A 144,179-nucleotide genomic window follows, 5' to 3' on the forward strand; every position below is an offset into this window, starting at 1 on the left:
AAACAAACATAAGATACACAATTCATAAAGACAATAGCAAAGAAAGCATAAATACTAGATATAAAATTAGGTGTTTTAGACACTTATCAACTATGCATACTCACATCAAGATGTTGAGACTGAGGATATGGTTTCTGCTGAAGTGGTTCATGATTTTCTTAAATATTTTGAGAAAGCAATGCTGCAACTTGTTGATACTATGAAGGATCTTGATGTGATTAGAACTGAGTTGAAAAAGGTTTTTATTGACCTTAGTCTCATAAAGTCACATGTTAAAGGATTTCTCAATGAGGATATCTTCGCTGAAGATGCAGTTGATGATATGAATCGCAAGCTCAAAGGTCTCGAAACCCGTGAAGCTGTCGAACGTGAACTTTGATGCAGCTAATGATCAGTTTTCTGGAAGACATTGTTTTTGTTTTTATTTTTCAAGGATAACTAGGGTTTGGAATAGCCATTATTGTGAGTACACATAGCTATGCCCAACGTTTTCATCTTGCAATGTTTTTAGGTTTATTTATTTAAATTCTAAAGTGAGTTGGAAGATGATGTTTGCAGTATTAATCTTCATGGTTTTTATATATTGCAATATGTTATGGGATATGTGTATTTGCGTTCGTGAACTATTATTGTCCCATACGTTGTCAAAAGTTATCTCTTTCATATGTCGATATGCATGTATTGATACAAGATCGATGAACTTTTGACAAACAAAAGTTAAGCCTATTATGTCAATTCTTTGATGGAAGATAGGTTAAAATCTTTTGTTTACAAAGATTATGTCTATTATATGTCATTATGAAAATAGTGATGAAGATAGAATGAATCTTTGTATATTCTGCAGTATTGATCTTCCCGGATCCATATTTTATGTATATATTGTGCGGCTCCATAAGTTTTCTTATGTGAGCATTTCCAACTAAATAAATCATAGATTCGTTTGTGATTAATTTGGTTGTGTATTCCGATTAAATTAATCATGGGTTCTCTTGTGATTAGTTTGATTGACAATTTTTTGATACAAAATCATTTCCTTATGGTTTTTGGTGTCCAAAGAAATCCTTCTTTTCTTGTAAAAGCAAGGTCGCTCTTGTTGTTCTTTCGGGAATGACATCAAATGGGGGAGAGTTCTTTTGAACTTGCGCTTAATTTCCATATCTTTGTGGGGAGTGCGGTTGTTGAATATTTAGGGGTTATCTTGTATCTTTATAAACTCCTTGATGAATGCATTTAGCTTCAGCTTTATGATCGCATCTAAACAAGTTGATATGTACTTTTTTTTGGTCTTGAAGCATCTCCGTGGAAATTTCATTAGGATCCCGTTTTCGTATCTTTGCTAATTTATTGGCAAAAAGGGGGAGAATTAATATGTAGTTCACACTACAAGTCATATGGTTTACGCATTTTACGGATCATTACGTAAGGGGGAGTGGTTTTCATGTTGAGATGAAAGTATTGACTAAGGGGGAGTGATACATATCACCATAGTATTGTTGTCGAAGTTGTGATATAAGAACCTTGATACTGTGTAATAATACTATGACACTGTATACCAATGATCGAGAGCTTTTGTTTTCTCATTGTTATGGCTACGGATCTTCAACAACTATGATGCTGAATTGAAAATCTATGGAATCATGGGAGTACTTGGAAAAGACGAAGTTTTCGAGTAATGTTGAAGCACCAAGGAGATCAAGCATGTGGACGAGAAGCTACAAAGTTTTATTTATTTTGTAATTCATATGTATTGATAGTTTTGCCACTAAAATTGAGAAAGGGGGAGATTGTTAGAGCATTGCTCGGTCGAACTCGCATGCGTTGCTATCTCAAGCATGTTTGTCAAGTTTAGTTGTCAAAACTATATGTCTTGATTTCTAGACTACTTATAGCTAAGTCTCGGACTAGGACAGTTAAGTGTAGTTGAGCTCCAGACTCCACGACGATCATATTACGAAGACGAAGAACTACTCAAGGAACCAGTGGAACTTCATCCGACTAAAAGGTATGTGGATACTTGAACTTATCTATCACTCAAAAGTCTATCTACTCTATCTCCTTCTCTTGAGACAAAGTCGTATAAGTATGATAGTTTTCATACATACACATTTGATATTTCGAGCCGAGTTTACTCGCCTATCTTTTTCTCGAAATATGTGTTAGTAAGCTTTCGCTTTAAATACTTTTCATCTTAACCCGTGACGAAAGTCATGATGACGTTTCAATCCTGAAAATAGCTTTGATGACGATAGTCGTGAATAACGATTGTTATAACATTATAGAAGAATGTTTCAATGATTGAAATATAGAGTAGAGATTACGTAACCAACTATGGATATAAGCATATATATTGTGTTCGCACATTAGTGTATAAATCCATGTGCCGGAAACCAAGTGTGTGCATACGGTATTGGTGAAGGAGACATGTTTCTTTGCCCATATGCGTACCAGCGGAAGTTTTCGAACTGAAAATTTGTGCTGAGTTTGTAAGTTTGCAAACTTGTTAAACCAGTCACCTTGGGTACGCATACCCATACGCGTACCCATGGAAGTTTTCGACCGAAAATTTCTGTTGATTTTTCTGAACTCAATTCCGGTACCTATGGTACACGTACCCGTACGCGTACCCAAGCTGGTTATATTTCTCAAATTGGAAGTTCATGAACTTAAACAATAAATCAATAAGGAATCCAATCTTTGCAAACAATAAATCAATGTTCATGAATTGATTCAAGTGAATCAAACCGATTTTGTTTCAATTGTGTGTATTTATAAAGATCTAAGCAATTGAACAACTCTTCAACTAGTTCTTATGAGTCATTTGAACTAGTTATGTGAAGAAGATGAATATGGTTAATATGGAAGTACTCATATGGCTAACCATTAATTAACTATTTGTGAACCAACTAAGTGTACACGTTTAGGTACGGTTACTCAAACCTAAATGAAATACATTTCATTTGTGTGTGACAAGCTAAGTTTCGATCTAACGGTTAAAAGAAATTAGCTTGGTTAAATCAGGTTTTTCATCTAATGGTGAATATTGAATGCTTTGTTACCAAGGTTACTTGGATAGCAAATCCTGGTTTGAAAACTATATAAACGAGACATCTAGCAACTGGAAAAACTAATCCCCACACCTCCTGTGTGATACTAGTTGGTTTTGCTAGAGTCGATTCTCCTTTAACCTTAGATGTATTCTCGAGACCCTGTAGGTTAACGACTGAAAGACTTCATTGGGATTGTGAAGCCAGACGAAACTACTTCTCTTGTAGTTGAGCGATGTGATCTTGCCATTTTCTATCGTACGAGTTCAATTGAATAATTGACTTGAGATTATATCTCCGATAAGGCAAGATAAAAAGAAATCACAAACATCTTCGTGTCATCATTTGTGATTCCGCAATATCTAGTTTCGCTACCATACGATTTAGATTATTGTGAGGTGATTGATAATTCTAGGCTGTTCTTCGGGAATATAAGTCCGGGTTATCAAGTGGTTTCTGTTCACCTTGATTTTATCAAAAGACATAACAAAACTCTTAGGTTTATCTGTGGAAGACAGATTTATCTACCATCGTAGACTTTTCTGTGTGATACAGATTTGTTTATTAAAGTCTTCGACTTTGGGTCGTAGCAACTCTTGGTTGTGGGTGAGATCAGCTAAGGGAATCAAGTGCGTAGTATCCTGCTGGGATCAGAGACATAAGGAGCGCAATTGTACCTTGAATCAGTGTGATATTGATTAGGGTTCAACTACAGTCCAGACCGAAGTTAGTTTGTAGTAGGCTAGTGTCTGTAGCGGCTTAATACAGTGTGGTGTTCAATCTGGACTAGGTCCCGGGGTTTTTCTACATTTGCGGTTTCCTCGTTAACAAAATTTCTGGTATCTGTGTTATTTCTATTCTGCATTATATTTTTTTATATAACTGAAATATCACAGGTTGTGCGTTAGGATCAATCAATTAGAATATCCAACCTTTGGTTGTTGATTAAATTGATTGACACTTGGATCTTAGTCTTTGGTACCATCCAAGTTTATCTCTCTAGTATTTGATAAAGACTCGCAAATTTCCATTTGCTTGAGTAAAGATCAAATCGAGAGATTGAGATATTAACTCTTTGATATACTTTTATCTAGATTGAGTTTGACTGTCTAGTTGATTCTCTAGAAAATGTATTGGAGTTAGTCCATACAGATTGCTAATCGAAATATTGGGTGAGGTTGTTAGACCCCCGCTTTTTCACAATCACTTTCGGAGAATGGACTTATAGGTAGGAAAAGTTTTAGCTTGAGGTATATTTGGGTACCCTCGCCTTTTCAATTGGTATCAGAGCGGGCAAACACGAAAAGATCTAACAATTTGTGTTTGGTGCGATCCAACCTAGAAGAATTGAATCTAATGAATGATTCATTTAACGTAAAGAAATACATCAAGAGTTTTGAATTAACACTTGATGATGGCATCTACGATTCAATATATGAAGAAATCATCTCTAGAGATTCTACGAGACAAGTTAATCTTGTTAATAATATAAAAACCGATGACGACTGGAAAATACGTCTACAAGAAAGGTTATATGAAATTTCCGATGATAACGACTCAGATTTTGAACAAGAAGTATAAGAAGATATCTCAGAATACTCTAAACTGCTGGAACCTTTGAAAATGAAAAACTGAGAACTTCGGATTTTGTTGGTTTTTGACTCCTCTTTGTCGTGAGAACAAGAAACTGAGGAAGGTTTTTCAAGGATATTATATTAGTTACCGCACCGGTGATTATCTTCTTAAAGATTGTACATACGAGCTAAATTCTAAGAAATTAGAATGTGAAATTCTTCGAAGAGATCTATTTTTGTCGAAAAAAAAACTTGTTAAATCTGAAGCAAGGGTTAATTCTCAACCAGAGAGTTTTGAAGAGAAAGAAGGTGTATATCTCTCATGAGAAAAACACATTAGAACTGATCTAGCTGGTGCTCTTGATAAAATCAATATGTTGGAAGAAGAAATTTTGGACTTTAAAAAGTTCAGTGTTAGCTCAAACAATTTGAACTCAATGTTAGAAGCAAGTAGAAATCATCGTGATACACGAGGATTGGGCTATAAGGGAATATATGCTTCAAATATTAGCAAAGAGATAAAATTTGTTAAAGCTAAAAATTCTTCTAAACCAGAGGCTTCTACTGATAAGAAAGATGCTCATATTTCTTGTAAGAAAGAGAAGTCTGTCAAGCTTAAGAATAGTGTTCAACCAGCAGTAATCAAAGAAGGCATTTCTGCTAATGTCAAGAAAGCAACAACGTTGAACAAAGACAAGAAGAAGAAGAAGAAAACTCATCGAGCTCCAACGCAAGAGGATCCAGAAAAAGGTAACATCAAAACTCATACTTCGTATATTTATACTAAGCACTGTTATTATTGTGGTAATAAAGGATTTTTTTTATTGTGGTAATAAAGGACACTTGCAATGGGGATGCAAAGTTCGTAAGATGCAAGATGCACTTTCTTTTGTATCAAACAAATTGGCTAAGTTTTCTCCTCATAAGAACTCAGATCGTTATTGTCCTAAGTTTAGGCAAAAGAAATATTATAATGATAGTTCAAATTTTGCATATCACTCGACAAGGTCATCTCATAAAAGACCCGAATATAGAAAGAGAGATAACTTTGTAAATGCAAAGACAAGATCTGATGTTCCAAATTGGATAAAGGGTGTTTCGCAAAATATTCAAAAGGACAATGATCCTAATGGTGTGAAGGAGAAAGATGCTTCTGCAAAACCCAACTTTAAATGGATCCCAAAGTCCTCCATAGCCAAGAAGGGACCAAAAGTTAGTCACAAGAATGATTCTCAGTTGTTAATTGTTGGTGACAATAATTATAAGAGTCTTCTTGAAAGACTAAAGAAAGACATCATGTTTGAAATCTCTTGTACTAGTAAAGGTTGTGATAATGACACTCTTCATCACAAGTCAAAGAAGAAAAACAAGAGATAGAACAAGAGAAAACAAACCAAGCAAGAGGTCAAGTATGATGATTCAGTCTTAGTCACTCGTGACGAACAATACAAGGATCAAATCAACACAATCTAGTTGTGTTGGAATGTGCATGCTCACCTTTGTGCTCAATCTTATGAAGGGCGAGGAAGCACATGAAAAACTGAGCACATGATCTCTCGGTTATTATATGACTAATTAACATCTTTAGGAGATTTCTTTTCTTCTATACTCATACTTTATCTATCTATATTTGAGGTTTTGATAGAAACCGTAATTGTGAGTTTATGATATTGATATCTATTGATCATATATGTGTAGGTCTTGTTTTTACGGTTAAAACGAGCCAAAAATCACTGAATGCGGACATCGTATGCAAAGGCTATGTCAAAAACAGTTTAGCGTTGTGATCCGAGACAAGTAACACTTGGGGTACCGATCCTAGTGATAGGTGCAATATGGGGAACCGATCCTAGTGAGAGGTCCCCATACGAAGAAGTGTAAAACTGTTTTGCCCATAACCTCTTCGTCCGAACTCGGAACGACCTCATTCTTTTTGCGTCAGTTTCGCAATTTAATTCCCTACAAGATAGAGGTAATTGAAATACTTGATTTCATGTTGAATATTTATGGTGTATTGCAAATTGATTTATGATATGTATGTTTTCGGTCTTCATGACCTTAATATCCGATCTCATAATGTTGTGAACCCTTATGGTTTGGGTGAATTTTTGATTTAGCAGGATTAAGTTCTAGCCCATGTTGGTAGGCTTTATCAAAGGATCATGAGGGGTTCTGGTAGAAACAATATGTGAAAAAGTCACAATATGTTGAATCGGTTTTGGTTTAGCATAAAAGCATATGTGTTTCGATGGTTTTCAACTTTTGCTTGCAATTGTTAAAACCGGTTTTCAACCTTTCTCTGGTAAAGGTTGGTGGTTGTGATTCTTTTGTTTTGCATAAGGATGACAACATAATGATATTTCGATAACAATTCTCCCTGGAAGAAGATGCAAACATATTGGAGAAGTGGATGCGAAATTTGAGGTAACAATGTTGTTAGTTAATTGTTTTCCTGTTTAGGAAAAGCCTGATTTTTATTTTCATATATATTTTTCTTTTGCTTAACAAAATTTCGTTACAATTGATGTTTTATTCCATTTTGTGTGTATGGATGTGTGTGTGATTCAATTGGTTTCGGTTAAGAAAAACAATTGTTATCTTGCTTTATTGTGTGGTATCAATTGTTTAGGCTTACAAAATTTCGGTGCAACTGCGGTGTTTTAATGCTTATGTTGATTCAATTGCTTCCGGTTGAGGTGAGTAATTTTGCAAGTTGATTTATTTGGTTTGTATGAATTATTTATGGCTTAACGAAAGAAAAGGTTTACGACATGGATTGTTTAGTCCAGTTCGATTCTGGATAAGAGAAGATAAGTTTAGCTTAGTTAAACTTATCAAAGTTGAGGTTTCGGTTATTCAAGTCTAATCGAATGCCTTAACAAGAAATGCTAGTTAACTAACCTAGTACTTTTCTTGTTTAAAACTTAAAGGTCTAAGTTATATGGATAATTAGAACCTGAAGAGAGAAATAGAGTTATCTTTATTTTGGTCTTATCGAATGAAGCGATTGTATTTGTACAATCGGTTTAGCAAAGGGACTAAGTTTCTTAGTTGATTTTTGGTTTGCTAAACTAAATTGGGAAAATTGCTTCGGGCAATTGTTTCCTTGATAACATATCAAAATAAATTACTTTGTAGTTTCGGTTTTGATATTGGTTATCAAAAATGGTGTGTGGAACCCTCGTGCTTAACTCTATAGGTTTGCAAGTCTATTTTGAGATTTGTAAGATTCTTTTCGTGTTGTCCTTTATTTTTTCGTTTCTTTGTCATTTTGTGACAAAAAGGGAAAGAAATATATGGAGTAAACAAGTGATAATGGTATTGATTTTATATTGATTGGTATCACTAAGGAAAAGAACATTTGTGCTTAAACGTTTATCTAACAAAAGAATGAAAGCATAGACTAAGCAGAAGTAGCATATCATATTAATTGGTATAACAAAGACGTGTGAATTGATGAAATCAACCTATCTCGCCTTTAGGGGGAGTATTAGCTTTGTTATTATAATGTCAACAACGGGATTTAAGGATTGAATGAATGCAGGTTATTGTGTTTTTGAATTCAGGAATCAAGCGTATGTGCAATGAATTCTTGTAATTTGTTTATCCATATGACTGTAAGAGTTTTGTCACTAAAATTGAAAAATGGGGAGATTGTTAGAGCATAGCTCGGTTGAACCCACCAAGCGTTGGTATGTCAAGTTTGGTTTTCATATTTTAGTGAATCAAAACTCATGTTAAGAGTCGCTTGATTATGTACTAGAGTCAACTTCGTATAGGTTAGCTTAAAAGTATTAGGATATGAGACATACAAGTATTGCGATGACTTGAAGAAGTGAAGAAGTAAGAAGATACAACGACAACATCATCCTTCCACTTGAGGTTAGTGATATTTGACTTGAACTGTTTCATTCCCTAACGTATCTTTCAAGTCGTGCATCTGGAAAACGAAACTGCGAAGCATGAACACTCTAGATAGACATAGTATTAAGGAATACAATATGAAGTTTATTTCTTAACCATTAAACTTTGTAGATAAGACATCGACATAATCGTTTAAATGCTATTGTGATTATGTATGGGTATGAGGTGAGGATTTCATCCTAGGAAACAATGTTTTACATGTGTTTTAAGGAAATAAGTTCATAAACTTGTTTATGAATCGAAAAGGAAATCGCCAGGCGTTATTGGGATTGTTATTCATTGCATATCTTGTGAACATCCAATCTGTGTGATTTAGTATAACCGCTCACGACTTGTTTGTGTTCTTGGTAAAACTATTCACAAAGGCCTGACTTATGTATTGGTATGACTTTTATTAGTGAAACCGATCTTAAGTAATCACCTGAGATGGTATGATCGAGTTTGTGATTTGTTGAACCAAATCTGGGTAAATGGAAACCGATCCTATGAAGAGGTGCAACACATCACAAAGGGGAATCGATCTTTTCATGAGGTGCAGCATGTTTGTAGAAGAAAGGGGAACCGATCCTATGGACATGTGCAACACGTTTTTAGGCAAAGGGGAACTGATCCTATGGACATGTGCAACACATATGAGTTAGATACCATATATATGTGGGGAACCGATCCTAGTACCTAGTCAACCGAATTTTGGAAAACTAGTGTGACTATGCATAGTACTCACATGAAGGTAGAACCGAAACTTGTTTTGGTAGAATCGTTAAACCCATAATTTGTGATTGAGTGTTTCTTAATCAATCGCATAGTTCTTGAAAGTTAGATGAACCAATTCTAAACTTGTTTGGAAGTGTGGCAAATCGGTTTCAAGGTTGTAAGTATGAAAGAGGACTTACAAAGTAAGGATGTCGGCATACTTTGAACACGTACAGTGATGTTTATCTTTTATTGTTCAAAGTTATTCCTTAATAGCTACATGAAGAAAATCTCAGGATCGAAATATAAATAAGTTAAGAATCTTTTAATTAAGGTTATTAATTTATCTTAGGAAAATGAGTTACTAGTTGAGATTTTCCAAAGAGATTTTCGGTCATTATTTTGGACAGAGCATTTCCAGGAATTATGGAAACCGAATTTGGAATATATTGAATATTTTTGAGAATATTTTCGGTTTTGGAAATTCCTTGGTGTCCAAACTTCCTTGTCTATAAATACTTGAAGTTTGCATTTCTAGCAAACTAATCCTTCGTGACAGCAAACTTCCTCGGTTGTGTTGTTACTGGTGTAGCCGCCTATTCATAGAGGAGAGTAATCTAATTAGGAGAAATCTCTTACATCTGCTCAGTTTAAAGTATTTTTTGGGATTGAGAAGCTCTACGAGTACCGTTGGTGGGAAACTAGATAATTGCGGATTATTTTGTGTTTTCGATTGATTTGATTGACTAACGGTGGTTGAACTTTGATTGCACCTAGTTTGTTTATGCTTGAGAATCTTCTCTTCTGATATAATATTCACTCAAACTAGATCGAAGTTTCGACAGGGATCTTTAGACTGTTGTTAGTGCTAAAGACGATCTTGTGATAATCCATTGTTAACAAACTCCGTTCTGTGACTGATTGATCACAAGAGATTCAAGTTGTTGTGTACAGGTGTTTATTGAAGATCTAAGAAGATTTGAAGACAAAGAAGATATTGAAGATTTCTGATTTGGGGTTCATAATATTTGGTGTGCACAATACTTGTTTCGGTATAAGAGGATCCAACTATAATCGGTTTATCCTTGTGGTAGATTGGATCGATTAGTTGTGTAGATCGGCATCAATACAATTCTTTGTGATTAAAAGTATTGATTGCAAAATCTCAACAATTACCTTTGGTGATTGAATATAAGATAGATCTAAGAACCTGACGAATGAGCTTATGTTAAGATAAACAGAAGAGCCTTTGTCCGACTCACATCACTTGGTTGAATAAAGTTGATACCAAACAGATTTGTTGTTCCTTTATTTTTTGGAATACGAACCAAATGAATTGTTCCAAGTACGTGACTTGTTCATAAGTTTGAGGCGTGGGAATACAGACGGAACTAGGTGAACTATAGGTTTAGTTGATTGGTCTCAACTATACGAAGTTGGTTTAATTTTGTGTAGCGGCTTAATCCTGAGAGTATTCAATTTCGGACAAGGTCCCGGGGTTTTTCTGCATTTGTGGTTTCCTCGTTAACAAAATCTTGTTGTGTCATTTACTTTATATTTCCGCATTATAATTGTTTTATTATAATTAAAGTAAATTACATAAACGTTAATTCCTATTTACTTGATAAGCAATCCTATTGTGTTTGGTTAAGTCCGAACCTTTTTATCAAGTAAACATACTTCGTTGTTGTATTGTCTCGATCTCGTATCCATAGACGATCACACGAAGTGTGAACCGATTAGTTGCATTGTCTCGACTCAGTCCACAGACAATCACTTTGGTAGAAAGGACTTATAGGTAGGAAAAGTTTTAGCTTGAGGTATATTTGGGTACCCTCGCCTTTTCACGCGTACCCGTTCGCATACTGGCGAAAACCAAACTAGGTCCGTCTACTTAATTATGCGTACCCGTTTGCATACTTGAGTGGTTAAAGTTCTAAAATTGGTTGTGACATGAACTAATACATTTATATATGAAGGAGAATGCATTCTTTGAAAACCGTGGCTATAATGTTCATGAATTGATTCAAGTGAATCAAACCGATATTTCTTCAATTGTGTTCTTGTATACTTTTTTGAGAATATATCAATTGAACAACTCTATAACTAGTTTCATTTCAGTCATTTGAACTAGTTGTGGTTAAGATGAATAAGGTTGATATGAGAGTGTTCATATAGCTAACTTTGGTTAACTACTGTTGAGCCAACATGGTGTACATGTTTAGGTAGGGTTACTCAAACCTAAATGAAGGCACATTTCATTTGTGTATAACAAGCTAAGTTCGATCTAATGGTTGAAAGATATTAGCTTGAATCTAATCAAGTTTTCATCTAACAGTGAATATTGAATGCTTTGTTACCAAGGTAACTTAGATTGCAAACCCTGATTTGAAAAGTATATAAGGGAGAACTCTAGCAACTGGGAAACCCAATCCCCACACCTTCTGTGTGATACTATTTGCGACTAGAGTCGATTCTCCTTTAACCTTAGGTTTTTCACGAAACCCTATAGGTTAACGACTTGAAGACTTCATTGGGATTGTGAAGCCAGACCCAACTATTTTCTAGGTAGTTGTGTGTTCTGATCTTACTTTTACTATCGTGATTGAGTATTACCTTTGCTAAGATTTGCTTGAGATTTAGCTCCGATAGGTAAGATCAAAAGTAGTCACAAACATCTTCGTCTCATCGTTTGTGATTCCACAATATCTTGTTTCGCTTCCATACGATTAAGATTATTGTGAGGTGATTGATAATACTAGGTTGTTCTTCGGGAATATAAGTCCGGTTTATCAATTGGTTCATGTTCACCTTGATTTATCAAAATACGGAACAAAACTCGTAGGTATTTCTGAGGAAGACATATTTATCTATTCCAATAGACTTTTCTGTGTGAGACAGATTTGTTTATCAAGTCTTCGACTTTAGGTCGTAGCAGCTCTTGGTTCTGGGTGAGATCAGCTAAGGGAATCAAGTGCGTAGAATCCTTCTGGGGTTCAGATATGTAAGGAGCGCAACTGTACCTTGATCAGTGTGAGATGGATTATGGCTGAACTACATTCCATTCTGAAGTTCATTGGTAGTAGGATAGTGTATGTAGCGGCTTAATACAGTGTGGTGTTCAAAGCTGGACTAGGTCCCGGGGTTTTTCTGCATTTGCGATTTTTCTCGTTAACAAAATTCTAGTGTCTGTGTTATTTCTTTTCCGCATTATATTTTGTTATATAATAGAAATATCACAGGTTGTGCGTTAAGATCAATCAATTAGATAATCCAACCTTTGTTTGTTGATATAAATTGATTGACACTTGAACATTGTTCTTTAGCACCGTTCAAGATATTTCTCTTATTCAATCGGGCTCGCAAATTCCTATTTGTTGATTGCAGATTGAATTGAGGAATTGAGATATAAACTCTTTGATATACTTTTTTCTAGATTGAGTCTGACTGTCTAGTTGATTCTCTTGAAAGTATATTGGGGTTTGTCTATTCAGATTTCCGAACGAAATATTAGGTGTGGTTGTTAGACCCCCGCTTTTTCAATTGGTATCAGAGCAGACAAACACATTTAAGACCTCATAAGTCTGTGTTTGTAGCGATCTGAATATGGACATAAGTGTTATCTCTGATAAACGCATCGCCAGAAATAAAATTTCTGTTTCTATGAAATCTATTAAAGAGAAAGATTTGTCAATCTCAAATATAGATGAATCTAGTGTTCCAAAGAACAGACTTCCATTGACAAGTGTTACCCGGATCACCTTACCGATGAGTCTGACTCTGAAGTTAAAGAGAAGCATCCAAAGAGAGTGCAGTAATTCTAAAACTTGTTAGAATTCAGGCTGATGATGTCAACCGGTTGAAACATAAAGTCAATGTCCTTGTTGGTATGGTAAATGAGCGTGACTCTCTTGTAAAGGTCCTTCGAGAGGAAAACGCCTCAGTTTGTTCTTCACAAACTCTTCTTGAGGAAAAACTCAAAGAGGATGATTTGTAAATTAAACGTCTTTTGATTAAACTCTCTATTCAAGAATGTTCCAAAGAGTCCACCATACTAACTGCTTCTGATTTAACTGGAAAATTTTCTGTTCCAAAAGGAAAATTGAAATCCCTTCCTATTGAAAAAGATCTGCTTATGTCTTCCTCTAATCAAGGAATATCCACATCACATGAAAGGAAGATATCTCCCAACGATGGTGTTAAGACTATTCTGTCTAATCGCTCAGTCGGTCAGAAAGTGTGTCTCTTTTGTGATTCAAAAGGACATGTTGCACAAAAGAGAAAATCTAGGTTGAATGACAATTCTCTTGTTCGTCTTCAACACACCTAAGATTTAATTCTCAAAGGTGTAACTGACATTCGTATGTCTAGACCAATTGGTTTTAGCACTCACCATGTGTTCCCTACCAGGAAAGTCAGTTCGATGTGTTCCTCAAATGTTCAAATGCGAAACAGTCTTTCTAAACCATTTCGTCCAAGAAGATCTCAGGGATCTTCTTCTATTAAAAAGGGAGATAATGTTGTTCTTGATGTGAAAAAGGTACCATAAGAAGGGAGCAAAAATAGAGATATGGAAGACAACCTAAAAATGATAATTGAAGGTTATAAAGAGATTATTAACAGGCTGTCAATTCCCTCTAGACAAATTTCTTCAGGTAAGAACAAAAACTATGCGTCGTATTTTGATGATAGTAAATTTTATAATAATTTTTCACATCATAACGGTTTTCCTTTAAAGATCAGGAGAAAGAGGTTTAACCGAAAACAACATTCATTTGATGAGCTCAAGGCTCATACTTGTGCTAATTAATCACAAGGTTGAAACCTCACTCACAAAAATCCTGGTTGACTGAGATATGGTCAGGTTACTTGATGGCAAAGTGTTTTCTGATTCTCTAGCTATTTTCTTATCGTTCATATCCGGATTATCATTCACAAACATTTTTGCATAAGTATGTGTGCTTTTGTTTTGTCAAGCTTTTGATTTTTAATTTCTTCTTGAAATTTTGGTATGTCAAAATGCTACTCTTATGCTCTAAATTTTTCTCTGATGAGAGTGTAAAATTTATTGAGCTAAAATGTGTGAATTTATTCTTGTAGCAAAACATGTGTATACAAACAGTTTTCTTTTTTGTTTTTCGTGTTTTTTCGCTACTTGGATATTGTCCGGCCTTGCGCCAAGTTTGTGTTCGTACTGGTATCCACGTTACTTGTCAAGGACCAACTTTGGAAACCCTAAACTCTGTTTCCTTGAGAAACCATTTAAATACCAAAACCTTTTTCTTGAGTACGCATACTCCAAGTTTTGTTTTTCTAGAATGGCTGCTCCTCCGTGTTCTTGGGATTTTCCAGAAGATGTTATTGATAACTCTATTTACTTTGAGTTCGAAATAAAGAAGAAAAGAACCATTGTTAAAGCTGACAACCTTCATTCTGGTGCATCATGCTTTTATGCATATTCTCATCAAGATCGAGAAAATGCCGAGATGGTTTCTGTTGAAGTGGTTCATGGTTTTTTCTCAATGATCTCAGGAAAGCAAAACTGAGGCTTGGAAACTCTATGAAGGATCTTGATATGTTACGAACTGAGTTGAAAAAGGTTAATTCTGACCTTGTTCTCATGAAATCACATGTTAAGGATCTCCTCAAAGAGGATATCTTCTCTGAAGAAGTTGTCAATGTTGTTTGTCACAAGCTTGAAGGTCTTGAAACCCATGAAACTTCCGTTCATAAACGTTGATTTTAGCTTGTGATCTGTTTTGTTTGTAGAGTTGTTTGGTTTTTGTTTATGACTAGTAAACTTCTTATGGGAATTTATTCTTGTGTTTTTAAGAAGGATAACTAGGGTTTGGAATAACCATTATTGTGAGTACTCATAGCTATTGCCAACGTTTTCATCTTGCAATGTTTTTAGATTTATTACTTAAATTCTAAGTTATTTGGAAGATAAATTTTTGCAGTATTAATCTTTATGGTTTTATATATTGCAAATTGTTATGGGATATGTTGTTTACGTCCGTGAACCTTGATTGTCCCATACTTGTTCAAAAGTTAACTCTATTACGTCATTATGCAAATATTGATGGAAGATAGGATGAACTTTTGTTTACAAAGATTAAGTCTGTTATATTTCATTGTGCAAATAGTGATGAAAAATAGAATGAATCTTTGATTATTCCGCAGTTTTGGTTTTTCCCTGATCCACATCTTTGTGTATGTACTGTGCTGCCCCGTAAGTTCTCTTATGTTGAGCATGGCCAATTGAATTGATTATTTTCCTTGTGGTTAATTCAATTGAGATTTTTGGATACAAATTCATGTTTTTATGTGATTTGTTAATGTCCAAAGAAATCCTTCTTTTCTTGTGAAAGTAAGGTCGCTCTTGTTGTTCTTTCGGGAATGACATTTTTGGGGGAGAGTTCTTAATTGAACTTGTGCTTAATTGCCAAATCTTTGTGGGGAGTGCGGTTGTGGAATATTGTAGGAGTTATCTTGTATCTTTATAAACTCCTTGATAAATGCATTTAGTTTCGGCTATATGATTGCATCTAAACAAGTTGGTATGTTGTTCTCTTTTGGTCATGAAGTATCTTTATGAAAATATCATGAGGATCCCACTAGTTTTCGTACCTTTGCCAATTGATATTGACAAAAAGGGGTGAATTAATGTGTAGTTCACACTAAAAATACATATGGTTTACGGATCATTATGTAAGGGGGAGTGGTTTTCATTGTGAGATGAAGTATTGACTAAGGGGGAGTGATACATATCACCATAGTATTGTTGTCGAAGTTATGATACAATTGAACTTTGATGTTGTGTAATAATACTATGACATTGTATAACAATGATTGAGAGCAATTGTTTTCTCATTGTTATAGCTACGGATCTTCGACAACTATGATGCTGAGTTGAACACATTTAGAATCATTGGAGTACTTGGAAGTGACGAAGATTTCGAGTAATGTTGAAGAACCAAGGAGATCAAGCATTTGGATGAGAAGCTACAAAGTTTATTTATTTTGTAATCCATATGTATTGATAGTTTTGTCACTAAAATTGACAAAGGGGGAGATTGTTAGAGCACTGCTCGGTCGAACTCGCAACCGTTGCTATCTCAAGCTCGTTTGTCAATATTAGTGATCAAAACTATAAGTCTTGATTTCTAGTCTACTTATAGTGATGTCTAGGACTAGGATAGATTGTATAGTTGAGCATTAGGCTTCACGACGTTCATCAATTGAAGACGAAGAACTACTAAGGAGAGCTTGTGGAACTTCATCAACAAAAGGTATGTGGAGACTAAAACTCATCTATCACTTGGAAAGTCTATTTCTACTCTATCTCATATATTGAGACAAAAGTCGTATTACTATATAGTATTTGATTATACACATTTGAGATTTCGATCTAATTTTAACTCGCTTACATATTTCCCGAAATATGTGTTGGTAAGCTTTCGCTTCAACCAAGTTCATCTTATATTCTTGACGAAAGTCAAAAGATGATCATGTGAAAATCGCCGAGTAACATCTTACATGGTTTGTGTGATACAATCATTTGGTGTAGACTTGGAATGTTTCGTTATGATTATTTCAATAACTTGAAAATTTCTTTGATGCTAATAGTGTGTGATAAATGAAAAAGTGGGGGTCTAACAACCACACCCAATATTTCGCTTAGCAATCTGTATGGACTAACTTCAATATGCTTTTAAGGGAATCAACTAGAAAGTTAGACTCAATCTTAATAAAAAGTATATCAAAGAGTTATATCTCAATTTATCGATTCAATCCTTACTCAAACAAATAGGAATTTGGGAGCTTGATTGAATACAAAAGAAATCACTTGAATGGTACCAAAGACCAATGTTCAAGGATCAATCAATTTCAATCAACGACCAAAGGTTGGATTTACCAATTGATCGATTCAACGCACAACCTGTGATATTTCAATTATATAACAAAATATAATGCGGAAAAGAAATAACACAGACACTAGAAGTTTTGTTAAAGAGGAAACCGCAAATGCAGAAAAACCCCGGGACCTAGTCCAGATTGAACATACACTGTATTAAGCCGCTACAGACACTAGCCTACTACAAACTAACTTCGGTCGGGACTGTAGTTGAGCCCCAATCAATATCACACTGATCCAAGGTACATTTGCGCTCCTTATGTCTCTGATCCCAGGAGGATACTACGCACTTGATTCCCTTAGCTGATCTCACCCATAACTAAGAGTTTTTAATACCCAAAATCGAAAACTTTAATAAACAAATCTGTATCACAGAGAAAAATCTACAGTAATAGATAAATCTGTCTCCCACAGAAATACCTACGAGTTTTGTTCCGTATTTTGATAAATCAAGTTGAACAGGAACTAATTGATATATCGGACTTATATTCCCGAAGAACAACCTAGAAATATCAATCACCTCACAATATTCTTAATCGACTAGTGAAACAAGATATTGTGGAATCACAAACGATGAGACGAAGATGTTTGTGACTACTTTTCTATCTTGCCTATCGAAGAAATTAATCTCAAGCCAATCTTACGATTGTACTCAATCACGATAGAAACAGCAAGCTCAGATCACGCAATTACAGAGAAAATAGTTGGGTCTCGCTTCACAATCCCAATGAAGTCTTCAAGTCATTAACCTACAGGGTCTGTATAGAAACCTAAGGTTAAAGGAGAATCGACTCTAGCTTATACAACTAGTATCACGCAGGAGGTGTGGGGATTAGGTTTCCCAGTTGCTAGAGTTCTCCTTTACATAGTCTTCAAATTAGGGTTTGAAATCAATCCTACCTTGGTAACAAAGCATTCAATATTCACCGTTGGATGAAAACCTTATTAGATTCAAGCTAATATCTTTCAACCGTTAGATCGAACTTAGCTTGTTATACACAAATGAAATGTAACTTCATTTAGGTTTGGGTAACCGTACCTAAACGTGTACACCTAGTTGGTTCAACAATAGTTAACCGATGGTTAGCCATATGAGCACTTTCATATCAACCTTATTCATCTTCACCATAACTAGTTCAAATGACTCAAAATAACTAGTTAGAGAGTTGTTCAATTGCTTAGATCTCATAGATGTATACAAGACACAATCGAAGCAAAAACAGTTTTGATTCACTCGAATCGATTCATGAACATTGTAGACACGGTTTGCAAAGATTGAATTCCTTAATTTATAAATGTCTTAGTTCACGAATAAACCGATTTTAGAAAATAACCCACTTAAGTACGCATACGGGTACGCATAAAGTACCCGAACTTAGCTTGTTTTCAGTTCACAAACTCCAGCAGAAATTCACGGGATGTGAACTTCAGACAGTACGGGTACAGGTACGCGGACTTAGCTCCGGTCATCCTAAACCGGTAAAGTATGCATACTTTGGTTCAAGGATTTTGGACTTACACAAGTATGAGTTCACATACAACGTTTATATCCAAAAATGGTTATATATTCTAAACTTTCATTTCAATCATTGAAACATTCTTAGAGGATGTTATATAGTTGTTATTCACAAACTATTTTTCATCAAATCGATTTTCAAGAGATTGAAATAATCAACATGACTTTCGTCACGAGTAAAGATGAACTTGGCCAAAGCGAAAGCTTACCAACACATATTCGAGAAATAGATAATCGAGATAAACTCGGCTCGAAATAGCAAATGTATACAATCGAAGTCTATATATCAATACGACTTTTGTCTCAAGATAAGAGATAGAGTAGATAGACTTTTGAGTGATAGATAAGTTCAAGTTTCCACATACCTTTTTGTCGATGAAGTTCCACCAGTTCCTTGAGCAGTTCTTCGTCTTTGCATGATGAACGTCGTGGAGTCTAGAGCTCAACTACACTTTATATCCTAGTCCGAGACTTAGTTATAAGTAGACTAGAAATCAAGACTTATAGTTTGGGAAACTAAACTTGACAAACAAGCTTGAGATAGCAAAGCTTGGAGTTCGACCGAGCAGTGCTTTAAAAATCTCTCTCTTTGTCAATTTTAGTGACAAAACCATCAATATATATGGAATACAAAATAAATAAACTTTGCAGCTTCTCATCCACATGTTTGATCTCCTTGGTTCCTCAACATTACTAGAAATATTTGTCACTTCCAAGTACTCCAATGATTCCAAAGATATTCAATGCAGCATCATCGTTGTTGAAGATCCGTAGCCATAACAATGAGAAAACAAAAGCTCTTAATCATTGTTACACAGTGTCATAGTATTATTACACGGTATCTGTTAGAGCATTGCTCAGTCAAACTCGCATGCGTTGCTATCTCAAGCATGTTTGTCAATGTTAGTGATCAAAACTATAAGTCTTGATTTCTAGCCTATTTGTAGATGTCTCGGACTAGGACATAGATAGTGTAGTTGAGCTTAAATCTCTCGACGTTCATCTCTTGAAGACGAAGAACTACTAAGGGGAGCTTTTGGAACTTCTTCGACAAAAGGTATATGGAGACTTGAACTTATCTATCACTTGTAAAGTTTATTTCTACTATCTCCTATATTGAGACATAAGTCGTGTTATGATATAGTTTTCTCTATACACATTTGAGATTTCGAGCTGAGTATATCTCGCTTACATATTTCTCAAAATATGTGTTGGTAAGCTTTCGCTTCGACCAAGTTCATCTCATATCGTGTGAAAATTGCTGAGTAACATCTTACATGGTTTGTGTATACAATCATTTGGTGTAAGACTTGGAAGTTTTCAATAATGATTATTTCAATATCTTGAAAATTGCTTTGATGCTAATAGTGTGTAAAAACGGATAATGACATTATAGAAGAATGTTTCAATGATTGAAATAAAGAGTTGATGATGTAACCATCTTTGGATATAATAATATATAGTGTGTTCGCACATTAGTGTATAAGTCCATAAACCGGAAGCCAAGAGTGTGCATATGTGTGTATACAGATATTGGTGAAGGAGACAGGTTAAGTATGCTTACATGTACGCATACTGGCGGAAGTTCTCGAACCGAGAATTTCTGCTGAGTTTGGTTTTGGCAAAACTCTTAACTAGTCACCTTAAGTATGCGTACCCGTACGCATACTGGCGGAAGTTTTTGAATCGAAAATTTCTGCTCACTTTACAAACTCAAATCCGATTGCTTAAGTACGCATACCCGTACGCATACTAAAGCTGGTTACTTTGTCAAATCGGTCAAGTCCATGAACTTAAACATTTAAATCATAAGGAATGCAATCTTTGCAAACCGTGGCTATAATGTTCATGATTGATTCAAGTGAATCAAACCGATTTGATTTCAATTGTGTTTTCTATACAATTGAACAACTCTTTAACTAGTTGCATTTGAGTCATTTGAACTAGTTATGGTTAAGATGAATAAGGTTGACATGAGAGTAATCATATGGCTAACCTCGGTTAATTATTTGTGAACCAACATGGTGTATACGTTTAGGTACGGCTACATAAACCTAAATGAGGGTGCATTTCATTTGTGTGTAACAATCTAAGTTCGATCTAAAGGTTGAAAGATATTAGCTTGGTTGAATCAGGTTTTTCATCTAACGGTGAATATTGAATGCCTTGTTACCAAGGTAACTAAGATTGCAAACCCTGATTTGAAAACTATATGAAGGAGAACTCTAGCAACTGGGAAAACTAATCCCCACACTTCCTGTGTGTTACTAGTTGCATAACTAGAGTCGATTCTCCTTTAACCTTAGGTTTCTTCTCGAGACCCTGTAGGTTAACGACTTGAAGACTTCATTGGGATTGTGAAGCCAGACCCAACTATTCTCTTTGTAGTTGCGTGATCTGATCTTGTTGTTTCTATCGTGTTGAGTACAATTGAAATAATTGGCTCGAGATTTTATATCTCCGATAGGCAAGATAGAAAGTTAATCACAAACAAACTTCGTCTCATTGTTTGTGATTCCACAATAACTTGTTTCGCTAGTCCATTAAGTTTATTGTGAGGTGATTGATAATACTAGGTTGTTCTTCGGGAATATATGTCCGGTTTATCAATTGGTTCCTGTTCACCTTGATTTATCAAAAGATGGAACAAAAACTCTTGGGTATTTCTGTGGGAGACAGATTTATTCAATCCTATAGACTTTTCTGTGTGAGACAGATTTGTCTATCAAGTATTCGAACTTGGGTCGTAGCAACTCTTACTTTTGGGTGAGATCAGCTAAAGGAATCAAGTGCATAGTATCCTGCTGGGATCAGAGACGTAAGGAGCGCAATTGTACCTTGAATCAGTGTGAGATTGATTAGGGTTCAACTACAGTCCAGTCCGAAGTTAATTGGTAGCAGGCTAGTGTCTGTAACGGCTTAATACAGTGTGGTGTTCAATCTGGACTAGGTCGCGGGGTTTTTTCTGCATTTGCGGTTTCCTCGTTAACAAAATTCTGGTGTCTGTGTTATTTCTTTTCCGCATTATATTTTGTTATATAATTGAAATATCACAGGTTGTGCGTTAAGATCAATCAGTTTGAATATCCAACCTTTGGTTGTTGGTTTACATTGATTGACACTTGAATATTGGTTTTTGATACCGTTCAAGTAATTCCTTTTATATTCAATCAGGCTCGCGGATTTCTATTTGCTGATTGCGGATTAACTTAAGAGTTAGAGATATTAAACTCTTTGATATACTTTAATCTAGATTGAGTCTGACTGTCTAGTTGATTCTCTAGAAAGTGTATTGGATTAAGTCCTCTCAGATTGCCAAACGAATTTTGGGTGTGGTTGTTAGACCCCCGCATTGTCAATTGGTATCAGAGCGGGCAAACACATTTAAGACGTCATAAATCTGTTTTTGTAGCAATCTGTGCTCTGAGGACCTAAGAAGTATCTCTTTAGTTAACGCATATTATATGTTTTCCAAAGGTTCGGATTGCACCAAAAATCTTGGATTTGCCTCAAAGGATAACTCCTTAGTAGATTCTTCCGAATCCCGAGGGAAAAACAAGATCTGCGGAATTGTGTCAGAATCTGAAATGGAACTCACCAGATCGTAAAAAAAATCAGCTGGTATCATTGATGTTCAATTTTCTGAAATTATGACCCTTGTAGAAAAAAATGATCTGCTTATTGATGAACTTGAGAAATCCCTTGAAAGAGAACGTGAACTCTATTGCTATATTGAATCTCTCTCCGACAATGTCGAAAACTGGTTAAAGAAACTACTCTACAACGTGGAAAGATTAGTTTTCTTGAAAATATAGTTAGAGAAGACTTAATTAGAGAAAAGCATTTAATCATGGCTCATTCATCAGAAATAAACAACTTTCGTGTTGAAAAAGAGAAACTTGTTGCATCTCTGCAACTTTCCAAAGAACAGTGTAACTTCCTGAAAAAAGAAAACTTTGTTTTGATGATTAAGTCATCCTCTGCACCTTCTCCTGATTCTCACAAGGTTTTTCCCAGTGCCAAGAAAAATTCCTACAGGGAAGTGCCTACTGGGAGTACTTGCAAAATTTGCACGTGAAGGATGAAGGTTTGGGTCAAGGGAATCATGTCTCTAAACCACGATGTTGTTCCTTCTATGGTAAAAGGAATCATTGTGCTCTTCATCGTTTTATCATAAGGAAACATATCTCTAATCTTCATAATTTGCTTCTTTCTACTGTCAATGCAGTAAATCGTCTAACGACATCAACAGTGAGTTCCCTACCTACAAAAAACCAGAAATATTATAAAAATGATCTCTTGTCTAGAAATCATCACAGGTTACATGTTCCTCGTTATGGTGTAAATCCATCTGCCACTCTGGATTTAGCAAAAAAAAAAACATCTGCCACCAATGAACACTTACCCTGTGTTTATAAGAACAAGTCTGGTAAGTCCAGATCAAGAAAATGGAAATCCTCCAAATTCCCTATTCTGGAACCAATTTCTAGAGGTCCCAGACTTTGTCCTCAGAAAAATCCTTCAGATGGACTTTTGAAAAGGTTTATGACAAATTCCTTTGGAATACATTATAATCGATGGAAAGAAGTAAATATACAAGTAAAACAATCAAACAACTTGTACAAACATTCTCCCATGTTTAGTGGTGATTACTTCTCACTTTGTTACCTAACTCTAGGTAATCCCATCCTTGAACCTATCTTGAGAGATACAAGGATGATGACTATGGGAGTCTCAAGATTTGTTGTATATCTGTTGTAAGTTGTTGTCAATCAATCTGAGTCATGCTAGCCTACTTCATGATTCTTGCTCTAATTTTTAAAAGAATTATTGAGCAATATTGGCAAATGTTTTTTTCCTTCTTAATAGCTTTTGCTAAAATCCATCCCTTTCTTGTGAACGGTCCATGAATGTCTGTGTCCTACTCCTAAGAATTCTTAGGGTTTTCTTTCTGAAGAGTGTCTTCTCTTGATACATATATACCTTATACTGTATTAATCCATCCCTATCAAAATAGTCATGGAGAACCTTGCAAAATCTCAAGAGATTGTGCAACTTGATATGGAGGAAAACACTCAAGAACGTGATTCGATTCAAGAGCTGGTTCTAAAGAAGATACTTGAAAGGAAGGACCACAACTCTTGGATTGATGATTCCGTTAAGGATTTAACTCGTTTTCAAAACGATTCAAAGGTCGAGTTTGCAAATCTCCAACTGCAAATAAACCAACTTTTAGATGGTCAAGCCAAAATCCTTGCAAATCAAAATATTCTGATACGGAACCAGAAGAAACTTATCATGGATTCTGTCAAGGGTAGACAACTTGCTCGGGTTGTTAATCATAAAGTTAGTGTTCTAACTCATGAACATGGTGTGTCCACGGTCAAGAGAATAAAGGAAATCAGTGAAACCTTCTATGATGGATTCATTGAAAGGTATGAGGTTCTCAATGAGCTTTGATTTTATTGTCTAGTAAATCTTCTTTTTTGCTTTCTAGAAGAATAACTAGGGTTTGAAATAACCATTATTGTGAGTACACATAGCTATGTCCAACGATTTTCATCTTCATGGTTTTTAGATTTATTTATTTAAATTCTAAAGTATCTTTTGGAAGATTGAAAAAGCTGGGGTCTAACAACACCACCCAATATTTCGCTTAGCAATCTGTATGAACAAACTCGAATATACTTTCAAGAGAATCAACAAGACTCAATATATTAAAAGTATATCAACGAATGAATATCTCTCTCTTGTTTTGATTTACTCAAGCTAATAGAAATTAGCGAGTCCTAATCAAACACAAGGAATAACTTGGACGGTACCAAAGACCAATGTCTAAGGATCAATTAATATCAATCAACAACCAAAGGTCGGATTTCCAATTGATTGATTCAAACGCACAACCTGTATTATTTCAATTATATAAACAAATATAATGCTGAAATAGAAATAACACAGACACCAGAATTTTGTTAACGAGGAAACCACAAATGTAGAAAAACCCCGGGACCTAGTCCAGATTGAATACACACTGTATTAAGACGCTACAGACACTGGCCTACTCCAAGCTAACTTCGGACTGGAATATAGTTGAACCCCAATCAGTCTCCCACTGATCCAAGGTACCGTTGTACTCCCTACGCCTCTGACCCAGTAGGATATTGCGCACTTGATTCCCTTAGCTGATCTCACCCACAACTAAGAGTTGCTACGACCCAAAATCGCAGGCTTTAACAATAAACAAATCTGTCTCACACAGACAAGTCTATCAAAGGATCAATCTGTCTCCCACAGAAAAAACCTAAAAGTTTTTGCTCCGTCTTTGATAATAATCAAGGTGAATAGGAACCAATTGATAATCCGGTCTTATATTCCCGAAGAACAGCATAGATTAATCAATCACCTCACAACAATCTTAATCGTATGGTAGCAAAACAAGATGTCGTGGAATCACAAACTATGAGACGAAGGTGTTTGTGATTATTTTTTATATCTTGCCTATCGGAGAACTCTCACGATCTCAAGCCAATCAATATGATTGTACTGTTACGATAGAAGATGCAAGATCAGATCACACAACTACGATAAAAGTAGTATCGGTCTGGCTTCACAATCCCAATGAAGTATTTAAGTCGTTAACCTGGTTTTAGAAGAAGAAAACCCAAGGTTAAAGGAGAATCGACTCTAGCACGCAAACTAGTATCACACGTAAGGTGTGGGGATTATTTTTGCACAATACTAGATGTCTCCTTTATATAGCCTTTCAAATCAGGGTTTTGCCTTAGTTACAAAGCAATCAATATTCACCGTTAGATGAAAACCTGATTTAGATTCAAGCTAATATTTCACAACCATTAGATCGAAAACTTAGCTTGTCATACACAAATGATTGTACGCTTCTAGGCTTGTTAACTGCACCCAAACGTGTACATTGTTGGTTCAACAATAGTCTACCCAAAGAGGTTAACCATATAGCGTTTCATACCAACCATGTTCTCCTTCACCATAACTAGTTCAATTGACTCAAATGAACTAGTTAAGAGAGTTGTTCAATTGCAAGGAAATCTTATGTAACTACACAAGACACAATTGAAGCAAAGATGATTTGATTCACTCGAATCGGTTCATGAACTTTAATAGCCACGGTTTGCAAATGCATTCCTTAGTCTTTTAAGATTAAGTTCAGAAATCATCTTTAGATATATAACCTTCTCAAGTTCGCAGACTAGGTTCGCGGACTTAAGACATCGGATAGAGTTTACAAACTCAAGCAGAAATTCTCGGGTTCGAGAACTACGCCGGCTCGCGGACTGGGTTCGCGCAAGTAGTTTGTCAACTCCAGCAGAAATTCTCGGGTTTGAGAACTTCGGCAGTTCGCGGACTTGGCACTTGCCATACTTCCGGTTCTCTTGATCAATAAAGTTCGAAAACTTCGGTTCAAGGAATCCATTGGTTATGTAATCTAAACTCTCATTCTAATCATTGAAACATTCTTAGAGGACGTTATACAGTTGTTACACTATTTTTCGTCAAAGAAATTTTCAAAGTGATTGAAACATTCATGACTTTCGTCACTAGGTAACGATAAACTTGGTCGAAGCGAAAAGCTTACCCACACATATTTCGAGATATAGATAGGCGAGGTATACTCAGCTCGAAATACCAAATGTGTATGATCTAGTCTATATGTATAGCATACGACTTTTGTCTAAAAGTGTAGGAGATAGAATAGATAGACTTTTGAGTGACAGATAAGTTCAAGTCTCCACATACCTTTTTATCGAGAAGTTCCACCGGTTCCTTGAGTAGATCTTCTTCTTGTATGATGAATCGCCATGAAGTCCTTGAGCTCAACTACACTTATTATCCTAGTCCGAGACTTAGCTATAAGAGACTAGAAATCAAGACTTATAGTTTTGATCACTAACATTGACAAACATGCTTGAGATAGCAACGCATGCGAGTTTGACCGAGCAGTGCTCTAACAAAGATGATTTTTGCAATTTTAATCTTTATGATATTATATATTGCAAATTGTTATGGGATATGTTGTTTACGTCCGTGAACCTGTGACTGTCCCATACTTGTACAAAAGTTATCTCTATTATGTCGATATGAATGTATTGATGGAAGATAGAATGAAATTTTGACATTACAAAAGCTAAAGCCTTTTATGTCATGTTTTTGATAAAAAGAAAGGATAAAACTTTTGTTTATAAGGAGTAAGTCTATTATATGTGATTGTGCAAATGGTGATGAAAAAAGAATGAATCCTTGTCTATTCCGCAGTATTTGGTCGATCTCCGATCCACAATCTTTGTGCATATACTATGTTGTTCCATAAGGTTTCTTATATTGAGCACAATCGACTGAGTTGATTATTCTCTTATGATTAACTTAGTTGTTGCTCCGTGAGGTTCCCTATGTCGAACATGTACAACTAAATTAATCATTCTCTTTTGGTTATTTTAGTTGCTGCTCTGTAAGTTCGCTTATGTCGAGCATGACCAATTAAATTAATCACTTTTTGTGGTTAATTTGGTTGTGTATTCCAACTGAATTAATCATGGGTTCTCTTGTGATTAATTTGGTTGTTATCTTTCGATTAAACTAACTATGGATTCTCTTGTGGTTATTTCAATTGAATTTTGTGGATACAAATTCATGTTTTCATGTGATTTGTTTGTCCAAAAGAAATCCTTCTTTTTCTTGTGAAAGTAAGGTCGCCTTTGTTGTTCCTTCGGGGATGACATTTTATGGGGGAGAGTTCATTTTGAACTTGTGCTTAATTGCTAAATCTTTGTGGGGAGTGCGGCTGTGGAATTTTTAGGGGTTATCTTGTATCTTCATTAACTCCTCGATGAATGCATTTAGCTTCGGCTTTATGATTGCATCTAAATTTGTTGGTATGTTAATATACCTTTTGGTCATGATGTATCTCCGTGGAAATTTCATTAGGATCCCACTAATTTTCTTACTTTTGCCAATTTTGTTGACAAAAAGGGGGAAAATTAATGTGTAGTTCACACTACAAATACATATGGTTTATGGATCATTATGTAAGGGGGAGTGGTTTTCATGTTGAGATATGTATTGACTAAGGGGGAGTGATGCATATCACCATAGTGTTATTGTCAAAGTCACTACACCAAAACAACCGATTTGGGACGGATATACGCGTTGCAATGAATTTAACCAACGCTTATATCCGTTTGTAATATGGCGTAGCAAATTTGTGTGCAACGACAAATTTTTGCAACATATATAAACGTTGGTCAACTGGTTTACCAACGTTTTATTTTGCAATTTCAGCAACGGATTCTTAAATTTGTGCAACGGTTACACTAATTTAGGCAACGTATTACACTAATTTGCGCAACCTTTATATACGTTGCAAAACTATTTACAGGCAAAAAAAAAAAATTCCGACAATTATTCCGGCAGGTTTCTGCACCTGAATATATATTCAGCACTTTCATATGACCCAGATTTTTTGATATGATTCCGGCAGATTTATGTTCATGCATATACCATTTTAAATGAACTAGAAGACCCAATTTATCATTTGGAAAGTATCTCAACAAACATATTATTGATATATAATCACAAACATATGATTGATCATCACGACCGATCAAGAACAATTCATACATTCAACATGTATTAAAAGAACTATCATAAACCCGTACAGTTAACTGGTATGTTTCAAAGATTAAATACAACTTATGCCAAGTTTCTGAATTTGAAACTATGAAACATTAGTTCATAAAAACCTAACCTTCTGTTGTTTACATGTATAATGAGAAGTTCTTTCGATCCCAGCACTACCAATGGTGGAAGAACATTATCGATCCTACAGATTATAAGACAGAATTATAAATTGATACGCAAGTCTCAAAGTTTATTGAGAAAACCAAAATGTTGTAACTTTAATGCAATTTATGGTTTAGAACATATGGAATCAAAGAAAACTCAACAAAAAACTTACTTAGAACAAAAAGCTTAATTAGAACATTGTTTGTCTGGTGGTAAAGTTCAACTTGAGGTCTGAAAAGAGGAAGAGGTTAAGGTTAAGAGAGTTTAACATAGATCTCGATATCCTCTTAAGAATTACTCAAAGCTATAGCATTTGGATTTGGTTATATTGCTAGAGAAATCAGTACTTACTGGCTTCAATTTTGCTCAGGTACATTCATTATGTAAAAGGGCACTTCATACCTGTTTTAACAAAGGAAGCTGAAATTATTATCTCAAGTCATTATCAACTCCAGCGAAGAACAACAACATAGAATGCGGGTTTGTTGGTTCGCGAAAGCTTTTCCAAATGAATCTGTAGCAAAATATTTGTTGTGTTATACTCATGGTCATTATAAAGATGACTTTTGGTTGAGGTCAATAGTGACTTTTTCACTATGTGTTGTGGGGAGTTATCAGGTGAACTATCACCTTCACCTAGTGAACTATCAGGTGAAACTTCAACAATAATTTATATTTCGAATGAGCATCTCCACAAACAAAAAGGGTATAACTATCCTTAAATCTAGTCTTGATATTACTAAAATCCACAAAAACTTCAGATCTGATTCTGATAAAAAAAATTTTTGTTAACAACACTTACCAGCCACCACCAAATTTCACCATTGTCACCACCAAATCAACATAGTTAACCTTTATCACTTACACAATCGCCATCAAGTCTAACAAGAAAAACCAAAACTTACTTTATCAGCAACTCAATTAATCATCATGAACAACCCCATTAGTCAATTTCAAACATAAAAAGATGAGTAGAGAAAGTAAGACGTAGGGTTATGTTGAGATAAAACCTTGAAAATCACCAAGTAAATAAAACCCAAATCGTTGACTTTACCTTCAAAAGAAACCCTCAGCTATGCAAAAGAAACCCTCAGCTATTAGCAATTTCAGACAATAAGAAAGCAAGAACAAAACTTAGAAACCGATTATGTTTAACCACAAAGCTTTATTCCAGTTTTGACAGCGGTACGGAAAATGGGGCATACTTGAAGGTCTTGTCCATACTTGCTGGTGTGTTTTTTCAATGACGTTGTAGTAAGATGATTCGTTCACTCATATTGTTGAGAATTTGTTTTAAGACTTAATAAAGAAAATAAGGAAAAATATATACACACAATTTGTCACAAGATGAAGAGACGCTGAGACGCGGGATTCCACTACTTTTCATATTGTTATGGTTCAGTCATTAACTCTAGACAATATAGCTCAAACAAAAGAAGTTGTGACTCTTGTTTTTTGCCAAAAATAGATTTCGTAAAATATTGTTTGTAAGTTAAAAGCATGACGCATCTAAAGCATTTAGAACTAAGCATGCGGCATCTAACAAAATAGCAAATAATTAATAGAAATCATAAAGCAATTAAATCAATGCAAATAGTCAATAAAAGAATTAATTCATTTACCACAATCATGAAAAGTTGCTTCCTCCGTCGTCCCAGTGATGGGGTTTAGCTCCACATGGTGAAAACACACTCAGAATAATTTTTCATTGCTCAAAAGTGCTTACAAGAGGTGAAAATATTATAAAACAGAAAAACTCTCTGCACCTTTCTATTATACGCTCTGTTTCTTCCCCTAACTCTCCGTTCCATTTTGTGCGTCCCCCATCACCTATTTATACCCAACAGATGGATATCTCTCGAGTTAATAGTCACATCTTCTGACGATTAATAAAGTATCTCCCAAGTATTTTCTCTTTATCTTCACACGTAGAAGAGCTGTCAAAATCTTTCAGAACTTCCCTAACTGATAGATACGAATCCTAGGGGATTTTATATTCCCATATACTGCATTAACTTACAGATAACAACAAATCTTCGAGATATTATTCTTTCCCTGTTGACTCAAATATACACGAAAATCTTCTATTTTGTCGATCAAAAACCAGTCAGCAATCCTACTTCGGTGTGTCAAATCATTCCCAATCAATATTGTTGAAAATCCCCGACAAAAATCTCCACAAGATTTCGATAGTATTTCCACCTCCTCTGTTCTATAAAAGGAAAGAAATTTTCTCTTGTTTTACTCTTCCAAACCGTATACCAATCCTGTTTTACCGAAACAGGATACATCAAGTCCAAATCCTTTGAGAATCTCCAACAGAACTCGTTAAAATCTTCCCCAGAAATATCGTTGCTGCTGTATATTTCTTTCCGCTAAAGTTTCATTTTTAAACCATGAAGAAGAAGTGCCCCCTATCCAAAATATGGGCGCCTTTAACAGCTGGGGCGTCTGGGGGTGCCCTAATCCAAAGTGAGGGTGCATTTTAACACTTTTCTGGTGTGCCTTTAGTAATTTTCTCCTGGGGTCCAAATAGCACTTTTCGAGCACTTTTTCCACACAAATGTATTTCTCCAAAAACACCTATCCAAACACAAAAGCACCATAATTAGTACAATATCGAGCACTAACATAGAGAAAATTGAGGACAATTTAGACACAAAAATGTGTCTATCAAATACCCCCAAACTTATTAGTTGCTAGTCCTCGAGCAAATTTATTTTAGTGCAGCAAGCCGTTAAACCGCTAGGTGGCCCTAGCGGCGGAGTGTTGTCTCCGGGGGGTTTACCAGAGGTGTACCCACAAAACCTTTACTCGGGACCCTAGCTATCTACGCAGAACCTTGGAAGGCACTAAAGAATCTCCTTGGTTGGCATACTTATTGACTACAGGAGGAAGTACCCTGATGCGAAATTCCAATTGATGTACACAAGTTTGCACTCAAGCATACTAAAATTCATATAAAGTTACAGAGCTCTACTCAGATAGTTTCTGGACATCATAAACCGGAGTCAACCAATCACATGGATAGATTAAGAAGATGGATGTAGAGAAAAACGTAGATGATGTTGACTAAGGTGAACCTATCCTAATGGACTGAGATACTGGTCTGGACTAATATCAACACATTGGCAAATACAAGGGAACCAGTGGTCGATAATCCTAACTCCAGGTCAACTCACTGGCAAATACAAGGGTACTAGTGGTCGACTTTATTGTATTTATTCTGGTTGGTCTGGTGGTCTGGTCTCAATTTTTTTTTTTTTGTATCTCAGTCAATCTGTTTCACCCTAGTAATGGTAAAAAGAAAAAAAGAAGTGATCAGGATTCTTTCGATGTTTCCATCACGAGGATATGGCGAAACTACCATGTTTTCTTTTCTAACACCTGAGCTCTGTGCTTTTATGAATAGACTCTTCTAGATGTTTCCATCTAATCAGATTGGTTCCTCAACTCCTACAACCAAAATGTTCCCATCCACTTAGATTGGTTAGTGCAATCCTTAATAAGCATAAATTTTTAGGCTCTGGAGTTTATTTATTGCAACTAAAAAGTTTCTCCCATACCCCCAAACTTAAATCTAACATTGTCCTCAATGTTCTAAAGATAAAATTAAAAGCATATGAACAAGGAGAAACTGTTACCATTTGAAGCAAAAGAGTGAAGGAAAGATATTACCGTGTTGCATGAGATTGGGTTACCTCCCAAGAAGTGCTAAGTTTAAAGTCTTCATCCAGACTAACAAAGGATTAGTCACCACGAAGAATCATATAGCAGCAGCCAGAATAATTGCGGGTCATCTGAATCAAAAACTATTACCCAAAAGAAGAGAAAATCGTAACATACCATGAAGATACCGAACATACCCTTATTTAACTTTAAGACAACAATATCTAGTTTTGGTTCAGGTTTAGGCTCTATAAAAGGGTATAGATAAAAGGTTTTCATTGGATGGACTTCCTCAAAGGAAGGATCCTGAAGGTCAGGTTGTAGAGTCTGGAAATACTCAACTAAGAATTTAGAAGCACATAAAAGTAACCTGAATAACTGGGGATCCTCTAAGTCAATCAAATTTGACTTACACAGCTGACCATAATGAACGTGGTGGTCTTCCTTAAACAAATGTGTCGACCGTAATCTCTTAAAGTAATTAGGTTTAGTCTCAAAACTCAATAACCGACACATCTGAAATTCAAACGTTCCCACAATTGGAATAAAAGTTTTTGGTGGGAAAATAAAATCAATCTGGGTATCATAGCCTGGGTAAACCATATGATGGGTTTCTAACAACTGAACTTCTTCCTGGACATTATTAGGTTCGGGAGAGCTAGTATGAAGGTAATCTGACACAATGGATGAGGCACATATATCAAGTCCCAAGTGAGGGATCTATGTAAGAGCTAAAGGTAAGGCACAAGGAGAATGATAATCACCCCCAAACTTAGAGTTTTGGGTGTCTCTAGATAGACTAGCTACAATTTCCCTAATTTCTAGATCATTGGAATCCTGAAAATGGTCAATTGCTTCGTGTAGATTATACTCGGGTGATGCATCCTCACTCATATTTAAAATCTCTACGAGTTCATCTTCTTCGTCTAAGACTAATGTTTCTAAATTTCTAGACTCTAAAACAATATTCTCAGAATAAACTCGTTCCTCAAAACTATCATCGGCTTCGTAGACAAGAAATACTACATCATCTAAAACGGGGGTATCTCTAGTGAAATCCTCGTCCTTTTGAATAGGTGAATAATTATAAAAATTATTTGGATTTGAACTAGAAATAATATTATCATCGTAAAGCTTAATTGGAGTAACAAATTCTTGATCACTATGCCTACATATTTCATGTTCTTCATCGATACTATTCTCATCATAATCATCACTATAATAACATGAAAATGATCGAACCTCATCAAAAAAAGTAGTGTTACCAATTCTAACCTCGTCATCTTGATTATGAAAATAACTATCCTCATTTTTAAGGGTATTATTGGAAACACTATATTGGAAAGTAAGATTATTTCGAGCAAGTCTTTCGTTCGTCTCAGCCATCAGCTTGAGGGATTCCTCTATAGAAAGTTCTCTTTCGTCAAAAACTAAGTTATTCATTTCTGCTAACTTACGTGTCGACTCAGCTAATTTACGTGTTGACTCTAGTAAAGAGGAATTATCAGAAGGATCATAAAAAGGACTACTTTTCAATAGTTTCATTGCATCCTCCAAACACGAGGAACTAGTGCTATAGTCTTCTTGCTCGTATGACCGGTGCACATGTGGATAGTAATTGGGCTCACCATGGTATAACCCATAACCTTCAAAAGTTTCGCGTTCCCAATCACTATTCACACTATGGTCATAAAAAGGATAATGTCCAAGCTGCTCAGTCGAATACTCATTGTATTGGCTATTATAATACCAGTTCGACATCCTAACTGCAAGGGAATTCTAAACAAACACAAAGAAGGCTGACTCGACCACAACAAGCCTATTTTATCCAGCAAACAAAAAGCATGATGGTTCCACTTAGATTGTTTCTAGACCAGCTTATATTCTTTCGAAAAGGAATTCGTTACAATCTGAGCAAACCCCTCTGGAATCAATCCGAGTCAAAGTAAGCTGAATAGAGGCGAGGGAAGCTGCGTGGAGCTTTGATACCCAAGGCCTCACCGCATTACAAGGCGGCGCAGTCACGCATTCAACTCACAGAAACCATCATGAACTTCGAAGTATGCTTAAAAGAGTAACCAATATTTCTCGAATGACTTTCCTACTAAGCTCGTTACCCTATAGGTCTCGTTCTATTCCAAATTTTAAAGCTTAGGTTCGCGTTTGGTTTCGTTTTCCTAAGGCGGGCAAGAAGAGAACGGTGATGAAATCCGAACCCTTATCTTGTATGGCCAGGCCTTTCCCTTTACTAGGAAATTAAAAAAGCCGTATTCGATTTCTCAACATATATGCATACAAAATCATCCAGTAAACCCGCTGACAGGAGATTCACGGGTATTTAGAATTCTTACCTCCCGTTCCAGACGGGGGATGAACCGTTGAAGTCGACTCGGGCCACGACTCATATGTCATGTACGAACCCGAGGGGCCGAGGCGATATCGTAATCGCCGTCCTTCTCTGTGCAGTTTATTTAAAACTACCCTTCCGTAGGGTTTTAAAAAAATAATTTCCAAATGTCCGAAATATAAAAATGTCCAAAAATTAAAAAGTCCAAAAATAAAAATAATTATTACAAAAACAAAACCCTATATACAGTTTCTAAAAATAAAATAAAAATAAATTAACTATATACAAAATCTTCTTCTTTACTTCTTTTGGATCCCTTCTTTGTTTCCTTCTTTAGCTTCGCTTCTCTTTTCAACACTTTTTTTTTCTTTAGCTTAGCTCCAAACCTGAAAGAAAATAAGAAATACCAAAACGCATAAAAAAGAACAAAAATAATAAAAAGAAAACCTAAAAACAAATTTATAAACAAATCCCCTGCAGTGGCGCCAAAAATTGGTGGTTATTTTCAATGATGTTGTAGTAAGATGATTCGTTCACTCAGATTTGTTGAGAATTTGTTTTAAGACTTAATAAAGAAAATAAGGAAAAATATATAAACACAATTTGTCACAAGATGATGAGACGCTGAGACGCGGGATTCCACTACTTTTCATATTGTTATGGTTCAGTAATTAACTCTAGACAATATAGCTCAAACAAAAGAAGTTGTGACTCTAGTTCTTTGCCAAAAATAGATTTCGTAATTTGTAAGTTAAAAGCATGACGCATCTAAAGCATTTAGAACTAAGCATGCGGCATCTAACAAAATAACAAATAATTAATAGAAATCATAAAGCAATTAAATCAATGCAAATAGTCAATAAAAGAATTAATTCATTTACCACAATCATGAAAAGTTGCTTCCTCCGTCGTCCCAGTGATGGGGTTTAGCTCCACATGGTGAAAACACACTCAGAATAATTTTTCATTGCTCAAAAGTGCTAACAAGAGGTGAAAATATTATAAAACAGAAAAACTCTTTGCACCTTTCTATTATACGCTCTGTTTCTTCCCCCAACTCTCCATTCCCTTTTGTGCGTCCCCCATCACCTATTTATACCCAACAGATGGATATCTCTCGAGTTAATACTCACATCTTCTGACGATTAATAAAGTATCTCCCAAGTATTTTCTCTTTATTTTCACACGTAGAAGAGCTGTCAAAATCTTTCAGAACTTCCCTAACTGATAGATACGAATCCCAGGGGATTTTATATTCCCATATACTGCATTAACTTGCAGATAACAGCAAATCTTCGAGATATTATTCTTTCCCTGTTGACTAAAATATACACGAAAATCTTCTATTTTGTTGATCAAAAACCAGTCAGCAATCCTACTTCGGTGTGTCAAATCATTCCCAATCAATACTGTTGAAAATCTCCGACAAAAATCTCCACAAGATTTCGATAGTATTTCCACCTCCTCTGTTCTATAAAAGGAAAGAAATTTTCCCTTGTTTTACTCTTCAAAACCATATACCAATCCTGTTTTACCGAAACAGGATACATCAAGTCCAAATCCTTTGAGAATCTCCAACAGAACTCGTTAAAATCTTCCCCAGATATATCGCTGCTGTTGTATATTTCTTTCCGCCAAAATTTCATTTTTAAACCGTGAAGAAGAAGTGCCCCTATCCAAAATATGGGCGCCTTTAACAGCTGGGGCGTCTGGGGGTGCCCTAATCCAAAGTGAGGGTGCCTTTTAACACTTTTCTGGGGTGCCTTTAGTAATTTTCTCCGGGGGTCCAAATAGCACTTTTCGAGCACTTTTTCCACACAAATGTATTTCTCCAAAAACACCTATCCAAACACAAAAGCACCATAATTAGTACAATATCGAGCACTAACATAGAGAAAATTGAGGACAATTTAGACACAAAAATGTATCTATCACTTGCAGCATGTCTGCAAAATTGAGAGCAAACAACCACTATCAATATTAGGTATATGACTTCACTGATGAATCAAGAAAAAATAAAATGATGAGGAAGACAGTGAAGCATTGAAGGTCAAAAATTAAAACCTGATGTCCACAGCCAAAAGCCATATCTTTTGGGTTGGTGAGGAAAATAGGACAGGCCTGCAGCGGATTAACCAAAAAAATTAGCCGCTAAAAAAGGTGGTGGAACCTTTTCATTTCATTTAAAATACCATTGAATCATTTCTTCAACTAAAAGTGCAAACATCTTCACACCAGAGCTATGCCAACAGATGGTTTAGGTCCAGAATAGGGTGGTGAACTTTGCTTGAAACTTCTAGGAGGACTGGGACTGGGTTTAGTACTAGACGAATTTGCTGCTGCACTGTAAAGAGGTGGAGAAAGAGAAACCCTTTCTACTGCTTTGCCGTTTTTAGAACTGCTTGAATAAAACATAAAGGAACGGGTGCGAGTTATATTTTGTTCCAACTCCCACAGCCAAAATACTCGCAATGCACTAAAGAAAACCACAGAAAAAATACTTGCAAGGGCCTAAGAAAAAAACGTAGAAACACAAACAAAGGTGACAACCATGATTACCCCAATAAATTGAGATCTAATGTCGCTTTGTACTGAGAAGGGATTTCCATCAAGGCTAAAAGAGCAAACTCTGTCTTCTTCTTTTTTTCTCTGGAAAACTTTTTGGCATAATTTCTGTGAAGTTCACAAACTGGACAGGAAAACACAGGCACAATTAAGCCTTCACAGTAAAGCGTGACTGCTAAGCATACAGATTTGTCCAAGCAAATGGTCCATACCTGGAAATTAACGAGAGCACTAGCACGGATGTTATCATGAAACTCTTTCATCATCTCCCATGGCCCATCTCCAACTCCAACTAAAACAATTGACAATGGGTATTAGTTGCAAAGAACATGTCTTTAAGAACACGGCTTGACCAAGAATGCATACTTCACAGACAATTGCAATATTTAAAGGAGCCAACCTTGCTTTAACAATTGCATCTATAGTCCATTTCTCTTGTGGGATTAGACGGCCGCGTTCAGTATCAACACTCATTACAACCTACAATTACCATGGAAAATGAAATAATCCCACGACACTGTCAAATTTGAGACTGTACATATAACGTAGATATCACTAGGAGCATTCATCTACACCAGCACATATAACCTGTAGCCATCTATGGAAAATGAAATAAAATTGTCAACTTTGGTATGTATACACGGAATACCCCCCACTGAATAAACCAAAAAATAGTTGTAAAATCGTCAAACACAAATAAACTCTTGACAAAAATCTAAATTACCTGCTCATTAGAAATTATCAACAATGTGTGGTACTGGCCATCACTTTGATGGACAACTGTAGTATCCATCTCAATGATTGGTGCAAATGATGTTGGCCCTGCCAGTCACAGATGTGGTGCTATCTCTCTATATCGTGTTAATGCTTTCTCAAATCCAGTACAGGGTCTTTTATGTGGATAGAAGCTAAAAATATCTTGATCATGTGTTGATGCTATAAAATTAAATGGAAAAAAATATATCAAAACTTAATAGCCTAACAACAAAGACTAATTGCAACATAACCATAACAAGCTAAACTGTGCACATACCATCTCCAAAACCAAAGCAGGGAATGCGATTATCCCCATTGAAAGCCGATAAAGTTCTCCCTATAATAGATATTGCCTGTTGATAAGGGTTTTGGAAGTTTCCATTGTGATGTAAACTGTCTTCCTGTTGAATGAGCTTGCACCTAAATAATAGCCAAAAGTATAGTTTAGTTTGTTGAATTACATGGCATGACACAACTAAGTTCCAAACCCCATATTAAGAACAAACCTGATTCATTGCTCTTTGTGAAATCAATGTCGACAATAAAATTAGACGACTCAAGTCCATCTTGAGCAAGAACATCAGTAACCTATGAAAAAGTGGGGTACAACAACCACACCCAATATTTCGCTTAGCAATCTGTATGTACAAACTCCAATATACTTTCTATAGAATCAACTAGACAGTCAGACTCAATCTAGATAAAAAGTATATCAAAGAGTTTATATCTCAATCTCTCGATTTGATATATACTCAAGCAAATAGAAATCTGTGAGTCTTTATCAAATACTAGAGAGATAACTTGGATGGTACCAAAGACCAATATCCAAGTGTCAATCAATTTAAATCAACAACCAAAAGGTCGGATATTCTAATTGATTAAACAACGCACAACCTGTGATATTTCAATTATATAACAAAATATAATGCGGAAAAGAAATAACACAGACACCAGAATTTTGTTAACGAGGAAACCGCAAATGCATAAAAACCCCGGGACCTAGTCCAGATTGAACATACATTGTATTAAGCCGCTACAGACACTAGCCAACAACAAATTAACTTCTGGACTGTAGTTGAACCCCAATCAATCTCACACTGATCCAAGGTACAGTTATGCTCCTACGTCTCTGATACCAGCAAGATATTACGTACTTGATTCCCTTAGCTGATCTCACCCACAACTAAGAGTTGCTACGACCCAAAGTCGAAGGCTTTAATAAACAAATCTGTATCACACAGAAATTCTACGGTAATAGATAAATCCGTCTCCGACGAATATACCTACAAGTTTTGTTCCGTCTTTTGATAAATCAAGGTGAACATGAACCAATTGATAAACCGGACTTATATTCCCGAAGAACAGCCTAGTATTATCAATCACCTCACAATAATCTTAATCGACGCAGCGAAAAAAGATATTGCGGAATCACAAACGATGAGACGAAGTGTTTGTGATTTCTTTTATATCTTGCCTATCGGAGATATCAATCTCAAGCCAATTATTATAATTTTACTCGCACGATAAAAACAACATATCAGATCACACAACTACAAGAAAGTAGTATCGGTCTGGCTTCACAATCCCAATGAAGTCTTTAAGTCGTTAACCTGGTTTAGAAGAAGAAACCAAAGGTTAAAGGAGAATCGACTATAGCTTAGCACAACTAGTATCACACAGAAGGTGTGGGGATTAGGTTTCCCAGTTGCTAGAGTTCTCCCTTATATAGTCTTTCAAATCAGGGTTTGCAATCAATGTTAGCTTGGCAACAAAGCATTCAATATTCACCGTTAGATGAAAACCTGATTAGATTCAAGCTAATATCTTTCAACCGTTAGATCGAAAACTAGCTTGTTACACACAAATGAAATGCACGTTTCTAGGCTTGTGTAACCGTACTCAAACTTGTACATTTGTTGGTTCAACAATAGTCAACCAAATAGTTAGCCATATGATCACTTTCATATCAACCATATTCTTCTTCACCATAACTAGTTCAAGTGACTCAAATGAACTAGTTAGAGAGTTGTTCAATTTCAAGGAAATCTTATGTAACTACACAAGACACAATTGAAGCAAAAACGATTTGATTCACTCGAATCGGTTCATGAACTATATAGCCACGGTTTGTAATTTGTGTTCCTTAGTTTATATAAGAATAAGTTCACAAACATCATTTTTAGATATAACCTACTCAAGTTCGCGGACTGGGTTCGCGGACTTAAGTTCCCGGACGGAGTTCACAAACTCCAGTAGAATTTCTCGGGTTCGAGAACTTCCGCCAGTTCGCGGACTTGGCTCACGCCACTATTCCGGTTCTCTTGATCAGCAAAGTTGGCAAACTTCGGTTCAAGGAATAAGGACTTATACATATATGTGTTTCCACAACAATGCTTATATCCTCCAATGGTTATATAATCTAAACTCTCATTTCAATCATTGAAACATTCTTAGACGACGTTGATATTCTATAATTGTTATTCACAAACTATTTTTCGTCAAAGTAAGCAATTTTCAAAGTGATTCAAACTTGTCATGACTTTCGTCACTAGGTAAAGATGAACTTGGCTAAAGTGAAAGCTTACCAACACATATTTCGAGAAATAGATAGGCGAGATAAACTTTGTTCGAAATAGCAAATGTGTATAATCTAAGTCTATATAGCAAAACGACTTTTTCTCAAGATAGGAGATAAATAGACTTTTGAGTGATAGATAAGTTCAAGTCTCCACATACCTTTTAGTCGATGAAGATCCACCGTTTCCTTGAGTAGTCCTTCGTCTTGTATGATGATTTCCATGGAGTTCTTGAGCTCAAATACACTTTCTATCCTAGTCCGAGACCTTAGCTATAGTAGACTAAAAATCAAGACTTATAGTTTTGATCACTAATATTGACAAACATGCTTGCGATAGCAACGCATGCGAGTTCGACCGAGCAATGCTCTAACAATCTCCCCCTTTGTCAATTTTAGTGACAAAACTATCAATACATATGGAATACAAATAAATAAATTAACTTTTGTAGCTCCTATTCCACATGTCTAATATTCAACATTACTCGAAATCTTCATTACTTCCAAGTACTCCAATGATCTCAAAGGTTGTAAGTTCATTATCATGGTTGTTGAAAATCCGTAGCTATAACAACGAGAAAACAAGAGTTCCCAATCATTGTTATACAGTGTCATAATATCATTACAAAACGTCAAAGTTCAATTGTATCACAACTTCGACAACAATACTATGGTGATATGTATCACTCCCCCTTAGTCAATACTCCATCTCACATGGAAACCACCCCCCCTACATAATGATCCGAAAACCATATGTATTTGTAGTGTGAACTACATATTAATTCTCCCCCTTTTTGTCAATAAAATTGGCAAAGGTACAAGAACGGGATCCTAATGATCAATACTGCGGAATACACAAGGATCCATTCTATTTTCCATCACTATTCACATAACGACAATCAATAGACATAATCCTTGCAAACAAAAGATTTTAACCTATATTCCATCAATAATTGACACAATAGGCTTAACTTTTGTATTTGTCAAAAGTCTATTCATTCTTTTATAAATACATGCATATCGACATACGAAAGACTTTACTTTTGACAATGTATGGGACAGTCATAGTTCACAGACGCAAACACACATATTATATAACAATATTGCAATATATAAACCATAAAGATTAATACTGCAAAAATCATCTTCCAAACAAATTTAGAATTTAAACCAATAAATCTAAAAACATGAAGATGAAAACGTTGGACATAGCTATGTGTAATCACAATAATGGCTATTCCAAAATATAGTTATTCTTCTAAACAATACAAGAAAAATAGAAGATTTAATAGGCAATAAGACCTTTGAAGAATTCTTTATCATCCCCGAACTCCTTGTCGTCAACAGCCATTGGGACATAAGGTTCATTAAGGTAGGATTTTATATCAATAAAACCTTCTTGGATGGTGATGTCGAACCAGGGCCTTTTGAATCTCATGAGTCTTATACACAAAAGCCTTTATTTGTTGAATCTCCTTTCGGATCTCCTTCAACACTTCAAGAACATCAGAAAACTTCTGAGAGTTTGAAGGAACGGCTCTTGGCTTCCTCACATTCCTTCTTTTTCTTTTCAAGGTAGGAGATAACGGAGATTTCTCTTTTTCCTTCATGATTGATGGATTAACAATCATATTAACATCTTTTCCATCAGAAGACATCATGCTTGAAGTATCCATATCGTATGGATTTGTGAGAGGAAATCACAAATTGAACTCAACAAGTAGTCTTGAGATAAAAAGAGGTTTTGAGGAAGGAAAAAGGAATGTAGGGTTTCGAAACCTTTAAACAGGTTCGTACACGTCCAACTCACAACCCTATAAAGAGTAGAATTGTCGATAATAACCCTCCTTTGCTGATAGACAAGGAAGAACAAAACTAAGAAAAAAAAATCCTAAAGCCTGAGAGGTACAAAATCATTGTCTCTTTTGATCAGGCACATGAGACAAGATTTCCAAAACAATACAATCAAGTTGCATTGTGGTGAACAACAATTTTTCCACCATTTTCCTCTAGAGAGGAATCCACAGACCTCTGTCTATCAAAACGACTCGACCATACTTTCTTCTCTAATGGTCTTGGTTTATCCTTGGAAACTAACTTCTTTGACGAAGATAAAATCCTACATACCTCAGCGGTCTTCCGAGCAAGTTTAAGCTTATTTGCTAATTGATTTTCTCTTCGTTGAAGTTTGTTGACGTGCCTCAATTGGTGTTTGTACTTGTAACACCTTGAAAGTTCATGACCCTTTAGAGAACAATACGAGCACATGAAACTGGGATAAAAGTCAGGCTTCTGAGATGTGCACGCAGCTAGACACATGGTGGAACCTGAAACATTACAAACAGAGTTTCCAAGAAATGGATCAATTTTTTCTTCCAGATTAGTTGGGTTCTCTTCTGAAAGAATATCGAGATTCATGTATGTATTGCTACAGTTATCAAAATCAATATTTTCACCAAAAAGTGCAACACTTGATTTCTCGTCTTCATTAGAATCATAGTTGTCAGACATTTCATCAAGAGTTGCAGCAAGACCTTTGTTCCCGGTGTATTTTCTACGATTTGGGAACTCGTTTGCAAAATGACCAAATCCCTTACACTTAAAGCACTGAGGAATATCCTCATCATTAGTTTCATCTGTTTCCTTATTTTTAGGAGGAATACGATTATGAGGTTTAACTGATGCTTTAGGCTTATCTCTGGAGAACCGTTTACTTCTCTTCAATAGAAGATCCCTAAACTGTCTTGTGATCATCGAGACCGACTTGTCAAGATCATCGTCTGATGAATCTGTCTCAGAGTGATCATCTTCAGAGATATACACTTTTTTACTCTTATCAAGTAATTTAGTGTCCTTTTGTGCTTTTAACGCAACATCCTTAGTTTTGGATGAATGTTCGTGATCAAAGATCTTAAGATTCCCAACCAGCGTATTTCTGGAGAGATTATCAAGGTTATTTCCCTCAACGATGGCATGATTCTTAGAGTCGTATCTAGATGGCAGCGATCTGAGAATTTTCATCACAATGTCCTTTTCAGGAATAGTCTTGCCCAATGCAAAAGGTGCATTAACAATTTCAGACACTCTATGATTAAACTCATCAAATGTATCTTCATCTGCCATACGAAGGTTTTCCCGATCGGAATTAAGGTTTTGAAGCCAAGCTTCCTTTTCACTGGAGTTACCTTCGAATATGGTTTCTAAGATATCCCATGCATCTTTAGACCTCGTGCAATTTGACACATGGTTCTGAAGATTTGGGGTAATGGCATGTATAATGGCATTAACACCGTCGGAATTTGGCTTTGCAGCATTTATTTCGGCAGGGGTGTATTCACCAATATCCTTGGGAACGTTTACATCTCCAACTGCCACGACTGGAGCATTATAACCATTAACAACATATAACCATGATTGAAAATCACGTGCTTGAAGAAAAGCTCGCATAGAAATTTTCCACCACAAGTAATTAGAGTCATCGAAGACTGGTGGTACGTTAATTGAGATAGCACCTCTGTCCATAGAGTCATATCGCTACAAACACAGACTTGTAAGGTCTTGAACGTGTTTGCCTGCTCTGATACCAATTGAAAAAGTGGGGGTACAACAACCACACCCAATATTTCGCTTAGCAATCTGTATGGACAAACTCCAATATACTTTCTAGAGAATCAACTAGACAGTCAGACTCAATCTACATAAAAAGTATATCAAAGAGTTTATATCTCAATCTCTCGATTTGATATATACTCAAGCAAATAGAAATTTGCGAGTCTTTATCAAATACTAGAGAGAAAACTTGGATGGCACCAAAGACCAATATCCAAGTGTCAATCAACTTAAATCAACAACCAAAAGGTCGGATATTCTAATTGATTGAACAACGCACAACCTGTGATATTTCAATTATATAACAAAATATAATGCGAAAAAGAAATAATACAGACACCAGAATTTTGTTAACGAGGGAACCGCAAATGCAGAAAAACCCCGGGACCTAGTCCAGATTCAACACACACTGTATTAAGCCGGTACAGACACTAGCCTACTCCAAATTAACTACGGTCTGGACTGTAGTTGAACCCCAATCAATCTCACACTGATCCAAGGTACAGTTATGCTCCTACGTCTCTGATACCAGCAGGATACTACGTACTTGATTCCCTTAGCTGATTTCACCCACAACTAAGAGTTGTTACGACCCAAAGTCGAAGACTTTAATAGACAAATCTGTATCACAAAGAAAAGTCTACGGTAATAGATAAATCTGTCTCCCACGAATATACCTACAAGTTTTGTTCCGTCTTTTGATAAATCAAGGTGAACAGGAACCAATTGATAAACCGGAATTATATTCCCGAAGAACATCCTAGTATTGTCAATCACCTCCCAATAATCTTAATCGACGCAGCGAAAAAAAAATTGTGGAATCACAAACGATGAAACGAAGTGTTTGTGATTTATTTTATATATTTCCTATCGGAGATATCAATCTCAAGCCAATTATTACAATTGTACTCGTACGATAGAAACAGCAGATCAGATCACACAACTACAAGAAAGTAGTATCGGTCTGGCTTCACAATCCCAATGAAGTCTTTAAGTCGTTAACCTGGTTTAGAAGAAGAAACCAAAGGTTAAAGGAGAATCGACTCTAGCTTAGCACAACTAGTATCGCATAGAAGGTGTGGGGATTAGGTTTCCCAGTTTCTAGAGTTCTCCCTTATATAATCTTTCAAATCAGGGTTTGCAATCAATGTTAGCTTAGTAACAAAGCATTCAATATACACCGTTATATGAAAACCTGATTAGATTCAAGCTAATATCTTTCAACCGTTAGATCGAAAACTAGCTTGTTACACACAAATGAAATGCACGTTTCTAGGCTTGTGTAACGGTACCCAAACTTGTACATTTGTTGGTTCAACAATAGTCAACCAAATGGTTAGCCATATGATCACTTTCGTATCAACCATATTTTTCTTCACCATAACTAGTTCAAGTGACTCAAATGAACTAGTTAGAGAGTTGTTCAATTGCAAGGAAATCTTATGTAACTACACAAGACACAATTGAAGCAAAAACGATTTGATTCACTCGAATCAGTTCATGAACTATATAGCCACGATTTGCAATTTGCATTCCTTAGTTTATATAAGAATAAGTTCACAAACATTGTTTTTAGATATAACCTACTCAAGTTCGCGGGCTTGGTTAGCGGACTTAAGTTCCCGGACGGAGTTCACAAACTCCAGCAGAATTTCTCGGGTCGAGAACTTCCGCCAGTTCGCGGACTTGGCTCACACCACTATTCTGGTTCTCTTGATCAACAAAGTTCGCAAGCTTCGGTTCAAGGAATAAAGACTTATACATATATGTGTTTCCACAACAATGCTTATATCCTCCAATGGTTATATAATCTAAACTCACATTTCAATCATTGAAACATTCTTAGAGGACGTTGACATTCTATAGTTGTTATTCACAAAATATTTTTCGTCAATGTAAGCAATTTTCAAAGTGATTGAAACTTGTCATGACTTTCGTCACTAGGTAAAGATGTACTTGGCTAAAGTGAAAGCTTACCAACACATATTTCGAGAAATAGATAGGCGAGATAAACTCTGCTCGAAATAACAAATGTGTATAATCCAAGTCTATATAGCAAAACAACTTTTGTCTCAAGATAGGAGATAAATAGACTTTTGAGTGATAGATAAGTTCAAGTCTCCACATACCTTTTAGTCGATGAAGATCCACCGGTTTCTTGAGTAGTCCTTCGTCTTGTATGATGATTGCCATGGAGTTCTTGAGCTCAACTACACTTTCTATCCTAGTCCGAGACCTTAGCTATAGTAGACTAGAAATCAAGACTTATAGTTTTGATCACTAACATTGACAAACATGCTTGAGATAGAAACGCATGCGAGTTCGACCGAGCAATGCTCTAACAACCTAATAAGAACAAAAACAACAAATGAACAAAAATAAAATTGCATCTTTAATTAAACAACAATAAAACTCAACAAATCAATAACAATGAAATACGGGTTTCCCTGGAACTCATTTCAGATCAGAGAAAATCACATATCTATGGTTTAAAGCGAAATTTGGGTAAGTAAAATTGGGTTTGATTTCTGATGGATTTTGGTTCATAGCAAATCGAGTTTGATTAATTGATTTATGTTCATAAAAGATCGTTTTGATTTTAGAAGATTGAGTTTGATTTAACCAAACTAGGTTTAGCAACGAAGAAAAAAAAGAGAAGAGCTAATATTGGTTTACAAATAAGTGATGGCTGAGGGAGAGGGACAAAGGGTTTTGATTTCTCAGATCTCGATCGGTTTAGAAGAGAATAAAAAAGAGGAGGGGAAGAAGATAAGTTTTGTGTGATGGAGAGGGACAGAGAAAAGAAATAAAAACATAAGAAAAAGGAGAATAATTAGATATTATCACTTTCCATAAACATTTAGGCCCCCAACTATTTTAATAAAGCCAAGCGTGTCCTGTTTTCATTTTTATTTCTTATATTCTAGATTTAGTGCAACGTATTAGTGGTTATGAGCAACGGATAATCGTGTGTAACGTTAATAAACGTTGCAAACCCAAAAATCAAAATGTTGCAAAATCCTAGATATGGTGTAGTGAGTTGTGATACAATTGAACTTTGATGCTCTGTAATAATACTATGACATTGTATAACAATGATTGAAAGCATTTGTTTTCTCATTTTTATAGCTACGCATATTAAACAACTGTGATGCTGAACTTACAACTTTTAGGATCATGGAGTACTTGGAAGTGACGAAGATTTCGAGTCGCGTTGAAGATGCCAAGGAGATCAAGCATGTGGATAAGAAGCTTATTTTTTTTTTATCTTTTTTGTAATCCATATGTATTGATAGTTTTGTCAATAAAATTGACAAAAGGGGAGATTGTTAGAGCATTGCTCGGTCAAACTCGCATGTGTTGCTATCTCAAGCATGTTTGTCAATATTAGTGATCAAAACTATATGTCTTGATTTCTAGCCTATTTGTAGATGTCTCGGACTAGGACATAGATAGTGTAGTTGAGATTAAATCTCTCGACGTTCATCTCTTGAAGACCAAGAACTACTAAGGGGAGCTTGTGGAACTTCTTCGACAAAAGGTATGTGGAGACTTGAACTTATCTATCACTTGGAAAGTCTATTTCTACTGTCTCCTATATTGAGACATGTTACGATATAGTTTTCTCTGTACACATTTGAGATTTCGAGCTGAGTATATCTCGCTTACATATTTCTCGAAATATGTGTTGGTAAGCTTTCGCTTCGACCAAGTTCATCTTATATCGTGAGAAAATTTCCGTATCTTACATGGTTTGTGTGATACAGTCATTTGGTGTAAGACTTGGAAGGTTTCAATAATGATTATTTCAATATCTTGAAAATTGCTTAAATGCTAATAGTGTGTGAAAACGGCTATTGACATTATAAAAGAATGTTTCAATGATTGAAATAAAGAGTTGATGATGTAACCATCTTTGGATATATGCATATATAATGTGTTCGCACATTAGTGTATAAGTCCATAAACCGGAAGCCAAGAGTGTGCATATGTGTGTATATGGAATTGGTGGAGGAGACAGGTTAAGTATGGGTACTCGTACGCATACTGGTGGAAGTTCTCGAACCGAGAATTTCTGCGGAGTTTGGTTTTGGCAAAACTATTAACTAGTCACCTTAAGTATGCGTACCCATACGCATACTGGCGAAAGTTTTTGAACCAAAAATTTTGCTGAGTTTGGAAACTTTACAAAGTCAAATCTGGTTGCTTAAGTATGCATACCCGTACGCATACTAAAGCTGGTTACTTTGTCAAATCGTTCAAGTCCATGAACTTAAACATTTAAATCATAAGGAATGCAATCTTTGCAAACCGTGGCTATAATGTTCATGATTGATTCAAGTGAATCAAACCGATTTGATTTCAATTGTGTTTTCTATACAATTGAACAACTCTTTAACTAGTTTCATTTGAGTCATTTGAACTATTTATGGTTAAGATGAATAAGGTTGATATGAGAGTAATCATATGGCTAACCTCGGTTAACTATTTGTGAACAAACATGGTGTACACGTTTAGGTACGACTAAATAAACCTAAATGAGGGTACATTTCATTTGTGTGTAACAAGCTAAGTTCAATCTAACAGTTGAAAGATATTAGCTTGGTTGAATCAGGTTTTTCATCTAACGATGAATATTGAATGCTTTGTTACCAAGGTAACTTGGATTGCAAATGATTTGAAAACTATATAAAGGAGAACTCTAGAAACTGGGAAACTAATCCCCACACCTCATGTGTGTTACTAGTTGCATAACTAGAGTCGATTCTCCTTTAACCTTAGGTTTCTTCTTGAGGCCCTGTAGGTTAACGACTTGAAGACTTCATTGGGATCGTGAAGCCAGACCCAACTATTCTCTTTGTAGTTGCGTGATCTGATCTTGCTATTTCTATCGTGTTGAGTACAATTGAAATAATTGGCTCGACATTTTATATCTTTGATAGGCAAGATAGAAAAGTAATCACAAACAAACTTCGTCTCATCGTTTGTGATTCCACAATAACTTGTTTCGCTAGTCGATTAAGTTTATTGTGAGGTGATTGATAATACTAGGCTGTTCTTCGGGAATATAAGTCCGGTTTATCAATTGGTTCTTGTTCACCTTGATTTATCAAAAGACGGAACAAAAACTCTTGGGTATTTCTGTGGGAGACAGATTTATTCAATCCTATTGACTTTTCTGTGTGAGACAGATTTGTCTATCAAGTCTTCGACTTTGGGTCGTAGCAACTCTTAGTTGTGGGTGAGATCAGCTAAGGGAATCAAGTGCGTAGTATCCTGCTGGGATCAGAGACGTAAGGAGCGCAATTGTACCTTGAATCAGTGTGAGATTGATTAGGGTTCAACTACAGTCCAGTCAGAAGTTAATTGGTAGTAGGCTAGTGTCTGTAGCGGATTAATACAGTGTGGTGTTCAATCTGGACTAGGTACTGGGGTTTCTCTGCATTTGCGGTTTCCTCGTTAACAAAATTCTAGTGTCTGTGTTATTTCTTTTCCGCATTATATTTTATTATATAATTGAAATATCACAGGTTGTACGTTAAGATCAATAAATTAGAATATTCAACCTTTGGTTGTTGATTTACATTTATTGACACTTGAACATTGGTCTTTGGTACCGTTCAAGTAATTCCTCTTATATTCAATCAGGCTCGCAGATTTCTATTTGCTGATTTCGGATTGAATTAAGAGTTATAGATATTAAACTCTTTGATATACTTTGATATAGATTGAGTCTGACTGTCTAGTTGATTCTCTAAAAAGTGTATTGGAGTAAGTCCTCTCAGATTGCCAAACGAATTGTTGGGTGTGGTTGTTAGACCCCCCGCATTTTCAGTATCAAAGTTTAATTGTATCACAACTTCGACAACAATACTATGGTGATATGTGTCACTCCCCCTTGGTCAATACTTCATCTCACATAAAAACCACTCCCCATTACATAATGATCCGAAAACCATATGTATTTGTAGTGTGAACTACACATTAATTCTCCCCCTTTTGTCAATAAAATTGGCAAAGGTACAAAAACTAGTGGGATCCTAATGAAATTTCCATAGACACACTTCATGACCAAAAGAAAGTACATATCAACTTTTTAGATGCAATCATGTAGTCGAAACTAAATGCATTCATCAAGGAATTTATAAAGATACAAGATAACCCCTATAATATTCCACAGCCGCACTCCCCACAAAGATTTGGAAATTAAGCATAAGTTCAATTAAGAACTCTCCCCCATAAAATGTCATTCCCGAAAGGACAACAAGAGCGACCTTACTTTCACAAGAAAAGAAGGATTTGTTTGGACATTAATAAATTACATAAGAATGTGAATTTGTATCCAAAAAATCTCAATTAAACTAACCACAAGAGAATCTATGATTAATTTAATCGAAAATTCTCATATAAGATGACTTACGGAGCCGCACAATATTTACATAAAAAAATATGGATCAGGGAAGATCAATACTGCAGAATAAACAAAGATTCATTCTATTCTTCATCACCATTTGCACAATGACATATAATAGACTTAATTTTTGTAAAAAAAAGCTCATCCTATCTTCCATCAATAATGACATAATAGGCTTATCTTTTGTTTGTCAAAAGTTCATTCAATCTTTTATCAATACATGCATATCGACATACGAAAGACTTAACGTTTGAACACGTATGGGACAATCATAGCTCACGGACGCAAACACACATATCCCATAACAAATTGCAATATATGAAATCATAAAGATTAATACTGCAAAATCATCTTCCAAATAAACTTTAGAATTTAAATAAATAAATCAAAAAAACATTGCAAGATGAAAACGTTGGACATAGCTATGTGTAATCACAATAATGGCTATTCCAAACCCTAGTTATCCTTCTTAAAAACACAAGAATAAAATTCTCATAGGAAGTTTCCTAGACAAAATCAAAGCAATTCTTAGAGAACATAATCCGAAAAACATTAAGCATGACCAGCAACCAGATATTAAACATGAACAAGCTCATCAGTTGCTTTCTTCAGTTCGTTTTTCAGAAATTCAATATTCCTTGTTGTTCACGTACGACCTCAAAATCTCGAAGAAGATTTCCTACCAGTTGTGATGACATCTGAACTGGTAGTCTGTTTTCATGATCAACAACATGATAGCAGGTTATGAAAACGGGGTTCTCGTGAAACTCGATAATCTTGAGCCTTCTCAACTTTGTCTTCCTTGTTGCATCCATCCATTGTGCACATAAAAATTCAGGTGAACTCTTTGACGTTTCGGAACGAGTATGTACCAAGGAGGAGCATGATATATATATATATATATATATGAGTGTTTCATAGGAAACCCTGGGGAAACTCGTATATGTTCCATGCGGGTCAGTATGCACTTGTGGTTTACAAACTTGGTACATGACCAAGAGAGTAGTGGAGCCAAATTTAGAAGAAGTCTTGAAGAACTCAAGGACCCATTCTAAATAGATTGATGAAAATCTTAGTTCAAAAGAACATAAGATAATTGTTGATAAACAACAATTGATTGGTCGAGGAAAGTCAATCAACAACGAATTATTCTCAAGAGTGGACGATCAAAACATTACATCATGTAAAGTACTAGAGCAAGGCTCAACAGTTTTATGATCATCATTACGCAAAGAGATGAAGAAAAAAATCAGGAAAAAAAATAACAACGACTACTTTCTCAAGACAAAAAAAAATTCTTGAGAATTATGAGTATCCTTCCACAATTATAAGAAGGATGCTATATTGAGTAGTCAAGTTGTATTTTGATGAGCATTTTGCTCACCAAGAGTATTGACTTGTTCTCTCTTTCCTTCATGAAGATTTTCAGAAAAATCACTAGAATTCGTTGAAGGAGATTTAAACAGAGGAGAACAAGGGATACCTAACACTGCTGCTTTCCTTGCCTTCTTAATGCTCCGTTTGAGTTTGTTTATGCTGGTCTTGAGCTCCGAGACTCGAGTATTGATATGAATGAAGTCTGGAGAAGACACTTTGGGTTCAACGCCTTCTTCAGGGAGACTAAAGGAACCTGAACTTTTTTTTCTTTCTCTTATGCCTTTTTCTCTTTTCAGAGTAATTTAGGGAGTCAGTTGTTCATTTGGGATTTTTCCTTCTACGATTGTAGGCATTTTTTGTCTCAAAATCATAAACAAGAAATGACTCATCACAGCATTTCTCTTGATTGCGGACAGTGCCTTTTACTCCAGCAAGATGAGAGACAGGTTTAATTACTTCTTTAGACATCCATGTAAGAATGTTATGAAGTTTTTCATTCCTCATACGAAAACGACATCTTCGTTCAACGTGTCCTTTATTTCCGCAATAATAGCAGTTAAAGGAATTGTTCTTGATTGTTCTCATGCGAGTAGATTTCGAAGGTTCACAAAATTTGTTCCTAGGAACGTCAGCTGCTGGAAAAGGTTTTTCATATGAAACGTTGTCATTAGCACTGAAAAAATTGATCTTCCTAGTACTTGGAGCGTCTATTCCTTTATAGCCCAGACCATATGTATCACGATGTTCTTTACATGCCCCAAGCATAGAAGATAATTTTGTAGAGCTCGAGTTGAATCTTTTCAGATTATCTTCCAGTGATTTTACCTTATCAAGGGCAGCATCGAGATCAGTCTCAAAAGATTTTTCTCTGGCGAGAAGACTGAGTTCTCTGTCTTTAAAACATTTTTGTTGAGAGTCATATCTTGTTTCAGATTCTGCAAGTCTTTCTTTCAACACAAAGAGATTTCGAAGAAGATTATCACATTCAGACCTTTTTGAGCGAACACCTTCTTATCGATCTTTAACGGTAGATTGTAAGAGTTTATATCCACAATCATAACCTTTAAAGAGTTTTCTCAGTTTTTTGTTTTCTTGACAGAGAGGTGCCCAAATATTTACTCAAGCAAGTTGTTGATCTTTTGTCTTTCAAAGCGTGGTCAAAGAGATTGATATATTGAGAGACTTCCTCATCAATGCTTTGTCCTTCTTCTGAATCATTCTCATCTGAAAAATCATCCAACTGTTCATCAAGAGATTTTTCCTAGTTGTAGGCAGATTCAGTTAAAGAACCAGACACAGGAGATTTCTAAGATGTATCAGAATTTTGAAACACATCATAGTAACTCTGAACTGGTGTTGCGTTATCAGAGACATTATTGTCGTCCATAGAGTCAGATTGCTACAAACACAGACTTATGAGGTCTTTAAACGTGTTTGCCAGCTCTGATAACAATTGAAAAAGTGGGGGTCTTACAACCACACCCAATATTTCGCGTAGCAACCTGTATAGACTAACTCCAGTATACTTTTAAGAGAATCAACTAGACAGTTAGACTCAATCTTAATAAAAAGTATATCAAAGAGTTATATTTTAATTTCTCGATTCAATCCTTACTCAAACAAATAGAAATTTGCGATCTTGATTGAATACAAGAGAAATCACTTGAACGGTACCAAAGACCAATGTTCAAGGACCAATCAATTTCAATCAACAACCAAAGGTTGGATTTACCAATTGGTCGACTCAACGCACGACCTGTGAGACTTCAATTATATAACAAAATATAATGCGGAAAAGAAATAACACAGACACCAGAAGTTTTGTTAACGAGGAAACCGCAAATGCAGAAAAACCCCGGGACCTAGTCCAGATTGAACACACACTGTATTAAGCCGCTACAGACACTAGCTTACTACAAACTAACTGCGGTCTAGACTGTAGTTGAACCCCAATCAATCTCACACTGATCCAAGGTACAGTTGCGCTCCTTACGTCTCTGATCCCAGCAAGATACTACGCACTTGATTCCCGTAGCTGATCTCACCCACAACTAAGAGTTGCTACGACCCAAAGTCGAAGACTTTAATAAACAAATCTCTATCACACAGAAAAGTCTACAATAATAAATAAATCTGTCTCCCACAGAATTACCTATGAGTTTTGTTCTGTGTTTGGATAAATCAAGGTAAACATGAACACATTGATATACCAAACTTATATTCCCGAAGAACAGCCTAGAAATATCAATCACCTCACAATAATCTTAATCGACCAGCGAAACAAGATATTGTGGAATCACAAACGATGATACGAAGATGTTTGTGACTACTTTTCTATCTTGCCTATCGGAGAAATTAATCTCAAGCCAATCTTACAATTGTACTCAATCACGATAGAAATAACAAGATTAGATCACGCAATTACAGAGAAAATAGTTGGGTCTGGCTTCACAATCCCAATGAAGTCTTCAAGTCGTTAACCTACAAGGGCTCGATAGAAACCTGAGGTTAAAGGAGAATCAACTCTATCTTATACAACTAGTAACACACAAGAGGTTTGGGGATTAGGTTTCCCAGTTGCTAGATTTCTCCTTTATATAGTCTTCAAATCAGGGTTTGCAATCAATGCTACCTTGGTAACAAAGCATTCAATATTCACCGTTGGATGAAAACCTGATTATATTCAAGCTAATGTCTTTCAACTGTTAGATCGAACTTAGCTTGTTATACACAAATGAAATGTAACTTCATTTAGGTTTGAGTAACCGTACCTAAACGCGTACACCTAGTTGGTCAACAATAATTAACCAATGGTTAGCCATATGAGCACTTTCATGTCAACCTTATTCATCTTCACCATAACTAGTTCAAATGACTAAAAAGAACTAGTTAGAGAGTTGTTCAAATGTTTAGATCTCATAGATGTATAAAAGATACAATCGAAGCAAAAACAGTTTTGATTCACTCGAATCGGTTCGTGAACATTATTGCCACGGTTTGCAAAGATTGCATTCCTTAATTTATAAATGTCTCAGTTCACGAATAAACCGTTTTTAGAAAATAACCCACCTAAGTACGCATACGGGTACACATACTTAAGTACCCGGATTGAGCTTGTTTTCAGTTCACAAACTCCAGCAGAACTTCACGGGATGTGAACTTCCGATAGTATGTATACAGGTACGCGGACTTAGCTCTGGTCATCCTAAACCAGTAAACTACGCATTCATTTGGTTCAAGGATTTTGGACTTACACAAGTATGAGTTCACATACGATGTTTATATCCAAACATGATTATAATTTCTAAACTCTCATTTCAATCATTGAAACATTCTTAGAGGATTTTATATAGTTCTTTTTCACAAACTATTTTTCATCAAAGCAATTTTCAAGATATTGAAATAATCAACATGACTTTCATCACGAGTAAAGATGAACTTGGCCAAAGCGAAAGCTTTCCAACACATATTTCGAGAAACAGATAAGCGAGATAAACTCGGCACGAAATAGCAAATGTGTATAATCGAAGTTTATATAGCAATACGACTTTTGTCTCAAGATAGGAGATAGAGTAGATAGACTTTTGAGTGATAGATAAGTTCAAGTCTCCACATACCTTTTTGTCGATGAAGATCCACCAGTTCCTTGAGTAGTTCTCCGTCTTTGCATGATGAACGTCGTGGAGTCTGGAGCTCAACTACACTTTCTATCTTTGTCCAAGACTTAGCTATAAGTAGACTAGAAATCAAGACTTATACTTTTGGAAACTAAACTTGACAAACAAGCTTGAGATATAAACGCTTGCGAGTTCGACCGAGAAATGCTCTAACAATCTCTCTCTTTTTCAATTTTAGTGACAAAATTATCAATATATATGGAATACAAAATAAATAAACTTTCCAGCTTCTCATCCACATGTTTGATCTCCTTGGTTCTTCAACATTACTTGAAATCTTCGTCACTTCCAAGTACCCCAATGATTCCAAAGATATTCAATGCAGCATCATCGTTGTTGAAGATCCGTAGTCATAACAATGAGAAAACAAAAGCTCCCAATCATTGTTACACAGTGTCATAGTATTATTACATGGTATCTGTTAGAGCATTGCTCAATCAACTCGCATGCGTTGCTATCTCAAGCATGTTTGTCAATGTTATTATCAAAACTATAAGTCTTGATTTCTAGCCTATTTATAGATTTCTCGAACTAGGACATAGATAGTGTAGTTGAGCTTAAATCTCTCGACTTTCTTCTCTTGAAGACGAAGAACTATTAAGGGGAGCTTTTGGAACTTCTTCGACAAAAGGTATGTGGAGACTTGAACTTATCTATCACTTGGAAAGTCTATTTATACTATCTCCTATATTGAGACATAAGTCGTGTTACGATATAGTTTTCTCTATACACATTTGAGATTTCGAGCTGAGTATATCTCGCTTACATATTTCTCGAAATCAAGACTTATTGTTTTGGCAACTAAACTTGAACAAGCTTGAGATAGCAACGCTTGCGAGTTCGACCGAGCAGTGCTCTAACAATAACGACTATTTAAGTATGCATACCCGTTTGCATACTTAAGTGGGTTAATTAGGTCCGGGAATTTCTGCTGGGTTTGGAGGTACGCGTACCCGTTCGCATACTTGTGAAAACCAAACTTGGTCTGGCTACTTAAGTATGCGTACCCATTTGCATACTTGAGTGGTTAAAGTTCTAAAATCGGTTGTGACATGATCTAATACATTTATATATTAAGGAATGCATTCTTTGAAACCGTGACTATAATGTTCATGAATTGACTCGAGTGAATCAAACCGATTCTGCTTCAATTGTGTTCTTGTATACTTCTATGAGAATATAGCAATTGAACAACTCTATAACTAGTTTCATTTGAGTCATTTGAATTAGTTGTGGTTAAGATGAATAAGGTTGATATGAGAGTGTTCATATAGCTAACTTTGGTTAACTATTATTGAGCCAACATGGTGTACACGTATAGGTACGGTTACTCAAACCTAAATGAAGGTACATTTCATTTGTGTATAACATGCTAAGTTCGATCTAATGGTTGAAAGATATTAGCTTGAATCTAATCAGGTTTTCATCTAACAATGTATATTGAATGCTTTGTTACCAAGGTAACTTAAATTGCAAACCCTGATTTGAAAACTATATAAGGGAGAACTCTAGCAACTGGGAAACCTAATCCCCACACCTTCTGTGTGATACTAGTTGCGACTATAGTCGGTTCTCCTTTAACCTTAGGTTTTTCACGAAACCCTGTAGGTTAACGACTTGAAGACTTCATTGGGATTGTGAAGCCAGACCCAACTATTTTCTCTGTAGTTGCGTGTTCTGATCTTACTTTTACAATCGTGATTGAGTATTATCTTTGCTAAGATTTGCTTGAGATTTATCTCCGATAGGTAAGATTAAAAGTAGTCATTAACATCTTCGTCTCATCGTTTGTGATTCCACAATATCTTTTTTCGCTTCCATACGATTAAGATTATTGTGAGGTGATTGATAATACTAGGTTGTTCTTCGGGAATATAAGTCCGGTTTATCAATTGGATCTTGTGCACCTTGATTTATCAAAGAACAGAACAAAACCCGGAGGTATTTCTGTGGGAGACAGATTTATCTATTCCAATAGACTTTTAAGTGTGATACAGATTTGTTTATCAAGTCTTCGATTTTGGGTCGTAGCAACTCCTGGTTGTGGGTGAGATCAGCTAAGGGAATCAAGTGCGTAGAATCCTGCTGGGGTTCAGAGAAGTAAGAAGCGCAACTGTACCTTGATCATTGTGAGATCGATTAAGGATAAAATACGTTCCATTCCGAAGTTCATTGGTAGTAGGCTAGTGTCTGTAGCGTCTTAATACAGTGTGGTGTTTAAAGCTGCACTAGGTCCCGGGGTTTTTCTGCATTTGCGGTTTTCTTCTTTAACAAAATTCTGGTGTCTGTGTTATTTCTTTTCCACATTATATTTTGTTATATAATAGAAATATCACAGGTTGTGCGTTAAGATCAATCAATTAGATAATCCAACCTTTGGTTGTTGATATAAATTGATTGACACTTGAACATTGGTCTTTGGTACCGTTCAAGTTATTTCTCTTATTTAATCGGGCTCGCAAATTCCTATTTGATGATTGCAGATTGAATTGAGGAATTGAGATATAAACTCTTTGATATACTTTTCTATAGATTGAGTCTGACTGTCTAGTTGATTCTCTTTAAGTATATTGGAGTTTGTCTATTCAGATTGCCGAACGAAATATTGGGTGTGGTTGTTAGACCTCCGCTTTTTCAATTGGTATCAGAGAAGGCAAACACATTTAAGACCTCATAAGTCTGTGTTTGTAGCGATCTGAATATGGACATAAGTGCTCTCTGATAAACGCATCGCCAGAAATGAAAGTTATGTTTCTATGAAATCTTTTAAAGAGAAAGATTTGTCAATCTCAAATATAGATGAACCTAGTGTTCCAACGAAACAGACTTCCATTCACAAGTGTTACCCAGATCCCCTTACTGATGAGTCTGACTATGAAGTTGAAAAGGAAGCAGCCTAAGAGAGTGCAGTAATTCTAAAACTTGTTAGAATTCAGGCTGATGATGTCAACCGGTTGAAACACAAAGTCAATGTCCTTGTTGGTATGGTAAATGAGTGTGACTCTCTTCTAAAGGTCCTTCGAGAGGAAAACGCCTCAGTCTGTGATCATAACCTAAGTTAAGATCTATTAAAATCATAAGTCAGGCATTGTGATTAGTTATACCAAGATACATAACCTAAGTTAAGATCGATTCTACCATCTCACACATATTGGTCATCCAAAGATTTGCAATGAATAGCTGGACCAATAAGCCTAATGATTTCCCTTTCGATTCAAAAAACAAGTTCATCAATGTACTTCCTTTAAAAAATGTAAAACATTGTTTCATATGATGAAATCTTCACCATAGCCATTCACATAATCATAACAATATATACGAGATTATGTCGATGTCATGTGTACGAAGTTCAAAAGATAAGCGTTATACTTCGTAGTCTAATTCCCTAATACTATGATCATACTATTATGTTCATGTCATATCACTAGAGTATTATACAATATGTACAGTATATACATCTTCGCAGTTATGTTTTCAATATAACACGACTTCAAAGATACGTTAGGAATGAAACAGTTCAAGTCAATATTACTAACCTCAAGTGGAAGGATGATGTCGCCATTGTAGTTCGCTACTTCTTCACATTCTTCAGGTCTTCGGAGTAATACTTGAATGTCTCAACATTTCTAGACTTTCTAGTCTAACCTAAACGAAGTTGACTCTAGTATTTAATCAAGCGACTCTAGATGAGTTTTGATACTAAAATATAACAACCAAACATGACATACCAACACTTGGTGAGTTTAACCGAACTATACTCTAACAATCTCCCCCTTTGTCAATTTTAGTGACAAAACTTTTATTACATATGGATAAATAATTTACAAAAGAATTCATTTTACATACGCTTGATTCCAAGTTTCAACAACACAATAACCTGCATATATTCAATCAATAAATGTCGTTGTTGACATTTGAATAACAAAAGCTTTTACTCCCCCTAAAGGTAAGTTAGATAAATATTCAATCCGGACATCTTTGTTATTCCCCTTTTTGTAGAAAGAATTACTACAAACGACAAAGGTGTGTTGTGTAGTAATTTCTCCCCTTAGTCAATGCTTTACTCTTTCGTTAGATATAACGTTTAAGCACAATTGTCCTTTCCTTAATGATAAAAAATCACTTGTTTACTCCATATATTTCTCCCCCTTTTTGTCACAAAATGACAAAGTTTCGAGCAAATAAAGGACAAACCGAAAGGATCTTACAAATCTAAAAGACTTGTAAACAACCTATAAGAGTTAAGCACGAAGGTTTCACATACTACTTCAGATAACCAATATTAAAACCGAAATTATAAAGTAATTTAGTTTCAATATGTTATCAAGGAAACAATTTTCCGAAGCAATTTTCCCTAATAGTTTAACAAATCGACTAAGAAACTTAAGTCCCTTGTTAAACCGATTATGTATGTACAATCGCTTATTTCGATAAGACCAAAATAAAGATCAGATTTAACTTTATTTCTCTCATCAGGCTCTAATTATTCAAATAATAACTTAGACCTTTCCTTTTAGACAAGACAAACACTAGGTTAGTTAACTAGTTTTTCTTGTCAAGGCATTCGATTAGACTTGAATAACCGAATCCTCCAATTTGATAAGTCTAACTAAGATTAGAATGAACTTAGTTTCTCTTATCCGAAATCAATTGGACTAAACAATTGATCCCCAATTTTTGTTAAACCTAAACAATGCATACAAACCAAAATAAATTGACTTGCACAGTTATTTTCTTAACCGGAAACAATTCAAACAAACATAAACATTATATCACCACAATTGCACCGAATTTCGTTAAAAAAAACACTTGATCACAATTATTTTCTTAACCGGAAACAATTCAAATAAACATAAACATTATATCACCGCAATTGCAACGAATTTCGTTAAGAAAAACACTTGATACCCAATAATAAAGAAGATACGAAACAATAAGCCAAATAAATTGACACAGTTTTTCTTAAGTGAAAAAAATTGAATCACACACACATCCATACACAATATAATGGAACATATCGATTGTACCAAAATTTTGTTTAAGCAAAGAAAAATATATGCAATATAAACAGGCTTTTCTTAAACAGGAAAACGATTAACTAACAAATTCGTTACCTCAAATTCCGCATCCTCTTCTCCCCAGAAAGATATACCATTAAGCGCAAGTTCAAATAAGAACTCTCCCCAGTGTGTTGTCATCCTCTCGTAAGAACAAAAGAAGAACAACAAAAGCAACCTTTACCAAAGAAAGGTTGAAACAGTTTTAACTAATGCGTTCCAATAGCAAAAGTTGAAAACCCGAAACACATATGTTATGCTAAACACAACTTATGTAAACACAAATTGATTCAACATATTGTGAATTTTCACATATGAGTTTCAATCGGAACACCTTATGATCCTTTGATAAAGCCTACCAACATGGGCTAGAACTTAATCCCGCTAAATCAAAAACCCACACAAACCATAAGGGTTACATTATATGAGATCGAATATTAAGATTAATGAAAAACCGAAATCAGACATCCCATAAACCGAAAACACATAGAAAAAATATAAGCATTCATTCAAAGGATATGTAATCAGTAACTATCACAAGAAAAATTATAAAATAATAATTTTATTCATAAATAATGATAGTTTTATTCAGAAATAGACCTTATACAATGATTGAGGTAAATCAAAACATTGATGTATTTTTATTTTTATTTTTATTTTTAAGAATCTTCAACTTTCTTAGAGTTTCTCGGTTTGCTTTGGAGTCATATCAGGAGATCTCATAGGATTCCAATCATCTTCAATGATCACTAATCTCGATTCAAGACTCATAAGATTGTTATTGACTTCCTTTACTTCCTTTTGTAAATCCTTTTTCATGTTCCTTACTTCATATACAATTAGATCTAATTTTAGTGAAAGATTCTTGAGAAGATTATTATTAAGGGATGAAATATCTCCATTAGGAACATCTTGATTAAGTTCTGGAGTAGAGTCTGAATCATCATCCGAAGATCCAAGACGAAGTTTCTTGTTAGGAAACAATATAGTCCGGACTTTTTCAACTTTGTGAGAGTTGCAGCTAGAGGTAGACATTCTGTCAGATCTCTATAAAATAAAATGTAAATCTCATTTTCTTATAAATAAGAGAAGTTTTTCTCACAATCTTTGAGAATATTATTTCATTTATTTACATTAACCGAAAATTTATTTAGAAATATTTTTACTAAAATATTTACATACATATCCTTACTGTTTATTTTTGAAGATAAATAATAAGGATTAATGTTAGTAATAACCAAGTTAGGTTATCAATTTCGGTTGTTGAATTTTCTTCCCTTAGAAATTTCAACATTCTTACAAATTTGAGAGTCTTTTCCTTTTGAACTGTTAAGTTCTTTTCTCAAATCCGAGACAAGATCTTGGTATTTAAAAATCACATCATTCAATTTCCTAAGCTGATTCTCTGAGGTGATTTTCAATTTGGGATTAGATCTTGCCTTTTTAGATTGACAGAGTTTTTTTCTGTGAGATACTGGAGCATTTTTTTTTTGATAGTGCCCCCATTGTTTGCATCGGAAACAGGGTCCAGATTTATTTCGATTACAACCCTTAGGTTCGATAGGTTTATTCAACCTTTTCTTATTATCAATTTTTGATATATTCACATCAAGAGTTTATTTACAAGAACGGCCAAGTGTATTTCTCAATTTTGAATTATCTACCTTTAACTTTCTTATTTCATCTTGACAACAGTTGATGTCATTGATGAGTTTAGATACTTGTTCTTTCTCAGAACATAGCGAGAGTTCGTTTTTCACAAGACTCTTGTTAATTTTTTTTTATCATTCAGATAACTTAGTATGATTTGATCAAGCGATGATTTTATTCCTTTGGTTTCAGATTCAAAAGACTGAATTCTTTTATCTTGACAAAGAAACTCTTGTTGAAAGACTTTAGAAGTGAACACTTCTTGAGTATCTAACGTTGAAAGTATTTTTGAATCGTAGACTTCTGTAATGGTTGCAATATGGTATATCATACAGTCTTGGTTATCTTTGTCAGGGGAATAATCAAGAGTAACAGTGTATGCATTTCTCTTCCATCGAACATCCTTAGTAGGACAGTCTGGAGAAATATGACCAAAGCCTTTACATTTATAGCATTGAGGAATAATATCATCATCATCCCATGTATCTTCAGTCTCTGGGGTAGAAATATGATTTCTTCTTGATACAGTGAGATTTCTCTTACGATGTCTCAACAATTTCTTGAATCGTTGAGTAATAAGAGACAAATGATGATTTAATTCAGCCTCATTCGTCATCTAAAGCTTCAAGATCATTGGAGTTTTCCGGACTCTGAGTCGGAAAATTTTTAACGGCTTTGTAACCCAAGTTTTTTTCTTCCCTTTTTGACAAGCACTCCTGATCAAATATCTTTAGTTTTCCTACAAGAGAACTTCTTGATAAGGAAGAAAGATCGTTAGCTTCGATGATTGCATGTTTCTTATACCCGTATCTGAATGGCAACGACCTGAGAATTTTGCATACTATATCCTTTTCAGAAATAGCCTTTCCAAGAGATAAAGAAGCATTAACTATCTCAGAGAGTTTAATATGAAACTCTTCAAAAGTATCATTGTCATCCATTCGAAGGTTTTCCCAATCAGATGTGAGAGTTTGAAGTCTAGCTTCCTTTTCTGATGTGTTACCTTCGAATACGATCTGAAGGTTATTCCAAGCTTCTTTAGAAGTTTGACATGTAGAAACATGATGTTGTAGATATCAACTTACAGCATGTACGATTGCATTCAAACCATCTGAATTATGCTTTGCAAGTGCCTTTTCTTCACTTGTATGATCTCAGTCAAGCGTTTAAACTCATTTTCCGATCCTTCTATTTTCAGACGATTATACCCATCAACGACTAATAGCCAAGTATTATAATCGCGTGATTGAAGAAAAGATTTCATAGCAGACTTCCATCACAGATAGTTTTTTCCGTCAAATCTTGGCGGTTAACTGATATGGATTCATAAGAACTCGAGTTCATTTCTTATAGGTTGGATCGCACCAAACACAGATTGTTAGATCTTTTCGTGTTTTCCTACTCTGATACCAATTGAAAAGAAGGTACCTAAATACACCACAATCTTTTTGTTTCAACCTATAAGTCCTCTACCGAATGTGATCGTCTATGGACAGAGTCGAGACAATACCACAATTCAGTTCACACTTCGTGTGATCGTCAATATATACGATCGAGACAATATGATAACAAGATAACTTGTGTGATACAAGATCGAGACAATACAACAACAAAGCATGTTACTTGATAATAGGTTCGGTAATAACCAAACTCTATAGGATCACTATCAAGTAATGCGGAGTTAAAATATATGTGTATTTTACTTTATTATAATAAAAAATTATAATGCGGTAATCAAAGTAAAAGACACATCAAGATTTTGTTAACGAGGAAACCGAAAATACAGAAAACCCCCGGGACCTAGTCCAGTTTTGAATACTCTCAGAATTAAGTCGTTATACAAAATCTAAACCAACTTCGTATAATTGAGACCAACCCCTAGCTACTTAGTTCCCTCAGTAACCATGCGCCTTCGACTTCTAGAGTCACGCACGTGATTAACAAGTCCTTTGGATCGTATTCCAAACAACAAAGGAAGAATCTGTTTGGTAACCACTTTAATAAATATTTGCTACAAGATATAGATGAGTTGTTGACAAAGGCTCTTCCGTTTAATCTAATAAACTCCTTTGTCTGGTTAGATCAATCTATCCAATAACTACCAAAGTAGTCAAGTTTAGATTCGCACTCAATCAAAATAAATCTCAAAGAGATATATTGAGAATGCCGATCTCACGCAACTAATTAATCGAATAAATCCAATTCTAGTTGGATCCCAGCCGATTAAGGTTTGTGAAAAAGCGGGGGTCTAACAGCCACACCTAGTATAGCACTTAGCAATCTGTATGGATAAACTCCAATATACTTTCAAGAGAATCAACTAGACAGTCAGACTCAATCTTAAGAAAAGTACATCCAAGAGTTATATCTCTATTTCTAAATTCAATCCGCAATCAAACAAATGGGAATTCGCGAGCCCTATTGAATATAAGAAATAACTTGGACGGTATCAAAAACCAGTATTCAAGTGTCAATCAATTTAATCAACAACCAATGGTTGGATACGCGCTTGATTGAACTTACGCACAACCTGTGATATATTAATTATATAAACAAATATAATGCGGAAAATAAATAACAAAGACACCAGAAATTTTGGTAACGAGAAAACCACAAATGCAGAAAAACCCCGGCACCTGGTCCATATTTGAACACCACATTGTATTAAGCCGTTACAGACACTAGCCTACTCCAAGTTAACTTCGGACTGGAATGTAGTTGAGCCCTAACCAATCTCACACTGATCAAGGTACAGTCGTGTTCCTTAAGCCTATAGAACCACGCCGGATTATGCGCACTTGATTCCCTTAGCTGATCTCATCCACAACTAAGAGTTGCTACAACCCAAAGTCGAAGACTTGATAAACCAATCTGTCTCATACAGAAAAGTCTATTGAATAGATAAATCTGTCTCCCATAGATATACCTATGAGTTTTGTTCCGTCTTTTGATGAATCAAGGTGAACAGGAACCAATTGATACACCGGACTTATATTCCCGAAGAACAACCTAGTAATATAAATCACCTCACAATAATCTTAATCGTATGGTAGCGAAATAAGATATTGTGGAATCACAAACGATGAGACGAAGATGTTTGTGACTACTTTTTATCTTGACTATCGGAGATTAAATCTCGAGCAAATCTTAGAGAAGATAGTACTCAATCACGATAGAAAACAACAAGATCAGAACACGCAACTACAGAGAAAATAGTTGGGTCTGGCTTCACAATTCCAATGAAGTCTTCAAGTCGTTAACCTACTGGGTTTTGGAAAAACCTAAGGTTAAAGGAGAATCAACTCTAGTTGCAACTAGTATCACATAGGAGGTGTGGGATTAGGTTTCCCAGTTTCTGGAGTTCTCCCTTATATAGTCTTCAAATCAGGGTTTGCAATCAATGCTACCTTAGTAACAAAGCATTCAATATTCACCATTAGATGAAAACTTGATTAGACTCAAGCTAATATCTTTCAACTGTTAGATCGAACTTAGCTTATTACACACAAATGAAAAGTGACTTCATTTAGATATGAGTAACCGTACCCAAATGTGTGCACCTTGTTGGCTCAACAATAATTAACCGAAGTTAGCCATATAAACACTTTCATATAAACCATATTCATCTTAACCATAACTAGTTCAAATGACACAAATGAAACTAGTTCTAGAGTTGTTCAATTGTTTATATTCTCATAGAAGTATACAAGACACAATTGAAGCGAAATCGATTTTGATTCACTCAAATCAATTCATGAACATTATAGCCACAGTTTGCAAAAGATTGCATTCCTTATCATATAAATGTATTAGTTCATGAACAAACCGATTTTAGAACATAACCTGCTCAAGTATGTAAACGGGTATGCATACTTAAGTGGTCAGACTAAATTTGGGTTCGCCAGTATACAAACGGGTACGCATACCTTCCAAACTCAGTTGAATTTCCGGAACTTGAAACTCACGCCAGTACGCATACCGGTATGTGTACTAAGTTCCCAGACTTTCATTAACCAACCAGTACGTCGTATACGGGTATGCATACTATGGTTCCCGGACATGGAATAACTTGCAACAATTAGCTTACAAGTACGCATACTGTGTTATATCCAATCAACATTATTTGTTCTAAACTCCCATTTCAATCATTGAAACATTCTTAGAATACGACAATAACTGTCTCACACAAACTATTAGCTTCAAAGCAATTTTTAAGTGATCGTATGATCAATACGAAACATTCCTTATCTACATCAAATGACTGTCTCATACAAATCATGTAAGATGTTACAAGGCGATTTTGACATGATCATCTTTTGAATTTCGTCTAGAATATAAGCTGAACTTGGTTAAAGTGAAATCTTACCAACACATATTTCGAGAAATATGTAAGCGAGTTAAACTCAGCTCGAAATATCAAACGTGTATAATTGAAGTCTATATAGCTATACGACTTTTGTCTCAAATAGGAGATAAAGTAGGTATACTTTTGAGTGATAGATGAGTTTAAGTCTCCACATACCTTTTGTTGATGAAGTTCCACAAGCTCCCCTTAGTAATTCTTCGTCTTCAATTGATGAACGTCATGAAGTCTAATGCTCAACTACACTTACTATCCTAATTCAAGACTTAGTTATAAGTAGACTAGAAATCAAGACTTATAGTTTTGGAAACTAAACTAGACAAACAAGCTTGAGATAACAACGCTTGCGAGTTCGACCGAGCAGTGCTCTAACAATCTCCCCCTTTGTCAATTTTAGTGACAAAACTATCAATACATATGAATTACAAAATAAATAAACTTTGTAGCTTCTCATCCAAATGCTTGATTTCCTTGGTTCTTTAACATTAATCGAAATCTTCGTTACTTCCAAGTACTCCAGTGATTCTGAACGTGTTCAAATCAACATCATAGTTGCCGAAGATCCGTAGCTATAACAATATACAAAAACAAGAAGTTTTCGTATTGTTATACAGTGTCATAGTATTATTACACAACATCAAAGTCCAAATGTATCACAACTTTGACACCAATACTATGGTGATATGTATCACTCCCCCTTAGTCAATACTTCATCTCACATGAAAAGCACTCCCCCTTACATATTGATCCGTAAACCATATGTATTTGTAGTGTGAAATACACATTAATTCTCCCCCTTTTTGTCAATACAAATTGGCAAAGGTACGAAAACCATAGGATCATAATAAAATTCTCATAGAGATACTTCATGAGTAAAAGAGAACATATCAACTTTGTTTAGATGTAATCATATAGTCGAAACTAAATGCATTCATCAAGGAGTTAATAGAGGTACAAGAAAACTCCTACAATATTCCACAGCCGCACTCCCCACAAAGATTTGGCAATTAAGCACAAGTTCAAATAAGAATTTTCCCCCATAAAATGTCATTTCCGAAAGAACAACAAGAGCGGCCTTATTTTTTCAAGAAAAGAAGGATTTCTTTGGACATTAACAAATTACATGAAACATGAATTTGTATCCAGAAAAAATCAATTAAATTAACCACAAGAGAACCCATGATTAATTTAATAGGAAATGCTCAACATAAGAGAACTTAAGGAGCCACACAGTACTTTCACATAGAAGTGGACCAGGGAAAGATCAATACTGCGGAATATTCAAAGATTCATTCTATTTTTCATCAATATTTGCATAAAGACATATAATAGACTTACTCTTTGTAATCAAAAGTTCATCCTATCTTCCATCAATAACTTTTGGCGTATATGAGACAATCATAGTTCACGGACGTAAACAGACATATCCCATAATAATTTTTGCAATATATAAAACCAATAAAGATTAATATTGCAAAATCATCTTCCCAATAAATTTTAGAATTTAAATAAATAAATATAAAAACATTGCAAGATGAAAATTGTTGGAAATAGCTATGTGTACTCACAATAATTTCTATTCCAAACCTTAGTTATCCTTCTTAAAACACAAGAATAAATTCTCACAAGAATTTTCCTAGGCATTAAGACAAACTCGTAATGAACATACAAGATGATTTGTCCTTAGAAGGTAGAATCAATCTTTTTCGCACGGACTGACACCAAGAATGGCTACCAAAGGCATATAAAAATATTTCCTTAACAAAGAAAAACATACAAAGTCATTAATGACCATGCACCATAGTTCACATAATATTGTGAACATTCAAGAATCCCATAGCAATGCATACTACTGCCAATTCTTGAACTTCCTTCTTTGTGATTCACCAAAAACATCCTTGTGAAAGATACAAATGATATTAGAAGAGTATTACTCCAAGAATCCAAGTGCCCAAGTCCAATAGAAGTGGAACAAAGGCGACGAAACAAAGCAAAACACTCAAAAAAAAAGAGATGGTACAAATACCAATCTTAACTCATCCAAATTCAATATTCTTATCTCTATTTTGAAGATAATTCAAAGAGGAACATAAGTCAAAAATAGTGAGGGCATTCCGAGTTCGGACGAAGAAGTTACGGCCAAAACAAGTTTACTGAATATCGACGTCTACAGGCCAGTATGCATACCGATTTTCATACGAATTTTCGTGACCTGGAGCAGTATGCATACGGCTTTGCGAACTAAAATCCCTGGATTTTGATTTTAAATGATGGTATGCATACCTGGTATGTGTACCATGAAGGCCAAATATCCCGAACTACTATTTTCAAACCTAAACGTTTAAGAACTTAAACACAAATCAAGTTAGGTAGAAATGAACGATAAGCAAGGTACATGGATCATTATAAGTACTCTAAGCAAATGATAGAAACACAAATCTTTCTCAAGTTTATAGACATACCTTTTAGAAGAATCCAATTGAATTCTACAGCCTTACCAAATATTCAAAATCATACCTAATACAATTGTGTTCCCCAATTCTCGTGCTTGCCTCACCGTATATATAGCAGGACATTTCTTGGTGAGGATGCATTTCCAACACAATCAAGTTGTGTTGAAGTGAACAATGTCTTGCTCACCATGGCACCAAGAAAGAGTTTCTTTCCAACTACTTTTGCATTCAACAAAATTGAGAGACATCCAAGAATCTGTTTTTACAAGTTTTACAAAAGACTTTAGAGAGATACACAAAAATTTGAGTCCCTGATGTATCATTTTAAAACTTAATAAAAACAGTGTCTGCAGATAATGTTTAGTACTGCGCAGGGAAAATTTTTTGGTGTAAGGAGACATCCTGACATGTTTACAACAGTAAACAAAACAATTATCATGACACAGTGCATCAGGGTTTGGCCGATGAATATAGTGATGTTCTGAGATGAGACAATCTGGTATATGAGATTTAGACTCATCTTGTACTATATCCAGTTTGCTACAACTTTTTGGGATACAAACGAGGAGTATTAGTCTCACTAATAAGTAGATCATATCAATCTCAACATGAAAATTATTCACCATAACTTGGTTTAGTTTATCAAGAGAGTCTTGTTCTTTCTGGAGATATGACTCAACATCAAAAGATAAACTTTCAAGTTTCTCTTCAAATTATGAAAACACTTCAAGGGATTTTAAACCTGCCGGAGGTTTGGATAGAATTTCTTCTACAGATTCAATTAAGTCAGTCATGAAAAAGAATTCTGGAATCCCTGGATCTGGTGGTGCATTTATTGAGATAACCTTATTGTCCATATAGTAAGATTACTACAAACATAGACTTATGAGGTCTTCAACGTATTTTCCCGCTCTAATACCAATTGAAAAAGTGGGGGTCTAACAACCACACCCACTATTTCGCTTAGCAATTTGTATGGACAAACTCCAAATATACTTTCAAGAGAATTAACTAGACAGTCAGACTCAATCTTAAGAAAAGTACATCCAAAAGTTATATCTTTATTTCTCAATTCAATCCGTAATCAAACAAATGGGAATTTGCGAGCCCGAATGAATATAAGAAATAACTTGGACGGTATCAAAAACCAATATCCAAGTGTCAATCAATTTAATCAACAACCAAGGTTGGATACACAATTGATTGAACTTACGCACAACTTGTGATATTTCAATTAAAAAATATAATGCGGAAAATAAATAACACATACACCAAAAATTTTGTTAACGAGGAAAACGCAAATGCAGAAAAACCCCGGGACCTAGTCCAGATTTGAATACCACACTGTATTAACCGCTACAGACACTAGTCTACTCCAAGTTAACTTCGGACCAGAATGTAGTTGAGCCCTAACCAATCTCATACTGATAAAGGTACAGTCGCGTTCCTTACGCCTCTAGAACCACGCCTGCACACTTGATTCCCTTAGCTGATCTGACCCACAACTAAAAGTTGGTACGTCCCAAAGTCGAAGACTTGATAAACCATTCTGTCTCACACAGAAAAGTCTATTGAACAGATAAATCTGTCACCCACAGATATACCTATGAGTTTTGTTTCGTCTTTTGATAAATCAAGGTGAACATGAACCAATTGATACACCAGACTTATATTCCCAAAGAACAGCCTAGTAATATCAATTACCTCACAATAATCTTAATCGTATGGAACATGATATTGTGAAATCACAAACGATTAGACAAAGATGTCTGTGATTACTTTTTATCTTGCCTATCAGAGATTAAATCTCGAGAAAATCTTAGAGAAGATAGTACTAAATCACGATAGAAAACTGCAAGATCAGAACATGCAACTACAGAGAAAATAGTTGGGTCTGGCTTCACAATCCCAATGAAGTCTTCCAGTCGTTAACCAACTGGGTTTTGCAAAAACCTAAGGTTAAAGGAGAATCGACTCTAGTCACAACTAGTATAGTTGCTAGAGTTCTCCCTTATATAGTCTTCAAAGCAGGGTTTGCAATCAATGCTACCTTGGTAACAAAGCATTCAATATTCGTCGTTAGATGAATACCTGATGAGAGCCAAGCTAATATCTTTCAACCGTAAGATCGAACTTAGATTATTACACATAAATGAAAAGTGACTTCATTTAGATATGAGTAACCGTACCTAAACGTGTACACCTTGTTGGCTCAACAATAGTTAACCGAAGTTAGCCATATGAACACTTTCATATAAACCATATTCATTTTAACCATAATTAGTTCAAATGACTCAAATGAAACTAGTTCTAGATTTGTTCGATTTTGATTCACAAGATACGAAAACCAATAAGAAATCTTCTTCATCTTCAAATCTTCTTTAATCTTGAATAACCTGCACAACACAACTTGAATCTCTTGTGATCAATCACGCACAGAACGGAGTCTGTTAACAATGGATTATCACAAGATGTCTTTAGATATACAAACAGTTCTAAAGATCTCGTCGATACTTTGACCTAGTTTGAGTGAATCTTATATCAGAAGAGAAGATTCTCAAGAATAAACAAACTAGGTGCAATCAAAATTTCAACAATTGTTAGTCAATCAAATCAATCGAAAACTAATTACACTACAATTATCTAGTATCCCACAAACGGTACTCGTAGAGCTTCTTGATCCCACATAAGTCTTTAAACGAGCGGTTGTAAGAGATTTCACCTAATTAGGATATTTTCCTCTCCGAATAGACGAATCCACCAGAAACAACAAACTTAGGTATTTATAGACCAAGGATGTTTGGACATCATGGAATTCCCAAAACCGAAAATATTATCAAGATATGCAATGAATGGCAAAATTCGGTTTTCATAATTCCAATAAATGCTTTTCCAATATTTCTGAAATCTCTCAATAGAAATTCCCCAACTAGTAAATGCACATTACTAATTTTTATTTTCTAGAGCTACACATTAATTGTTGGTAATTAATGTATATAAAATCAAAAACCTTAATTAAAAAATTCTTAATTTATTTCGGTAGAGGATCACCCTGAGTATTAAGGAATATCTTTGAACAATAAATGATAAGAGTTACTGCTCGTGTTCAAAGTATGTTGACATCTTTTTCACTGCAAATCCTTATTTCATATTTACATGGATTTGCATTCTTGGGATCGATTATACCACACTTCCAAACAAGTTTAGAATGGGTTCACCTGTATTCTAAGACTACTATGTGATTAATCAAATACCAAATCACATACATGGTTCAATCGGTTCTACCAATCACTAAGATCGGTTATACCTACTTATGGAAACACTTGTTATCGGCCACACCAGTCACTAGGATCGGTTACACCAGTTACAAGGATCGGTTCCATCTACACATGATATTACTTGTGGTCTATCACACCAGTTACCAGGACCGGTTACCAATTACAAGGATCGATCACACAACACTCGTGATCGGTCATACCAATTACTAGGATCGGTTACACCAATTACTAGGATCGGTCACACCAATTACAAGGATCGATCATACCATCACATGGTGATTACTTAGGATCGGTTACACCAATTAATAAAAACTAGTCATACCAAATCATAAGTCAGGCATTGTGATTATTTATGCCAAGATACATAACCTAAGTTAAGATCGATTCTACTATCTCACACATATTGGTCATCCAAAGATTTGCAATGAATAGCCGGACCAATAATCCTAATGATTTCCCTTTCGATTCACGAAACAAGTTCATCAATGTACTTCCTTTAAACAAATGTAAAACATTGTTTCCTAGGTGTTGATGGTGGTTTTTAGTTCAGGGTTAAATTTGTAAAAGTCTACCTACCTGACCCAGCATCAGATGTAGTAGACATTGATATGTCTATATTCCGCAGGGAATTTGGAGAATATATCAAAATCTGATGAGCGCCTATGTCTCTCTTCATATTATATTGAAACTCAAGCTCCTAGATGAATTGTTCACTAGTATAGAGCCTAATGAGTGCATAAGCTCCTAGCTGCATTACTCACAAATGTCGGAGCCTCAATGAGTACTTCTCCTGTGCTATGTTCCCCGACAGAACCCTTAATATCGGTATGGCATGACGGATTTGTGTTCACTCGCAGCAGAGTAGCACGGATTTCCAAGTACCAAAGTTAAGGCCCTTGCACAAAGTACTCAATCAGGGAGCATACTGCTCTCTGTAAATAAAGAATTTCGTGTCAAACACATAGAATTCAATCAATTTTGTGATAAGTCACAAAATTCATGAATCTGACTAATTTGCAAAAGTTAGGGTTTTGCGCCCTGCACAGTATATTAGGCCCCGTTGGTCGATTATGCTTAAGCAACTAAGCAATTGATCCACCGCGGATTAGTAGGTGCAATGTAACACTGATAGACGCATTTATGTGTCTAATATAGCCCAATTGTATATTGTGTTAGTACCCATTTTTGTACTTATTATGGCTTTTTATGTCCCTGTAGGTATTTCTGGAGAAATAAGCTTTTGCGGCGAAATTGGATAAAAAAGTGGTTTTTGCGCTCGTGGGAAAAAATTACTATACGGACTCTCACTTTGGATAAGGGGTAACCTAATTACTAAGGGGTGACCCATTTCCAGGCATCTGCTAAAGGGAGACTGGGACTGGATAGGGGAAGGTCACATTTCTTCACGTTTTCAAAAATGCATTTTTGGCGGGAAAATGCATGCAGCGAGGAGCAGATTTGGAGATCGAATTTCTACGTGATTTTAGGAGATTCAATGGCTATATTTGGTACGTATGGACTCTACAAGACTCAACAGGTCTGTTACAATCGATTGGACCCAACCAATTGGGCTGGAATGGCCGAGAGAGGGTTTCAAAGTCTCAACAGAGAGACGTGTTCTGTTTCAAGTTTAGAAGATTTTTGAGAGATTTCTGGAGGACTTTGACGCCAGGATATGGATGTACCTGGTCCTGTTCAAGTATTAGTTGGAGTTTGGAGAGTTTAGATAACTCAGAAGAGGTCAGAAGACGCGTACAGGGAAGATTGAAGAGAGATATTCTCTTAACTGCACGGAGAAGAAATCTTGAATTTATACGAGATATTTGGGGTCTGTGGGATATATAAGAGTGGTTTCAAGTCATAAAAAGGGTTGAAAAAACTTAGGAGAGAGTTTAGAGTCGAGGAGAGCCGAGGAGAAGCGATTACAGAGAGTTACAGTGCTGCTGCTGCTGCTGTTCGAGGAGGAAGAAGAAGAGGAAGAACAGACCTGCTAAGGCAGTCGTTCTTCAACAGTCTTAAAACAGAAACGAGTGTCGTTGTTTTACAGCAACAGAAAACTATCGTTTAATTTTCAGCACTTACCCCTTTGTAACAGTGACGCTGTAACACTTCTGCAGCGTTGCTAATTCCTGTTTCATCTTATATACATCAATAAAAACACCTATTTTAGCCATGAATTTATCTTGTGAGTGTGTTTTTGGGATGAGGAGCTAAACCCATTAGCCAAGACGACGGAGGAAGTCATTGATCCATATTGATTGGTATAATTCTAATTTTATTATTTATTGCAATATTATTATTTGATTATTTGCATGGAATTGAATTTGAAATATTAGTTTTTATTGAATAGTTGTGAATTATTTTGATGAAGCATGCTGGGTTTTAAAAACTTTTGATGTTTTATACTTTGTGATTACAATTATTACTTCAAAAATATATTTGAGGCAAATATTAGAATTAGTTTTAAAGATAGAATTGCATGAATATTATTTAGAGTTTAATATTTATTTGGTCAATGGTGGAATCCTAGTCTTGGTATTTTTCTCCAAACCTTTGAATTATTTTATTTAGTTGCCTGTTTAATTTAAATCTATAAAAAAAAATTTCTTCACAAGTCTGAAAAGAACCTGTTTACCACTACAACTACAATCATTACTTTTGATAAACCATCAAATTTTGGCGCCACCGACGCGGACCTGTGTTTAGTTAGCATTTTTTAGATTTATTTTTTTTTTATTTATTTGTTCTTCTTTACGTTTCTGTTTTTTGTCTTTTTCTTTCAGATTCTTGAAGTTGGAGCAAAAGAAATTTTTGCCAAAGTTTTTGGTGGACATTTAAAGACGTGGAGTAAAAGGCAAAGCAAAAGGAGCAAAAGAAGAAGAATTTTTTTTATTTTTTGATAAAAAGAGAGAAAAAAAAAAAGAGACATTTTTATTTTTGTAATTTTTTTTAGACTTTCTTTTCTTTTGTATTTTTTTATGGACTTTGGACATTAATTTTGGGACATTTTTATTTTTATTTTTAAACCCTACGGAAGGGTATCCTTAAATATAAATTGTGTGCAGGGAAGGACGACGATTACGATATCGTCTCGGCCCCTCGGGTTCGCACACGACATAGGAATCGTGGCCCGAGTCGACAACAACGGTTCATCCCCCGTCTGGTACGGGAGGTAAGTCCAATCGAAACACTCGCGAATCTCCTGCAAGCGGGTTACTGTATTCCTTAAGGTGATAATTGTTTGAGGACGAACCGGACTATTTTTATATTCCTAGTAAAGGGCAAGGCCTGGCCTAAACAAGATAAGGGTTCGGATTTCATCACCGCTCCCTTCTTGCCCGCCTTAGGAAAACGAAACCTAAAGCGAACCTAAGCCTAAAATTTGGACTAGAAAGAGACCTATAGGGTATCGAGCTTAACAGGACAATCATTCGAAAAATATTGGTTACTATTTTAAGCACACCTCGAAGTTCTTGACGGTTTCTGCGAGTTGAATGCGTGACTGCGCCGCATTGGATCGGTGAGGTTTTGGGTATCAAATCTCCACTGAGCTTCCCTCGCCTCGATTCAACTTGCTTTAACTCGGATTGATTCCAGAGGGGTTTGCTCAAATTGTAACGAATTCCCTTTCGAAGGATTAGAAGATGGTCTAGAAACAATCTAAGTGGAGCCATCATGCTTGTTGTTTGCTAGAAATCTTTAGGTTTGCTGTGGTAAAGTCGAGTCAGCCTGCTGTGTGATTGCTAGAACCTTCCTGTTAGGATTTTTTTATTTCTTTTTGAATTCTTTTTAGTGTATGCCCGATTTTGTTAATAGGGCTTGGAAAAGAGATACTCTAGGTCGATTGATTAGCGAAAAACCTAGTAGTTCTTCTGATTTAAGCATGGAGCTCGAAGACTCTTCTTTGGAGAGCCCTGTTTTTGGAAACCTCAGTTTTGAGAATCTGTCTCTTCGTGAGGAAAGTACCCCTAGTACTTCTGTTGTGCCAGCGATGGCAACTTTGAAAGATTACATGTTCCCAACTAGGACCAATCGAGCTTCATGCATTAAATTGCCAGCCACTACGGCTAATTTCGAGATAAAACCTAGTATTCTTCAGATGATCCCTATATTCTTAGGAAAGGATGATGAGAACCCTTTCCTAAGAAATTTGTGGGACTTTGAGGAAATTTGTGGGACAATTAGAATAAAAGACCTTACTGATGAAGTCTTGAAACTTAAAATGTTTCCTTTTTCCTTGAGAGATAAAGCCAAGACCTGGCTGAACAACCTACCATCTGAATCCATTGAAACATGGCAGGAACTTATTGCTGCTTTCTATATGAAATTCTACCCTAAGCATAAAACTGCAGCTGTTAGGCAGAAAATTAGTGCTAGTGTGCAACAAGAGGGAGAGTCTCTTTATAGGTTTTTAGAGCGATTCAATGATCTCCTATCTCAGTGTCCTCACCATGGATTTGATAATATGAAACTCGTACAAATTATTTATGATGGTTTAGACTATTCGACCAAAGCCATGGTTGAGTCTATGTGCGATGGTGAGTTCACTAGTAAAAATGCTGATGATGCTTTTACCTTCTTAGGAGTTATCGCTGAAAAATCCCAACAGTGGGAATCTTGTATTGAACCCCCTAAAAGACTCTTAGTCAATAGAAGTAGCACCAATGTGGTAGATACAAGTTTTGGTTCAGATGCTAAGTTTGTTGCTTTATCTAGAAGGTTAGAAGCTTTGGAAATGGGCCAGTCTAAAAATAGGTCCCTTGTTGAACCTAATAGAGCCTCTCAAGTCTCTAGTTGTGGAATAGAGCCCGATAATTCATTTTGGGAAGGTCAGGTTAGTGAAGAGCAAGCCCATGCTGTCTATAACAATGCTAGGTTTGAGAACCGTCAGAAGTTTGACCCATACTCAGAAACCTACAACCCTGGTTGGAGAAACCATCCTAATTTCTCTTGGTCTAAGGGCCAGAGTCAAGGCCAGACTAGCAATTCTCAGCCTCCCCCAGGTTTTGGTTTTAAGAACTCTTCAGGTCAAACCCAGTTTCAGAACACTTCCGAGAAAAAGATCTCTACCTTAGAGGATACTCTCACTATGTTAGCAAATAACCATGAAATGCTAACAAAGAACCACATGAGCTTTCAACAAGAAACTAGGCAAGAATTGAAGAATAATTCCCAGAGTCTTGCCAAATTAGAACTTCAAGTAGGACAAATAGCTAAGTTCATAAGTGAGAGAGAAGATGGAAGGTTCCCTAGTCGTACTGATCCCAACCCAAAAGGAGAGAAATCGTACAATCATGTGAATGCTGTCACAACCCGTAGGAGTGGAAAGAAAGTTGACAACAAGGTTGTCATGCCTGATAGTGAACATGTTGTAGTTCACCCTGCTGAGCCAGAAAATGAGGAGACTGATAGAGTCTCCAAAGAGACCAATGAGGGTCCTGTTAAGCCCGGCTTTGTTCCCAGAGCCCCGTTTCCCCAGCTGCTAGTTCCGACTAAGAGGGAGTCCAACTTTAATGATATATTGGAGGTTTTTAAGCAGGTTAATATCAACCTTCCATTATTAGATGCAATTAGGCAGATTCCCTCTTATGCCAAGTTCCTTAAGGACTTGTGTACGCGAAAGCGTAAGCTCAGTGTCCAGAAGAAAGCCTTCATAGCTAGTCATGTGAGTTCTATAATTCAAAATACCACTACTCCTAAGTATAAAGACCCAGGGTCCCCTACCATTGCTTGTACAATAGGTAAGTACCGTGTTGAGAAAGCTTTGCTTGACTTAGGAGCCAGTGTGAATTTACTTCCATATCATGTGTACCTTAAGCTAGGACTTGGTGAGATGAAACCTACCCAGATGACACTTCAGTTAGCTGATAGGTCCGTTAAAATTCCTCGTGGTGTGATCGAGGATGTTCTCATAGAGGTTGACAAGTTTATTTATCCAGTGGATTTTGTTATCCTAGATACCCAACATGTCCCTGACCCAGAGAACCAAATACCAGTGATTTTAGGTCGCCCGTTTTTAGCTCCATCCAATGCGATCATTAACTGTCGAAATGGTATTATGAATTTGTCTTTTGGTAATATGACTATTGAGCTGAACATTTTTAATATTAGTAAGCTACCCTCTGAACTAGATGACTCGAATATAGAAGAGGTGAACATGATAGGAACATTAGTCGAGGAGTCATTACCAAACACTTTGTTAGAAGATCCATTAGAAAAATGCCTAGCTCACTTTGGGATTGATTTTGATGATGATAATGTAATTAATGAGGTGAATGCTTTGTTAGATTCAACCCCTTTGTTAGATACTAGTAATGGATGGAAACCTAAGTTCAAACCACTACCAGTTTCTAAGTCTACCCTAGTTCCTTCTTTAGAAGAGCCTCCTAAGTTGGACCTAAAACCATTGCCAGATACCCTGAAGTATGTGTTTTTAGGCCCGTCTGAGACTTTACCTGTGATTGTTTCTTCCGACTTGGATAGAGATCAGGAAAGTAGGCTAGTAACCGTCCTTCAAAACAACAAGGAAGCTTTAGGGTGGACCATAGCAGATATTAAGGGTATAAGTCCTACTGTTTGTATGCATCAGATCTATTTAGAGGAAGACACCAAACCTTCTAGGGAGATGCAACGTCGACTAAACCCTAATATGAAAGAAGTAGTTCGAACTGAGGTTCTTAAGCTATTAGATGCAGGCATCATCTACCCTATTTCAGACAGTAAGTGGGTCAGCCCCGTTAAGGTTGTTCCCAAGAAATCTGGTATTACTGTAGTCCAGAATGATAAAAATGAGTGAATCCCGACTCGAGTGACCACGGGTTGGCGTGTTTGTATTGACTATAGGAAATTTAACAAGGTCACTAGGAAGGACCACTTTCCCCTTCCCTTCATCGACCAGATGCTAGAAAGATTAGCTGGACATAGTCACTACTACTTTTTAGATGGCTACTCTGGATATAATCAGATCGTTATTGCCCCAGAAGACCAGGAGAAAACCACTTTTACCTGTCCCTTTGGTACCTTTACGTATAGACGCATGCCTTTCGGGCTATGTAATGCCCCTGCGACTTTTCAGCGTTGCATGATGAGCATATTTTCTGACATGGTAGAACGGTTCTTAGAGGTCTTTATGGATGATTTTTCAGTGTTTGGTTCGTCTTTCGATGAGTGCTTGCATCATTTGTCATTAGTTTTGACTAGGTGTAAGGAAAAGAATTTAGTGCTTAATTGGGAGAAATGTCACTTTATGGTTCGTTCAGGAATTGTTCTAGGGCATATTGTTTCTTCAAAGGGTATAGAGGTGGATAGAGCCAAAGTTGACCTTATTAAAACTTTACCAGTCCCAAAAACCGTAAGAGATATTAGGTCATTCTTAGGGCATGCTGGTTTTTATCGTCGTTTCATTAAGGATTTTAGCTTGATGTCTAGACCTCTTTGCAATTTGCTTGCAAAAGATGTTAAGTTTGTCTTTGATGATGCTTGTTTAGAGGCTTTTGAGAAGCTTAAGTCATTACTCACGACCGCCCCCATAGTCCAGGCACCCAACTGGAACCTACCCTTTGAGATCATGTGTGATGCTTCAGATTATGCTATTGGTGTTGTGCTAGGTCAGCGATAAAATAAGTTACTTCATGTGATTTACTATGCTAGCAAAACTCTGAATGATGCCCAGTTGAACTATACCACTACCGAGAAGGAACTATTAGCCATTGTGTTTGCCTTAGACAAGTTTAGACCCTATCTCTTAGGTTCTAAGATCATCATATATACTGATCATGCTGCTTTAAAATATCTTTTGTCTAAGAAGGATACTAAACCTAGATTGATTAGGTGGATTCTGTTATTACAAGAGTTTTCTCCAGACATTAGAGACAAAAAGGGTGCCGAAAATGTTGTAGCAGATCACTTGTCTAGGCTAGTTGTTAGTTCTCCAGATGATTCCCTTCCTATAAGGGATAGCTTTCCTGATGAACAATTGTTCTTTGTTACCCAATTACCTTGGTATGCGAATATAATGAACTATCTTGTTACTGGTCGAATGCCCCAACATTGGGGTAAACAAGATCGTTCTAGATTTTTAGCTGAGGTTAAGCACTTCTTTTGGGATGATCCTTATTTGTTTAAGTATTGTCCAGACCAGATTATTAGGAGATGTATACCTGAGAGTGACCAGTCCAGTATTATTTCCTTTTGTCATGATCATGCTTGTGGAGGTCACTTTAGTGCTAAGAAAACTGCTGCTAAGATATTGCAGTGTGGATTCTATTGGCCTTCGTTGTTTAAAGACTCCCACAGTTACTGCGTTACTTGTGAACGATGCCAGAAATTAAGAACCATTTCCCGCAGGAACATGATGCCCTTGAACCCTATTTTAATTGTTGAGGTCTTTGATGTGTGGGGTATTGACTTTATGGGTCAGTTTCCTAATTCTTTTGGTAACCTATACATCCTTGTCGCCGTAGACTATGTATCTAAGTGGATTGAGGCGGTTGCGTGTAAAACCAATGACCATAGGGTTGTGATTGAGTTCTTGAAAAATAATATACTTACACGTTTTGGTACACCGCGAGCTATAATTAGTGATGGAGGGTCGCACTTTTGTAATGGGACTTTTAGGCTTCTGATGAAGAAATATGGTATTACACATAAGGTAGCTACCCCGTATCATCCACAGACTAGTGGTCAGGTAGAGGTTTCCAATAGGGAGATAAAACGTATATTAGAGAAAACAGTTAATCCTAATCGGAAAGACTGGTCGTCTAGGCTTACTGATGCCTTATGGGCTTACCGTACTGCGTTTAAGACACCCATTGGAATGTCGCCTTATCGGCTTGTTTATGGCAAGGCATGTCACTTACATGTTGAGTTAGAACACAGAGCTTATTGGGCTGTTAAGCAGCTAAATTTTTCACTTGACAAGGCAGGAGCCCATAGGAAACTCCATCTCAATGAGTTGGACGAGATTCGTATAGATGCTTACGATAGTGCGAAGGAGTATAAGAATAAAATGAAACTTGTGCATGATAGAAACATATTACGGAAGTCATTTTCTCCAGGTCAAAAAGTTCTTCTGTATGACACTCGTTTGCATCTATTCCCCGGGAAACTGCGCTCTCGGTGGACCAGTCCTTTTGTGGTCCGTACTGTTTTTCCTCATGGAGCTGTTGAGATCGAGACACTGGATGGTAGTAGTTCTTCGAAGGTTAATGGTCAGCGATTGAAGCCCTTTTTAGAGCCTTTTCCTACAGATGATGTTGAGGAGGTCCCTCTGGAGGACCCTGTTTACCCTTGATTGACCATCGAGGCGATTTGTATGTTGTATAATTTTTGTATTCAGTTTTTGGTTTCACTTCACTCAGGTACTATCTTTCCGAACTCTCTCTTTACTATTTCCTCATGTTACTTATATTTTTGGTACTGTTCTTTCATGCGAAACATTGAGGACAATGTTAGATTTAAGTTTGGGGGTATGGGAGAAACTTTTTAGTTGCCGTATGAATAAATAAACTCCAGAGCTTAGAAATTTATGCCTATTTAGGATTGCACTAACTAATCTAAGTGGATGGAAGCATTTTGATTGTAGGAGTTGAGGAACCAATCTGATTAGATGGCAACATCTAGAAGAGTCTATTCATAAAAGCACAGAGCTCAGGTGTTAGAAATAACATGATAGTTTCACCATATCTCGTTGAGTCCTTTTCACTTCTATTTTTATTTTATTTTGTTTTTAAACTATGTTTCTCTAAGTGATAGGTGGGGCCCACGATTCAAGTTGTTACCAATGCTAGGGTGAATTAGAGTGATTGATATACCATGAAAAAAAAAAGTTGAAAAAGAAAAAGAAATGAAAAAAAAATGGTAGTTACCAAAAAGTAAAAAAAAGAAAAAGAAATTGAGACCAGACCATTTGACCAAAAGGAATAAATTCAATAAAGTCGACCACTGGTACCCTTGTATATGCCAGTTGTGTTGACCTAGAGTTAGGTTATTGACCACTGGTACCCTTCTATATGCCAGTGTGTTGATATTAGCCAGACTAGTATCTCAATCCATTAGGATAGGTTCATTTTGGCGGAGGCCTTCAGACAGATATGGGAAACGCCGTTCACTTAGTAAACATCAAAACCATACATGTTTTTCTATATCCATCTTCTTGATCTATCCATGTGATTAGTTTTGACTCCGAATATGATGTCCATAGTGCAACTATCTGAGTAGAGCTCTGTCACTTTATATGAATTTTAGTATGCTTGAGTGCAAACTCGTGTACAACAATTGGAATTTCGCATCAGGGTACTTCTTCCTGTAGTCAATAAGTATTCCAACCAAGGAGATTCTTTAGTGCCTTCCAAGGTTCTGCGTAGATAGCTAAGGTATGGAGTACAGGTTTTGTGGGTATATCTCTGGTAAGCCCTCCCGAGACTATAACTCGGCCACTAGGGCCACCTAGGGGTTTAAAGGCTTATTGCATACGCTAAATGCAATCGACGATGCCTGCGACAGTGAGTTAGGATTTTATTTTGTAGTTTTGATTTTCTCGGGACTAGCAAATAATAAGTTTGGGGGTATTTGATAGACGCATTTATGTGTCTAATATAGCCCAATTATATATTGTGTTAGTACCCATTTTTGTACTTATTATGGCTTTTTATGTCCCTGTAGGTATTTCTGGAGAAATAAGCTTTTGCGGCGAAATTGGCTAAAAAAGTGGTTTTTGCGCTCGTGGGAGAAAATTACTATATAGACTCTCACTTTGGATAAGGGTAACCTAATTACTAAGGGGTGACCCATTTCCAGGCATCTGCTAAAGGGAGACCGGGACTGGATAGGGGAAGGTCACATTTCTTCACGTTTTCAAAAATGCATTTTTGGCGGGAAAATGCATGCAGCGAGGAGCAGATTTGGAGATCGAATTTCTACGTGATTTTAGGAGATTCAATGGTTGTATTTGGTACGTATGGACTCTACAAGACTCAACAGGTCTGTTACAATCGATTGGACCCAACCAATTGGGCTGGAATGGCCGAGAGAGGGTTTCAAAGTCTCAACAGAGAGACGTGTTCTGTTTCAAGTTTAGAAGATTTTTGAGAGATTTCTGGAGGACTTTGACGCCAGGATATGGATGTACCTGGTCCTGTTCAAGTATTAGTTGGAGTTTGGAGAGTTTAGATAACTCAGAAGAGGTCAGAAGACGCGTACAGGGAGGATTGAAGAGAGATATTCTCTTAACTGCACGGAGAAGAAATCTTGAATTTATACGAGATATTTGGGGTCTGTGGGATATATAAGAGTGGTTTCAAGTCATGAAAAGGGTTGAAAAACCTTAGGAGAGAGTTTAGAGTCGAGGAGAGCCGAGGAGAAGCGATTACAGAGAGTTACAGTGCTGCTGCTGCTGCTGTTCGAGGAGGAAGAAGAAGAGGAAGAACAGACCTGCTAAGGCAGTCGTTCTTCAACAGTCTTAAAACAGAAACGAGTGTCGTTGTTTTACAGCAACAGAAAACTATCGTTTAATTTTCAGCACTTACCCCTTTGTAACAGTGACGCTGTAACACTTCTGCAGCGTTGCTAATTCCTGTTTCATCTTATATACATCAATAAAAACACCTATTTTAGCCATGAATTTATCTTGTGAGTGTGTTTTTGGGATGAGGAGCTAAACCCATTAGCCAAGACGACGGAGGAAGCCATTGATCCATATTGATTGGTATAATTCTAATTTTATTATTTATTGCAATATTATTATTTGATTATTTGTATGGAATTGAATTTGAAATATTAGTTTTTATTGAATAGTTGTGAATTATTTTGATGAAGCATGCTGGGTTTTAAAATGTTTTATACTTTGTGATTACAATTATTACTTCAAAAATATATTTGAGGCAAATATTAGAATTATTTTTAAAGATAGAATTGCATGAATATTATTTAGAGTTTAATATTTATTTGGTCAATGGTGGAATCCTAGTCTTGGTATTTTTCTCCAAAACTTTGAATTATTTTATTTATTTGCCTGTTTAATTTAAATCTATAAAAATTGTTTTCTTCACAAGTCTGAAAAGAACCTGTTTACCACTACAACTACAATCACTACTTTTGATAAACCATCAAACACCCGCACTTTTAGCATGTCGCATGCTAAAAGATGCGCCATGGCCTGAGATGAAGCTTCATCTAAAGCTTCTGTTGCATGGTACGCGGTAGATTGGCTTAAGGCCAATGTCGCGCCAAAATGGCGCATTATGTTTGGCATTTGGCCAAGGGACATGTTGCATCATTATGATGCATTAGGCCAGTTGGGTAGGTGGCCTTGAGCTTGTAGCGTAATCATTGCTCATTATGAAGGCTATTGGCCTAGCTCTAATATCGCACAATCATTGTGCATCGGGCCAGAGAGGGCTAGCCAAGCGAGTGTTGCGCAATCATTGTACGCAATCATTGCGAATGACGCAATCATTGCGAATGAGCACAATCATTGCGAAGTAACGCATTCATTGCTGATGAACACAATCATTGCGAAGGAACGCAATCATTGCGAATGAACAGTGAAGCAGGCATGTCAATTTGGTCCCGTTTCCATACTTGTAGAAATTCCATTAAGACATACATAGGGAGGGGTACTTGTTGAAGGTGCATATGCGGACTATGTACCAAGTAAGATTCGTAGCTTAGCCGGAAGAGTATAAATGATGCCTAAGGCTCATTTATAGTTGCGTAGCCTTGCAAAGAGGGCATTTGATGCTTAGGAACACTATGCCATGTCGCGGACCCGATGATACATAATCATTGTGCATCTCGACGGAACGGCCTATACTGGACGAGGCCATTACCATTATTGATAGGCCACGGCCTTGCAAACGAGTTTGGCTTAAGTTGTTGTCCCTTCGTGGATGAACTGCGGTCTGTGCTTGATCCCTTTAGAGTAGGGAAGGGTACGTAGGCAGCCGCAATGAGTTGCAGCATTGTTGGTCCAGCACATTTTCGCTCATATCATCTAATTGTGAGATGATTGCGACATTCTGGCCTCTCATATCATCTGGATCGGTAGCTCGACGCAACAGATGATTGTGGCCAAACTTGATGAGGCAAGTTGCGTTCCATTCGCTGGACGCTCATACTTCCTATCAAGGCGTTCGACATAGGCTAAAAACCCGAGTGTCGTAATTTAGCTCAAGAGGAGTCCATTTTGATGGGAAACGACCCAAAGATCAAGGCATGTTTATAGATCCACATGGTCACTAGAATTTAGCCAAATTCCATCGTTTAGGGCCTCAAGGCCGTTTTTGCCGTTTTAGGAAATTTTTTGTTTTCTTAATAAACCATTCGCGGAACAAAGGTAAGTTGGAACGGTGTGGAAGCTAAGTTAGCTACATCATGCTCCACGAGCATGCTTGCAAGGGCAAATGGACGTGCATTTGCCTAGCTTGAAGGCCCAGATCGTAGCTTCATCATGGCGCACCGGGGGAGTTACGGCCTGCAGGGCGACGCGCCAAAGGCATAATTTCCCGGTCCATCACATGCAAAGTCCTACTAAAAATCAGAAAGCAAAGAATAACAGAGCCACAGAGAAGGAGCAGCGATGAGAAGAAGCGTGGTCGTACCATAGGCCAGCCAGCGCCACTTGGCCACGCCCCATGCTGCCTAACCGGCCCTTATTCCTCTGTCGACCAATCAAGTCGCTTTAAACTTGCCACACTCCCATGAGTTGTGGTTGGGCCCATACTTGCCGGCCCTATTCCACATCGACCAATCATGTCGCATTAAACCTGCCACGCGCACCAAGAGGGTAGCCACGCCCAAGCTTGGTCGGCCCCCTACTTTTATTAACCAATCAGGTTGCTCTAAACCTTCCACGACATTACAAGAGGTGGAAATTGCGTCAAGTGGTTGCCATGCCAAATTGGCTTCCCAAAACCGCGCCAACATGCCAAACGAGCATGTCGAGCGCACATGCCAAAGCGGCATGCCAAAACATGCCAAACGTGCATGCCAAACGAACATGCCAAATGTGCCACCTTGCCGCAATAACACGCCAAACGTGCCAACGCGCCATAAATAGCGAACCTACGTGCCAACCCACTTTCTGTTCGTAGCCAACGCCACAACAGACTTCAATTTGGCTATCCTAACCAGAAGCACGACCATGCTCTAGTGGCGTCGGATGAAACCCTAATTTCTAGTCATGGCACAATATTATGCCACCTCGAGCCCACAACATGCCACAAGTCGTGCGGACTTAGGAAACCCTAAAAAAGGCGCCAAACCATAGCCACTCGTGGAAATATTTGCTCTTGTGGTCGTTTCTACATGGTTGACTGCCTATGGCTCCTCTGGCATAACTCTGGCACCGTTTGTATAAAATGCCATGCCACGACCACCTACCGCATGCCGCATACCATATGCGCTAATTAGGGCTTCGGCATGCCAAACCCTAATTTAGGCAAAGTTGCTACGCCAACCAAGACAAATAATGTTCCATAGAGCATCGAGATTGATGTGGCCACTGAAACTGATGTTGCCACACCATAGTGGCGTCTAACACCAATGTGCCAAAATCTAGTGGCCATGGCTACACCAGGCGCTACTTGCACAATCGTGCCGCTGGCATGCACAGGCTATGCCAGCCATTCCACCGTGCCACTGGAATGCACGGACTACGCCATCCATGTTGCAGTGCCACTGGCATGCGCTAAAGGCGCCACTATACCATTGGCATGTGCCAATGGTGCCACTGTGCCATTATCACGCGCCAATAGGATGTAGCCATAATCAATGGCTACCCTTCCTCACGAGATACAATCTCAGCCGTCCAAGTTCGCCACCGAACTGACAGGCTTGCGGAAAGTTTTAGGAGACCAGCCGAGATAAGCCTAAAAGCACCACATGCTATCTTCTTGCGGCAAGTCTCTTTACTTTGACTTGCCACACGTAGCAAACTGTTACATGTTTTCCACGAAAACACTCGAGACATCAACACATGTCACAAACTGGGGTATACTTATCAGGGTATTGGTCTGGCGGTTTACAGCGTGCGGCGTGCAATACGCCCGTTATAAGAAAGTGTCAGGGAGCGGGACAGTTAGTGACGGCAAGAAGTAATGGGTGTAAACAGATCCATTTCCTTCGTCGTGGAAGCACGGTTTCTGACGGTTACACGTTACTCCACTCTTCCATCACTAAATTGTTCCCACTTCCTACGAGACCAGGATACGTTTAATTATGAATTGTATAAATAGGTTTCACCTATTTCCACAAAACGACAAGTTTTGGTCAGAGAACAACACTGTATCCAGAAATCACCAAAGACCTGATAGCTTTCATTCCGCAAGCCAGTTCCACTTTCTGATACAAGTCATAAAACAGTCACACCTTCAGAATTAACCATTCTGGTCTCAACATTTTCCTCGCTTCCCTCCCTAAGACCAACCTTTCTCCTTCAATTTGTGACTGAAGCAAGCCTGGAACGGCCATTTCTTGGTTTAGGCCAGGATTGTACAGATTGATCTCTCGAATCAAAAGTACTCCCGTGCAGTGCATTGTTTAGGGTTTAGATTTGTTTCTCATCCACACACCCGAATTTACCAAAACCGGCAGAAACAGTTTTCACCCATAAATACTAGGATGAAATCTTCACCATAACCCTTTCACATAATCATAACAATATATACAAGATTATGTCGATGCCATATCTACGAAGTTCAAAAGATAAGCGTTATACTTCGTAGTCTAATTCCCCAATACTATGATCATACTATTATAATCATGTCACATCACTAGAGTATTATACAATATGTACAATATATACAGCTTCGCAGTTATGTTTTCAATATAACACGACTTGAAAGATACGTTAGGAATGAAATAGTTCATGTCAATATTACTAACCTCAAGTGTAAGGATGATGCCGTCGTTATAGTTCGCTACTTCTTCACATTCTTCAGGTCTTCGGAGTAATACTTGTATGTATCAACATTCCTAGACTTTCTAGTCTAACCTAAATGAAGTTGACTATAGTATTTAATCAAGCGACTCTAGATGAGTTTCGATACTAAAATATGACAACCAAACTTGACATACCAACACTTGGTGAATTCAACCGAGCTATGCTCTAACATAATCGTAATTGAATCATAATCGACATAGTTTGTAAATGTACAAGGTACAAATACTTGAACCGTTTGTGAGTCGGCTGAGTCATAGTACGCAGATTGGTTTGCAAACTTATATGCAATTACTGAGTTCCGGAGTCTACAGAACTTTTCATTTCACGTACCGATTTGGAAACTTATGCAATTACCGAGTTCCGGACTCTTACAAAACTTTTCAGTTCACGTACTGGTTTGCAAACTTCGAACCAACTCAAAGTTCCGGAGTCTACAGAACTTTTTAGTTCATGTACCGGTTTGCAAACTTAAGACCTTTACCGGTTCGGAGTTCACAGAAAATTTCAATTTGCGTGCCGGTTTGGGTACTAAACTGGTTCTAGAACGTAGAACTGTATTGGTTGGCGTACCGATTTGATATTTTAACCCGGTTCCCTTACCACAGTTCCAAAATGGTTTGTATACGAATATAATACCTATCCAGATCACGAAACAATTAGATTTTCCATATTATACATAGGAATATGCAAATCACACAAATCTGAAAGTCGATGTATAATTACTCCGCCACGTGTACAAGTACATGTAATACGGCTTCAGACATATAACAATTTTCTTAGTTTGTAAGACTGATAACACTGTCTTTTATTCTGAATATGATAGTTCTATATTTCTCTAAATCAATTCGAAACATTCCTGAATATCATCAATGACACATATCACTGTTCCAGATTATTTTCGAATGATAAACTTGAATCATGATTTGGTTCTGAACAATAAATTGTTCTCCACCTGTTTATGGGTAAAAATTGTTTCTGCTGTTTTTGGTAAATTTGGGTGTGTTGATGAGAAACGAATTTAGACCTAAACAAATGCACTGCACGGGAGTACTTTAGATTTGAGAGATCAATCTGTACAATCCTGGACTAAACCAAGAAATGGTCGTTCCAGTCTTGCTTCGGTCACAAAGTAAAGGAGAATGGTTGGTCTTATGGAGGGAAGCGAAGAAGGTGTTGAGACCAGAATGGTAAATTCTGTAGGTGTGGCTATTTTATAACTTGTATCAGAATGTGGAACTGGCTTGCGGAATGTAAGCTATCAGTTCTTTTATGTTTTTCTGGATACTTGTGGTGTTTCTAACCAAAACTTTGTTGTCTGGTTGAAATAGGTAGAAACCTATTTATACAATTCATAATTGAACGCACCCTGATCTCGTAGGAAGTGGGAGTAGTTGAGTGATGGAGAAGTGGGGTAATGTGTAAATGCTAGAAACCACGTCCCCACTTTGAAGGAAACATGTTAGTTTACACCCCACTACTTCTTGCCGCCACTAACTGCCCGCTTTCCTGACACTTTCTTATAATGACCGTGTTGCACGCCACGCTGTAAACCTCCAGACCAATATCCTGATGAGAATCCCCCAGTTTGTGACATGTTTGATGTCTCGAGTATTTTCGTGGAAAATGTGCAGCAGATCGCTGAGCGGGTCTTGTATGCAAGACCTAATTTTTCTATCAACCGTGCGCCAGCTGGGTGGCGGATGATCATGTTGTGGCAAGTCAAGTCATGGGACTTGTCGTAGGAAAATGGCGTGTGAACCTGAGACTTGCCATAGGCCAGTCAATTCTGTGGCGAATTTGGATGGCTGAGATTGTAATTCATGACGCCACATCCCATTGGCATCTGATAATAGCAAAGTGGCGTCATTGGCACATGCCAGTGGCATATTTAGCGCATGCCAGCGGCGCAGCGGCATGGTTGGCATAACTAGCGCATGCCAGTGGCACAGCAGCATGGTTGGCATATGCCAGTGGTATGGTGGCGCAAATAGTGCATGGCCTAGCCGTGGATGCTACATTTGGCATATCGGTGTTAGACCCAAATATGGCTCAGCAACATTAGTTCCTGTTGCCATATCAATCTTAATGCCCTAGGTAGCATTACTTATCTTGGTTGGTGTAGCAACCTTAGCTAAAGTAGGGTTTGGCATATCGAAACCCTAATTAGCGCGTGTGGCATGTGGCCGCGACACGGTGACGTTCTTTATGCAAATGGTTCCATGGCCGCATTAAAGGAATTATGGCGGGCCATAATATATGAATAACTACATGCGCAAGGATGGCTACGGGTGATCATTGCATGGCGCCATTTTTAGGGTTTGTTGGGTCCCACATGGCTTGTGGCATGTTGTGGGGTCAAAGTGGCGTAATTTGTGCCACGACCAAAGTTAGGGTTTCAACTAATGTCACTAAGGAAAAATCGTCTTCTAGTTGGGATACTTTGACCGGACTCTGTTTTAAGCGTTGGCCACGAACAAAAGGTGGATTAGCAAGTAGGCGCACTACTTATGGCATGTTGACACGTCTGGCATACTGCTGCGGCAAAGTGGCACGTTTGGCATGAAAATTAGCATGTTGGAGAGGAATGACACGTTTGGCATGCCATTAATATGTTGGCGCGGAACGGCACGTTTGGCATGCCATTAGCACACTGGCGCGGTTTTTGGAAAGTCAATTGGCATTATGACCATCTGGCGCAATTTGCCTCTTTTAATATTGTGGCAGGTTTAGAGCGACCTGATTGGTCGATGGGGAAGAGGAGGGTCGGTCGAGCAGCATGGGGGTGTGGCCATCTGCAAGTGGCGCCGGCTGGCCTATGGCACGACCACACTTCCCTTTGTTGTTGCTCCTATTTTTCGCGACTCCTCTTTTATCCCTTGTTTTCTGATTTTGGGTAGGATTTTGCGCCTACTAATCCATGACGGATCAATTGCCTAGTTTGCCTAAGCTTAGTTTCGACCAGCAGGGTCTAATATACTGTGCAGGGCGCAAAACCCTAATTTTTGCAAATTAATCAGGTTGATATTTGAATCTTGTGAATTGAATTCATTGTGTTGACACAAAGTTCTTTAAATTTATTGCCAGAGAGCAGTATGCTTTCCGATTGAGTACTTTTATGCAAGGACCTTAACCTTGATACTTTGGGAAATTCATGTTACTCTGCTGCGAGTGAACACAAATTATCATGTCATATCAATATTAAGGGTTCAGCCGGGGAACATAGCACTGAAAGTATTCAAAGAAGCTTATATTAATTGGATAATACAGGCAGGGTGTCGAAATTTATAGAATATCTGGGATTGTTACTACATGCACCATTCTGGATAAATTTCATGTGAAGATATTGAATTGCTCAATAAATGCGCTAGTGAAGAGGTTGAGCACTCATCACTTTTACATGGTCTGTCTCTTTGCAGAATGATAACATATTAAATGCGAGGTTTTACAATTTTAACCCTGAACTAAAAACCACCATAAACACCACCGAAATTTGATCAAGTATGAACAAATGTTCATGAATCTTAGTCATTATATTTCAAGAAATTCGTAAACTAAATAATTAGTTATCGACTCGAAATTCTTGTCTATGCATGCTAATCTAATTAGTTATGCGACAATCGCCTCAAGGATAGAAAGGTCAATATAACTTGAGAAATAGGTGGTTCAGCCTTCACTTACATTTTGTTGATGAAGTTCTCCAAAAGCTTCGGTTAATCTTCGCCTTCAAACGGTAGAACGCAAATGATGTCTGGCTCGTTTCTCAACTAAAAAAGCGGGGGTCTAACAAACACACCCAACAATTCGTTTGGCAATCTGAGATGGCTTACTCCAATATACTTTCAAGAGAATCAACTAGACGGTTAGACTCAATCTATAGAAAAGTATATCAAAGAGCGATATCTCTATTTCTCAATTCAATCCGCAATCAAACAAATAAGAATTTGCGAGCCCGATTGAATAAGGAGAAATAACTTGAACGGTACCAAAGACCAATATTCAAGTGTCAATCAATTTTTATCAACAACCATCTAATTGATTGATCTTAACGCACAACCTGTGATATTTCTATTATATAACAAAATATAATACAGAAAAGAAATAACACATACACCAGAAGTTTTGTTAACGAGGAAACCGCAAATGCAGAAAAACCCCGTGACCTAGTCCATCTTTGAACACCACACTGTATTAAGCCGCTATAGACACTAGCCTACTACCAATGAACTTCGTACTGGACTGTAGTTTAACGCTAATCAATCTCACACTGGTTCAAGGTACCGTTGCGATCCTTACGTCTCTGATCCCAACATGATACTACACACTTGATTCCCTTAGCTGATCTCACCCAAGATAAAACTATATATGCCTAGTGAAGATTTATGGTGCATCTGGGTGGACGGTGTTCATTAAAAACTCTTTAATATATGATGCAAGACTGATACTTCATCACTACTGCTATGAGATTTCTTGTTGAATTTGGGACTTGAAAATATAACATTAAATGTGAAACCGATTGGTTGATAATGGACTAAAAATTAGTTCAAGTGGTGGTACTAACGTTATCACGTATCGATGAGAAGTGAGACTCAAATTCTAATCAGGTTTTACTGTAAAATGTAAAAATTATACCAAAATGAAAATTCTTATTGTCAGAAATAGAACTTGAAAAATAACCAACCTTCAAAATATTCTTGTGAAGAAATAGAAAGTGAGATGTGACGTTCTTCTTGCTTAACAGGATCCAAAAAGAAAATCAGCAGCGAAGAACACTATAATTAGATGTTTTCCATGTTTCTTGATGTAAAGAACAATATAATACCTACACAAAATCAAATTCCAATGGAACTTAACAATTTGAGCTAACCTTAGAAAAGAAAATAAAACGATATTGCACAAATTTAAAAATGAAACTCTAACTCAGAGAGATAGACAAATACATAATTAATTGAAAAGGCTGACATCACTCTTTTACATGAATTTCATTTGGAAGGAAGTAATGGTGCTTGTTTTTCAGTTAGTGCACTTTAAAACCATTTAATAAACTTAATTATCCCTAATCTATTCTTTCCAAAAACAAAACCTAAGAACCACATAACAAAATAAACATAAGAAACTTTATATAAGCAATATTGGTTCAATTAAAACATAAGATCAAATTTGAAGTTTAAATTTCTCAAAATAAAATAATAATAATCGTGATCAAACATCGACGCACTTAACAACCTTGCTTCAAGTGGTGGATGTCCGAGTTCAAACCCTTGATCACTGCATATTTCATCATTTTCTGATTCACCTAAAAATAGTACAAAGAGGTTGGAACATTCAAGACCTCAAAACAAAGAGGATGTAATTTATAGTTAGACCATCTTATACAAATCAAATTACTAAATAATTGGAAATTTAATTATGCTGAGAAAGAAACCCTAGGCCCTTGCAGTCTTAAGGTTATTATTTCCACTTTCGATCAATAGGAAAACTTGATTCGTACATATTGTTTATTGGAAGTTAAGGTAATGACCGTCAAAACAAATCATCCAACGATAATATAGGGAGAACAACATATTTCGAAAAGACAACACAAAGTGAACTTAACATTTCTAATAATTTATTTTCTCGATGATGGTCGTCTCCTGAAAATGAGTTAGGCATCTTTTGGTATTATGTAACTGGTAGACTGTTCCTAATTACTTTGTAGACTACATAATCAAAAAAAAAAATCAATTGAATACAACAATCGAAATCGAAATTGAATTACCTAAGATGTCTGGAATTCTGATGATTTTCTGAATACAACAATCGAAACCTACAATAGAACAATAATAATCTCATTAAAACCCAAAGCAAATCAGAATACCACTGAAAGAATTGAATAAAAAATACGGAAAATGGGTCATTTGTCCAAATATTTTTAGAACATGGTTCAAATGGACGAGTAAAAATTAGTATGGGTGAAATGGACACTAAAAAAATAGCAAGGATGAAACTGGATTCATCCTGACTTGAACTTAAAAAATAGTAAGGATGAAACTGGATGCATCCTGATGTAAATTAAAAATAAGAAAAAATATTTGAAAATGGGTAGGATGAAATTGTTTACATCCTGGCTATTTTTACATTTTTGTCCATTCAAACAATATCAAAATATAAATATCCTTTTCACCCAGGAATTGTTGATTTTGGTCTTTTTAACCAATTTTGTGTAAAAAATAACCGTCGATTATCTAGTACTGTTAAGAGTGTGCGACTGAAACATGGTAAGATGATGACCTCGTCTAGGTTTTATGTAGTGGGACATTTGAAAGGGACGCTGTTGCATGTAACGTTTGAAGTTATTACTGGGTCTTTAAAGAAAATCGTTTTTGTATTCGTAACTGAAGAGGAGATTATTGGATAATTCGTAACTGAAGAGGATAATAGGTGGGGACAATATTATTGGAAACAACTCAACTATTATCGCAGATTGATGCCCTAAATTGGTGCTGATATTAATGGGATTGATAACAGACGAAGAGATAATAATGGATGCGTGAATCTGGAGGTTGGATGTGGGCATTAAACATGGGTTGATTCTTAGCCGCGATTTGTATTTCAACTTTCTAACTTCGGAGCAAATGGTAACTATGGATCACACTAAAAAACCCATCCACAACCATTAAATCAACCAAAAGATATTTATTTTTGTAAGATACATAAGACATTGGTGGTATAAACTACAACTGAATACGCAAGCTATTGGGCAGGTCAGGCACATTACTACATCTCTTCAATACCATAATACCATCACATTTTTCAATATCTTTCAATATGTTCGATACCTTTACAGAACTGTTCTGAGATTTTCTTAGCTACCATCTTCTAAATATCTTTTTCAATAGTAGTTGGTCATAAAAGCTTTTTCAATACTCAGTTTGGTCACTTGTTGATCAATATCTGTACAGATTCTGGTACTAAAAACTTTGTTAAAACCAGTTTCTAAATACCTTTACAAATTCTAGTCCTAAAATCTTTTTAAAAACTAGTTTCTAAATACCTTTTCAATACCTAGATGGTACTCAAAACAATTCAATAACCAGTTATATGACTTGTTACTTCAGTACAAGTTATATCAATATCTTTACATACCTATTGATCTACTTTGCTATGAGATAGTACTTCTGTTGCAGTCCATCTATTGGATTAGCTTGTTCTTTTTGGAAGTTAGTCTCTAGCACGATCACTACTTCTAAGAGTTTTATTGGGTAATAATTGGATTAGCAAGGAACACTATAAGTCTTTTCAATTCTTCTTGTTTCCGCTGGTGCTACTGTTCTCTACGTCATCATTTGTTAGTTCTGCTTCCTTAGTTAGTCCCACATTCTTTCTGAGTATCAGTTAGCAGCTGCATTGACTATAGGCTATGTTCTCATACGTTCTCAAGACTATTGACATAGTTGGTTGTTTCTAGTACTTCTCCTGCAGCTGCTTGAAGACTTTGTCAGATTTTTCCGCCTTTTAGTTTGAAGACTTGTTATTTTTCGTTCAGTTTTGCATGCATACTTCTTTGTTAATAGTGAGTGTGGTGCATTCTTCATATTGCAGTCCACTGTTGCCAATGGCTCTGCCTCAACTATTTCTTCAACAAGTTCAGTCTATTGGTCGTGGTGATAAGTTCTATTTCTGAATTTCTGGTGCCAGTTGCTGCAGTTTACTCTTGTTCCTTGTTTTGACTTTAGCTTCATTTCTCTCACTGGTTGTGTCGGTTTGAGAGGGTGAATTGTTTTGCTGTTTTTTAGTTTACCTTGTCACTTTTTCTTGGTGCAGCCTGTTTATGTTGTCTAAACACTTATTACTTCAAACTGATTCATTGTTATTATCAGTTTGAGGGGGTATGGGTGTTCGATTCTAGTTGTTCTATGTTCAAGCCTTTACTTTGTTTGTAAAGGATTGAGGGGGTATGTAAGAATATATTGTCAATGTTAGTCAATACATTGACTAAAGTCTGTGTCAGGTATGTGTATAAATACCTGACTTTATCTCTTGTAACAATCTCTTCAATTACTCTGAAATAATATTATCTTTTATTACCTCTAATAAACTTTCACATGGTATCATTCGGGAAAATAATCATTAAAATTCTTTTTCGATCCTAGTCTTTTTCTCCATACTCTCTAATGGAGAATCAATTTTTGGTTTCCGCTGCATCATCGTCTTCATCAAAGGGTTGTTCTAAGAAGAAGAAGAAATCAAATTCTAATGTTGAAGAAGATTATACTTTCAGTGCTGGTAATGCGTCGAAATTCTAATAATGACTTTCCGGTTAATAAAGGTAATTTTAGTTCCAAATGCAAATATTATCAGTTCTTGATTCCAAATTATGGTGTTCCACAATTAGGTTCTTGAAATTGATGGTTAATAATTATGCTCTTTACAAAAATTTATTCATCTGTGGAACCCTAACCCTTCTCTGAAACTGATTCTTCCTTCGGTCCATCAAAAGCACCACCAACCTCATCTCTTGCTCATAAATTCATTACCAACAACTCATTATTATTTTTCAAACCCTAAAAATTAAATCTTTCTCATCAACAAAATCATATCCCTTTTCTTTAAGCAAACTTGTTTTTGTTTTGATTTCTTGAATAAGTTTTGGCGAATATTCAATCTGTCACTGGTATTACTATGGATGATTTGAAATTTCTCGGTATATCAATTCTTAACTTGGGAATTTTGGTGATTTCCCGTTCGTTAGTGGAGAAATTAGAGTTGTTGTTGTTAGAATGCCTATGAATGATGTTTTTAATGATATTACAGAATTCAAGAAAGAAGTATTTGAGAAAGTTCAGTTAGAGCTTAATCATTTTGGGCTACTGATTGGTGCCGTTGTTACTAATTAAGCTTTTTGAAACCCTCAGGGAAGCTAATACTAAATTGGATCTTGTACTTGAGTCTGAAAAGTTGAATGCTGAGTATCTTAGTAAATTAAATGTGATGTATTATGGTTCTATTTCAAGAGTGGAGCTGGTTCTACAAGTGCAAATGCTGGTAAGAACCTGGATCCGTTCAACTAAAATAATTTGGCAGGCCGAGCAACCACACAAGCCATTAGTACTTGCAATTGCCATTTTCGTGAAACATTGTGAGTCCGCCTGAAATTTTGCAGGCGGTGTTTTTTTGTTGTTTTTTTGATGCCTTAAACTAGTGGTTTCTAGACTAATCCAAACTCTTTAAATTGGTGTGGATTTGAGCAATTGGAGTGGATTGCAGGCGCCTTTCGCATAGTCAAAAGTACCACCGTCAGATGATATTACCTTGAAGCCAAAGAAATCCGCCCTAGATTCTAATCGCGCGGATTCAACTTCCCCTTTCTAACTTGCCTCGAAAGAATTCAACACATTCAATAACCCGATTTACAAGGGTTTATAATTTTCCCGATCTGAATTTCTCCTTCTCTTCTCATTTGCTAAACCCTTAATCATTCTCTTCAAAACCAATGTCTCTTCTCTGAAACCCCCTTTTCAATTGGACATACTATAAATCCTTGAGTCAATGTTTGCATCAAAAATCACTACTTGTGCAGCAGCTTTAACTGTTGCAGCTGCTACTGCTACATTAAATAATCCTGTTTACGCTGATGGATTCTCTCCGTTTTCTTCATCTTCTTCGTCTTCACAGAACAATGGAACAACTGACTCAAAGGATGACACATCGTCAGTGGATGATGAACCAAAGGGGGGTTTTGACCCTGAGTCGTTAGAGAGTGCGGCTAAATCTCTTAGAGAGATTAATAATAATCGATACTCTAAAGAGGTTCTTAATTTAACCTATTCCCTGTTTATCTATTCAATTTGGTCAAAGAGATTCTTATTGGGGTTTTTCTTGTATTGTGTTTTTAGGTTTTTAAAGTGATGAGGATGCAGGAAGCTACCCGTTTAAAAGAATCGGAGGCTGAGAAAGCTGAACTTTTGGCAAGGCAAGCTCAAAATGACATTGTAAGTGTGTTTTTCCGCGTTGCCCAAGTAATCAATGAACTTGAATTTTAGATTTTGGGTTTTGCTTGCTGAGCAATTTTTTCTATTTAGGGATAATCTGTAGATATCTAAGCACGCATTAGAATTTCTTTTGTATCGAATTAGTTACCAATCTCTCCTAACAATAATAAGTGGTCCACCTTTGGGCTATAGCTTTGTGGCTTTCTAGTTGTATTACTTGGAGATAAGAACCTAATTAACTTCAGAAAGGGAAGCGTAGAGAAGTTGTGCAAGTTCCCTTGGGTACTTAATTCAATATATTCACCAAGCTGGTGGTTTTTCTGAGATTAGTTAATTTTCTGTCTGTCAAATTATGAAATGATATCTATCTAGGTAGCGTGGTAGTTAAGCTATCTGTTCTCGTCCTGCACTTATCATTCACACCCAGTAGTCGATGGGCAAATACCTGTACATCACTTGATAACCACTCTCCGGTATAAGGATAAATTATCCATTTGAATGGCTTTACAAGGGAAAGGAGAGCAGCTTGAACTCGAGACATAAAGTTAGAGAATTTTGTGTTTGACTTGATATACTCTACACTTTGCATTCAAAAGTTCTTCCTTGATGAAATTTCGTTCTTTTATTTTTGAAGTCCTATTTTTTTACAACTGTGAACTTGCATCTGTAGGAGCGGCAAAGGAAAATGGCTCAAGAACAATTTAACCTATTACAGCAAGATGCGCAAGCAAAAGCACAAATATTGCGCTATGAAGATGAGTTGGCGAGAAAAAGGATGCAGGTTAGAAAAATATTATTTATGTACATTCATTATAAATCTAGGAACTTGATTTCATTATATATTATGAGATTTATAGTATATTAAGTTATTAACGTAGTCATAGAATGATAGAAAGGCCTGTTTAGGTTGTTTAGTTCGCAAAAGAATGAGTCAGATGTTTTGTAACTGTAGTAGAAATATTCAAACAGATCTCTTGTTTCCATAAAGTACAAATGTAGAAGAGAGGTCGCTGGTTAGATTTTATTAGGCTGACAAGGTTTTTGAAAAGATTACGCTGCGCCAATAATTTGGTCTGCGCATCGGATCAGAGTCTGAGAGAATATATTCTTTGGATTCAGGAGTCAGGTGATACTTTATTAGTCCTACTCATCAAGGAAACTACTGATCTTCAACATTAACCGGTGCTTGTTTTTTGAAATTTTTTCAGACTGATCATGAGTCGGGGAGGCGTCACAATGCTGAATTGGTTAGGATGCAAGAGGAATCCGCCGCCAAACAGGAGGACCATAAACGTGCCGCAGAAGAGCAAATCCAAGCTCAGTTACGACGAACTGAGAAAGAGAATGCTGAAATAGAGCGTGAAACAGTAAGATTTAAAATTGAAGAGGAAGCTAAAGGTCGAGCCCTTGAGGAAAGGCTGTCTGAAGATGTTAACAGAAGAATGCTTGTAGAATCTTTGAAGGGTGAAACAGAAAATTGGCTTTCTGCAATAAATACAACTTTTGGTCACATCGAAGGTAGACAACTGGTAACTTACCTTCATTTTGCTATTCTGTTATTTGATGTTCTTTTGTTTACATGATCATGTGAAAGGAATCAAACTGCTTAATGCAATAAACCAAGTTCAGTTGTTACGAGCCAGTGCAGTTTGTTCGAGTTATACTGGATATATGGAACTGTAGTTACTGTAGTTACCTCCACATGTTCGTTCATTCTGGACAACTTGGCTTGATGAGTTGTTGACCCTTAGATCATATGTTGTTGAATGCCACAGCAAATTTAATTAGCATCATCTGCTCCATGAACAGTGCAGACATTCTGCATGTGCTTTGCTAATGTTCATAGTTTGCTTATTCTGGTTGAAAGTGGAAAAGATCCTCTTGATATAATGGTCTCTCAATTTGATTGTAGGAGGTTTCAGGATTTTGTTTACCGACCGGACCAAGTTACTTATGGCTGTTGGAGGAGTTACAGCACTAGCTGCAGGAGTTTATACTACAAGGTGCACCATGCTATGCCTATCATTTTTCCTTAACGTTCTGTTTTATGCTTATTGCTTGTATAATCAATGACTCGTTATTAATAAAAAAAACGGATTTTGTGTACTGTATTCTGATATTGGCAATCACTTTCTCTAATCCTAAATATGTATCATTTTTCCTCATCGCCCTGCTTTATGTTTATCAATTGCATTATTAATAAATAATAACTTGTTGCCTTGTTGGATTTTATGTTGCTACTGTTATACTGATACTGGTGTATCTAATCCTAAATATTTTGTAGAGTGAGAAATACTAAGAATTTGTTGACCATACCTATCTGTGGCATGCTTTTGATGATTGGTCCATCAAGAACTTGTCAAATTCGAACTAGTTGATTATACCGTTACTTTTGTAAACTACTAGCCAAAACTACTTCCTCTAACATTACTTGTATTTCGTGCTTTTTTCTGGTTAAGAAAATGTAACCAACGCCGAATAGAAGAGTTTTCACATCTTATTGTTCAGTATAAATCCTGAATTTTCATTTACAATTTCACCAGAAGTCTTACTAATGGGATAAATACACCCTAAGAGGCATTAAATATATTTTCCTGCATTGACAGAGAAGGTGCAAGAGTAACATGGGGTTACATCAATCGGATATTGGGCCAGCCATCACTTATCCGAGAATCATCAATCGCCAAATACCCGTGGTCAGGGATGGTTACGAGTGGTGTTGGTAAGCTATTCAAGAAAAGTACCACAGCTGGAGGAATGGGCTTCATGCAAAACAAAACCAATTCTGGAAGCATAGTTCTTCACCCTTCACTGCAGAGGCGGATAGAGCAACTTGCCCGGGCCACTGCAAATACCAAGACTCATCAGGCACCATTCCGAAACATGCTTTTCTATGGCCCCCCTGGGACTGGCAAAACCATGGTTGCAAAAGAGATAGCTCGGAAATCTGTAATTATCTACTTTATCCTCAATTATCTGTTCTTCACATTCCTACCTTGAATTATGAAATGATATAGTTTACACATGTGCACTGAGCTAGGAAGAACACATTATAATATTCTCACTTCTCTTTTGGACATTTGCAGGGTCTGGATTATGCCATGATGACAGGAGGAGATGTGGCCCCACTGGGTGCTGAGGCTGTTACCAAAATCCATCAGCTATTTGATTGGGCAAAAAAATCAAACAAAGGCCTCTTACTATTCATAGACGAGGCTGATGCGTTCCTCTGCGAGTAAGTTACATGTCAAAATCACTGTTTAGTGTAGGTTGCTTTCCATTTCTCATAAACCTGCAAGTTCTGTTAGACTCGAATTTACGCCACTTTTCAATCTGGACGAGTTTTGCTTATTATGGGTGGGCAGCTCAAATATAATAGGCAAATTCTTTGCTGCCAAATGTGAGCAGCTTGTTCGAGTATTTGCCAAAGGTTTTGATTTGTAGGGTTGGTGGCTTGGTGCCTAGCAATACTCAAATTCATCAGGAAAGTGCGATGGCGGCCTATTCGCCACCATTCGCTCGAATTGGACGCTTTGAGGAATTTTGGGGTGCCAACAATGCGTCCAAAGAGGTATCCCGTAAGAGATGTTCCATTTTAGGTGTATAGGCGCGCGTATACCCTCAGTTGGTGGGGTGGCTGGCCTCGTGACCCAGACAACATCTGGCAGATTATAACTTTGGTCAATGTCTCATGCATACCCTTTGGTTTACCCAATTCTGGAGTCAAGGACTTTGATCCTATATTTTATTTTGTATTTGCTCAGTCTTTGACCTTTCCTTCTCTTGATGCAGGCGTAATAGTATTCATATGAGTGAAGCTCAGCGTAGTGCACTTAATGCATTGCTCTTTCGAACTGGAGATCAATCACGAGATATTGTTCTTGTACTCGCGACCAACAGACCAGGCGATCTTGACAGTGCTATTACAGACCGTATAGATGAAGTTATTGAATTCCCAGTCCCAGGTGTGGAGGAGCGTTTCAAACTATTAAACCTCTACTTGAAAAAATACCTCGAAACTGAGGACGAGTCAGGTTTAAAACTCCTATTAAAGAAAAAGCCTAAGCAGATTACCGTAAAGGATTTGTCAGAGGATCAGATATGGGAGGCTGCACGTAAGACTGATGGGTTTTCTGGTCGAGAAATAGCAAAACTCGTGGCTAGTATTCAAGCAGCCGTGTATGGACAGTCCGACTGCGCATTGGATTCCCACCTATTCAAGGAGATTGTCGATTATAAAGTAGCTGAACATCACAGGAGGAAAGAACTCGTAGTTTGAAGAGGGCTAGCGAGCGCAAAAAGTGCGTAAAGTTTTTTTTCACAGAATTTAAATTTCTACCTTGGTCCCGGGAATAGTTTAGGGAATGATGCGAAGTTAGAAGTGATATGTTCGATGAATTGCTACTATTTTTTTGTTTGGTGATATCCTTAGAGCGAACTGTACCCAGTTCTACTATTTTTTTGTTTGATGAATTCTTGATACCAAATAGTGCAGTTGTTTTTGTATTTGAAATAATTCAAGTTTTGTCTAATACTGTTAAAACTACTATTTTTTTGTTATGGAGGAATGAGACTAACTTGAATAATAGCCATTAAAGATCTTACTCTCGTCTAATTTGTTTGTCACTGAATAACTCTCAAACTTGCTAAGGATCATGTACTCGTTATATTTTAGGAAAATTTGTTGTGGTAAGAAAGTCAATACGGTATATTGCTGTTGTATAGTTGAACTAAAATTGGTTGAGAAATCTGGTTGTTTGGGTGCAACATGAGTTGCCCGAATCAAGAATTAGTCAATACCAGAACTCCATTGACTAAATATCCTTGTGGTCCTAGACTTGAGCATGTTTCTTGAACTTCCTAATAGGGTTGTGGTCCAACCTTTAAAAAGTGTCTCCTACAGAAACAAGCAAACAGAAAACAACAAGACGCTGAAAAGCTCAACGGCTTTGACAAGAAGTTACTTCTGTGAAGTTAGACGAAAGGTAGTTAAGGAAACTTTAGAGAGACCGGTTATCTGGAAGATTGCCTCTCATTTAACTATTCAGATTTCTATCTTTAGTTTGAAGAGAAAAAAAATGAGTCAAACTCTTATTAGGGTTCCATGTAGTATGAGATTATATCTTAAACACGTAGGGTGAAGGATTCAATAGAGAACTTTGATGACTAGTAACATTAATAACACATTTTGGACCCAAGGGTTCCTCTATCTCTCTGGTCACATACACTCTTCGGTTTCTCTACACCAACCAATCTATCTACTAGATTTTCATTACAACTCTTTCTTCCTCATAACATGCTTGTTATTATGCATCCAAACTTTAAAAACTTGACGCTTAACACCCACTTCTGCACAAAATTGTTGCACTTCTTGTTCATCTTGTTTCTGAATTCTCCATCCAATCTTCTCCGCAAATTCCAACAATTTATCTTTCTGTTCTTGAGTGAATTTAGTTCTAAATCGTTTCTTTGATGAACCTGGGTGAGATGATTGCCCAATCCCGCCAAACATATTGTGTTCTTCGCTCGAGGACTCAGCACCGCCGCCGCCCCCAAATGCCATCATCATTGGTTGAATTGGACCTGATGGAGGACTATTTGGCAACCCTAATTGATGAAACTTACTTTGATGTTGTTGTAGTTGTGTTGGTAGGAATGTTGTAGTTGGAGTTGTTAATGGATGATGAGAATGAGAACGTGGTGGAACTGATCTACTTCCTCTATCATTCTTGTTACCGGGATTGTAACAATAGTAACAATTTGCACCTAATGATTCTCCATCAACTTGTTTTCTGTGGAAGTTTCTATGACAATCACAAGCTGCACATTTCAAAGCTTCCCTTGTTCCTTCCTCGCCGCTTGGCATGAATTCTCCGCATCCATCGACAACATGCCCACCGATATTCGCTGCGTGATTCTTGAGACATTCGCGGTATCGGATTGTAGTAAGAGATTCCGTTGTTGACCCATCGATAGCGATTGGTGAAGCAACTGGTGGTGTATCAATACCTGCAATCGAAACTGGATCTGGATCCGGCTGGTTGTCAACAGGCACTCGTTGACGATGCTGATGCTGATCTAGAACTTGATTTTGATAGAGATGATGAGCTGAAGTTGATCCATTGTTACTTCTTCTTTCCCCTCCTCCTCTACCACTTGTTGGTGAAAGTAATGTTGTAGTAGCACTAAAAGATGGTAGTTGATCCCTAATAATTGATGGATTATTATTATAAGCTGATGATGATGAACTTGGCATTGATCTTTTATCTGTCCCTCTAAACTCCATCTCGTCCAATTCAATTACTACCAGATTAATACTTCTCTTTTGCCCTCTCTGGTCTATACACACACTAGCTGGTTCTTCTTTTCAAACTCATAATCTCATTTCATCATCAGATAATTAATCACATTTAACTAACTAAACTACTAACTCCTTTCTATGGGTTTGTGGGTGTTAAACCCATCAAACCCATATTTCTCCTCTAAACCTTTATGTATGTGTAATATATGTTGCAAGTAAGTTTGAAGAGAGCAGCGAATAGAAAAGATATATAGATTATAGAGAGGCAGCTTGTTATTGATCAACAAAACATTCTCAAGAATGGATAAAAGTAAAATAAAAATTTCCAAGTTAAAAAACAAAGTACTGGGTCTTAATATAATACCTTAAACAAATAGATCCCATACGAAAAACATTTGAAACAGTAGAGCCAGAGAGAATAATTAGAGAGCGAGAGATATGAAGAGAAGGTTAGGGTAGGTGAGTTTAGTTTTTTCCTACCAACAGTCAAAGCTTAATCTCTGTGTTTTGATTGAATGAAGATGATGAGTTAGAGATTAATCAACCGACAGAAACATGTTCTTCCACTTCAAACAGACTGCAGCAAAACATGGTCCCCCCTCCCCTCTTAAACCCTAATTGTATTTGTGTATATTCTACACATAAACCGCTAAAAGTGTCTACCCATCAGATCTTTATCATTTTCTGTTGCTGCTTTGCCTGTAGTCCATCCTGCCCAAGATCATTTTTTCTTGATCATTATCAAAATTTATGAAACCCAGGAATGAATGACTTTAAAAAGTAAACAAAGTACTATAAGTAAGAGAGAAGATCACAGAACATGTTTTTAAGCTAAGTTAAGCTGCCTGAGATTAGTATTGTGGGCTTGTGGGTGGGGGAAAAATGCAAGTAAATTGTGGTAGGGTGGTCCACAAAATAGAATTTGTCTTTGTTTTTGGTGTCAGTCTCTCTCTCTCTCTCGAGTCTAAACTCTAAAGCCTTGAAATTATGCGCCTGCTGCACACCTCCTGCAACTCCACCGATGATCATCACTCGCAAAGAAACAGGATGATACATTGATACCTTTCTAAGCTATTAAGGCATCACTCCATCTTTATGTCTTTGTCCAAAATGCTTTGGTACTTGGTTTTAACTTTTAACTGTGATGAAGTAGTAGTGGTGGTAATGGCGCACTGCATTTCGCTGTAGTCTATCAGAAAATAAAAGTTTACTGTAATGTAAGGTTGCACCAACCAATGGGAAGTTTACGCGATATCATAAGAAGAGAGGGAGAGAGAAAATGGGCGCGCAGCTTTTTCTTTTCTATCTTTATTTCTACACTGTAGTAAACTACGTAGCAATACACATGTTTATTATTTATACAGTAAAAATTCCGTATATTAACAATAATAAACTCCGTACAATAATAAAAATATTATAGACCCAACTTGAGCCAGTTATAAATAGTAATAATCTCTATATTTTGATATTAATTCATTTTTTCAGTTTCGTCATAAGGAACTTACCTCCATATATTAATATAATCGTCATTATTGGAAACTTATAGAACTTGTTGCATCAAAATTTAAGATGAAATAAAATACTTATCAATAATTGTTTGAGAAAATGAAATAACTTTTCGGATTGCTATCGCAGCTTTTGATTTGCAGATGCACAAGACCTCATTATTATGAGCACCTTCTTCTTGAAGCCAAACATTTCCTACTTGTCGAGCATATTTAGAGTTTCTTGGCATGAAACTTTTGGCATCTACGTAATATCATCATCAGGATTACCTGCCTCCCCTTCTTGTTTAATTTCATCGATGATTTCTTCTTCGGTCAAATCATATACGACTACTTGCTCATTTACATGATTAATGTGGACATCCATATCCATTAGCATTTTACGTACTTTGAATTAGCAAAAAAAACCCTTTTTTCTTTCTATAGCTCCTTATATTAATAAACTCCATATATTAGTAATTTTGTGAAGTCCCAAGGCTATTAATATATGGAGTTTTTACTGTATTTTGAATTTCAAAGATTAATTTGTAGGAGTTTATTTTTTTAAGGCAGGAGTGTTATCTATGACAGATCATAAATTTTAGATTTCTAACGGCCTCCCTGAAAATGCGCGAGCAGTATTTGAGTACAAATCATCTACAATGACTACCAGGGCTCTTAGATTTTAACAGCCTCGGTGAAATAATAAAAGCAACATTTAAGGTTGTGTTTGATAGGAGTTAATTCCATGGAATTAGCCATCTTTCCATGGAAATAGCGTGTTTTCCGTCGTTTGGTCAAAGATCTGTTTCCATGGAATTGCAATAAAAGCGTGGCCTAAAGTATGTTTTAAACTCAATTCCGTGGAATTCCATGGAAAGTCTTTCCTTGCTTCCCCCAGGAAACTGATTCCATGGAAACACTTTCCATGGAATTGTTTCCTTTCTCTGTTATCAAACACAACCTAAGTATAAATCACCTGCAATGACTACTAGGGGCTCCTTCCATAAATCATCTTCTGTGATGACTGCACAGTGTTCTGCAAAGCAAACAAAATTGAAAGCCAAAATCTGGTAGATATCTTCAAACTATTCAGCTCCACTTCTTGCCAACTAATAAACTTCAATAAGTCAGGAGTTTTCTTCAGCAACAATACCGATAACAACTTAAGTATTTTCATTAGCGACAACATGATAGCTCGAATAGTCCTGAATGATAAGTATCTTGGATCTCTCTTATTCGCTCATAGAATCAAAATTCTCTCTTTCAAGGCCTGGGTTGATAAACTTAAGCTCAGAAATTCTAGCTGGCAAAATGGTCCTCTAAACCCAGCAGGAAGGTACACTCTCATGAGATCGGTCACTTCCAATTGTAGCATCTACTAGATGAACTGTTTCAAGCTGCCATAGCAAACCTGTCAAGACCTCAACAAAATTCAGAGAGATTTCTTCAGGGGCAAAAATATTGACAACCCAAAAGGCTACCACCCAAAAGCTTGGACTTCAGTTTGCAAGCCAAAAAATCTAGGAGGTATAGGTTTGTGAATATAGAGCATTTCAAAAGTTTCATGATCGCAAAAATTGGTTGGCGCTTGGAAAAGACAATGACTCCCTTTGGTACAAACTAATGGATGTTAAGCACCTTCTAGGAAGAAATGTTCTCAACATGAACATTAAACCCAAGATTGATGTCTCTTGGATTTGGAAAGGTATTCTGGAGAGAATCAACAACATACAAGAACATTGCAGATAGATAGTGAGAAACGGAAAACAAATTAACATATGGGATGACAAATGGACTGCATATTACAACAACCTGCTAACAAAGCCTGACAACTATCCTGACAGTCTTCTTATGGTGAATCATCTTCTCTTGGATACTGGGAAATGGAATGTATCCACAACCAATACCTGGTTTAATCCTATTGAAGCCAAGGTTATTACTGACACTGCCACTCACCCAGAAGAGGAGGTTCCGATTTTCTGGAAGTTAACAAACTTTGGAAGTTCACTGTAAAATATCTCTCCATAGCAAAAATACACAACACATATCATGTTGATACTCGATGTCACCTGGAAATGGACAATTGCTCATGTTATCCAAATCTTTCTATGGAAATGCGCCTGTGGAATTCTCCCACAAATGCAAAGACTGGTAGCATCCTGCATTATATTGATCCCATCTGCAAGCTATGCAATAGTGGGGAAGAAACCATGACTCATATCTTCTTAAGTTGTCCACCAGCCACCTCTGTCTGGCAGCAGTTGTTGGGGAAAATCATGGTGAGTTTGACTCTAACACCACTTTCTTGGGTTGGTTCAACTCTTGGTTTGGTCCAATCAACAATGGTTCCAATTATTATGGAAATGCTCATGCCGTTTGATGTTGGTATATCTGGAAGGCTAGGTGTGACTTTAATTTTAATCACACACAGTTAAATCTAGTCATACCTCTATGAGCATTAAACAACATCACTGCTCTTAAAATAGAGTGCACCACTTGCAGGATCACATTCTCAACAATTAACTCTATAATAGTGAGGAAGATATTGATCCTCGAATTCCTCCCCCTCCTCTCCAAGAGGAGGCTTCGGAATTACAATAAAAATATACATTATACAAGACCCCGACTCACTTATCTACTATATAACACTAGTTTCTTTGGATTTTGCAGGAAACAACATTGAGAATAGAGGACATCCAGGATACAATGGAGAACTGGGAGGAACAGGAGGAGCTGATCTAGCCTTTAACTTGGCTAAACAAATGAAGTGCACTAATATTGAAATCCAGGCTTGAACAATGCAAATTCTTGTTTGTTTTACCATGATCTACCAGCAAGCTGTCCAAGGAAGATTCAGTCTCAGTTACCATGAAACAAGTAGAAGACAGAACGATGATGAAGAAGGCATTGCAAACATCATTCTTTTGTTTTAGTAGGGCTTAAAATTATCCACACAACTCATAACTTAGTTTTTTTTTTATTTTTTATTTTGTTTTTTGTTTGTTCTTTTATTCTGAGCTTCTTTATTTGAGTTACCTCTAAAAATGCACATTATCCTATCTTCCCAACAAAAATATTAAATGTTGCATTTTCAAACGTAGTAACAGAGAGACATCTTATATATTGAATTGTGGAAATTTTCTCTAAAAATCAAACATTTCATTTAGGATTCTTTTGACACGCTTAAATCAGATGTAATTTGGAAAATATAGCGCAATCAAAGAGAGTAGTTAAGGGGTGCAGTATTGGGTGTGTTGGCATGGACTCAGTTACACAACATAACAACCACTTCCTACGACAATAAAACTTCAATAAATTAGTAACCTTGGGACTGCTAGATTTTATTAATTTAGCGAAGTATTAGTTTACCGATAAATTAATAAGTTATCCATATACCGAAACATACCAAAATTATATTTAAATTTCAAAAATAAATGTATTATGTGTGTAAATGTATATACTTTGAGGTTCAAAATTAAAATAATAAGGAGAACACAAAATAAAATCCGTCTAAAACATCTCAAGAGGACTACAAAATTTTTAGAGATAAAGTCCAATGTTATTACTAATATGAACAAGAAAACAACAACTTTCATAAAAAATAAAAATAAAAAATCTTTGGGTTCTTAGTTTAATATGACATCATCATAATATAGTATTATTACACTGATTATTAATTTATATATTAGTTGGGTCCTATTGAAAATTTAAAATCTCTTTCATCATATAAATTCAGTGAGGTTATTAATTCAGCACACTGGCCCAAATCAGAACTGGCTTAACAAAGTTTCTAATTTATAATGGATTAGTTTAACGAATTTCTACTACTCCGAAAAGCTACATTGGGTACTTATATTTTGAGGTTGAATGCGACCGTGTATTACATTTTCTAATTACATGATCGACCAATATTAATCACTTATTTTATGTACATAATCAAATATATTTTTATTTATACTTTTTAACATCATTTTTTCACTATTAAATGTTTAATTTAATATTAATATTATTACTTAGTTTTTGTTTTCATACATAATATTTTGTATTTTTAGTTTCCATTATTTTAAGAACAAATATCTTTTCTCTTTTTATAAAAAAATTATTTTCCTTTTTAATTTTTTATATTGCTAGAGAAAATATATTTTTGTAAATATTCTTCCATTTTATATTTTTAATTAGATTATAAAATGTGAAATTTCATCTTTTTATTATATCCATTTTATTCCATGCCAAACAATAAATATGAAACTATTTGGTAGTTCAAATGCATGACATTGCTACTGCATACAAACAAACCCTTTAGAATGTGGGATCCTGTGATCTATGACATCGAGAGTCTTTTTTTTTAATCGGTAAAGAATTGCGTACTAGCGAATTTTGAACTCAAATCACTGGTATAACCTAGTGGCTTTACAACTGTACTACAGTGACACCGGCTATGACATTGAGAGTTTAGAACAAGCTGAGTTTTCAAAAGGAAACCAGACTTTTCCGAGACAACATCTTTAGGCCTTGAACAACTTGTATAACTAGATTATCAGAGCATGACTCTTCTCGATACTGAATTATTCTTGTAAGCACTATGGGAGCAGGTGGCCACCCCACTCCACAAGCAGGGTACCAAAACCCATGGTAACTTGCTACTTTCCAACTAGGTCCCACCAAGTGGAAGTAATCCGTCGAGGATACCCGCTGGGGCGGAGACTTAATTTGCACAAATTAAATTATCAAGGTGTTAGTTCTCGAAGGAGTTGGGAGAGTTGGATGTAGTTGAGTTTTTTCCCGTTAGTCGTGGGGGAGTTCGAATGAGTCTCTCAAAATCCCCGTTAGTCGTGGGAGAGTTTAGAAGAGTCTCCCAAACTCCCTAGAAAACCCCGTTAGTCGTGGGGGAGTTTGAATGAAACTCTTAAACTCCCTGTTAGTGGTAAAAGTTAGAATACTAGGGAGTTGGTTTTTTTTGAGGAGTTCTAGGGAGTTTATAGTGTATTTTTGTCTCACTCCAAATCTTTCAAAAGAGTAGAGATTTTGGGAGTCTCTTAAACTCCCTACACTAAAAGCACCAAACTCTCTCAAACTTCATATACTCTCTCTTACACTCCCTCAAAATCCCCGAGATTCAAAATACATTAAACTCCCCCCAACTCACTCGTGGACTAACCCCCTTTATAAGTCAGTACCTTTTTAAAAAAAATCTTTTGTAAACTTTAGAGTTATCTAAACATTATTAACCCTATGCTTCAAAAAAAAAAAAAGAAAGATATTAATCCGGTTGGATATTTTCTCCCATGTTTGTTTTTTCCCAACCAAAAGGGTACACACCACAGTACTAGTCATTTTCAACTCAATTGATTTTCATACAATCTATTCTCCTTTCTATATACTCTGCAAAAACTTGTAGAATATTCATAATAGTAGTTGCATAAAATTCTACAACACAAGATAGTATGATCTTTCAACAATAATTAGATGCATGATTATAACATAATCACGGCAAACATACAAAAATAAGGAAATAAAGGTAAAAGATGATAAACATATAAAACATTTCGTGGTGTGGTTGTTAAGTAAACTTATGTTTGTACCCAGAAATATTTCCAGGAACTAAACGCGATGATTTTGGTGATGATGAGGAAAACAGGGTTAAAAACATGAAACAAGCATAAAGATGAGAGACACAAATTTTACGTGGTTCGGGAAGTTTTGCCTATATCCACGGACGAATCACCTTGGGGAGTGATGTTTTATTTATATCAGAATTACAATGGATTTTTTCTGTCTTCCCTAGCCTCCCTATTTCTCTACCAGGGCGTCCCTATTTATAGGGTTGAACATCTAATGTCGAGATAAACTTAAATGGCATTAACTTTCCCTGCATGCATGGAATTAATTCTGCGTGAAACTTCCCTGCATGCCTCCTAGAATCAATTCTGCATGAAACTGCCCTGCATGCCGCCCTGTATTAATTCACTCTGCTGGCAGACTGGATTGACTGGATGACATGCATAATGGGTTGGCAGTATGGATGGAGGATTTCGCCTGTGGACAGTGCTGTGCAACATGATCGAGGGACATGGTCGGGAACTGGTTGGCAGCATCGCTGGCAACATGACTGGAAATTGGCTAGAGGCGCGACTTGCAACTTGACTTCGACAGTTAACCGGCGGTTGACTTTGACCATTGACCGGGCGTTGACTTCATGGATCACTGGATTAGGTGGTAGCTACTTCAGTCGGTAGGCTGGTTGCAGGCTTGGATGAGGGCCAAAAAGTGACTTAAGTAGCAATTTGGCCTATTATGTGGTATTTTTACTCATGGTACAACCAACCTACATCCACAGGAAATACTAGTATAAGTAAAGTTACATAAGATTATATCTTTCAACTAGTGTATGATATGGTTACAAATGAGAAGATTATGATTCATACTTTAAATAAGATGGTATATATATATCACTCTTAGACTTGTCTCCCTTTTCTCTCACTAATTTTTTTCTCTCCAAACAAACTCATAAGTTCCGCCTTTTATACCATATCTGGCATCACTTATCTTTTGGGAATATCCCTTATGATGTTCTCAGGTAACTACCTGATCGCACTGGTCTGCCTGTCCGATTAGCTTGTCCAGTGACGAAGCCACTTGAGTACTAGGGAAGATGGTTATCCTTCCTCTCAATATTACATATTTAATATGATATTTTAGGATGACTATGGTTTTGTTTATAAATTTGCTATTATTAATAGGTCTAGATTATAATAAATTTTACAGATTTTTTTAAAAAATATAATGATAATAGGTTTGAACAGTATAAAATTTCTTATAAGTATCAAGTATTTGTGGAAACAAAATAAAATACCATAAAACTACAACATTTTACAATTTGCGCAACATTTTGTGTAGTAAAAAAACACGCCAAAAAACTTCGAACGGCCTACGGCCGCCAATTTATATAGCGGTGTTATTTTTTTTATTCCCGTTTAACCATCTAGCCAAAATGTTTTGGCTCCATCATTGAGTTTATCCTTTCTTGACACTTAGCCTAGCTACCTTCTTTTCCATTAATTGACCGTTCGAACTCATCATTAAATGCCCCCAACGCTTTCTTTGATTCTCATGATTCATTTGAATGGTTGTTTTCCACATGTCATGAGCACATGGGATGACATGATCATATGCTACTGCAGACACACCTTAGTATATATCACATATTTATCAGATATTTACCTCCTACGACAATCAAATTTTCGAACTTAGATTGCATGGACTGATTGCTGTTCGATATGCTCTTATTTGATTATAGTCTATGTAATATGCATATCTTAAATTAAAATCATGGAACCTTTTCTAGTCTTATGTAACAACTTCTAGTCTTCAATAAATTTGTGTTTTATCAAAGGAAAAAAATAAAAATAAAAACAAAATAACATTCAAATCATGGAATTTTGTTAACAATATATCACTTTATCTATTAGTAATGGATAATAAATTGTAGAAGGGGAAAACGATTTGCTGGTTTTTACGGAATTGAAGAGACTACCGTGCGGAGACTCCTTGGACCGAGCGAAATGTTGAACCTCACACAGATGCACTGCAAGAAGGGAGTGCTTTAAGTTCGAGAGATCAATCTGTAGGACTCTGGCCTAAACCAAGACAATGGCCGTTCCAGAGTCAATTCGGTCACAAGAGAGGATGGGTTGATCTGTAGGAGGGAAGCTGAGAAATGTGTGAGATCAATGGTGATATAAGATTGTAGGTGTGTTGTGTATTCTACGCAGGAAAGTTCTGAATGGTTGAATTTACTCAGTTGAGAGTGATTGCTCAGACGGTGAGTTCGTGTAGACGAAAGATTGTCTGTATGAACTTGTCGAGAAATTCTTGTATAGACGAATGTTGTCCCTTTCAATCATGATTCAGAGGCCTTTTATATTGCTGAATTGAAAACACCATGATCCCATGAAGCGTGACAGTTGCCGGAGTCAAAGAGTGGGGAAGTGGGAAATCATGTTAAAACCAGTTGCTCATCGTGCGGAGACTTGGTTAATTTTCCACCCACTACTTCGCTAACTCCTCCAACTGATTGCACTACTTGCTCACATTCTCGTCGTGTGTATGAACACAGGTGTCGTAGACCGCCAGACCAAAACCCTAGTTAATATCCCCCATGTGACACGATTGACATCTCGCGATTTTGGAGTCAATTGCTGACTTTATGGGACGATGAGTCCTTGTATTGTTGAGTTGAACGTGATTTGCAAATGTTCTGAGACTCAAGAATTGAACATGTCTGTTGAGACAAAGGTTTCATTGTTGAATAAATGTTGATAACCTAAGACGAGCAAATTGTGCTGCTGAATTGTTGAATATTGATAGTTGAACCAATATTCCTTAGTCTGAGCAAATATTGCTAGTCTGAGCAAATGTTGCTCATCCGATGAATTGTTGGTTGCAGGACCAAATAAAATATTAATTTAAAATACTGGAGGCTAGGCCGAGCATAAAAATAATAAAGGTGTTGATCACGGGATCAGCTTAAAATTATTAGTGTTTGAATCTGCTCAGAATTATGTTGTTGCAGAGCTCTGGATTCGAAACCCTAATTTTGATCAATTGATGATTTATTGACAATCAATCACAGAGTGAAGGAGGGACCGGCTACACGGGATGACGAGTCGACCATGTAACGCCCAGATGCTCGGATGAGCAAAATACCAAAGTGTCCTGAAGACCAGTTGGTGAAAGAATGATTAAATGTTGGTTTAATCATTTATTCTAATAATGCTCGTGTGAGCGTTAGGTAGTAAAACCTGATTATGGAGAGACGAGGGACCGACCAAGGGGTCATGAGACCGACTCTTGGTAGTCGTGGGACCAACTGATGGTTGTTTGAGCAAACTCCCAGTTGTTTGAGAAGAGTTTGGACCCAATATGAGCAATTGAGCAAATTAGGTCAAAATTATGAAAACATATGGGACCGGATATTTGCAAGCCTTAGGGACGGCCTTGGTCGGTCAAGGAGACATGCCTGTGTCACCATAATGTCAATGTCTCAGTCCTGAGAGTTTCGATATTTTCTGATGCGCGTTTGAGCAATATTTCGAGAAAATATGAAGGATTCGGGGTTTTGCTGAAACTAGGAAAAATTCATGAGATGATGTAAATAATTAATAAAATAAGGGATTGCAAGGTGTGGGACCGGCCATGGCTAGGGCATGGCCGGGAAGCTAGCAAGCTCAGTCCCGCAACACCTTTCCCAATTTTATATATAATTTTATGTATTTTCCATGATGTGAGAGAAATATCATGAAACTGAGGAATTTCATGAAGTTAGGGAATTTCCATGAGATCATGGAAATAATAATAAAATAATAGGAAATCATGAAGTGTATGAACGGCTATGGCAAAGGCATGGCCGGCCAAAGGGCCCGTTCCAAGGCACTTTTCCCAAATTTATAATATTTTTCATGATTTTAGGGAAATATCATTAAACCAAGGAGTTTGTTGAAACCAAGGAATTTGTTGAAATCAAGGAGTTTCCATGAGATGAGGGAAACATAAATAATAATAATAATAATAAAGTAAAGGACGTGTGGGACCGGCTAGGGCATGACCGGCGGGCTAGGGGCCGGTCCCAAGAGTTTTCCCTAATTTTATATTATTTTTCACGGGTTTAGGGAAATATCATGAAATCAGGGAGTTTTCATGAAACGAAGGATATTTGCTCAAATGAAGATATTTTCATGAAATCAAGGAAAATAATGAAAATATGATAAAATGTAAAATTGAGTGTGGGATTGGCCATGGCACGACCGGACGGCCTGTGGGCCCAGTCCCCTAGCGCCTCAATTAATATTTTAATATTTACTATTTTCTTCCTCTTTTTCATAGGTTCATCATTCCTTCGTGTTTTGGAAGGCTCGTTTGCACATTCAGGTGCTCGTTTGTGCATTATTGCTGAGTACACTTGCACCATTTTAATCAGGGCTTACTCGATAGCTGCTTAGATGCCTGTAAGTTGAATATTTATCACTAACCCATGGAATTCTGCTGGGAAGAACCACAAATTGAAGTGATGAAATACTATGAAGAATCATAGAATATTGTTGAATATTCAGTTAACGATTATAGATAATTAACTGATGGCTCTATACTAGCAGGCATGTTGTCTAGGAGCATTAATTATCTGAGGATTGAGAGATATGAGCTTGTTGAAACCTCATGTCTCTCCTATATAGTCAGGGAAAACGTTGTTGCATCCTGAAGACGTTGTTGCTCTATACTAGCAGGCATGCTGTCTAGGAGCCGTCCAATCTTTCTATTCTATATAGAAATAATTACTGATATTGCTCAGTATTCATGAGATGTGTCGTTGCCTCAGCTGAGAGACTACACATCTACATATACTCTGAGAGACATCCTTCTCAGTCAGAGATTTTATGGCATGAGCTTTCATGCTTCAATGAGAGACATGAGCCTCAATACTCATCTGATTGCCGGATCAGGAGCATGTATAATTATGGTTTTACGATTTTAACCATTGTCGAAAATCCACCATCTACATTAAGTCCCCTGCTTAGTGAGGGACAGTCATGTTCCTCAGTCAGCACTGAATGGTGATTTTCCAGTTACAGATAAAATAAGTAATTGAACTTAGTCATAAGATAAGACGTTACCGGATTTTGACTGAATGAGCAAACCATGGTTTGAATGAAAACCCCAGTGGCATAATAGAGCGTCACCCAAAGAGCATAAATCGGTGTAGAACCGCTGATTTGATGGTGGAACCTTGGTCGGTTTAGGATTCGCCGGCCGGACCCAAACAAGGAAATCCTTGTGAAATTAGGTTTTGGAAATAAAAATTGATATAAAAGGGAATTAATTCATTTTTTTTTATTTTCCTCCACACAACCGTCCACCACCTTCATCCCTTCTTCATCCTCACGTCCGAGCACAAGAGAGAGCAGGGAGATTTTCGCCGGAGCTGTTGATCGCCGGCGCCGGCCGGCACCGACCAGGTGAGTTTTTTTTTTTTTTTTTTTTTTTTTTCCGAGTTCATGAGTTGTTCATCCTTTGATCATGTTAAAATTATATACATGTGTATATATGAGTGTGAGTTTTGTTGAAAACCCTTATTTTATTAAACGTATGTTCGTTCGATTATTAGTTCAAGAGACTAGCAATAATCCCTAACTTGAGAGAGATTTTTATTTTGAAATAGACCTGTGTCCAGTGATAAAATTTTGTTTATGAGCTTTCGTGGAAACCAAAACTTTATTTTAAAAGGTGTGAACTTTACACAAAACCGAAATAAACCTTCGTTTCAAAGAAAATGCTCACACGAAGGAAAAGATTTTTTTTTATTATGAAATCATGACATATTATATAAAATATAATGCCATATATTTATTTACGTGAGTTTTCTCACGTTAGACAAAAAAATTTGAAAATTTACGTGAGTTATTCACGTTAATTATTATTTCGTAAAATCAAAACATGGGTTTTGAGTAACCCTCGAAATTAGACAATTTATTTATGATGAAATATTTTCTTGGTGTAAATTTCATAGCCCAGTTGTGGATGTTTATGCTATGAAAATTATGCTCATGATTTTATGAAAATCAGTTCCGATTTTCAAATGATAATTCTTTGTTCGTCATTGCAGGTTTCAAAGAACGAACTAATTTGGAGTGTTAACTCTTATATTACAATTATTGTGTTAGTGAAATTGTAAAGAGGTAAGAGTTAAGAATTACCATTTTTGTAGATGTCTGCATAAGTATTCTGTTGTCAGATGTCTACTTCATGCACATTACAGCTACTTCGCAAGGATGTCTGACTCCCAGGAAAATGATGCCTCCAGAGATGATACATGTATGGATGAGACTTCCGCTGGTGAATAAGAAGAAGAGACTCCTGGGCTCAAAAACGTTCAAATATAGATGATGCATTTTTCGCGGTTCAGCAGGGAACTGAAAAACGTCTTCAATCTCCAGCATTTCGCCTTCTGATAAATCCCATAGAGGTTGTTCAAAAGAAATTAGTGACTCATCGAGTAACTATTCGATTTTGTCTTGAACGAGGACTTTTTCTTGCGTCCATTATAGAATTCAAGCTTTCTCGACGACCTTTAGAAAAATTCTCTGGATGGGCGAGACATATGCTGGGTTTTCCTCTGTTAGAGCTATGTTGGATAAAGCACAGGTAACCAGGGCTATCCAAAAATTTGGAGATTTGTTCATTTTCCATGATGCACGAGGTATTGTAGCTCTTCTTGCTCGCTGGTGCATTCCAACTCACACCTTCATATGTAGATGGGGAGAGTTTACCATTACTTCGGAGGATGTAGTTGCTTTGCTGCATCTCCCAATCACGGGTAACTTCCCTGAAGAGATTTCAGCAGAGGAAGCAGCAGTTTCCAACATCTTGACAGTCGAGATGGAGAGAATTAATAAGGCGTCTGGAAAAGCTTGTTACCCCCACTGGTTAACACACTGGTGGCCACGAGATACCCCTCTTGATGAACCTGACGGTGTGTTATCTATTGTTGCTTTCTTGTGTTTATGGCTGTCCAGGGACGTGTTTGAAGACATCAGAAATTTGTTAAAGCCATTTGTAGCCCTTTTTTACATTAAGATGGATCAAGGTGAACGACTTCCCATAGGTAGTCTATTCTTGGGTTCTTTGTACTCTAACCTTGACTCCTTGGTTATAGACTCCAGCGTTTCAAATGGCTTTATGAAGATTGAATGCTACGCCAATACGATATTTCCCCAGGCTTTGATGTGGGAGCGCTTCAAGAATAATGCGCCTATTCCTCGTAATATCTTGCAAGGGCTGAATGCTGCTGATTCTCGTCGTATTTTTCCTGACAAGGATAATTCCAGGATTATGCGCTGGTCTACAAAACAACCTCAATCCAAGACATGTATCATTGATGTGTTAGACGATGAATCTGAGTTTAATTTCCGCCCCTGGGTGCTAATTCCTTCTCATGTTTCTCAATTGAAAACTTTCAATACTGAAGAAAGTATGGCTTTGAAATCTGGTGCTGACTTGAGCGATGGAGAGAGATCCTTCATGTTGAATCGTACTCCGGGTCATTTGATATCAACAATATATGGAGATTTTTCAGTAGAAGAATACAACATCGATAGAGCGGCTCTCAGATGGGTATGGATCAATGTGTTCCAACTTTTCGAAGGAGGAAACCATCAGTGGAACAACTTAAGACCTGTTTAGATCGTACACATGTGAAAGGGAGTTCTTTCTGGTTCCCTTGTTCTGAACGAATTACATATGTAACTCCAGGTTACATAGATTTCTGGAGTCAGCAGATTGAGCGTTTACACGATTTCGTAATGGTTGGCCAACCTTTAGTGAAAGAGTCTCCTTCTACTGAGATGATAGATCTTCGACCAAGATTGAAACATATTTCTGGCGGTGACAAGCGAAAGACATCTCCAGGGTGTTCACCGGTATGTACCTTTTGCGTAATCTTCATAAGATCAAAATAATTGCCTTTAATTACCGCATCAATTTCTTTTCTGCAGGATGGTCGTGCTGTGAGACCTCGAATTGAAGTAAACATCTCTGAAGCAGAAACAATCATTCACGGTGGAGAGGGCAGGAACAAGAATTACAAGTTGTTTCCTAACACCATAAAGTCCCCAATTGTTTCTTTGGTGAGTTGTCAATACTTTTCCGCTGTGACCCTTTCTTATCCGTGTTATTAGGATTGTAAAACCAATATTCGTTATTTGGTTGCAGAATTTTGCTCCATCAAGTATTGATGGTCTTCAGTTCTTTGCTGCTGGGCGGACGGTTTCTGACTTGAGTGTTGAAGAAGAGAATGATGTGAGTACTCCTCCACATAACCAAATATGATGCTTCGTAGATAAAACAATAATTGTTTGAGAATATGTCCAGGAGGACGTCGCCATGGAAGTAGAGAGTGCTGATGCTCGTTCATCTTCGGAGAATGGAGGTAAAGAAAATTCTCAGGGTTCAAAACCGAACGGAAGTAACGATACTCTTGATGTTGACACGGGCAATTCTGATCCTATGAACGTTTCAGAGACCACCCAAGTAAGTATTTCCCTTGCATTTTATCCATAGAAGCATAAAATTGTTGATTTATGAATGAATGAACGAGAATCCATGTGCATACACGAAAAACTTTGCCGAAATACGTCACCAGAAAATTCAGAACTCAGCCTTTTAGCAAAAACGCCATAAAATCCTCGTATGAAGTCGTATTTTCACGGTCTGCAAAAGTATCTTCAATCCAGGAAAATTTCCAAGATTTAATGAAGAAGATTTGTAAGTTTTGAGCATGTTTAGGGCATGAAAAAGGCGAAACAGTAAACTTCCAGGAGACTTTCAGAACTTTTTCAGACTGTACGTCGTCCAATGTTTTGATCATATCTCCTTGCTCGTTCATGGGCTTGTTGTGAAATTTTGACATGCTATAAAGAACATTCATACGAAGAGAATGGTGTATAAATCATTCTTAGATTCCTTGTAGATCGCTCCCAGTTCGTCATCTTGTACAGAGCAGAGTAAAATCTCTTCAGATGAGCTTGCCGCAAAACGTGTTTTTATGACTTTCACACTATTTGTTCGTGTCTTGAGTGCATAATGATGAAACTTGATGATGTTGGACTGCTTGTATGCTGTAATTTATGATCCCATTTGGTTTCCATGTTTAGATTTCTCTAACCTCATGTAATCTTCGTATTAGGTGCTAAATACCGAGTTGAGGATACTGAAACCAATAAGGATAATTCGAGCATCCATGGAGTTATTGATGAAGAGACAACTATCCCTGCACTTCAAAGCCATGATAGGGTAGTCACTTAAGTTATGGAAGCTTCAATTGTTGCCACCCTGGTAATAAAAGAAACCGAGCCACAAGCAGAGGAGACTGAATAAACTGTTGCCATGACCGTAGAAGTTGCTCCAGTAATTGAGAAGCACATAGTGGTGTATGAATATACAAGTGCAGGAGTTGCTTTTGATCCCCCATTTGATGCATCACTCCCATATCATGAACTAGTTGGTGGATTCAGTGTTCTCATTGGATATGCAGGCTTGTACGAGAAAATATGGAGGAAGTTTGGTCACATCATTGTTAACAAGGATCTCGGACGCGCTTATGCTTTAACAATGCAAGTAAGTGTTATCTTGCGTGTTGTAAGGGATATATGCGCTAGGTCCAGAAATATTGTGACTCCAGATGTACTCTTTGATTGGGAGTTCAACTTGGAGAATTCTGAAAGACTTGGCTTCAACGTGAAGTGGCTTCATAAGAAAATAAATGATATCAAGAACTCGTATGAGAATAACACACCCTTTCCCAATAATGCTGTGATGGAGAAAGAAGACAAGATTGCTAGCTGACTGAGGAGCTGGACATGGAGAAGGCGGCCTTGCAAGTCTTGAAGGATGCAGAGGAGCGAAAATCTTTCTTTGATTTCCTTTTTATAATCACTTCTGGACTTCTGAGAGATGTGAGGTTTTATTTTGGTTTTGATATTGATTGGTTTTGGATTGGTAGATGATTGAGGATTTTCTTTTGGATTTGATAGAGATTTTCTTTAAGCAAAATGAACTGAACTTTGATAAATTGCTGAATTCAAATACTGAATGCAAGTATTGCAAACGTTTTGGAGAAATTGAAATACAATGAAAGAAAATCCTAAACACCAAATCCCAAACGCCATGAATGCTCAAACGCCCAGTACCTCAAATGTCTAATAATTTCAGGCGTCACATGCCTTAAGCCAATTCTCATGGATCACCGGCAGGGTCCTCCCATCTGTGTTGATCAGTTTGTAGTAGCCTCCAGTTATGGATCTTGCGACCATGAAAGGTCCTTCCTAATTGGATCTCCTTGGAGAATGGAGATCACACTTAGTTTCCTTAATAACTAGATCACCTTCCTTGAATTTGTTAGGCTTGGTCGTCTTGAATATCTTCTGCTAATTCGGAATTCCTTGCATGATGGGATGCCAGGGTTGCGACACATATGGACACTCGTGCAGAGGGGAGTATCCGGCATACTGTCTGTCATGCTTAGCCAAATCTTCAGCGATAAATTTTTTGATAGAATGATCAATTTGAAGAGTCTTTGTACTCAACCATTTGGTGTAATATTGTTGAGGTGAGGCTATCCACTCATAGCACTTTGCGGCGGTTAAGCTTTTGGTGGGAAGAAGTCCCCGGACCAGGGAAATATGATTAAACATTGGTATTATAGGTGCATGAAGGGGAATCAAACTTGCCTGAGTACGGAACCTTTTGATGAAAGAGTGTGCACTTTCTCCAGGATTCTGCGTAAGTTTCGTCAAAGCTTTAACTTCCTCCAGATTCTCAAATGGTGGAGTATCCTCTATTTCTTCCGAGTCAGAGTCCTCTTCAACATCAAGATGTGTTGAAGGCGTTGGATCCATCTTTCCAGCGTGAATCCAAGTTCTTTCGAGGATCATGTCGTATTTTGGGTCCTCTCGAATTATGTAAAACTTTGTCTCAGTGCAGACCGAGCTTTCTTTGACCTTAAGGGTGATGTAGCCATACGCGTCTCTGGCAGTCCCTTCGTGATCTCTGATTGCTATGGGAGCATGAGTAGCCTCTTGTCGGGTAATGCCAGTGGCTCTGAGAGTTTTTAGAGGAATGATGTTGATGGCAGTGCCAACATCAACAAATGCTCTCTTGAATTCATTTTCTTTAATATGCAATGTGGTGAGCAGTCCCCAGTCATACATTTCTTTGTCAGTGACTGGAGGTTCAGGAGGTACTTCTGGAATTGGTAGACGCTTCCCAGATATTATGCAGTTCAAAGCCATGAACAGGTCTCCCCTTTGCGCCTTCGACAGATAGAGCAATTCACAGACATGCTCGATCAATGACTGAACTGCTTCTTTGACTGGTTGTTCAGAGATGGAGAAAGTCCTGACTGGGAGAGGATCTCTGTGTACTCCTTCAGTCCCCAAGTTAAGTTCCCCAGATTCAACCTTTTCCCTGAATATACGATTTAAGACTCTGCAATCGCTTGTGGGATAATTGAAAAATCTGTGGAAGCGACAATAACGAGGACTTTCCATGTATTCTTCAGTTGGTTCTTTCTTGACATATGGCAACTTGATAGCGCCATCTTGGATCCAAGCATCCAGGAGTTCGATCACCTCTTGAATGGAAAGGGGAAAGTCAGACGCGTCTTGATCAGGAGCCCCTGCGCGCTGGTCAGGAGCTTGTGCATCTTGCTTATCATTCATTTGTGATTTTGAAGGAGTTGAGGTATGCTTGCGCGATGGTTCAGCTTTCCGTTTGCTCCCTTCTGCGACAACGTTTGTGGAAGGCTAAAGGTTGTACTGCTTGTTGATCAGACGTCTGCTACCTCGAGTGTCTCGTGGTTTTTCAGCCTTGGTATCTTTTGCTCTTTCCAGTAAGGCGGGTGCAGTAGTTTCCGATCTCTTCGCCGCTTCATGAAGCTCTGAGAAGGTATGGAAACAAAGATTTTCCAATAAAGCTCTGTAGACCGGGATCATTCCGTTGATACACAAATCTACTAGTTGTTGCTCCGTGATGTTTGGATCATGGCAATCCAGGGCCTGGACTCTGAATCTTTTCACATAGTCATTGGGATGTTCACTGCTCCTCTGAAACATTCTTCCAAGATCAGAGAGAGTAACTTGCTCTGACACAAAGAAGTACTTTCTGTAGAAGGCGTTAATCATTTCTCCCCAACTGTTGATAGTCCCTGGTGCAATGTTGTTGTACCAGGTGTACCCCTGCCTTTCAAGTATTTTGAAAATTCTTTGAGGTGAACAACATGGTTATGTTCATGTTCACCCAAGGCTTCCAGGAACCGAGAAACATGTTCCTAAGCATTGTCTGTTCCGTCATACAAAGTGAAAGTTGGAGAGGTATAACCTTTTGGAAGAGGAATCCTTTGCGTCGCAGCAGGGTACGGAGGCTGGTGATGGTGGACATGTGATGTGTTGTATTTTCCATGGTTCTCCAAGAGGCATTCCAAATTTTCTCGAGTAATAAAATTTGATGATTCCTTCGCTGATGGATCGTCTGCAGCTTTGCGGACTTCGCTGTCATCCACTGTATGAATTGGAACTCCTTCAGGATCAACATCTGAGGATGTTTCCTTTTCTTTTCCTTTTCCTTTTCCTTTTCCTTGAGTCTTCTCTGACATCTTGTCAGTGAGAGTCTTGAGATGATTGAATAGCCCCTTCCGTGTTGCAGCCATGTCAGTTTGATTCTTTGCAAGAGTCTCTTGCACTTTGATGAGATCAGCCATGGTAGGTGGTGGATTCCCCAAGACTTCCTCAGGGTGTCGGCCGAACAGGGGATGACTTTCCATGTTAGCGTGAGGAGGAATAACATCACCACCGCCAGTGTTAGAGGCCGGAATGGTTTCCGGGATATCCTCATTGTTATTGTTACTAGTGCTAGTGTCATTTATGTTGGAACCTGTAACTAACCCAGACCTAAGACCATCCATCTTTGTGAATTGAGATTGCAACCGAGAGATTAACCTCCCACTGTGGTCGCCAATCTGTAGATGGGGGAAAACGATTTGCTGGTTTTTACGGAATTGAGGAGACTACCGTGCGGAGACTCCTTGAACCGAGCGAAATGTTGAACCTCACACAGATGCACTGCAAGAAGGGAGTGCTTTAAGTTCGAGAGATCAATCTATAGGAATCCGGCCTAAACCAAGACAATGGCCGTTCCAAAGTCAATTCGGTTACAAGAGAGGATGGGTTGATCTGTAGGAGGGAAGCTGAGAAATGTGTGAGATCAATGGTGATCTGAGATTGTAGGTGTGTTGTGTATTCTGCGCAGGAAAGTTCTGAATGGTTGAATTTACTCAGTTGAGAGTGATTGCTCAGACGGTGAGTTCGTGTAGACGAAAGATTTGTCTATATGAACTTATCGAGAAATTCTTGTATAGACGAATGTTGTCCGTTTCAATCATGATTCAGAAGCCTTTTATATTGCTGAATTGAAAACACCATGATCCCATGAAGTGTGACAGTTGCCGGAGTCAAAGAGTGGGGAAGTGGGAAATCATGTTAAAACCAGTTTCTCATCGTGCGGAGACTTGGTTAATTTTCCACCAACTACTTCGCTAACTCCTCCAACTGATTGCACGACTTGCTCACATTCTCGTCGTGTGTATGAACACACGTGCCGTAGACCGCCAGACCAAAACCCTAGTTAATATCCCCCATGTGACACGATTGACATCTCGTGATTGTGGAGTCAGTTTCTGACTTTATCGGACGATGAGTCCTTGTATTGTTGAGTTGAACGTGATTTGCAAATATTCTGAGACTCAAGAATTGAACACGTCTGTTGAGACAAAGGTTTATTGTCGAATAAATGTTGATAGCCTAAGACGAGCAAACTGTGCTGCTGAATTGTTGAATATTGATAGTTGAACCAATATTCCTTAGTCTGAGCAAATATTTCTAGTCTGACCAAATGTTGCTCATCTGATGAATTGTTGGTGGCAGGACCAAATAAATATTAATTCAAAATACTGGCGGCTAGGCCGAGCATAATAATAAGAAAGGTGTTGATCACGGGATCAATATAAAATTATTAGTGTCAGAATTATGTTATTGCAGAACTCTGGATTCGAAACCCTAATTTTGATCAATTGATGATTTATTGACAATCGGTCACAGAGTGAAGGAGGGACCGACTACACGGGAAGACAAGTCGACCATGTAACGCCCAGATGCTCGGATGAGCAAAATACCAAAGTCTCCTGAAGACCAGTTGGTGAAAGAATGATTAAATGTTGGTTTAATCATTTATTCTAATAATGCTCGTGTGAGCGTTAGGTAGTAAAACCTGATTATGGAGAGATGAGGGACCGACCAAGGGGTCATGGGACCGACTCTTGGTAGTCGTGGGACCAACTGATGGTTGTTTGAGCAAACTCCCAGTTGTTTGAGAAGAGTTCGGACCCAATATGAGCAATTGAGCAAATTAGGTCAAAATTATGAAAACATATGGGACCGGCTATTTGCAAGCCTTAGGGACGGCCTTGGTCGGTCAAGGAGACATGCCTGTGTCACCATAATGTCAATGTCTCAGTCCTGAGAGTTTCGATATTTTCTGATGCGCGTTTGAGCAATATTTCGAGAAAATATGAAGGATTCGGGGTTTTGCTGAAACTAGGAAAAATTCATGAGATGATGTAAATAATTAATAAAATAAGGGATTGCAAGGTGTGGGACCGGCCATGGCTAGGGAATGGACAGCAAGCTAGCAAGCTCAGTCCCGCAACACCTTTCCCAATTTTATATAATTTTATGTATTTTCCATGATGTGAGAGAAATATCATGAAACTGAGGAATTTCATGAAGTTAGGGAATTTCCATGAGATCATGGAAATAATAATAAAATAATAGAGAGTCATGAAGTGTGGGACCGGCTATGGCCAAGGCATGGACGGCCGGCCAAAGGGCCCGTCCCAAGGCACTTCTCCCAATTTTATAATATTTTTCATGATTTTAGGGAAATATCATAAAACCAAGGAGTTTGTTGAAACCAAGGAATTTGTTGAAATCAAGGAGTTTCCATGAGATGAGGGAAACATAAAAAATAATAATAATAAAATAAGGGACGTGTGGGACCGGCTAGGGCATGACAGGCCGGCTAGGGGCCGGTCCCACGAGTTTTCCCTAATTTTATATTATTTTTCACTGGTTTAGGGAAATATCATAAAATCAGGGAGTTTTCATGAAACGAAGGATATTTGCTCAAATGAAGAGATTTTCATGAAATCAAGGAAAATAATGAAAATATGATAAAATGTAAAATTGGGCGTGGGACTGGCCATGGCACGACCGGCCGGCTGGTGGGCCCAGTCCCCTAGCGCCTCAATTAATATTTTAATATTTACTATTTTCTTCCTATTTTGCATAGGGTCGTCATTCCTTCGTGTTTTGGAAGGCTCGTTTGCGCATTCAGGTGCTCGTTTGTGCATTATTGCTGAGTACACTTGCACCATTTTAATCAGCGCTTACTCGATAGCTGCTCAGATGCCTGTAAGTTGAATATTTATCACTAACCCATGGAATTCTGCTGGGAAGAACCACAAATTGAGGTGATGAAATATTATGAAGAATCGTAGAGTATTGTTGAATATTCAGTTAACGATTATAGATAATTAAATGATTGCTCTATACTAGTAGGCATGATGTCTAGGAGCATTAATTATCTGAGGATTGAGAGATATGAGCTTGTTCAAACGTCATGTTTCTCCTATATAGTCAGGGAAAACGTTGTTGCTTCCTGAAGCCGTTGTTGCTCTATACTAGCAGGCATGCTGTCTAGGAGACGTCCAATCTTTCGATTTTATATAGAAATAATTACTGATATTGCTCAGTATTCATGAGATGTGACGTTTCCTCAGCTGGGAGACTACACATCTACATATACTCTGAGAGATAGCCTTCTCAGTATGAGATTTTATGGCATGAGCTTTCATGCTTCAATGAGAGACATGAGTCTTAATACTTGTCTGATTTTCGGATCAGGAGCATGTATAATTATGGTTTTACGATTTTAACCCTTGTCGAAAATCCACGATCTACATAAAATATCATATACCTAGTACAACAACATCGCACCAGGAAGTATCACTAGTTGGGGAGAAATGGTTAATACTTTCTACAGAAAATACTTCTTCGTTTCAGGGCAAGTCACCCTCTCTGATTTTGGAAGGATGTTTCAAAGGAGCAATGAACATCCTAATGATTATGTGAAAAGGTTCAGAGTTCAGGCCCTGGACTGTCATGATCCAAATGTCACAGAGCAACAACTGGTGGACTTATGTATCAACGGAATGATCCCGGTCTACAAAGCCTTGCTGGAAAATATCCGGTTCCAAACTTTCTCAGAGCTTCATGAAGCAGCCAAACGGTCAGTGACTACTGCACCTGCTTTACTTTAAAGAGCAAAGTATGCAAGGTCGAGGAACCTCGGAGCAGCCGATGCCTAGTCAACAATCAGTACAATCTGCAGCCTTCAACAAACGTTGTTGCTGAAAGGAATGAAAGGAAAGCCGAGACACAGCATCATAGCACTTCTCCAATATCCCAGGATCCTCTGAAGGCGCAAAGAAAAGATACCAATCCTGAAATACACAAACCTCGACCGACATCAACGAACGGGGAAATGATCGGACAGACTCAAACTTCTCCCTTGTCATGAAGGAGTGATCGAGTTACTAGAAGTTTGGGTTCAAGATGGTGCAATCAAATTGTCGTTCATCAGGAGAGAACCAACTGAAGAAGAAATGGAGAATCCCAGGGACAGTCACCTTCATAGGTTCATCAATCATCCAACAAGTAACTACAATATTTTGAAGCACATCTTCAAAGAGAAGGTTGATCCACAATAACTTCAACTGGGGAATTAAGGAGTACACAAGAATCCTCTCCTAATCAGAACCTTTACACTCTCTGAACAACCAGTCAAAGAAGCAGTTCAATCGTTGATTGAGTATATATGTGAAATTGCTCTATCTGTCTAAGGCACAAAAGAGGGACATGTTTACAGCACTGAACCACATCATGTCAAGAAGTCCATTCCGGAAATACTTCTTGAGCCTCCAACCATAGACCAAGAGATGTACGACTGGGGACTGCTTACCACAGTCAATCTCAGAAGAAACGAATTTGGAAGAACGTTGATCGATGCTGGCACCACCATCAACAACATTCCACTGAAAACACATGCATCACTCGACAAGAAGCTACTCATGCTCCCATCTCAATCAGAGACCTTGAAGGAACGCTCGGAAATACTTATGGATACATCACTCTCAAAGTGAACATAAGTTCAACCTAGAAAGAAACCAAGTTTCACATAATCCGGAAGATCCAGGATATGACATGTCCTTCAGACGAGCGTGGATCCACGCTGAAAAGATTGGTATTTACAAAGCTCCTTTGGTTACATATCTCTCCAACGAAGAAAGTTATGATCCAGAAGATTTGGCGGACGTTCCATCATCAGAGCACTTGGAGGAATTTCGAACTTTGACATGGTTGAAACAAGAACCTGCAAAAGATGCGTAGACATTCATCAAAAGGTCCTGCACTCAGGCAAGTCTCATTCCTCCCATGTCTATGTCATTTATTTCCTCACATGCTATTCTAGCATGGGGACTCAATTCTTCTAGCATCTCTGCTATTGCAAGACACTATAAGTGGGTAATCTCACCTCAACAATATTTTACCAAGTGGTTGAATATGATATTTCTCCAAATCGAGCATCTCACCGAGACATTCATTACTGAGATGATTTTCAAGCACGGAAAAGAACAATTTGGGCATTTCTCCATAGCCTTGCAGGAGTATTCATGTGTGCTACAAAACCAGAAAGCTCTGATGTCTGCACAAGTGTCGAATCCCACTACCGCGACTAAAGGAATGCTGAATCAACATAAGATAGTTGGGACCCAAACGATCAAACCTAAGACATGCTTAAGGGATATGACGCTTCAGCGCTCAAGCACCTAAGAAGCCTTCAAATTTTACTCCCAATCAAAGAGTACACCTCCTATAACGGCGCATCTAGCTTCAGCACAAATATCTCGACAATGACGCACTGATTCAACACCAGCGCAATCAAAGTGTAACTAAATTACAATCGCTAATTCTTCATCATCCCATGATAAGACTTCTGAAGCAGTTGCAACATCATTCATCCATGGATGGCGCAAACTCCTTCAACATACACTTGGGACTTGATCTTATTGGAATTTGCAATCTGATGTGATTCCATGATACTTCATCAATGGAACCTCTATACATTACAAGCCTTGCACGACCAAGGAACTTTTTCTCCTCACATGCATAATGGAGACTGCCACTGTTATCTGCCACAATAACATCGATTCCCTGACGAAGCCACTTCACAGTAAAGTCATATTCAGGAGAATTTGGGTTGAATTCCTAAAACATCTTCATCTTAGGAATGCTCAACTCACCAACTAGTTTGTGAGTGTAAAAGTCTCACTGGATGAAGGAGCAAAGGCTATATCGATAATCATGGTTCTAAACTCTTTCGGTCTCTGGAGCAACTCCAACCATAGTATCAGCATCAACAAGGATATATGGAGGAACTCCGGTCATGGTCTCAGCATCAACAACAATTTTTGGAGAAATTTCAATCGAGATCTAGCATCAACAACGGTCTCAAGAGCAACATCCTCATGACAGGGCATCATCAATTAACCATTCTCTGAAGTATTGCTCGACGAAGCGGACTTCTCCAAGCACTAATGATTCATATCAAGGTGTGTAAACATGAAATATGTTCACATGAAAGTCCTTACGAAGCTTGCATGATGGACGGGCACAATCCCAAGTCTTCTACAAGATGTTCTTATCACCTCTACAAATGAGATACAACACACTTCAGGCCATGGGTTTAGAAAAACGTACCAATGGGTAAGGAATGGTACAATTCTTCCTGAAAGAAAGATTTTTTCCTATGTATCTTCTACAACATACCAAAAGGGCGCATCAATCGGATATACGAACTGAAAGATATAGCCATTACCGTCAGGTCTACGAAATCTGAAAAATTTATACGGAATTACAAATTACAAATGTGCACACTTCGTTGGATGACCTCTACAACTCCAAATTGAGTGATTCTTGTCTCATGAGATAACTCAGTCTCTTAGCTTCAAAAGTTGGGGTCAAACATCAAATTCTGACGTCGTATGAGGTTCTTTCAGCTTCCAGAGCATACTATATGCAAGCAACAATTCTTAGACGAGATACATAACTTCCACAGTCGATCGGTGTCCACCAGGTCTTTCCACAAGTCCTTCATCAAGGTACCTTCAACTTCGACCACCTAGGTCTTTACATCAATTTTTCTACCTGGGTCCTCTATCCAAGTCTTGCCAGAAGAAGAAAAACGAAAATGAGATATTTAACAAAATACTGGGGACTGACAGTCCACTGATCATGATGATCAGTTTCACAGTCCAAGACCCGTGACACCAAACTCTCATGTGCTAATAATTCATCATAAAAGGAATGCTACCACCAGGACATGCAACCATGGTCATTACATCACCCCTTCTTGAGAACAACCACAGTTATGGTCCCGTGACCAGGGTTTCAGAAGTGATATTTCTACGACTAACAGAAACAAGATGGCACTGCAAGCACCAGGCTCATGTATCAATCAAGGGGTCCTGATCTCAAATGAATCAACGATATTAAAATCATTCACCAACTGTTCCAAACACAAGCGAATGGTCTAAAGACACAACATGAGTGTTTTACAACAAGCTCGCCTGAGATGATTTTACACTGTCACGCACAAAGCAGCGAGCTGGGAGAAATTGGTGAAAAATATATGGATGGGTCATATACCATTATCTTCTTATGGATGTCCACTACAACATATCCAAAATTCATAGCAATTGGATAAACGAGCAAAACGATGTGGCCAAAACATTGGACTACATACCCGCTGAAAAATTTCTGGAAGTCTCCTGGAAGTTTACTATTTCGCCTATTTGGGCCCCTAAACATGCTCAAAACTCAAAGATCTCCTGTAATAAAGCTTGGAAATTTCCTGGGCATGAAGAAACATGGGCAGATCGCGAAAATCCGACATCGGACGAAGATTCTACAACATTTTCAATGAAGACCTAACTTCTGAATTTTCCGATGACGAATTATGACGAAGTTCATCATTGATCCATGTCAGGAGCCACACCATCAAAGCAAGGCCGCACTTCATCTTCAGTTGATAGTCTCACTTGCTGAAGTCGACGGTGTTTCTGCTGATGAGATATGAGCTTTTCATCCTCAGCTCTTTTCTTCTGTGACATTTCATTATGTCTCTGCTTTCTCTCCGCATCTGATAATACCAAGAAAGCATTATTCTTAGCACATACGACTCCTAGATGATCGAGAGACATACAATGTATCATCTTTCCAGCGTTTCTGAAAGGTTGATTCACCTCGGCATGAACATCTGATCTTTGACTTGGTATTTCTGGAGCGTTCCCCGGAAGAGCCAGAAGAGTGGATGTAACCAGAAGTCACCACTATCCGATGCGAAAGACATGGAGTCATGGATATACCAATAACAAACTCGTAGCAAAAATGGTAACAATCTAACTCTTACCTATTTACAATTTCACTAGCTGTAGTGATTATAACGTCAGAATTTCGAAAACTTGCTCGTTCATACAAACCTGCAAAGACAAGCATTATTCAAAATCATGACTTGATTTTCATAAAACCGTGAACAATCCACGTGAATTTTAACATCCACTGGTTTTTCAAAAATTGGACAGACGTCCATTCTATAATTGTGAAAACTTACATATAGACATTATTTCACCATGTATAATTTTCTACTTTTAACAGTTGTTCAAAATCAAAACATTTGTTTTAAAAAAATATATATATATTTAACGTGAAACTCATGTAAGTTTGAAAAATAACATATATGTATATTTTTGCTCCCTCGCGCGAGCATCTGTCTTTGAAGCGAGAGTATATTTTCAAAGATTTCTGAAAGCTCGAAGATAAAAAATTTCATGAAAGCTCATAAATTTTTTTTAATACTAACAGACGCACGTCTGTTCAAAAAACTTTCTCTCGTACGAGCATCCACCTTTGAAACGAGAGTTTATTCCACTTTGTGAAATCTCACGTATTTAAAAAATAAATTTTGTTTTTCGTGAAAGCTCATAGACAAAATTTATCATTAGACTCAAGTCGATTTTGTTTGTTTCTTAAACTAACGAACGAACGAACGTCCGCGCTAAAACGGATTCCTTTCTTGGGCCCCGATCCGTGAATCCTAAACCTACCAAGGTTCCATCACCAAATCAGCGGTGCTACACCACTTTATGCTCGTTAGACAATGCTCTATCATGCCACTGGGATATTCGTTCAAGCCACGGTTCGCTCGTACAATCGAAAATCCGGTAACATCTTATCTTACGACTAAGTTCAATTACTTATTTCGTTTATGACTAGAAAATCACCATCCAGTGATGACCGAGGAACATGATTGTCCCTCACTAAGCAGGGGACTTAATGTAGATGGTGGATTTTCGACAAGGGTTAAAATCGTAAAACCATAATTAAACATGCTCCTGATCCGGCAATCAGATGAGGCTCATGTCTCTCATTGAAGCATGAAAGCTCATGCCATAAAATCTCTGACTGAGAAGGCTGTCTCTCAGAGTATATGTAGATGTGTAGTCTCCCAGCTGAGGCAACGACACATCTAATTAGTAATGGATAATAAAATCCACTTTTCATATGTAAATTAACCACGAATTTCTGATTTACGGTTCAATTCACTTATACCACTTTATAATATTTAAAAAATTAATTTCAAAGATTTTTTCACGATATCGGTAAGATTTTCAATTCATAATTCAGTATATAGTTTGATTCAATATTTAAAATTGAATTTATGGCGATACGTACAATATATAATTTGATTAAAAACCTTGCTCCTAGTTAGTGCCAGAATAATTATCTCTTAGGAAAGTAGGAGTCCTACATAATGTTTTTATTAAAATGGAAAATCGAAGAAGTAAGTTAATTTTTTTTAATAGAAAAATGTTTATTAAAGAGTTGGAGTTACATACTGTTTATGTCTAATTTAATAGAGTTATTCAACCATACTAGAAGAGTTGAAACCCATTCTTGACTAATTAATAGTGGAACTTTTAGCAAACTTGCTGATTTCATTATATACATTATTGGTGTCTCCGTGAGAGTAGACACATAACCAAAAACTAAAATCATTAAGAAGTACTAAAGCATCTGTAATAAAATTTAAGTTTGTCCATTTCATTGTAGATAAAATTTCATTCACCGCATTTATAACATTCAAACAGTCTCCTTCAAAAATTATGTATGATAGCTTTCTCTTCTTATCCCAAGTAACTGCCTTTATAAAAGCAGCAGTTTCGGCTTGTTCCAGATCAGCTGTTATCCTTGTGCACCCCTTGTCTCCAATGCAGGTACCTGCTTTCTTTCTAGCAATTAGACCGATACCAGATGGTAATGATTTATTAATAAATGAAGCATTAAAATTTATTTTCCCAAGAGACTGAGTAGGGTTTCCAAGTGTGATTAGCATGTGACTGCAACTGTTATATTCTTGACATTATTAGTACTATGCAAAGAAAGGCGCCAGTCAAACACATGACTAGAAGTCTGTCTGGCCAGGGCATCTTCGTTAACCTGCAAATTTTCAAAAACTTTCTTGCACCTACATTTCTCAATGTGTCGAGCAACAAAGCTTATACTTTCCAACAAAGAAGAGTCATGAGTAGTATTTGAGGTATGAAAGAAATCAAGGAGCCATCTGTGAAAATTAAAAACATTGTGTATGATAGTACTATAAGGGAAACCAACCTGTCAAATTCTTTTAGATACCGCGCATCCCACTATAAAATGTTGAACAGTTTCAGAGTGATTACCACAAAAGGGACACAAATTATTGTTGTGTTTAGTGAATCTAAATAGTCTGTCCTAAGTGGCCAGACATCTATGGATACATTTCCCAAGGAAATGTTTGATCCCGGGGGAAGACTAGTTTTCCAAAATAATTTTCAATCTATATTGGCAAGATTTTTGGAAGGTTGAGTCACTAACTGGTCGTCAAGAATAACTCTATAAGCACTCTTGAAATTGAACTCCCCATTTTTGGTATGCTTCCATCTAATTTTGTCCTCTCCAAATATAGTAATTCTAATGTTAAGAATTTTCCTAACAATATCATAATCAAAAAGACATTCTAAATGTCAGTTTTCCAAGTTTTGTTGACATGATCAATAAACCGATCAATTGTATTGTAACTATTGAGAAGAGGGAGGAGGACTATCTCGACCTGGAATCAAAATGTCATTCCAAACAGAGATAGACTTACCATCACCAATTTCCCAAATATAATATTTTTTTATGATCTCAAGCCCTTGGAAGATCCCATTCCAAATATAAGATCTACGTTTCCTACCAATATCATGAATATAATTAGCATTAACAAAATATTGTGTTTCAAGGATTTGGACCCGGAAACCAGAAGTTTGATTTATTATTCTCCGTGCTAGTTTAACAGGAGGGTTTGATTGAAAATGTCAGCTCTTATTCATCCCACCTAGGTCCTTTGGGAAGACTAATATCACTCCAACCCTTTAAGTAAACACCCTCACTTTCCTTTTTACCCACCAAAAAATCCCGTTGAATAACATCCATTTTATCTGTCAAATCTTTTGGCATGGAAAAAACCAACATATGATGAGTAGCTAAAGCTCCTAAGATGCTTTGGTTCATAACTGTGCTACCAGGAGAATTCAAAAAATTCGGTTTCCAAATAGCTAGTCTATCCTTAAACTTATCTTAAAGAGGTTTAAAGGATTCAAATTTGCTAGTTTGAAATAATAATGAAACGCCTAGATACTTTTCCTAGAGAGACATTCTCCTAATTTGAAGTATATTAGATATTTCATTTTTTAGATTTCCTGGAACCTTAGGACTAAAAGCTAAGGCTGATTTTCGAAGTTAACAACTTGCGCTCAAACTTTTGCTAAATTGGTCTATGATACTAGCAAGTTGTCTAGCTTCTCTAGATCTAGTTTTAATGAAAATAAGACAGTCGTCGACAAAGAATAAATAAGAGGTTCGATAGAAGGGCTATAGGTGGTTACCTTAACTCTATGGTGATTATTAATTTCAGCAGTAGAAAGGGATCTGGACAAGGCATCCATACAAAAGAACGAAGAGGTACGTAGACAGGGGACCGCCATGTCTATGTTGGATATTTTTAAGGTTTGCCGCTACACAGAGTTATACGGTGATCGAACTGACCGGTCAGGTCGTGGGGGTCTAGGGGGCAACGCTCCCTAGCAGAGTCCGAGACAACGTCTCGTGGATTTTTTTTTCTGGTTTTACTTTGTAAAACCTAGAAGTTTCCATTCAAAATTGAACATGCGCGTCTCTTCCCATAAGCCACCATTAATGGATTTTGGAAGCGTCCGTTGGTGATGAAACGACACTACCAACAGGCATGAATATCACTATAAGTAGCGAAGATGTTCTCGCATTCCAATACATCAAACACAATCTGTTTTCTTCTTCTCTAAAAAGCATCATCAGAACCTTATACAGTGTGATTCTTGGTCGGGTCAAGGAAGTACAATCCTTGAATTCGATTACGGTGTTAGGGCTTCATTGAATCCTGAAGGCATAATTCGAGAGACCGTTTGTACTCGCAAAATTTATTGGGAAAGGTCGAATTATTGTCTAAAAGAATCGAAAGAGCCTTGAAGTCAGGGGTACACCATTTTCTGTTTCTGTTTTCATCCTCTTATTTAATCCAAAATTTCCAACAATCTAGACCTTTTTGAGGAGTATAAGTGTCACATGGAAACAGTTTAAAAGAATAGAAATTGTCATCCTAGTAACACACTACTCGGTTAACTTGCACCACTTATTAGAAAAACCAAGTCAAGATAAAACATGCAACAAAAAAGCCATCATATTCTATCGAATGCCCTAAATATGTCAAGCTTAATAACCATATCACCATCCTTAGCTTTACATATTTTTCATAGAGTGAGTCATTTCATGCCCAATCACAAAAACCAAATATTTTTTTTCTTGATGGTCCTAGAACAATAAACTGTTGGAGATGAATCTTAGGCTTGTTAGCCTTTTACAGTACCAAAAGCTTCAATTTTTAATGTCTAGTTGCTAGATGTCTTACCTCTTCCCTTCGGACAAAACCAATATTCCAATTCGTCAATTTGTCCAACTTGTGAAGATTTAAGTTACAATCCGTTTGATTCTTCAAGCAACAGATTTTACCAAGCTCTAAACCTAGCTAATATTAGTCCAGATACATGCATCTTGGTCTTGGAAAATGATTAGACACGGGTTCTGCCAGTTCTGTTTTTCACTTCAAACTAATTTAATGATCGTGTTGTTTAAATTAAACATACTTATCTAGGTGATCAAGCATTATAGCCCCCACGACAATACAACTCAATTTTAATATTCTAAGAGAAAATGATAACCGGTCGACATCAAATTGCAAACTTGACTATAAACAACAAAATTAATATAAAATTTGTTAATACATGTGGATCAGATCTAGGTAACGTTACCCTAATTTAAACAAACCTTTAAACAATTGGACATCACGTCTTCATTTGAAAATAAAAATATTAATCAAAAAATATTACTATAGTTTAGTTGTGCGTTAATATTCTGAACAGTACAATTTGTCATTTTGTCAAATTTAGAAATAAAACCGTTTTCTATAACGTGGTCCAATGATTTAACGTATATATGAGGTAACCCAAGCTAATTTAATTAGTTATCCGTGATTATTACTGTGTCCAAGGACGTTGTGTACCGACCTACCCAATTGTTTTTCCTAGCTTAATTGGGGCTATGGTTTCTAATTGTGGGACGTGGAATTTTGTTTGCCCCCAAATTTTTCAGGGAAGTAAAAATCAGAAGATGAATATACTATTTTATCCTTGATTAATTTTCTTTTTCAAGCAACGACCCTCATTAATGACCCTTCACCGGCATTAACGACAGTTTAGGATCGTCATATACATCATGATCAAAACAATAACGACTCTAAACTGTCATACACTAACGACTCTTTTTAGAGATTAACGACTGTTTAAGTCGTCAAATGCGGAACCAAAACAGTAACGACCCTTCCAAAGGGTCGTCAGGGAATTGATCATTTTTATGACGACCCAAAACTGTCGTACATTTCCGCCATTAATGAATCTTCGACAGTTTAGAGTCGTCACTTAAACAGTCTAAAGATTAACGACTGTTGAGGGTCGTCAATGAAAATTTTTAATACCTTGACGATTTTTCGTACTATTTGGGCAAAAAAAAAAAGTTAGACTAAAAATTGCAGACAAAAAATCTGGAATTTTTTTTTAAAACTCTAATTAAGTAAGATTATCACTAATTAATTAAGATTATCACTAATTAATTAAATTTTAATACTAATCATTTATGAGCATTTTAGTCATTTAAAAATACTTTTATAAGGGGTAACCCAAATTAGGTTCCGGTGACTTTTTTTATCCTCTAGTATATGGTCCCAATTAATTCCGATGGCCCCCAATTAAGTTAGGCTGTTTTTTTTTTCTTTTTTTTTTCCAAGCATCCTAATTCCTAAACATTGTTATGGTGCAAGACAGTAAAAGTATGTTGCAACTTCTACTAATAGTGTAGGTCTTGCGTTCGCCTAAAAGATTTGTGCTTTACATTTCAAAACAGTAGTGTGAACCATGGTTCGCTGTGCGGGAACATGCGGACATAAATTATGATACAGTGATCTTGGTGAACTAAAATTAAGAATTTTTGGTTGATTAAAATATTCCTGTACTCAATCGCATATTTTGAAGATAGTGGGGTGGGTAAATAAGCAGATTTGTCCGTTATTATCCCACAGTGGCATAGGCAAACATGCAAAATAGATAAATTTGGGAGCTTACCCATGCCGTCTCAACTTGAGCCAGGCGTCTTAATCTGGAACGACTGTGTCAACATGAGGCGGCCGTGCTTAGTGAGATCGAGATACAGTTTAAGTTGAGCCGCTGCTCATCCCATGTTGGGACAACCGTCCTCCGTTAAGCCGATAGCGGCTATCTCTATCCAACGCCTCCATTCTCATTTTCTATAAATTTAATCATTTTCAACTCTAAAATCATATACACTTTCTACACCCAAAATCTCTTAAAATTTCACTTTCAACTCAATATTTCACTCTCAAACTCTTAATCTCTAAATCTGAGAAAAAATTCTAAACAAATGGCCACTTTATCACAACCACAAATACTTCAACAGAAAACTCACGGTCCAAAATATAGTCTGGATGACGATAAGGCTATTCGAAGAGCTTGTGTAACAGTTATCTGCTAGACGTCATCGTGTTAGTATTTGGTATAAATATCATCCGGTTAGTAATCGGTCGACATCGTCAAGTCTACATAGCATTCTAGGAAAGCATATCTTGGTATTTTCGATTAGTAGTTGGTCGACATCATCCTGCATTGGTTGTCGTAAAAAACATGGACCAAAATGGTTGACTACAACTTTTCAAAACATGTTGAGATTTTCGTGTGTTGTTTGTTTTTGGCATGTGAATGTATTCACCACAGGCATCTGGCATACCATAACCTCGAATCCTTATTGTTGCAATGAACTTTTGTTCAGGACTATGTCCTCATACATTTCGTGCATCAAACTGATTGTTGATTTTAGAGTCTACCCGAAAAAACGCTCTGATAACCCTAATAACCAAGTCTTGCGTCATACGGAAGCGACGAAAATCTTCATCCGAATACACACACCCGTTGATAGAATAATCACACATCATTTATTAATGTCCTTCCTCTCAAAATGTCCACATATATCTTCTTGTCAATGATGCTCTTGGTTCTGGAGATCGTGGTACTTGCCATGTATATAAATGTATTGGAAACATATGGGTACCAGGTACACCACCAACTTTTTTGTTTGGAAGCCTGTAAGGACAAAACCTAATACGATTGCATGTAGACCAACTGAATGATCCTTGATAATATGTATATATAGTGTATATTACTAACCTCTTCTCAATCAGTATATATATATATATATATATATATATATATATACAAAGAGTCCGTGAACCTAATTGTTAACAAGAATACTTGGAAGATCTCAATAATCAATATCCAAGATCAATCTAGTCGTATCCAGATAATCAAATCGGAATTCTTCCAAGTAATTAAACTTGTTATCTATCATTCAAGAACGAGTCTTGTGATCGTTCACAATTAGATGAACGTATCTACTAAGATTGAACACGTACAACTTGCGTAAATCCAATTACAATGGTAAACAATATAATGCGGAAAAGGAAAAACACAAGACACTAGAAGTTTTGTTAACGAGGAAACAACAACTGCAAAAAAAACCCGGGACCTCGTTCAGTTATGAATTGTATTAAGTCCTTATAAACATTAACCTACTATCAAACTTCAAACTGGAATGTAGTTGAGGCCGAATCCACCCTCCAACCAATTCATTTACAGTCGCGCTTCTTACGTCTCTTGAACCTTGTAAGGCTCTATGCAATTGATTCCCTTAGGTGATGTCCTTTACAACCTAAGAATTGCCTCATCCGAACTGTAGACTTTTGATACCAATCTTCCTGTAATAGATAAGCCTATTTGATTTCCGTTTAGATCAAAGATCAAGGTTGGGAAATCTGTTTCCTATAGACAAAGCAAGCAAACCTCACATATTCGGAACTTACAACTCCCGAAGAACTGCCTAGATTCTTAACCACCTCTCAAAAAAAATCTTCAAAAGATCAACTAAAGTCAGTTTTCAGATATTTATCTTGAGGAATCACAAAGTCTGAGATGAACAGAACTGTGTGATTATTATCTATCTTGCCTAAAAGAGATTACGAAAACCTTGATAACAGAATAGCAAGATCAGGATACATAAACTATCAAGGTAAAGATAGTCGGACCTGGCTTTACGAATCCCCAAAGTGAAGTCCTTTAGTCGTAGACCTAATTATGTTTCTCAGGAAACCTAGTTCTACAGAGGATCACTCTATTTAAACCTAGCACACAATGTGTCAGGGATTTAATTTCCCAGTTGAAAGAGCATCTGTATTTATAGTTTTCAAAGACCAGGGATTGCTTAGAATTCAAGCTAAGATAATTTGGGAATCAAGCAAACACTTTTAGGTCTTGGAAATACAATAAAAGAATATACACTAGGAACCGGTTCTGGAACCCTGTATAATGATTGTTCGATTTGTAAAGTATGCCAAAGTACTAAAGCAATTTGATGTTCATTTAAACACCTAAGAGTTTAATCATGATGCACACACATAAGTGTTTGAGTGAACAATGAAGTCTTAGAAGTATTTGAGAGAGTTTTAGAAATGTTAAACATATTTAAAAAATAGTTTTTGAGCATCTGCTTGTTAGAGCATAGCTCGGTTGAACCCACCAAGCGTTGGTATGTCAAGTTTGGTTGTCATATTTTAGTGAATCAAAACTCATTTTAAGAGTCGCTTGATTATGTACTAGAGTCAACTTCGTATAGGTTAGCTTGAACGTACTAGGATATGAGACATTACAAGTATTGCGAAGACTTGAAGAAGTGAAGAAGTAAGAAGCTACAACGACAACATCATCCTTCCACTTGAGCTTAGTGATATTTCACTTGAACTGTTTCATTCCCTAAAGTATCTTTCAAGTCGTGCATATTGAAAACGAAACAACGAAGCATGAACACTCTAGATAGACATAGTATTAAGGAATACAATATGAAGTTTATTACTTAACCATTAAACTTTGTAGATAAGACATCGACATAATCGTTTAAATGCTATTGTGATTATGTATGGGTATGAGGTGAGGATTTCATCCTAGGAAACAATTTTTTACATGTGTTTTAAGGAAGCAAGCTCATAAACTTGTTTATGAATCGAAAAGGAAATCGCCATGCGTTATTGGATTGTTATTCATTGCATATCTTGTAAACATCCAATATGCGTGATTTAGTATAACCACTCACGACTTTTTTGTGTTCTTGGTAAAACTATTCACAAAGGCCTGACTTATGTATTGGTATGACTTTTATTAGTGAAACCGATCTTAAGTAATCACCTGAGATGGTATGATCGAGTTTGTGCTTTGTTGAACCGAATCTGGGTAAAGGGGAACCGATCCTATGAAGAGGTGCAACACATCACAAAGGGGAATCGATCCTTGTATGAGGTGCAACAAGTTTGTAGCATAAAGGGGAACAGATCCTATGAACATGTGCAACACTTTTTTAAGCAAAGGGGAACCGATCCTATGGACATGTGCAACACATATAAGTTAGATGCCATATATATGTGGGGAACCGATCCTAGTACGTAGTCAACCGAATTTTGGAAAGCTAGTGTGACTATGCACAATACTCACATGGAGGTAGAATCGAAACTTATTTTGGTAGAACCGTTAAACCCATGATTTGTGATTGAGTGTTTCTTAATCAATCACATAGTTCTTGAAAGTCAGATGAACCAATTCTAAACTTGTTTGGAAGTGTGGCAAATCGGTTTCAAGGTTGTAAGTATGAAAGAGGACTTACAAAGTAAGGATGTAGGCATACTTTGAACACGTACAATACTGTTTATCTTTTTAAAGTTATTCCTTAAAAGCTACAGGAAGAAAATCCCAGGATCGAAATATAAATAAGTTAAGAATATTTTAATTAAGGTTGTTAATTTTATTTTAGGAAAATGAGAATTAGTAATGTGCATTTGCTAGTTGAGATTTTCCAAAGAGATTTTCGGTCATTATTTTGGACAGAGCATTTCCAGGAATTATGAAAACCGAATTTGGAATATATTGAATATCTTTGAGAATATTTTCGGTTTTGGAAATTCCTTGGTGTCCAAACTTCCTTGTCTATAAATACTTGAAGTTTGCATTTCTAGCAAACTAATCCTTCGTGACAGCAAACTAATCCTTCGTGACAGCAAACTTCCTCGGTTGTGTTGTTACTGGTGTAGCGGCCTATTCGGAGAGGAGAGTAACCTAATTAGGCGAAATCTCTTACGGCCGCTCAGTTTAAAGTCTTCTTTGGGATTGAGAAGCTCTACGAGTACCGTTGGTGGGAAACTAGATAATTGCGGTTTATCTTGTGTTTTCGATTGATTTGATTGACTAACGGTGGTTGAACTTTGATTGCATCTAGTTTGTTTAGTGCTAAAGACGATCTTGTGATAATCCATTGTTAACAGACTATATTATGTGTGTGATTGATCACAAGAGATTCAAGTTGTTGTATGCAGGTGTTTATTGAAGATCTAAGAAGATTTGAAGACAAAGAAGATATTGAAGATTTCTGATTTGGGGTTCATAATCTTTGGTGTGCACAATACTTGTTTCGGTATAAGAGGATCCAACTATAATCGGTTTATCCTTGTGGTAGATTGGATTGATTAGTTGTGTAGATCGGCATCAATCCAATTCTTTGTGATTAAAAGTATTGATTGCAAAAGATTATCAATTACCTTTGGTGATTGAACATAAGACAGATCTAATAACCTGACGAAGGAGTTTATGTTAAGATAAACAGAAGAGCCTTTGTCCGACTCACATCACTTGGTTGAATAGAGTTGATACCAAACAAATTTGTTGTTCCTTTACTGTTTGGAATACAAACTAAAGGAATTGTTCCAAGTACGTGACCTATTCATAAGTTGGAGGCGTGGGAATACAGACGGAACTAGGTGAACTATAAGTTTAGTTACTTGGTCTCAACTATACGAAGTTAGGTTTAATTTTGTGTAGCGGCTTAATCCTGAGAGTATTCAATTCTGGACAAGGTCCCGGGGTTTTTCTGCATTTGCGGTTTCCTCGTTAACAAAATCTTGATGTGTCATTTACTTTATATTTCCGCATTTTATTATAATTAAAGTAAATTACACAAACGTTAATTCCTATTTACTTGATAAGCAATCCTACTGTGTTTGGTTAAGTCTGAACCTTTTTATCAAGTTGTTGATGGTGGTTTTTAGCTTAGGGTTAAAATTGTAAAAACCTTGCATCTGATATGACGTCACTCTGAAAGGAAACAGAGCCATAAGTGTCAACCTCTCCGGTGACATACTTATTGAACCATTCAATATATTTACATGAAATTTATCCAGACTGGCGCATGTAGCAACCATCCCATGTTCTGTAAATTTCTGCGCCTTGCCTATATTCACTTAATATGAGTTTCTTTGAATACTTTCTATGCTATGTTCCCCGGATGAACCCTTAATTTTGATATGGCATGATAATTCGTGTTCACTCGCAGCAGAGTAGCACGAATTTCCAATTATCAAGGATAAGGTCTTTGCATAAGGTATTCAATCAGAAAGCATGCTGCTCTCTGGCTATGAACTTAAAGAACTATGTGTCAATACATAGAATTCAATCAATTATTTTTGCGCCTTGCGCAGTATACCAGACCTTTCTTGTCGAAAGTAAGCCTAGGAAAACTAGGTAATTAATCCGCCATGGATTAGTAGGTGCAAAACCCTGCCCAGAATCAGAAAACAGGGAGCCATTACAGCAAAGGGAG

The 144,179-nt window shown here is 36.8% G+C and overlaps 2 protein-coding genes and 1 pseudogene across 2 annotated transcripts; 1 reads left to right on the forward strand and 2 right to left on the reverse strand.

Moving 5' to 3' along the window:
- Window positions 1-29,636: 29,636 nt before the first annotated feature.
- On the reverse strand, window positions 29,637-97,317 carry LOC113359829 (annotated as a pseudogene).
- A 141-nt stretch (window positions 97,318-97,458) lies between these two features.
- LOC113357028 (ATPase family AAA domain-containing protein 3-like) lies at window positions 97,459-102,772 on the forward strand. Its single transcript, XM_026600281.1, has 8 exons — window positions 97,459-98,002; window positions 98,089-98,184; window positions 98,855-98,965; window positions 99,393-99,702; window positions 100,097-100,187; window positions 100,791-101,133; window positions 101,271-101,419; window positions 101,977-102,772. Exons 1-8 carry the CDS (start codon window positions 97,742-97,744, stop codon window positions 102,461-102,463), a joined length of 1,848 nt encoding a protein of 615 aa, XP_026456066.1. The 5' UTR covers window positions 97,459-97,741; the 3' UTR covers window positions 102,464-102,772.
- A 478-nt stretch (window positions 102,773-103,250) lies between these two features.
- LOC113357029 (zinc-finger homeodomain protein 6-like) lies at window positions 103,251-105,282 on the reverse strand. Its single transcript, XM_026600282.1, has one exon. It carries the CDS (start codon window positions 104,468-104,470, stop codon window positions 103,457-103,459), a length of 1,014 nt encoding a protein of 337 aa, XP_026456067.1. The 5' UTR covers window positions 104,471-105,282; the 3' UTR covers window positions 103,251-103,456.
- Window positions 105,283-144,179: the final 38,897 nt, after the last annotated feature.

Source organism: Papaver somniferum, chromosome 3, assembly GCF_003573695.1.
Source record: "Papaver somniferum cultivar HN1 chromosome 3, ASM357369v1, whole genome shotgun sequence".
Lineage (NCBI taxonomy): Eukaryota > Viridiplantae > Streptophyta > Magnoliopsida > Ranunculales > Papaveraceae > Papaver > Papaver somniferum.

Coding starts and splice junctions, on each gene's coding strand:
- LOC113357028 (XM_026600281.1), top strand. CDS start 97,742: ATGTTTGCATCAAAAATCACTACTTGTGCAGCAGCTTTAACTGTTGCA. Junction 98,185..98,854: donor GGCAAGCTCAAAATGACATT/GTAAGTGTGTTT, acceptor TTGCATCTGTAG/GAGCGGCAAAGGAAAATGGC. Junction 99,703..100,096: donor AACTTTTGGTCACATCGAAG/GTAGACAACTGG, acceptor ATTTGATTGTAG/GAGGTTTCAGGATTTTGTTT.
- LOC113357029 (XM_026600282.1), bottom strand. CDS start 104,470: ATGGAGTTTAGAGGGACAGATAAAAGATCAATGCCAAGTTCATCATCA.